General features: G+C 40.4%; 1 protein-coding gene across 1 annotated transcript; it reads left to right on the top strand.

Moving 5' to 3' along the window:
• The first annotated feature begins 28,852 nt into the window (after positions 1-28,852).
• unc5d (unc-5 netrin receptor D) lies at positions 28,853-142,079 on the top strand. The gene is made up of 17 exons (XM_022752957.1): positions 28,853-28,979; positions 29,671-29,886; positions 61,055-61,198; positions 63,093-63,196; positions 74,335-74,515; positions 75,323-75,490; positions 88,176-88,340; positions 90,563-90,595; positions 92,673-92,858; positions 96,539-96,901; positions 102,868-102,952; positions 115,225-115,396; positions 126,230-126,457; positions 132,611-132,760; positions 135,238-135,402; positions 138,319-138,497; positions 141,818-142,079. The coding sequence occupies exons 1-17, from the start codon at positions 28,853-28,855 to the stop codon at positions 142,077-142,079; spliced, it is 2,928 nt and encodes a 975-aa protein (XP_022608678.1).
• Positions 142,080-144,179: the final 2,100 nt, after the last annotated feature.

The following is a 144,179-nucleotide window of genomic DNA, read 5'->3' as shown; positions in this document are numbered from 1 at the left end:
GTTATATATCTGCATCTGTTTGGTTTTTGAACTTGAACTTGGTTTTGTCAGACACAACGAGATATTTGAAGATGTCACCTCAGGCTCTGGGAAAATTGTTAAAAACATTATGAGTTGAAACACTTACATGAACATATGGCATTGTACCTGTTTATGTCAGGATCCATTATGTTTTCACAAAAACACTTTTGTTAATGCAAATCAATTCTATAGGAACATAAGATTAAGAGGACTAGGTCGCTCAATAATTATCATCAGGGTTATACTTTTCTGTTTGTGTCACTCTGCTTCTGAATGTACAGAAACTGGGTACAGAAACCCTCTGGTGTAGAGAAAACCATACATGATGAGTTATTCTAGAAAATGTATTGCTGCATGCGAACACCTGACCCAGACATTTCCTCTGCACATGTCATTATTTTGCCATAAAAACAAAGAATATGATGGTAAAGAGAAGTGGTCATGTTAATCAGTTTGGTTTTAACTTTGGTAGAGACATGTGGCACCAGTATGCACACTTGTATATGTGTGCACTTTGTGTGTGTGTGTGCGCGCACAAATAGTTTGACTCTGTACAGTGTTTATTTTTTTCGATACGTATCTGCTTAACTTGCCTAAAACAGGATGTATAATTTTTCTCCGATTTTATGCAGATATTTAAATGTTATCGATACAGCGTGGAATTTACATCGTCAATGGCGATAAATGATTTTCAAGATAAAAGCTTAATAACTGGTGAGTTGTGTGATACCCTGTTTGAACCAATTGTGAACTATTTTCAAATGTCCCCTGACATTTTTTTTTTGCTTTGTCCTTTCTGTGTGATTTGGACCACACTGCACATAACATATTAACTTAAACTTGAAACCATTTCAAAAAAGTTCACTTCAGAAACTTATTTTTTTTGATCAGTGTATGACCTTTTACTGTGACATCAGAGCTCACCTGAGAGTCTGCAGCTCACCGGCAGCTGTCAGGGCTTTTCCTCACATAATGCAGCATGGCATTCACAGAGAAAGGAAGCAATATGACTAGCGGTGGCTAATTTTCTTTATAAATACTGTCCATACAAAAACAGCTTCTCTCTTGATCCACTTGTGAAAAAGATTGTTAGTCATTGTCAAATATGAATAATGTCAAAGATGATAAATGTTTGGGTTTATGACAGAGGACTTTTAGTTTGTATTTATTAGTAAATGACTACTTGGTCCTTCTTTAAAAAAAATGATTTCAAATGTGCTAACTCTTTTTGATTGACATTTAAATAGAATAACGTTTGAATTGATTCAAGCAATTCAGCTTTGTCCGGTGAAGACGTTTATAATTCTGAAATTTGAATCATTTCAACTATGATCAAAGTCAGCAGCTTTTCATGCAGTTAGCAGACCTAGAGCCAGCTACTGGAACTGTGTAGTAGCTACTGCCTCAGGGTTGCCAGATCATCAGATCAGGCATCCATATATCCCATAAATAGCTCACTTTTTGCAGAAAACACACAAACCTGGCAACTCTGCTTAGACCTAACCAAGAGAACTTGAACTGACAAGATCACTAGATTGTTAAAAAATGTTGGTAGGTACAATTCAGCACACCTTGGTGGTAGAGACAGTGGTAGAGACATGTCCCCGCCATCCTTACTTTCACTTTCCGATAGCGACTCACTGCAGCCTCCAGCTCAGACAGCGTCTGTCTTGTAAATACAATGATTGCTAACGCTCTTGTCAAACAACAATCATCACCACCTGCTCCTGACAGGAAATCACATTCAGTGGCAGAGAAAACGTACAAATAGCCCCTTTAAAGGAGCTATTTGTAAGTTTCACTATTGCTACATAGCTAGCATTAGCATTAATAGGTGTTTACTGACCATTCTAGAAGAAACATTGTTGAGTTCAGCATCAAACTTCATTCCTTTACTCGCCAAGAGCTGTCTGCAGAGGTGGAAAGCAATGCCAACGTCTACTTTGGTTTCTATCACTGTTCTATTACTGAAGTTAGTATGCTAAGCAGCTAGCCCCGATCCATCTCATCATTTTCCGATAGCGACTCTCTGAAGCCTCCAGTCTGCCTGAAGACATAGCGTTGCTCAGAGGACGTATCATATCCTCTTTCATTAATAAGACAACGATGGCTGAAGCTCTTGTCAAACGACAATCACCACCACCCGCTCCTGGCAAGAAACCACTTCAGAAAAGACTTACAAATACCCCCTATAAGAGTTGCTTGTGCCTCTTGTCTTTACTGGTGACAAGAGGGAGAGTACACACCAGCAGACAGCTTCAGAATGAACCACAGTGGGTTCATCCTCAACAAGATAATTCAATGGTAATATTAAATGACAGCGACTGGAAGTTTTATATTGCATTATAATTTCTCATACATGAATATTCCAGGTAACTTTGTGTTCAATGTAAACATCATGTGAATGTGTTCAAAGACATGACATGGCTAATAACTGTGTTACAGGTGTGCATGTAAAATAGAATCAGTGTAGATAATAAACACTCATCTTATGATGTATTTATACCTGCATTGGCGTTTTTGGAGGCACTTTTATCTTTCACAGTCCTAATTGTGGGGTTGATATCAGTGAAAAAAGCAAACTGCAAATAAAACTGCACTTCTCATCTCCTTTCTTTGACAGTTGTGGCATAACAAAAAGCCTGCCTGTGTTCTACTCTTTGAGATGCACTCCCAGACACTCTTTACCAGATTTCACTCTGTCTCTCTGTCTGTCATTCAACTCTGTGCTGACTTGGCACTACTCCTCAGAGTGGAGACATCAACAGATCCACCGGAGAGATCAGGGCATTCAGAAACCGCTCCTCTCTCCCTCTCTGTCAGCTTCTCTTTCTTACTTCATGTGTTTAAGCAGGCAGGCAGCCCAGCTGCCTTTGAAACAGCATATTTGATTGCAGCAGGCTGGTTGGTAGGGCTGAACTCAGCTGCTGCGACTGTGCTCAGAGAACAGGCAAGGTCAGATGCACAAGTATTCACTCACACCGGCTACACACACACACACACACTACACACACATTTTCCATTCTTAATTAGCATTAATCACTGGCCCTTTTGTAAATGCTGCTGGCTGCCAATTATCAATGATTACGCACTATTAGCTGCTGGGAAGGTGATGAGGGTCAAGGCTGGCCCTTTTCACTGGACATTATTCAGTAGAAATCTGCATGGTAATAGCAATGAAAAGAACTTTCCCCACATATTTATGATAATGACCATTTAGCTAGAAATGTGCCACCAGCAGTAACCTCGCTGAATTGTAGTCATGTTTTGGCCCCGCCACAGCAACAGGTGAATTTCTGTCATTGTTTGTCTGATCTCTGAATGAGAGCAGTGTTAGACTGATGATGTTCACTGCAGTCATGTTCGTGTGAGTTTTTTTTTTTCAATATAATTTTCAGTTATTTTACTTTTTTGCTTATTAGTGTTCCACACCAGACGAGGTCTGTTTTCACTTGAGTTTAAAGCAGGGTTTGAATAATAATTGTAAATATTACAATATATTTCCCATAGTCATGCCTGGAAGAATCTTATTCTCAATCCTCTTAATTTCAGACACCCCTAAAGTGGACCATACCATTTCTTAACCTTGACATTATAGTTGAACGTCTGTGTGCCTCACTTTCATCAGTGGCTATAGCGTCTCTGCCCCTGTTCATTGCAAAAGTAAATTGAGACACTTTAGGTAAAATAGATTATGTCAAGTGTCAACAGATGAACTCTAATGTTTGCTAGTTTCTAACTTTACCTTAAGTTACAGTCAAGCTAACTAATGTAAGCTAGTTTCTAACTTTACCTCAAGTTACAGTCAAGCTAACTAATGTTAGTTAGCCTGATAGTACGCCCTTTTATTTTTACTGTTGGCTTGTTATTTCATTACCAATATATAATGTCATACATAATGTTAGCAAACACTGGTTCAGTCATGAGCAGTGAGACAATGGAGGATGGTTGTAGAGATATTTAAAATCAATATAGAGTTTGTTATTTCTTTTTAATAGTCTTGTGTAGGTGTAGTAGTATAGGTTATCTTTAACCTTTTTGATATTAGCTTTTATAATCTCACCCCATTTATGTAGTTTCACCTGGTTGGTTAATTGAACAGTATTAAAATCCATGTATGCTGAAGGCTAAATATTTGTATTAGCAGCAGTGGAAGTACATTTACTAGACTACTAGTATTGTAGCTACTTAAGCACAATTTTGAGGTACTTGTACAGTACTTGAGCATATCCATTTTATGCTACTTTATACTTGCACTCCACTACATTTGAAGGTAATAGTAGTATACTTTCTTCTCTATTAAATTTATTTGACAGGAAAATCTTGATACCAACATATACAGAGTGTGGAGGCTGCCAGTGGAAAAAAATGTAAACCTTTTAATCACAATCAAAGAATCCATACATAAAAAAAATTATAATAATTTGATTAATAACATTTGCATTTAATGATGCATTATGAAAAAGTACAGTCATTAAATATGCTCATTAATGATTTATTTCCTCATTCCTTCTGTTTTGCAATGTAAATATTTTATTATGCTTTAATTGTACATTCACTTTCAGTTACTATTTGACACAGCAGCGGAAGAGAAGAAAACATTGGTGCAATATATGGCAGATTTAAAACAGTAATCTTGGCTGAAGAAGAGGAAATATCCCTCAGAGTTCATGGTGAATGGATGATCTTTATTCTGCCTTTTAATGATTAATTAGTAAATGAATTTTGAAACAGAATCACAAAATTAATTTAATATTTCATTGTTTAGTATTGCATTTACTAATGCATCAGTTTAAATTTTTAATCTTGCAGTTCACATATTTCCTGCTTTGACATTTACAGTTTTCATTTCATGGTAACATTAACATTGATGACATTCATTCTGACGTTTTCTGTGGATGTTCCAGAGAGCTGAATTATGTCCTGCTTTCAAACTGTAGAGATGAGTGGAGAGGAGTCATAAACATATCTATTTATACCACACTACCGTATTTACAACATGCTAATTAGCAAATCTGAAGGTTTAATTAAAACCACATTAATTGATTAATTTATTTTTTCCACCACTTGGGAGCAACAAAGACAAGCTAAAAACACAACATCTGAAATATTATTGTATTACTAAATTTTTACAGCTAACATTAGCAAAATATTTCCAATGCAGACATCCAGCAGAAACAGCATTCATTTGCTGTCACTGTTGAATTTAAGTCAAGTATTCACTTTTCTTTTAGCTCTGTTTTCATCTCCACCAACTCCTTTGGGAAATATCAAACTAAATCCTAAAACACATCAATCACAACATTTTTGGATCTAATTTTCTTTAATACATATTTTTATGGGTAATTTTGAAGAAACTTACTGATATTTCCAGAAGAGCCACCATGTTTTTTTTTATTTCAGTGTGACAGTCAAAATTAAAACCAATGGCAGCTTAAGGAGACATGTCTTCATCCAAGGAGATGTAGCCACTGATCTCTGAGCAATGAGAACTGTCAATCATCTATTCTCTCTCTCTCTCTCTCTACAGCAGAGTTGAAATAATGTCTCAATATGCCTATTCAGCCTTCGAAGACTACAATAAGCGAAGTGAAAATTGTGGGGTGGCGTTGCCAGGCGACAGTAATTTTTGCCTTTCCCACACTTTTGCACTTTTTTCACTTTTCCTCAGCCTATCTCGTCTACTTCGTCTTCAGTAAGTGGTTCCCGATGTGGAGAAAGAAATAGGAAAGTAAGGAAGAGGAATATCCCACTTCCTAACACGCACCTCTCTGATATATACCTTTCTCCCTGTATGATTTCATTTTAACATTGGTGCAAAATGGCAACTCGCTGCTCTCATTCTGAGGGACTGAGATCAAAACTTGATGTCTGCTGTTGCTTTTTCTGATAGTTGTGCTGTAAATATCTTGACATCTTATTTACATTTGCCTGGTTATCTACAAAAAAATAGAAAAACACATCATCAAACAATAAAATGGATCCAGAAACACACATACATTACCACTAGATGTTTTATTTGATGTAAAAGTGTTTTAGGGTGGATGTTTACTTTAAAGATCTCCTTTCATATTGGCAGTTATTGGATCTATGACAGGCTCTTTTCAATGACGTGAAAATGGGGCGGCAATCCAAACTGTAATGCCACGTTTTTAGTAATGAGCTTAAAAACATTTGCTTATCTTCTGAACTGCTGAATAGAGCGGTGCCCTCAGTTAAGAATGCAGCGCAGAGCTGTGCAGGAGGAAAAAAAAAAAAGATAAATAAATAATGGAAGCAGAAGGCAGAGGGGGATTTGAAACTCATTTGCATTGCACAATTGATTTCTCGCAACTACCCTGTCCGCAATGTCAGTCATTCCCTCTTTTGAGTTTTAATTAAATCCCCGACTGAGTTCTGTTCGAATTTCTGATTTGAAGCTGCAGTCAATAGCAGCAAAGTGTCCAAAGATTGGGCCCCGTCCACTAAATCAATTCCAACAATGCTTCCAGGCCTGTGCTTCTGCAGAGGGAGTCGGCTACACAATGGGTGTCAGAGGAGATAATATCTACCCGCTTGTAACCATCCCGTCCCTGCTGGGGGGAACACTTCACCACAGGCCTATCAGTTCTCCTTCCTCCTCCTGCCTCCTCATGATACGATCTCATTTTACTAAATTATAATGTGATGCTGCTCATAATGGATGGTAATGAAGATTGAATTATCCACATTTTAATGGCTATGGAAGCACGTGGCCTATATATTACATGATAATTTCTCCCACATATTGCATGATAACATATCATTTACATGTACGTGGATGTACTACATATTATATATTCACACTTATTACATAATACAACATACATGCACATACATACTGAGTACTACACATACAGTACATTGCACACCCATAAATATTCTTTGTTCATATAAAAGCCAGTGAAATTGGATTAATCTGTATGCAAAGCCTTCAGCCAATTGGATCTTAATTATATTCCGCAGGAAAGATGTGTGCTAACCCCTGGTGATGAAGCATGGAAAATATGAGTTTTTGCAGACAAAGTGGTGTGGTAGCCTATATGAATAGGTCCTACTGAGGACCCAGGTGCCTGCTTCCGCTCATTATGCCTCACCTCTGGCAGGATCTGTGTTGCATTTTTAATGAAACGGAGAGTGGAGCAACAGCTTTCATTTCACATCTCGCATTCCTCCACACAGTGGAGTCATCTGTCAGAGATGATAAACTCCAATTTGGTGAGAGGTCAAGTGAAATATTAACAAGAGCCTCCAGCAAACCACTCAATCAATTACAAAATGATATATTCATAAATCAATGGGATGGAGCTGACAGCTGAAAGACGAACTGCTTCGGTGCAGTGAGATTGGCATATTGGCTTCTGGACCAAATTAACATTTTCTGTCATCTCTGTGTTCATTGTAAAGTTACCAGTTTCCTTCATATTTACTTCTAGATGAGACACTGTAGGAACTGATATGACCAGTAATATGCGGTGGCTAATGTTAGCTAATGATAGCAAACGTTAGATTTACATTACCCACGTTACTGGGTTTGTTTTCTGACTTTATGACAGTCATCTGCAACTGCTACTGTTAAGGTTAGGTTGAGAGCTTTTGGTATAAATTAGGGATGCCCTGATTGATCGGCCACCGATCATGATCGGCTGAATTTCATTAAAAATATGTGATAGATAGATCGGTATTAATGCTTCTAGTTGCCGATCACCTCAAAACCGATCACCTGTGGTCAAAACTCTGTGTCTGCGTCTGAGAGACGCATTGTGTGCTGTGTGGTGTCGTCCTACCTCCCACCTTGTTCAATGCACTGGCCTGCGTCAGGCCACCAAAACAAAACAACATGTCAGCCATATGGAACTTTTACAAAGTGTGTGAACAAACGCCATCTGTAATGCATGCCAAAGACAATCGGTATCATCCGCAATTGTCAAAAAAAACATGATCGCGGTATCCCTAGTATAAACCAAACAACTGCACAGAGACGGCTTGAAAAAGACGTGTCAAGCAAGCATTAACCTCTGGGGCTGAAAAATGAAGCCAACACAGAAGTGCTGAAAACGGCAGTTCTTCGAATGGCCACTTGGGGCTGGCTCTAAGAGCGAGTCAGTTACAGCAGACATAAACATGTTTGCAGCCTTGTACAAAAAAACGTTCTGCATAATTGAGGGCATGCTACTTTGAGTGACAGGTGGGTGAGCCTTTGCTTGCCACAAACTGGAAAGTATTGAAGCCATTGCTCTACCCACGCCCCTTCTCTTTGCCAATTGTTGGATTAGCCAGGAGTTAGGTGGAGTCACTGCCAAGATGGCGACAGCGGAGCAGCTGACTCTGAGCTTCAAAACTGCTTTTCAGAAACCTGTTGGGGATGTCACAGAGGCTACATCGAGTGTATGGTGGTGAGATTGTCTCACACTCCATGTATTTTATTGTAATTATTCATAGGCATTTGTTCATGAACAAAAAGAAAAAGTGACAGGATCACAAAAGTATTTTGGATTCATTCTGAGGAAATACAAATGTTGTAAACCAGTTTCACAGAATCCATCCAGTACTTAATAGCCACAAATGCCAATCCTTTGGTGGCACTAGAAGAAAAGTCATGACCCAAGTCATTAGGGTCAGTCCTCAATGAATGTCTGCACAAAATGTTGTGCTAAGCTATCTTGTAGATGTTGAAATTACAAGGATATGAACTCTGACCTTCTGGTAGTGCTAGAGGAAAAGTCAGGCGATCACCAAAATCAGTAGAATTCATCGTCCTGAGCCCATGAATCACATATTTTTTTCTTATTTGGTTTGGACCAAATGAACTGAACGGTATTTTAACATTTACCACTACAGTGTGGTTGCAGTTTGTGACTGAAATGGCTGCTGATCAGCAAATGTTAAAGAAGCTCATTCTAATGCTAGGTCGTGTTTGATTCTTTTATGTGTGCACTTGAGACTGTGTGGGTTTTCTTTTACAATCCAAAGACATAAAAGTCTTGAACCACATGAGGCGTGTATTGGAGACATCTGATAGATGTGTCAAGTTTCCACTGTCAGGTTTGAATGCTTACATAGGCTGAAGCCCAATGACCCTGAAAAACAAAATGTTGTATAGACTATAAAACAGCATGCTCAAATTGCTGTTGTGCCACAGTTGAAACTAGAAATAAAAATTCAGTAGAGCCAGAGGGTTGCATTGATTCATGGAATCTATCTATGCCCTGTCTGTATCTGTGATTGTGTGAGTACAACTCTGGTTGAAACACCTTGAGTTTTCTTCCACAGTATAAAGCAGAGTGTTAAATAAGATTTATCAGAGCCGCCTCAGCTCGGGTTTAGAGGCCATTTCCCACTGTGGACCCTCTGTGGCCCCCATCAGCCAGCTTGTAAATAAATCAGCCTCAACCGTATGGCTCTCTTCTTTTGAGATTCAGTTTACCTCACAACCGCTGAGCCGCTGTGCACTTTTCTCACATCAGGAGACAGCAGTGAGCAGGACAGCTAGAATTTAAAGGGGAGGGGGAGAGGGGGAGGGAGGGTGTTGCAGGCTTATGCAGAATAAGTCTCGAGTTTGACAAGTTCCAGCATCCGCCCCCTCTCTCTGTTTGACAGGGAAAATGAGTTGGAATTGGAGCTTTGTCAGGCAGTCACAGTCGGTAATTAGTTTCTGGCCTTTCAATTTGAATGTGCCAAGAGACGGCACAGGTAACGCTTAAGTCATTTGCTATCGCTGAAAGAGTGATCAAAGCCATTCAGACAGCCAGACACATTCCATTACGAAGGGGCTGAAGACCTTTTCGCATTTTCAAACGTGCTACAGCTGTCTCAGTTTAGGGAGATAACATCTCTGTGATATTTTATATATGTCGATATTTATTCAGATGTCATGCATTCTGAAATGTAGCCAGTCCACACAGGCTTAAAACAGGCACTTTATCTGGACTAATTGTATGTTATTTGTTTAATCAGTGCAAAAATCAAAATGTTAAAGTTACAGGCAGTTATGTTGGAACTGTTTCTTGGCCTGAAGCAGTCACTTCCCAGAGTCTTCAATGTAAGGCAGCCAGCAGAGACGATACGCAGTCACTGCGCCTGGCTACTGTTTGCCAAAAAAGCTACAACACAAAACTACCCATAAAACCCACAACTTTTGTTTTTATATTTCTTTTTACGTATGAATTGGTGAACTTTGGACAGAGCCAGGCTACCTGTTTCTCCAGGTCGGTAATCTCCTGGTATTAATCTTCTCATCTCGAAAGACAATAACATTTCAGATGTCAAGCTATTTCTTTAAATGCCTCAAGGATTTTAAATAAAAGAAAAAGTCCAGAATGAGCAAAAGTATCATCAGGCAAAAAGTGCCTCAAACAAGCAAGGCTGATATTTCAAGGTTTCATTTCACTTATTAATTTATTTCAAGGTGTCTGCTCACAACAACCCCTCCAACCTGAACAACCACACCGATCGTTTTTTTCAACCCTCTGATACGACCCATAGAGGTGTCTCCTGAAAAAGCGCCCCTACGACGGCAGGTGTACCAGACCTTGGTTGTTATGGTTACAATAATACGGACTGTACTGACAGCGGTGTACCTAGCTTTTTTCGCCATGGTTACTATAATAACAGTCATGACTTGGTTAGGTTCAGGAAAAGATCGTGATTTAGGTTAAAATTAGTAGCCTACTTCCTCGCGGTCTTTGTTGCCGTGGTTACAATATAAACAACTAGTTTCATATGGGAATCAAACACTCATCTCCCGTGTCGTACTCACGTGTTTTGTTGACGCAGCCATCCACCACAACCTCCTCCTGAGGCGGACTTTGTCTCTCTTTATACTACGTCACCACACTGTCCCCTAAAAGTGGAGAGCAGTGTATAAAAAGGGCTACATCTACACTGTTCATCTGATGTGGATGCAACAACACTTAAATTAAAGCAGAGTCAGCACTTGAAGCTCCCAGTCATTGTTTCCTTTCAGATCCAGTGTGCTGCAGCACAGAGTGAAAAAAACAACAACAAAAAAATGTGTCAATACTTTCTGACTGCACTGTTTTCCCAGCCTCTGCAGATAAAGCATTTACCTACCACAAAATCCACCTTCTCTGAAACACATTTGAAGTCTTTGATTATCATCTCACTGAGAGAAAATTACTAGAAGCAAATTAATTTTGCTACAAAATGCTCTTCAAACATCTTGGTTCATCAAACGGAGGACATTAGAGCGTAAAATGAGCTCCGTTTGTTTTATGAGATTACATAACAAACAAGTTCTTTTAAGCACAAGGATTGTGTCGGTGTCTATGAATCAAACAGCCTCACAACACATCTGTCTGCACCTGTCTATTCCTGTTCTACACCTTGGGATTAACTTTTAATCTGATGAGCCTGTGATACATAAAAGCAAGGTTAGCTCATCTACAAGTCGATCCATGGCAAGGAGAGATTTTTGTAGTAATATGTAAATCATTGTCATCAGTATTTCCAGCAACAACATTTCTACAGTGGCTTGAAGTCTAATAAAGGGCGGATTGATTCAGCAGTATTGTGAGGATTAGGACAGCAGACACCTCATGTTTATACATGAGACCCAAATGCAATGCTGATGAGCCTGTGGCTCAGCGGTAGAACCATCGATATCCATTATGACAGCTAACAATGCTAACAAGCATTTCTCAGTGAACTGTAGTGCTAATAGAGAAACTATTTCTCTCTTTTTGGGGGCAGAGCGCCAGACTGCTTTGTATTTACAGTTGAAATCACCTTTTGCAGGTGTAATTGTTTCTCTTATTTTTATTAGCAGCAGCAATCCATTGGCAGTTTCTTTATCGGAGCCCAAAGTGTCAAATATTAAATAAATAATTGATTAATTCTGAAATACATAGTCACATGAATAAACTGTTTAAAATGTATAAATTAAACATATACTATGAATACTTGTCTTATTGTTATTAATTATTGTATGTCCATTTTCAAAGGTCTGTTTTTATTTTATAATTGATTATAATTCATGATTAATATAACTATAATATACATATATATTTGTGATTAAACCTCTTTATTGCTTTTTTCAGTTTACAGACATACATTAAAGACAAAAGAAAATCACACATATAGGATATAATGTAACAAAAAAATAAATAAATAAACAAAATAAAATAAGAACATATAACATGCACATTCTTCAGTGTGTGATACAGGCTATTAGACCTCCACATTGCACTTCATGTTAGTCCAGCGAGCATAGACACTTATATGATTCAAAAAGAGTAGGGATGGGAGACCTGAACATTAGTCAACCTGGCAATTAGCCCTGTGGATAAGCTGCTCATAGGAAGCCATCTTAGCCAGCTCGTCCCTCCATTCATTAAAACTGATAAGCTCTTTTGATTTCCAGTGCCTTAACACCATTCTGCTCCCTGTTATCAAAGCCAGTTTCACCCAGGAGCACAACTTTGATGACAAATGAACTTCCATTGGCAAAATACCCAATATGCATAATGCTGGATTCACACTGAGATTTGTCTGTAATATGTTATTAATACAGTAGACTATTTCTATATATACACTATTTCACATTCATATAGCAGACAGTGTGCCCCCGCCTTTGTTGCATCTCCAACATGCATCATCATTCCTAAGCCCAAACCTTGACATTTTTGATAGGGTCCAATAATTCCTGTTCAGTATTCTAAATATAACTATAAATTTAATAATTTATGATAATTTTTCAGAATAATACTTTGATGTCATGCTACTTTTTATTTCATAATATCACTTTTTTTGTTTCATAATGGCATTTTTATTTCACAAAGTCAATATATTTCATAATGGCACTTTTTATATCCTAATGACACTTTTTTTTAATCGTACCGGCATTTTTTTTGTATTTCATAAAGTCAATTTATTTCATAATGGCACTTTTTATATCAAAGGGCAGTTTTTTGTTTCATAATGTCACATTTTTATTTCATCATGACACATTTGATTTCTTCATGTGAGTTTTTATGGCAATGGTGTTGTCATTAATCTCTCACTTCTCAGCCAATCACATGCTCCCAACCCCCCCCCCCACACACACACACACACACACACACACACGCTTCTAACATTAGCAAGCTCAACAACTGACACACATTTATCCAGGTAGTACCTGTTAGTGTTATCAACAACAACTTCACAGTAATTGTGAATCATCAAGTATGTGATTGGCTGAAAGGTTAGAGGGTGGTGAAATTGCTGCTGTCATTAAAAGTGACATTATGAAATAAAAGCAGACTTTTTTTTTAAAAAAATTGGCATTTTTACGAAAAATGTCTCTAATGCAATAAGATTCAATTATTATGAAAATGGAGTTGGCATGAAAAGTTTGTTTTTTGTAATGTGTTAATCAACACCTAACAGAGCTGCTGATGCCAACAGTGTCTTCACCAGCTGCACAGAGCGATGAAGCCTGCTCGCAGAGGATGATTGAAATGGTTCATAGACTGAAGACAACACCTGAATGCATGCTGATGGGAACATTTCTCTCCTTGTCTGGTGAAAACATGGAGCAAATGTTACAGTCTATGATCTTCCGGGGATCACAGGTTTTCACCCATCACTCTGTCGACGCAGAAAAGATGCTGAGCTCAAGTGCGACCTGACAGGGGGTGTTGACGGGTGGAATATGCAGCGACTCTGTGACAATGTAGATTCTAGGTTCGGACGAGGCTTAAGCTGGTTGACTGCATATCCAAGTCCTTGTATCACTAATTGATTATGCTGTATTTTGTCTTTTTTTCTGATATTACAGGTAGTTAATGGTGTGGCTGGGTGAATATTGGCATTAACAGAAAATTACATTTTACCATTAACGGTATACCACACTAACTTCCAGGAAAATTGCAAATGTTGCTCTGAGATCTCAATCTTTTCAAGTCAGAGCCAATGTGTATTTGACAGCAACAGCAGTCGTGTGTTCTCTAGCAATCCCTCTCCAACTCCAACTTTCACAACAGACCAAAACACAAAGCACAGCATTGGTGAGCCATGTTTGCATGGTGGTGATTGTTCCCTGAAATTACAGATTTGATCAGATTTCCACGGTCACAGTCTGTTCACTAATGACCATTGCCAAAACCAACATAATGAGGCATTTTGTTTCACTGCCATCTCTCAGATTGTACAGTCTAGATACACCGTCTTTAAAGGGGAACTGTTTTGTGGCTACAAAAGCTGTTGCATGAATCTGATAAATAAAATAAAGACAAAAATCTGGGGGTTTAGAGTTAGAAAGAAGTAGTTACATGATGTTACATGAGAGGTCGAGGCTTCGAAGTGTGTGTTGAGTATAGCTGAGCTTTTCCGGTGAAGCGCGTATCGACATGTGTATCATTTTAGACATATGACGTAGCTGATGACATGTTATTCTGACACTTTGTGAAATGCAAATATTTGTATTTGCCTATTTTACAGTCTGGCCAGTAGATGTTGCTCTGTTAAAATGAATCATCAAGAAATGAACCTTTTCTTGAACCACTTTGCTGGACTGGTTCAGTGCTTCATGAAGCTCCATCTCACCACCACTACTCTGTAGCCCACTCCTCATCTCTGCTTGAGGCTAGCAGCTCGAGGCTACACTAGCTGCCGCTAGCATAACACATCTGAATCTCTGATTTAACTGTCAGTGGTGTAGAGTGGCTTTGACAAGGTAGGAAGAATGTATGGGATAGATAAGACAGTATCTCTGGTTCTGCAGCATCGATATTGATCCTGTCTTTACTGTCCACCATGGGTCCGACAGTGATGTAGAAGGGAATTGATAAATTGGTGGATTGCTCTTGTATATAAGTATATATACCTAGTTAAATTATGAGACTACACCACTTGTTTTTCCTATTCGATGCTGTAGAAATAGCTAAAAATGTATTTATTTGAAGCTCCAACCTCTCTTCTATTCAAATCTGAATCTATTACTGGCTAAGACACCAGGAAACAAACATAGGTCTCTTCTGTTGAAGTCAGATGTTTTCTTGACCCATCCAACCACCCCATCCTCCCTCTGTGCACTCACTTCCTCCTTTACTCCAGACAGACAAGAGGCTTTGTCTTTTTTTAGGCCATTTGCTGAAACCACTGATTCTGTCATTTTTCTTGGGAGAACAGTCTCTTTTTCAAAGTCACCACATCCTCAAGCCCAGATTGCTTATTTTGTCTGACCAACGGTCCATAAAAAGATATTCAGTTTATTATCTCATAAGACAGAGAAAAGTAGCAAATCCTCACAATTTGGAAGCTTAGAAGTCTGGCTTTTTTTTCTTAAAAAATTAAAAAGATCTCTCAAAATAGTTGCAGAGTAACTTTCTGATCTACTAATTGATTAATTTTCCAACTGATTACGTCACATCTATTCATAATATTCTAAATCATATCTCTGCATGGAGAGAATACTTTTACTTTTGTGTAGCCTATATACTAGTATACTATATATTAGGTATATCAAACACCTTTACAATTAGGTTAGATTTGCAGATTTGTCTTGCCTGTTTGCTTCCCTTCATTTCCCCCTAACATTGTATTTGGTAATATCCAGTCACTCTTTAGGATTTGAACTTAGAGCAGGATTTTTCCAAACCCACTATTATAATAAAGGAGTTGTTGGGTTCTGACATGTATTTATTCCAAACAAACTGCTGTGAACTTGAAACTAAAAAAAAAAACGTATCACTTTCGTAGAGGATTTTCTTGAGGAAAGAGGCTTTCTTCAGCTGCAAAACAAGTATCCAAGAATTTGGAAAAGTAAACTGGTGAATAGAGTAAAATGTGCAAAGAAGAAACACGTATTATTGTTGTTCTTCTGTAATGCCATTAAAGAAGAATCTCAGTGGAGGATATGATGAGTGGCAGATATTTGATATTTAACAAACAGTCAAAACCGACCTATAAGTCCATAAGAGACACCTTCAAACAATATAAAGTAAACCATCCCATTTGGAGGCTTAGCAGAGACAGGATGTGTGAGCAGCCCTAACATGGAGATTTGCTTCCCAATCTCTCTTCCCCTCTCCCCGTTGCCCTTTCTGGGAAGTGGAGCAGCCTGTCAATAACTGTCAGAGGCTGTCTCAGTCAATCAGGCCTGTAGGGCTGTGTGGGCCTCTGGTGTAACAGGAGGATCTAACAGAAACAACCTATATCAGACACAACTCCAGATCTATGCTCTCTAATCACTGGGGAGCCCACCTCTCAAACTGCAGCCTCGCCAGCTGCCTGACAGTGGACACATGTGCCGTGTAATTGCTTTTCATACCATTCAACCTTTTAAAATTGATTACAGGCCATGTAAGAGGCTTTACTGAGAGGCATACAGGCGGGGTGGAGGGGATGCTGGTGGTGGTGGTGGTGGTGGTGGTGGTGGTGGTGGTGGTGGTGGAGTGGGAAAACTGCTTGACAATGTCATGCTACAAAATGTGTATCTGTAAACAATGTGGCCGGCTCCTCTTTCATGCAGTGAGGCTGCACGCATTGAGTCATCACCCACAAAGGGTCTAATTCCCCCGGGCCTGTGTTTGACAGACCACCTAGCAAATGAAAAACATCGAAAATCTCTTGCTGCTTTAAAAGTTATTTTCTTCTCAGTTACCTAGGAGAGGTTGTGTGTGTGTGTGTGTGTGTGTGTGTGTGTGTGTGTGTGTGTTTTCAGTTTCAGGACATATTGATGATCCTTACTTTATTAAGGATTATACACAGGTACAAAAACAGCTTTTCAAAGCCTTTTGGCCTTTTCGTCCACATGCACTCAGTTTAGGTAAATGAAAACAGATCTTTTGCAAAACTCTGTCAGAAACTCAGTTTTCAGTGTTGTTGTGTAGACAGAGTTTTTGATTTGTAACCATGCTTTTAATGTCATTGTTGTTTGCCTACCGGAACCAAAGATTTTTTTTCGGCTTTTAATTAGCCAACACGGCTTTACAGTTAAGGTTATGTTGTCGGCACACTCTCAACAGGGTTTGAGAGTGTGTTTTATTATAATAATAATGATGATAATCTTTCTTGTCTACGGACGTGGAAATTTGCCTTTGGCTTCACTTTGGCTGGATAAGACACATCATTGTAACTCAGAAACAATAAATACAATACATTAACACAACATGCAAAGTACAGACAATAACAACAACAATGAACATGATTCCAGTGTGAATGATGCTCAGGAGTTTAACAAAGTCATTGCATTTAGTATAAAGGACTTTCTGTAAATGTTCTTGGTTGCCTTTGCCGTAGTGATTTTTTCAAGACAGGAGGAGCAAACTGCTGTTTTAATAAATACTCTGTGGACTAGGCCTAAGATTAAATATACTGTAGGTCAGTGTCCCATGTTGCCATTGTTGTTTCCACAGGTATTACTTCCATCCTCGCTGCCACCTGGGTTTTCCTGAGTGAAGTCATATCAGTGTATGTCTGCAGAGTAGTTGTTATGTACTTCCGTCTTACGAAGTGAATGAATACATCCATTCATGTAGCGTCATTGACCTGAAAGGAAAACTGCATTAATGTTTTGAGCATAATATATTGCATTGTATTTTATGATGTTTTAATGTTGTGTAGCTTCTCACTCTATGAAAAAGGAATTTGCTCTCCACATGTGTGACAGTTAGAAAACAAAACAAAACTGCACAGTCATTCTTTAGGTTGTTGAAGCATACAGGCTGGATCCCAGGGGCCTCTAAACTCCCAAGTTCACTTTGTGTAAATTAGTTTTTGGTAAATTGATTAATTGCAAATTTATTAGGAAATTTCCACCAAGAAATTACAATATCAACTTTTGTGGATTATTACTGAATGTTATTGAGGGGCCCTTTAAAATTTAGCTTAAAGAACTTTATTATTAAAGTTGTGCTTAATCAAATTACCACAAAGTAACTATTATATGGTGTATTTAGTCTGCTTTGTGCACAAGGTACATACACAGTGTTCAAGGGACTGAAGGTTAGGGGGTACAACCGCAATTTTTCCCCATGACCCCATAACAGGGGTCATATAATGTAAATATACACGTTACACACATATACATGAACATACACATGCAGATAATGTTTGTACATGTATGTAATTAAACTAAAAGAAACTGCAGATCCTCCCTCTGTAAAGTAATTAACATTTTGCATCATATTCTATAATTTTATTGTAATTAGTATTATCGTGATTATATTCATTTGATTTTTTGGAGACAAAATGAAGTCATTCAGCTCACTTTCCCAGGCATCACAAATCTGCCACAAATATTGGTCTAAAACCGCATGTTTTCAGCAACAGAAGTTCATCTAGCACAATAAAGTTACCAGTTTTCTCTGTTATCAACTTTCCTTTGTTGCTTTGTGGCTGGAGTTTATTTTGCTTCTTCATTGCTTTCAACAGTATACAGTATGTTTCTCCAGAATACTTTTCTAACCTTTTACAACTTTTTCATATTCCTTTGCATGATGCTTCTGCAAGACTTTTATCACGGTTATTTAATTTAAACTGTAAATTCTGTAGTTTTCCTATTTTCCTTTTGACAGTTGGCTGCTTAGTCGCTGTTCTATAGTAGCTACTGTTGCTGTCAGGTGCCCCCAAGTGTTCAGTATTAACTAAATACGCAAAATAAGTAGGCTACTTATGAAATAAATTCTCACACAAATAAATTGTGTAAAAAATTGGAAATTGCGGAATAATGTGTGAAATATTAAAGAAATTATTCGTTTTCTAAATTTCATAATATAAATTTGTTTTACAGAATGTCCCCTTTCCAGTAACACATTTATGTCACATTTTATTTCATGATGTGGCACATCTAATGACAGAGGTGTTGCCAGTTCTGAACCAGCTATCTAACTGCTGTAAATAAATACAAAAACCAACATCTCTTTAAGTTCCTCTCCAGACATGATTTAAACTATGTACAAAATACTCCGTCATGATTAATATATTGTTTGACATGGTTTTCCCACATTAAAAGAACCCCACCCCCCCACCCCACCCCACCCCCGGAAAACTGGGTCTGGAGGTACAGTACATCTACACTTCCTCATTGAAAATTCTGGGTCAGGCCTTATGCCCCGCCCACCAACGCTGCTCGCGCCAGGTTAACAGGTGAAACAGCAGTGCATGTCAAGATTGTTAACGGAGGAAACATGGAGAAACTCATACACATATTTGAGCCTCAGTTGGAACCAGATTTAGAAGTTTGTTATGACCAAAATTGGTGACTAGAAGACGTGTCAGAGTAAGGTAAGCGTTGTTATTTGTTTACGTTGTTTGTTAGCTTGTAACTGGCTTTGGCTGATGCAGTGCTATGCTGATGCGTACTCTCGCTGTCTGTACCGATGACCGGAGTTTTGTATCAAGATGGTTAGTGTTATAGGAAACATGGGAGAGACTCAGATGAGGAGTCTGTTGTGACTTAAATCGGAGACTAGCAGACCTCTCTGAATCGTTAGCGTAGTTGGCATCTTTTAGTTATTTATGTTGTTTGTTAGCTTGTAACTGGCAGTAACTGACGTAGTATTAGTGGTTGTGCTAATGCAAACTCTCGCTCTCTGTACTGACAAGATTTATGGTTTATTTCACCTGCGCCCCTCCTGCAAGTTCACAGGATTGGTTCCTTGGGTTATATGACGTATGAAACCTGGGCTGCTTTCCTTGGTTCACTGTAGTTCCGAGGTGGAAATACTCAGTCATGGTGTTGACTGTTTATTTCACTCTTGACATGTCTTGTATTATATAAATAACACCATGTGGCCATGTTAAAAACTTGGTTTTTATGGGAGGGGGTCTTTTATATTCATTTAGCTTAACAAAACTGCTTATACTACCTACCTAGCTTGCTAACTTTGTGAGCTTGGTTTGTTTACAGATTTTCATGAATACCTTATACACAGGCAATGGGTAGACGCTAGCTACTGTAGGGGGCTGCAGTTAAGAGGGTTTTGGGGCAACAGCAATGCACTGTAGTGTCTTTATAGGAGATTTAAAGAGGTTTATAGTTGCCATTGCCAAATGCACTAATATGAGTGTCCATTCGGGGCCCCTTTTCAACCTTGGGGGTCAGAAGCATTTTCCTGGTTTATCATCTTTATTATTTTTATATATTTATCAGTGATTTTTCAATGTCCAATTCATTGTTTTTGGTTATAATGATATCAATACAGGCACTTAAAACTGTTTTGTGTTTGTCAGCAGAGTTTTGAAAACTTTATTATTCTCTTCAAGGAAACTTTTATGACATTTATACAGCTAGCAGTTATTTTTATGATTAGGTCAACTGGTATTTATTTTCTCCATTAATCACTTGATTGTTTAGCTATAAAGTGTCAGTTCATTATTTTGGGGCAGCTGTGGCTCAGGAGGTAGAGCGGGTCTGTGATCAGTCGGGTCATTAATTAGAAGGTTGGTGGTTCGATCCCTGGCTCTTCCAGGCCACATGTTGAAGTATTCTTGGGCAAGATACTGAACCCCACATGGTTGTTCTATCAGTGTATTATTGTGATGTACAAATGTGAGTGAATGGGTGAATGTGGCAAGTATTGTATAGCACTTTTGAGTGGTCAGTAAGAATAGAAATACGCTATGTAAGTGCAAGTCCATTTACCATTTATTTTGTCTTCTCAGTTCTTCAGAATCCAAAGATATACATTTTTACTTGCATAGAAGGCAAAGAAAACTGTAAATATGCACATCTGAGAGACTGGAACTTTTAGTGTAATGACTCTGTTGATTAATCAACTCAGTTAATTGAGTAATCCAACAAATAGTGTTACATGTAATAGAATAAAATTAGAAAAACAAACTCAGAAAAAACAAACAGTAAGTGGTTGTCAATGAGATACTGGGAATTTGGTCTTCTTGCAAGGTTTGCTGTTTATCAGTCAACTCAGGTTTCAAATGTAATAGTTTCTTTGCACTTGAATGCAATAGTGTCTCACAATGCAGCCAAATGCACTTTGATGGAGTATTGTACCTACTGAATCTCAAGCTAGTCTGTTGACTTTTATATTTTTATGAATAAACTAAAACTTGGAGCTGCTTGCAAAGTTGTAAATATATCTTGAAATAGATTTTATTTTAGCACTAATAAGTAGAAGTGTACACAGCTAAGAATGCAGAACTACAGGTCCTTCGAGGTTTGAATTTGATTTCTCTTGGAGTTCATGTTGAGGTTAGCATGAGAATGAATGTCAGTGAATTTACCCACAAGAATCACGAATGCGAGTGTGTGTGTGTGTTTCTGAGAGTATATTCACCAGAGCGTCTGTCCTCTCAGTGTCTCCAGCACCTATACTGTGGAGTTCACTCAGCGGTCTCCCAGCGCTGCCGTGTGCAGAGCCTTTTGCTGCATTTTTGTTCAGCCACTCTTTCTCCTTTAGTGTCAAGGATTAGTCTGACATCTCCTGACTCTCTGCCTTTCAAATGAGGAGAACTCCTGCTGAAAAGCTGAGAGGGTGCTCACCATGTAAAGCCGATACTCACACTGCTGACGCTCCTCATCCTTGCCCTCCACCTATCTCAGCTGCTGTAAAAAATCCATGAGAAGTCCCCAGTGATCTTGCGGATGTGAGGGGAAGAATGTACGGTTTTAAAGGACTTTGGCTGTGGAGCAGCTGTGTGAAATAGTTATGTCCAACTCAGTCAGGAGGCCGGGCATGGAAAAGCGTATAGTGCTGTCAGCCTGATCTTTCAGTAGCCCCTTTTCTTCCTGTGTCCATTTGAGCAGGATTTGCGAAGGGCTGGTGCTGAAGCCAGTTGTCAGCCAAGTGGCAAAGATGGGCTGTTTTGAGACACACCACTGCCAGGTAACACATTAGGGGACTTATTTGACATCATTTACCTCTTTAAAAAAGAAGCGTTACAGAATCGCAATCACAAGTCCAAGTCCCCTGTGTAGTCTAGTGTAGTAGTATAGCTAAATCAAATATATATAGCATTTGCTGTTTTTCAAAAAGCAAACATTGATATGACTGATTTTTACCCTGGTTTTGTCCTATGTTATGACAGACTTTACAGTCAGACAGTCTGTCCATCCATCTTTCAAAAATGCTGGTCCAGAGCAAGATTTACGCAATATAGTGTCATCCCCAAAGAATTTCTAATATCTGGTCAATAATTTCCCTTGAATTAACATTTTAGTAAGTGACCATGTATCTCAGCAAGACTAAGTCTACAGCCATGCTTTGAGCTAAATGCTAACAGTATGACAATGTTAACATACTGATGTTTAACAGGTATTGCTTGCCGTGGTTACCATCTTAGCTTAGGGTGTTAGCATGCTAAAATATGTTAATAAGCCCTAAATATGATGCTCAGGGTTATGGGAATGCCATTAGTTTTGCAGGTATTTGGAAATAACTGACATTATTGGAAATTTGAGAACTGAAAGTTTGACCCGTTGATGGCGCTACATGAAAAGTCAGTTACAGCTGACCATGTGTGGAACCTGTACTAAATTTCATTGCAATGAATATGTGTACATGATATTTCAGTCTAGAATAAAGACAGACAAAGACAAGAACAAGTGACTGAGTCAGAGTCCTGCATGTACTGAGCAAAATGCTCACTCAGTGAGTGACTGGTTGTTGATCTAATGCAAAGAGACACAAAGATAAGCATAATTGTAAAGATGAATTGTTACTATGAATTAGATTTTTTTTTTCTCTGAGGTCTGGTGAATATTGTTTGACATTGGCTTTGGTGGAGGTCTGCGCTCTCTGATTGGCCTTCTAGTTTAGTAGGCATTCACAATAATGAAAAATAATGCTGGCTAATCAGGTTTGATAAAATTATTCTAGATGTTTTGCCTTTATGCTTTTATTTTCATCTATTTCTTGTTTTAGATTTTACATTTTTTTGCAGGTTACCCATTGAGTACCCATGGTTACCTGACCCATGCTAAAAACAGATCGCCTAATTTCCATTAAAAAAATTTCTTAAAAGATGAATCCTAACCAGTTCGATTTCCTCTTGGTCTTTCCATTTTGAACACTTTGTTTCATCTTATACCACCCTCATGGCAAACTCTCATCTTTGTGAAAATACGACACTAGTTGACTAACTGGAAGTAGGGCTTTCATCGGGGTGACTTAGAGCAATAATGATGAATCACCCTGATGAAGGCCCTGTACTGAAACATGGTGGTGAAATACAGAAGATACTTCCAGTTTGTCAACTAGTGTTGCAGAGTTGTTTTTTCATATTTGGTTCATTGGTACTTGAGAAAACTGACAGTGTCTTGTCTCCACGTCTGAGAGAACTGTCACAGTTGCTCCAACACATTTTAGATCTGTATGATTTTCCTGCCAAAACCCAGATGACTTTGTGGTAGGAGCATCTTGGAGCAGCATCTAATGAGACTGCAACAAGAGATTATGGGTGGGTATGGGTGGGGAAGGAGGGAGGAGGACTCACAGCAGGTACATATCTCTCCAGTATAGTACCTTGTCTGAGATCAGCTGTGTAGGTTGCATACTTTTAGATGACAGCTGTATGGAGCAAAACTAAAATTCTCATAGTAAACTGTGATTTGGAGATTGTGCAAGTTATGTCTGCACTAGGCTTGCATGGAGACTGGCTGAGTATATTCATGCTACCAAGATCCCCATCACTTAAAAAAAAACAACTTCACATATTTGTCAGTGTTTTCTTTGGTGGTCTACACCCTTGTATTGTGGAGTGTAACAACCATTCATCCTCCAGGGCCGACCAGCAGAGCTTGTTTCCTGAGGAATAGGTTAGCTGTCAATATTCCAAAAATCCAAAAGTTGGTCTTTTAAAGCTCCATGACTGTGCACTCCATCATTAAAATCTGAACTGTGTCAGTCCTTCCTTGCGTATCCAAACAGGCCATGTAGTGCTTATTGCCCTGGCGTGTCTCTAAGAGACTGTTGATTTGAATCTGTTTTCTGTTCAACATGGTCCCCTGGCTCTCAGGCTTTGTCAGCCAGCCTGAGCTGACAGTACCGCCACCATGTTGTCTTTGTCCCTGTATGCAGATTGATACCCAGGGCATTTATCAGCTGCAGGTCCACTGCACTGAGCCTCATGTTAAGTCAGGTGGAAACCTGTGACTGGCAGCAGATAGGGTGAGGGAACATTTTAGAGGCAGTGTTAAAATTAACCAGCGTAATGAGGAAATAAGTGACTTATTGGTGCCGCAGTCATTTCCTTCATTAAGGCTGATATTTATGAGCATCCGTCATGAGTAGAGCAGCCAGTGCTACAGCTCCTGGTTTATGGAGCATGGATTGTCACCTTGTTCCAATTATCTGCTACCTTTGAATGTGCTGAATGTTTAAACATTAAGAGAAAAGGACATGGTGCATCATTAGTTGTTGTGCAGTGTGAAAAAAAAAAGAAGTGCATCGAGCGCTTGTATGGGCTCAGCGGTGTCAGACTATTTTTATTCATCATAGCAGCAATTAGCTGATTAGAGAAAGGATGCTCAGTGGCGAGGAAGGTGCTGGATGGAGGAGGATTACATGCCCTAACCATTGAATGTGTTAGTGCTTTAAATGATGTTGAAGCAGTGTTTCTCTGTGGTTGAACAATTTCAGGTTTATTAGCGGGCGTCCATGCACATTTCTGGCAATAAAAGCTGTTTCAATGATTTGTAGTAGTCAGCACTGGCATTCATGCTTCTATTTCTGACATTCATTATCGGTAATTAACAGGCTAAAGGAAAAAAATTATATATTTTTGATAAAATACAATAGAATAGAATGGTTAGTGGTGGTGCCTGCTTTTCAAACACACTGTAATCCTGTGAGGTCTGAAGGGGGCACACAAATAATAATAGTAGTAGAAATTAACATATGAATCTAAGCTGAAAATGAGGATGTGATTGCAGAGGTTTAGAATGGTCTCAAGGCTTAATTCAAACTCATTAAAAATAGTTGATTAGGTTATAGAATGAGATGCATATATAATATAAACACCATATACAGCGGGAAAAGTGCCACAAACTCTCCAAGTCCCAGCAGCTCTACTGGAGTAACAGTTAATGAATTACTAGAGAAAATAATTGTCGGATTAATTGATAATGAAAATAATCATTGGTTGCAGCCCTAATGTTAAGGGCTGTCTAACCCTTCCAGCCACAATGCTGTAATATATAATTAAGTAAATCATTAAAGGAAAGCTGCTTTTATTTTCTTAATGCAGTGTGATTCAGCTGCAACAGACCTCACTAGCTTTATTGTAAATTTCAAATGTGGTTAATGTTGGTGATTCCATAATACAGAGAAGAATAATTAAATAAAGCTCAATAAAAGATAAAATAAACATCAGAGCTTTAGAGTTTCAGCACCCGACTTCCTGTGAGCATGTAGTCAAGTACCACCCTGCATGGAAGAATATGCATTTATTATGTTTCTGCATGTGTTTAATCAGGTCCCTTCTTTATTCAGTCTTATTCAGTCAAATGGATAGAGCTGAAGGAAAACCTGAGGAGTTAATACCCCTGCTGTGTTCTTAACTTGACCACCATGCATGTTTGATTTATTCAAGCTGGTAATCCACTGAAGAGTATGTAATTCTTCAGTGTAAGTCATTACATACAGTCAAATGATAATATAAAAAATGGGGACTCTTGTGTGAGTGTTATTTTCTTGGCTGCTGCTGTAATCCTCCTCCCTCCAGTTCACAGGGTTGTTTAAAAGCAGATTTAATACTATATTGTTTTGTTGAATTTGTATTACAGTTAACATTACTCATTATTTATCCACACTACTTGTAGGGACTCTAACTTTATATAGCAGAAACTGAAATTCAGCTTTCAGTGGCATCATTAATGAAACAGTCAGATCTTAATATCTGCAGTAAAAAGATGAATGTAAGCAGCTCCTGTAAGAGCTGTGTGGTTTTCTTATTAATGTGCGCTCAGCAAGAGAGGCGCTGCTCTTTTGGAAGAAAACGCCTCCAAAGTTTGTCAGAGACAGGGCACAATGTGCTGATGAGCACCGGCGGTGTTCGTTTGAAAATAGCTCTCCACACGTCGACAAGGCACAGGTCGCACCAGGTTAGACAAAGCACTTACATCCTTTGAAAATCCAACAGCTTGCCTAAAGATGAGAATGATAATTACCTGCAAGGTGTCACAATAAATTGTTCCTTGTAAAAAAACCAAAACAAAATAAAAACAAAAAAACCCCAAAAATAAAAGAAGGAAAGAAAAGATACTGGATGCAGAGGATGTATAATTTTTACATCAAAGAGCTAAGATGCAGAAAACCTCAGTGTGTGTGGAAAACAGCTTGTGTTAGCTCGGGTAATGGCTTGCCGCCACATGTGGTGATACATATGGATAAAAAAGAAAACCCTGGCTCGAACTGCAGCGCTGCCTGTGATGTTCAGACATTCAAACATTCATCACTGCATTGATTTTGTCGCAGCACATTCTTTCCTCTTTGTTTTGTTTTGAAAATGTCATGTATGACATGAATATATAATTGGATGTAAATGTATTAAATACAAAGTGGGTGGATGCAGGGTCGGGAAGAAATTAAAAATCTGACGGGAGTCAATTTTGCATCAGATGTGTGCACTGGGCCGAGCTCCTCTGCACAGATAGAAGTAATGAATTGATTTCATGTACTGTCCCCGAACCATCCAGTTTGGTCCCTCTTATCCAGCAGCATATAGCAGCAGGAAATAATCTAATCTGCATCCGCTTTAGAGTCATTTTCGACCTGTCAGTCAGTGGTTATGGAAAAATTGCTGCCGTTTCATGTTTCTCATTACAAAGGGATACCTGTATGTTTAGTGTTTTTCCTATTTGCCCCTCTTGTCACACACAATTCCACGTCATGTTCCTGCTTTTACAGCACAAAACCAATCTTTCTTCATGCCATAAACGTTTATACATTATCACGACATGAACTAATGCCATCTAACGGAGGATTTTGCCAGAATATTTTAACCCATATAGAACAGAAACAGCTTAAATATTGCAATGCAAAACATCAAATAACAAAACACAACCAAAAAAACAACAAAAAAACATTAGGATCAAACAATCAAGATACAATACTGTCAACACATGGATAAAATTACCTCACAAACAGTCGTGTTACAGACATATGTATGCAACATAACAAAGATTCTTGTGTCTGTGTCTATAAATAGGGAATGAAGATGATTTGAGACTGCACATCTTGTTAATCTGAGGACATAATGGTACATGTCTTTGATTCTTCATGACAGTGTTACATTAGCACAGGTGTTGTCAGGTAGCGTACATCCATGCCTGTCATAGCCTGTCATGATAACTACTTTTGTTGGATAATATATTATCCCAGAAATAATTGCAATTAACGATATTATCATATTTTTTTCATTTCATGCGACTGATATACTAATAATATAATAGCACAATAATACAAGCCCACCATTTCAAAGAGCAATACACTTTAAATTCATATTCAGACATTTGAGTTGGAAAGCACAAAAAAAAAAAAAAACATTAAAATATCCTCTATAAATAGTAAGAATAATAAAACAATGTCAATATAACGGCTGATTCTCATTAATGGGCTCTTACTAGTGCCGTTTTCATTAACCTGCTTAATGCACAATTTGAAATTACAGACTAAAAAATTAGCAACGGAAACATATGAAATTTCGAAAATTATTAATAAATAAATAAAATTAAAATATTCAAAAAAAAATGTCACAAAAAAATGTATACGCTTGCATGAGGTGACTACTTGACAAAGCAATGTTTCACAATAGTGAAATGGAAACACTTTCATATTTAAGTCACTCGAGTAGTCACATGTCATCCGATAACATTGCAGATTATTATTTCCCAAAAATCCCTGATACATGGCCGCTGTCGTTACGCTCACCACATGCCCTTGTCGCCTTCGATTAAATACTACAGCGGTTATTGTGGTGGATGCAATCGTCCCAACAGGCTGGACACTGGAAATCTAATCTAATAGGCTGCTGATAACTGGTGAAATTTAGCACTATCACAGGGAAGACTGACCCTTATCTTCATCCACAATTCCTTTCACATGTCACGTTGATCATTTTTGATGTAAATTGTAAAACATAACCTGTAAACTGGCGAAGGTATGTGAACTAACACTGTAAAACAGCCAGTTCAAATAATAATTTACATATGAGTTGATTTAATGTTATTATATTATATAACAAAGTTACTCGCAGACCACCAGAGGTCGCTTCTGGACCACATGTGGTCTGCGGATTTGAGAAAGGCTGCTCTAAGATGTAGTGGAGTAGAAGTTTTTTTTTTTTGGTGGAAAGTAACTAAGTACATTTACTGATCATACTCGGATACTGTATTTGTATTTGGTTACATTGCTACTTTTCACCCATATTTTCATGTCATTTATCAGCTTTCACAGCAAAAAACAAACCTTTCTGTGTGAAATAACTAAAATATCATACAACTTACCCTGAAGGATTTTATCAGAACATTTGCAGCATCCATGTTTTTTCCTTCCTTTTTTAAATTATTCCACCAACTATTGAGCACAAAGAAAGCAGGGTATAATGGTGCTATCGATAGCTGAAGGAAGTGCATGTGTTAGCAATGTGAAAAAAGACATCTACCTGTCCTGCAGTGGGTAATGTCAGCATATTATTCCCATTTCAGTCACCTTCCCTGTTTGTTTTATGTGTGGCCTCCCTCTACACCTGCATCCATTCATTTGCCCATTTAACAAGGACAACATTGATTGAGAGAGGTGGTGAGGCGGCCGATTCGATTTCAGGGGACAAAATTGGATTTGATGGTGGGGTATAATAGCTTTCATGGGCTTTTACGGCACTGAATAGCTTAGCTGGAGCTGCCTTGATGGGAGTGAGGTGTAATTCTGAGAAGGATCCCGGGGATGGCAGGATCACAAAGATCCTGTTCCTTATTGTCCCAGCCAACAGAGCGCTCTGTGCTTTGCCCAGAGGAGGCGAGCACAGGACACCAGGTGAGGCCGAGACCTACCTTCAGACTGAGGAAAAAAAAAAAAAAATCCCTAACACAAAGTCATGCTCTCACAGTCTCTCGGATTATTGTTTCCAAAACTGTGCTTAGATCGATCAGCTGCCACCACAACCGGGCCGGACTCTGACCAAACTGAAAGGAAAGGGGTTAACCTGCCGCGAGTTGTCGTCAAAGATGGTGGCACATTGGCGGCAGCACAAAGGCTGTTTTTGTTTTTTTTGTGGGGACCAGAATCCAGGCCTTGTGACTGAGATAAGATGTATTCAGACTCCACAGACACAATTTGGGTAATCAGTCCCCTCCTAATGCCTCTCCACTTGGTCTGCTCTGATTTCATTCATCTGCAAATTGCTCTGAGGAGAACAGTTTTGCTTGAATGGAGGACGAGTTGTACTTTGTGAATATGTTGCCTTTCAACAATATGTTAGCTTTTGATGAATGGGGAATTCAAAAAACTGTCCGCCGAGCAATCATTTTAAATTTGCAAACAGTTGCTGTTACACTGTTGTTAGTAAAACAAAATGAATCTGAAAGTGTTTTTCACTCAGTTGTGTAACCAACTGAAAAGGACTTGGCTTCCCTTTGTATCTGTCTGTCTACCTATTGTTCACGTCAGTATTGTTCAAAGACAGACAGTATTGGGAAGATGAAGTAACCGAGGTCTCGGTTTGCAGGTGCCACCGGTGATGCTCAGCCTGATGCCCTACCCTCAGTGCAGGGCACCCTGCCGCACTTCATCCAGGAGCCGGAGGACGCCTACATTGTCAAGAGTAACCCCATCAAGCTGCGCTGCCGAGCCGCGCCAGCCTTACAGATCTTCTTCAAATGCAACGGGGAGTGGGTGCACCAGAACGAGCACTTCTCCCAGGAGTATAAGGACCTCAACACTGGTAAGACGAAGTTTTGTGACCTGTTATATTCCACAGCAGTTGGTTAAGATTAGGGAAAGATTGTGGCCTTGTTCAACACTGAAAATGTTCAGTGACTTCAGTGTTTATTTACACTTCGCCAAAACCATGATCTTTCCTTAACCTGGACATCTGCCACAACAGCCTGCTGACAATTCTCCTGTTGATACTAAATGCAGCGCTTCATTGGTTCAAAAATACTGTATGTTGCCTCTGAATTAGGGTTGTGCCTAGGGATGATTATATCAGTGATCGACGATCATCAGAACAATCTTCTTTGCTCGTTGCTCATGCCTTTGCAAATGTCAAGATGATATTGGAATTGTTTTCCCATTAACTTATTATTTGTAGTATTAAATTAAATTTTAATTTGCTCCGCCAAAGTTTCACGTATATAACGGCATATAACCATGCTTACAACACACGTGCACACACACACACACACACTCAGTGCAGCTGATTGTAATGAAGCACTGCTTCTTGTGTGTAGGTGCTGTGCTGTGGTTTTAGAGAGGAGGAGATCGACAGATGGAACATGTCATTTAGTTTGCTTTCTCAGCCTGCTGCTTTTTAATGTTTGTAAAAAGAAATTTTGGAGTCAATGACAATTTTGTTTTATTTTATCTTACTGTCATCACTCAGGTTATAGAGAGAGAGAGAGAGAGAGAGGTCCACTCCTCTTTCTCTCTCACTCATAGGGCAACGTAACCTGTAGCAGACAGGGTTAATATGACAGTTGTGGGGTTGTTTTGTTGTCTTGCTAGAGTAGTGTTAAAAACCGTTTTTCTCCAATGTTTCACTGTAATCGTCACTTATTCAGTCATGAATTAAAATGATAAAGAAACACGGCTGGAATAACCTTTTGCGTTACACGTGACATAAGCATGTCGTTTGGAAAATGGAATCTACTGAGGACAGTTCTTTTCGTAGAATGCGATACATTCATTTCTTCGTCAAGAAAACAAATTTGGAATCTTCATATAAACAAACTGTTTATATTCAGTGTGACTCACAAAAACACACTGTTTATCCTTGATGTTTAACAAACCTGCTGAATGCATTTCCTTCGTAATGTGTCCTTCAGTGCGCTACTGATGTTCAAAAACTGCCTTTTAAGTTGCCTTAAAAACAAAATAAACATTTCTTTATTCCCAATTTATTGCTGCAAACTCTCTTAAAGCCACTGAAGATTTTTTAGATTAAATAATCTTTACTAAATGCACAACAGTCAAAGTTAACATTCTGAAAACAAAACAGTTAGAGTGTAGAGTGGTCCATGGGAAGCTGAAGCTGAAGTTTCTGGTTAATTTGGAATCTGTCTCTCTGGGTGATCACACACAGTCTCTGGTTGTTTTCACAGCAAACTGTCAGTGGAAGAATCCAGGAGACTTCAAAACACTCCCTGAGTCATAATGAGGCAAATATTCACTTTATGAATAGTGTTGGAATAGAGCTTGTACAGTTGGATGAAGATTCTTCTCATTCTAGATTGACACCAATGACTCTGACTTTTGTCTTTCTGCATCCTGCTCATCCACTAAAGCAACCAACTGTGATCAGTGTTTCAGGTTTATGATGCATACAGTATAGCCATGTGCATGTATCAGATAGTATGATAGATATATACAATATATCACTAAACATGCAGCAGCCAGTCTTTTTTCTGTTTGGAATCTGTCCTCTTTTGAAAACTGAAAATAGAAAACTTTGGTGTTTTAGCACTTAGCCCTATTTATGATATTTACACAGGCTTCAGAACTTGTGAAGGACCTTTTTTATTAAACTTGTCACTTTCTTAATAACTGATGAATTTAAATAGTGGTTAGTTGATGATCGGTCTTCAGTGTATCTCAGTTCAGAGGAAACATTTTTCTATTCCTTCTGTAGTGAGAAACAGTTTTCTCTTTTAACATAGAGTTTCACTGACAAGGTGAGAACTGCCATTTCTCTGTTATGATCATATACTTTGAAATAGTGTTACTCCGTCACCCTGACTGCAGTTGAGAAGTTAACAGTAAAGCTGCATGTTTATTGCACATTTGATTATTCAGTCATTTTATTTTAAGGGTAGCTGCTTTAAGTTTCTTTACCAGTGAATAGATGTTATAGGTCACCATGACTTAAAAGGCTTACTCTGACAGAATTTCATTAGTGTGAGTGGAGAGTTTCATTAAATTCAGGGGAGGCAACACTGAAAACCTTTTAATACATTTGAACAGAAATGACTGAAGCTGGTGTTTCTCTTAGCAGCACAGTCTTGATTTACTTTTGGACAATGAACTACCAGTTAGGAACCATGGATTTAAAAAAAAAAAAAAAGCCCTTAAAACACATTTTCCATTTACGATGAAGACCAGGCTTCTTAACGGTCCCATATTTTACCCTTTTCTGGTGTTTTATTTGAAGTGTTGATCCATAAGTGAAATATTTGTGGTTTTAAGGACCAAAAACCATCTCAATTTAGTTTTACATCTCCTCTCTCAGGCTTCTCTCTGGAGCTCTAGCAACAGCAGGTTGGTGAGCCAATCAGAAGAGAGGCTCTGAGCCAAATCCAGCAAGGTTAGATGGTGAATCCAGGTGGGCCGTGCAAGGGGCATAAGTGAGGGTCAGTGACTGTATATCTGTGACATCAAGAAGTTCCAGAAGTCCTGACGACTCGTTTTAAGGCTCAGTTTCTGAATACAGGCTGTGTGCATTTCTCTATGGACTGAGCACTTTGATATTTTCACAGTATTAATATAGAACATAGAACTGCTTTATAATCAAAGAACACATGGACATCTACCTTTATACTGTATGGGACCTTTAACGTAAGGGTTCGGAAAGTTTGGGGCATTTCACATGAGCCAATTCTGTCTTTGCTGTTTTGAGTGTTGGTCTCTTCACTGTTGAAGAGGGAAAGGCTCAATGGGATAAAGATGATGTCACACATTTTTTATGCACCAATCAGAGTTCAGCATTTTTTATTAAAAGTATGACAACCCTGTCTCCTGTAAATTATGTTTCTATACAACTTACCTGCAACATTTTGTACGAAACATAATTGACTGGATTGTCTTTTCTGTTCACATAATTAGGATACATAATTAATTAACATGTTTGGCAAGTAGCAGAAATGTTGATACTTAGAGTAAAGAGTAAAATGTTCACACACAACGCATTTGTTTTCTGCAGTTCAATATCCATTTGTAGTGACAATAGAATTATTTATGGTTATGTTTAGACTCTCACAGCACTTGGTTAAGTTTAGGGAAAGATTGTGGTTTGATACTGAAAACATTCACAGTGACTTTGGACACAATGTGTTTATTTACGCTTCACCAAAACCACGATCTTTCCCTAACCTGAACATCCACCACGACTACCTGCTGGCAATTCTCTTTCTGATGATAAATGTAGCGCTTCATTCATTCAAAAATATGCTGCCTCTGAACATGATCCAGCCATAGAACACATTTCCTACTTAACATGTTTGATGTTGTAAATTGCTGTAGGAGACAAGGTTGAATGTGACAGTTGTGGGGTTACTCTGTTAGATTTTGAGTGTTAAAAACCTCTTTTTCCCCCCTAAGTTTAAACTATAATCATGACTTTGGGAATTAGTATTATATTGAAATATGTGAGTTTAAAAACCAAATTTTCTCCCTGACACAGACCACCTGTTGTAAACTGTGACAGTTTTCTATCAGGGCCAAAGTGGCGAGTGGCCTGAATTTGTAGGGAACATGTTTAGGTGGATGGATGAGTCAACAAAGCATGTGAGTTAAACACAGGAGATCGATATCTGTTTTCGGTTTCCATCAACTGTCAACATTGATTTCTTTCAAACGTTACCGTGGTCAAACGAAAGCACATTTCTGGCAGAGTGTTTTAACTTTGAAGTGCCATCTTAGAGGTGGAGAGAAACCCAGCAGTACAACATTAATTTGTTTTTCTCTAGCTCTGGAGGAAGCCTAACAGTGTTTGAAAAAATTACTAAGATCATGTCATCGAGGTTGTCTAGCACTTGAAACTACAGATTCATAACAGAAAGACAAAGTTGCAAACTAGGGATATGCCTTTTGAAAAATGTAAGTTTCAACCAGACAGGGCGTTCTTAATGAGAAGCTAGCCTCATTGCATTATGGGAAATGTAGGATCCGGGTTTTTTTGGTGCTTAACACATACTAGACAACAAAATTCAGGATATCGCATAATCTGGTTCTTAATTTTGAACCATTCTTTCTTTAATGTGTCTTTTGTGAGTCCCCCAACATTATGGAAGTGTAGTTCTAAATCAGTGGAGCACCAATGCAAAATTTATTTTTCTTTATTAATAGGGACCAATGGTAACAAACTAGCATGGCTTGAGCATATCTTTTTATCTGTCTTCCTCTCTTTATCTGTCTCACCAAAGCACCTGCTTCATTGGCTTGTTTTTTCCTCTTGTGCTGTAAAAATTAAAGGCTTTTTAGAAGTCTCAATACATCTCTTCCTGGTCTAAACGCTGTTGCAGTGATATTAATGATGGTTTGCCTAAATTGCACTTTCTTCTTTTTATTTATTGGGTTTACACTCCAGTTACACTGTTCTTTTTTTTGTTGTTGTCATGTTCAGAAAGGAAACGTAGTAGGCATTAAGTAATTCTATGTTTGGACCATGACGTGGCTAATTACCGAGGAGATATGCGGACCCTCAGGCTAGGCCAGCTGGAAACCTGAAAATAATGTGTGAATACTGTTTCAACAAAGTCTACGGGTAATACATGTTGGGCTGATGCTGATGTGTGTTTCAGGTCTAGGTTATGATTTGAAGTGTGAGGGAAGCAGTGGTGTGCCATACCAATTAAGTCCCATTAGTTTTTGTCAGGTGGAAACATGTTGATTAGAGGACCTGACTGAGGCCTCCTGAAGGGATTTCTGGCAAACAACAAAGCCAATGTGACACCTCGGCTGGAATACTCTGTGATTAGAGCCTATGAGAAAGCCGTCTTTCTTGTATTCATGAAGGTCCCTCCACAGGAAAGAGGCTTTAATTGCTTCTGGAAGTTCATTATAGTGTGATTGCTGTGCTGTGAAATTGTTGTGAGCTTGATAATGGCAAAATGAAATTTGGAACTTCAATTGTTTGCTGTTCTGTGTGCAGAGGAAAAGTACAAAGGAAAGTTCACTTGGTGGTATTCGCCAGCTCACTTCATATGCCACTTCGACATCCAGCATCCAGCAGGAGGGAAGCTAATCAGTGGATTTGACAGATAAGAGTGAGAAACTCAAAAGCCAGAAAGCCTGCTCTGCCTTGAGGCTACAACATGTGGCTACTGTGTTAACAAACTGCCAAAGTAAAATTTGAAATTTCCGGGTCCAGACTTGAAGCACAATGATGGAACTTTACAAATGACATATAACAAATTTTACTCTTCCGGATGAAAAGAAAATGAAATCACAGGCAGTAAAACAAACTGTTTCTCTGTTCATTACATTCAGGAAGTTTGCTGCTACACCTTACTTGGCCTGGTATGACCACTAGTTAATGGTGGCAATAGCAAAACAGTAAAAGCACATGCACTAAATAATCTGAATATATCCAATAATAACAAGTCCACTAAGACATTATCAACCTCAAACCTGATCTTTCACTCAAGATGCTATAGTGCTTCCTTTTTGGCTACCCTTTGTGCATACACTGTCATTAAACTGTGATTTTAGTCATTTTTTTGGAACATAAGGGGAAAAGCACACCAGCCTGTAAAAGTGCTCTAATGCTCTGTCACTGTAGACAGTTTAACATGTCTTGGCAAGAAAAGCACATGTCTAACAATATTACTAATGACTACATTCAATTTAGGTTTATCAGTCCCAAGGCCTTCATATTGTGCATGCTGACCTCCCTGTCATGGCTTACCTTAACACTGGATGAGACTGAGCCGTTGTTAATGTTATTAGTCACACCTGTACCTTTCCTGCTATGATGACTAAATGTGTGCTGTGAAAAAAGGCCTATTGTTGGATGGAGGAGCTTTAATATCATTATAATTGGATTATCATTGTGCATGTAAATAAAGCCAATACAGAACTGTACAAAACACTAAACCATGGAAAGACAACACTGAGTGCTCCAGAATGATCACTGTAGAGCCTTTATTGAAAATAAAGATATGTTTATAAGTTTTCTATGGAAAGTGGAAAATGACTTGGTATCAAAAAGTGATGAGCCAGTCCATCCAGACCGAGGCTAGCTGGTTAGCATGCTAACTTCAGTAGGGGAGAGGAAGTGATAGAAATAGAAGCAAAGCAAGAGTCAACATTAGCGTTGCTTTCCCCTGCTGGACACAGCTTTTAGCGAGTGATGGAATGAAGTTTTAAGCTAAACTTGAAATGTTTCTTCTAGACCGGTAAGTAAACAGGTGCTAATGGTAACGCTGGCTATGCAGTATTAGTAAAACTTACTAAAGGCTCCTTTTAAACATGGCATAAATGTTTAGATAAAGTGATATTTACCATGACAATACCTCAGTCTTTCATTACCATCATTATCTTCTTTCCTATTGAACAGCTGTTTACTGATGCAATGGATAAATATAAACTAAATGGTATAGCTGGTTATGACAGTGTTGGGATTCTGTGTCCCCAGAGATCTTCAGTGAAATACTTTGAAGAGAAACTTAACACCCCCCCCCAAGAAATGTTGTTTTTGCTCCCCTCCAGTGGTGTACCTTTTCACTGTGCTTCAGTGATTTACAGATGTACACTGTGACATCACCATTTCAACACTAGTTTCAAGTGTAATTCACTAATAATTATTACTTGCTAGCTGGGCCCCATAAAGTGGGATTTAGAGTCCCCAGAGGTCCTTAGGGTGGCTTCAGAGGAATTATTTGAAGCCATTATGTGTAGATTGTTTGCACTGAATATATTAGGGCTGTCCCCTATAAGTCGATGAATTGATGTTGATGCATCAGTTGAAAAGACATCACTCCATTATTTTTTTGTTTTTAGCTGCTGGACAATACACTAGACAAACTAACTCTTGTCTCGAAACGACCGAACCACAAATCTAACTCTGATGGAAGTGGAGGCAAGTGATGATGGAAATGGAGGGCAGCACAGCATAAGGCTCTGACATCAGTAGTAAGGTTGCTTCTGAAAAACAATAGATAAGAAAAGGCATGAACAAACAAACCACAAACATCTGAGCAATTAATATAAACAGAGATGACAACCCCTCCACCCTCCCCACCCCTCCATTCACCCAGAGTATCATTTTTGATACCACCATTGGTCGCACATTGGGGCTTTAATCTTATTCAAGTTTAATTAACTGGAATTATCTCGATTATATTGCACTTAAAAATGTTAATAGTAATACTAATATTACTTGTTAGAAGGGCTCTATAATGTGGAATTTAAGGTCAGTTGAGGTGGAAGTCCTTGAGGTGGCTTCAGGCGACCTTTATGTAACTATGAGAAACATGAATAATTTAAAGCCCCTGTGTATTTTTATGTGACTATAGCATCTATTAAATTATTCCGATGGTAAAAGTTTTTTCTTTAAACAGTCTATCCCAGTGAAAGTTGGTGCTACCTAGCAGTTATCTCCCCCACCTGGAGTGTGGACCGTATAATTCAAAGCTCTATGGACTAATGTGTGTAGCATGACAATTTGAGAACCACCTCCATAGTATAACCAGTATGTAAAAGCTAAACATTGACTAGTTCATGCAGATTCATTTCCTCCTTCATCGGTTATGCTCATTGCGGATCATTTTGAAAGGGAAATTTGATGCATATTTCATATTCATTACCTTAAATTAGGCTCGGCTTGTTCATCAGCGTTCCCACATCAGTAAGTGCCTGCTGCCATCGCCGTTCTTTACTGACTGACAGCCCACCTGCCCCTTCTTTCCTTAATCTGTTTCATTATCCGTGCCACTCCACTATCTCCCGTTCCCGTTTCTAAGGGGGGTGGAAAAAATTACAAGCCATTTTACCTCAACTTGCTCTGTCTCGGTTCACCGAATGGTTACCTCTCACTACAATCGCCGCACTTAACTGCCCGTGGCACTGCCAGGCCAAGTGAAATCTCCTTGCTATCCACTGGCCCGTGTGGATTAGCAATTAGAGGAGCCTGAGGATGTCCTCGCCATAGCCGTGGCATAGGCCCGCCTTGTATCAGTGGTGAACGCAAAACCACAGATAAGGGCGGACTTAACGGGACGGCTTTGTCCTGGCTCTGTAATAGACAGCAACATTGAGTATTGGATTAGTCTGGCTAATCAGAGGAGGAGATCAGTGAAGAATTGTAATGTTATTGATTAGGACATGGGCCCTCAATGCAAGCAGGAGCACCTGATAGCATCTCTTATTTACCAACTATCCTGATGAATCACTAGGCGCTGATAAAGCTGACAATGCCCTTGAGTTTGCCAGCAGCAGACACGAAGGGAGGACTGTGTGTATCTGCTCTGTGTGCCGCACAACACCTGAGGACAGGCAGTCCTGCATGGCGTGCGCATAGATATTGATTGCATTTTTTTTTATAGATTATTCCAGTTCCATCTATAAAAAAAACACTGTAAGCAGCTGTTTTCAGATTAAATTTTAGCAAGTTCATCTGAATGTCACTTTGAAGCCTGAGTGTTACAAGAAATTAAAGGACATACCCAACTTTTGCATGTTGCTGGTGCGATTGTAACCTTCAGGTTTAATGTGAATCTCTGAGCGCCTCGTGTCTCTGGACCGACATTCAACAATCGTACAGGGAAAAATCCATCACAGAAGAAAAAGAGATACCTTTCCCCTCCACCCACAGTAGCCTCACTGGACCAGAATGCAATGCAGCCACAAGGCAATTGGCATTTTGAGCAAGGGCCAGGCTGCAGACACACCCCGGTGTTTACAGAGCGGTCGGCTCATGAACAACAATATACAGCTACAATTTATTTGCTCACAAACCCTTCGGAGACTGAAGGCAACAAGCTCACACCCCATTCTTGAAAGGCATTCTGGGAAATGCAGAAGTGAAGTAGACATAGATGAGGCAGGCTGAGGGGAAATGGGGACGCCAAAGACACTTTATCACAAACTACCTCTGGAATGCACTCAACAGTATCACAGACTGATGATATACAACAGTGTAAGAGGATGGGAGGGTGAGTTTTTCCTCTAGGACAGGGCTGATTTGTTCTCACCAATCTTGGTATATTAAACTGACACTTTACTGTAGACACCAGAGTTGAGTGAAGCACAGAAAAACGGTTTAGTTGGACTCTTTCCCAGTGATAAAGTTCTCACCAGGTCAGTTACATATTTCACATCAGCTTAACAATGCAGAGAGATAACGTAGATGAGATATGCAGAGGATAGAAATGATAATCAAGATAATTTCCTCTATTCTCTGGGGCTTCATTGCACAGCAATACTCTATGCAGCTCAGTGCAATTATGAAAATATCCTGATGAATTCTCTAGTAAATGCCTTGTTATTAAAAAAGGTTTCATCCACCTATTTTCATACTAAGTAAGAAGCATTGAATTACAGAAGGTGACCGGCAATGATGTAATTAGATAAAAATTTCCACAAAAGGTTTTATGCAGGCTTGAAGTTAAAAGTTTTATGTCTGTGAAGACCTTACATAAATCGTGATGGAAATGCATTATCCAATAAATAATGACAAAGGCTGGGAGCTGCAGGCTCAATTTCAGTGCTCTGTACTGCACTTTGAGCATGCCACTGAATATTATAAGATCTCTGCAAAATACACACTTCCAGTTTATTAGGAACACCAAGTGAAACCTTATGCGGTCTCGTACAAGAGTCTGCAATAAATCCTACCTTCATGAAGGTTTTACTCTTCAGTTTTAGAGTTGAAACTGTTTTAGAGAGGCATTGATCAACTTTATGATCATTTGAGGCTGAAGTTTGTGATGCGGTTGATTTATACTGACTGGTGTTTTTATAACTATATGTTAAAGCAACACCTCTCTACAACAGTTTCAAGCACTGAACATCACAACCTTCATGAAGGTAGGACTTAATATAGGAAAGACTTTCAGTACTGTTGTATTATACTGCATTCACTTTAGCTAAGTGTGCCTGAATGTATGTCCACCACATGGTCACAGATGAGGCTGGATTATGAAAGCCTTAGATTCACCTCATATCAGCTATAACCTGACTGAATTGTGAGGCTGACAATAACATTGATATTTTGTGTTTGAAAAGTTAAGTATCGGCCACATGATGTAACATTTTTGATCCAGTCTGATTATTAAAGCAGTATGTGTGAGTCTACTCACAGTGCAGAGTGCTGCTTGAAGCGAAATGCAAAGTGTGTTTGCTTACTAACATTTAATCATCACCAAACACAAAGTACACCTGTCATTGATGTTACAGCTATTTGGTCATAAATCAAATTATAGGAGAAACTAACAGTGTATCCTGTGATGGTGATAGATGAAAAGTGAAGAGACCAGTTTATCAGGAACGTGAATGTCTACACAAAATTTCATAATAATCAACCTCATGGTGGCACTAGAGGAAGAGTCAGTCACTCACTAAAGCAGGTTAGTGAGTTATTAGGATGGATTGTCTGGAAACCAGACATTCATTTTAAGATATATCACTCCATGAGTGAACATTTGGTCCTACTGGTGCTTCAAGATTCAAAATCAAGGAATTACTAAAATCACTTAGATTCTCCCTCTGGGGACCATGACTGTATGTTCAAAATTCCACGGCAATCCATTTACAGTAGTTGAGATTTTTATCTAAAAACATGCAAAGATAGGAACATGCGAGAGGAAGAGGATCATCAAAACTGCTAGCCTGCTAAACTGCTAGTTGTCTCGGCATCATGTCCAACAGCTAAAAACACAAACCTTATCAGTGCTCTCAGATGGACCGATTATCTGATGGAGATGCTGTTTATAAACTATCTCAAACATATATTTAGCAGTTCTTATTTAGGACCTGGTCCATACAGATACATGTATAGTATGTTCAGGTAAAATTAGCCCATATGTAGGCCTGGCCAATTTAGGTCTTCTAATATCATTTGATTGCACGTAATTTGATGAAGATATTTGATCTTTGTTCGGGAACATTGTACCTCAAAAGTATATCAACTGAAATCACTCCTTTATTTCTTGATATAGTGGTCCTTGTCTTGTAGAGGGTCCCACTGTATAAATCTAGTTTAAAGACTAAAGACTACATAATTATTTTATTCTAAAATGTGCTGAAATGATGCATATTCCTAAATAAAGTTGTGTTTTATCAAACAGCTTCAAAGTAATTGACATAGAGAAAACCAGGAGCCAGGTACTATTAGGTTCATATAGGGGCTCTACCACAAACTCATGCCCCGGGGGCCCCGAGCACGTTAATCTGGTCATAGCTATTTCTCAGATGCAAGTCTCCACTATATATATTGGCCAGTGGCTGGTGCGGAATTAAACCATTATTTGATTCACGTTTCTTCTTTTACGTTTTCAGGCAGCATAAAACAAGGTAAAATTAGCTAAATTGAAGAACAGCAGAACCCGACCAGTTCTCAGAAAGATTTCCTGCTTGATGTTTTTTGACATTTGGGAAGTTTCTGACTTTTTCAGCAGTTTATGAATCATTTTCCTTCATGGCTGAATAAAAACAGTGACAGCTGCTTCCATAAAAATCATATTCAGAGTATTTATGATGCGTATGATACCAGTCACTTCATCAGAGGGCTGTTTGGACAGATTATTAGTCAGGTGAATCCATTTATTAGAGCCTGGATAAGTTGCTACAGCTGGTTATTTTTCCAGCTATTTCTCATGCCTTCTACTCCACTAATAACTCTGATGCTGCTGATATATATCTGAGACATGAGAGCAGGAGAAATATGAAGGGAGGTATATGAAAAGAATATTACTAAGGCTTAGACCAATATAGGATTAGGATTTGACTCAACAGTGTTTGGGGTGTCAGTCTGTAAAGCCTGTAATGGAATCTGGCTCACCTACCATAAGGAGCTGTAGCCAGAGAATTTCATTAGTCTGCCATTCAGTGGGGAGTTCAAGTGTCCTATGATGATCACAAGAATGAAAACCTGCAGGAGAGCATACAGAATTTGTCAGATTTAGTCTACAGTTACTGGTATCTGCTGTCAAAAACCTGCTCATGCTGATTGAGCGTGCACAGTAATGAAGCATTAAGATTAAACATGAAGCACTTAATGGTGGTACCCTGCAAGGAGAACTCTGCACTTTTTCATTGTCTGTGGGACAAATTAAATTCATCAAGGAATTATGGTACAGCAGGCAATGCAATGGCAATCATTTGCCAAAATGTGACTGTCCTCTGGAAAAAAATGAGCCCAGGTCGTTTGTGCAAGTTATTATGACCCATGGTTATGTTTTGTTGCGAGGTGACATCTAATGGTCGTAGTAATTATGATAGGAGCAAAGGGAAAAGTGCGGTGACGTAGACAAAGTCCGCGTCAGGAGGAGGTTGTGGTGGATGGATGAATATGACACAGGAGAGCGATGTTCCATTCCCATGTGAAAACAGCAATTTATGTTGTTTCTATTATCCATGACCATTCGACAAAGTAAAACATGTTGTAATTATTGTTACCATGACAACAAAGATCGTCTAATGTTGAGTAAGTACTTACTTTAACCCAAATCACAATCTAACCAAGTAGTTTTTGTGCCTAAACCTAACGAAGCCATAATCGTTATTATATAGTAAGCGTGGCAACGAAGGAAGGTATGCCGCTCTTGGTACAGTCTGCGTGTTTAGGACGGTAACCATGACAACCAACGTCCATTGCAGCTGCCATGCTATTTTAGGAGACACCCCTATGGGTTGTATCGGAGGGTTGAAAAAACGACCTGCATGGTTGTTCAGGTTGGAGGACTGGTTGGACAAAATACTGACATAGTCATAGTGACGTAGTGGTGACAGATAGCAGTGGAGCTGAAGATCATTAGTGTCGGCTTTTTGACGTTGGTGTCCAAGATTACAGTTTCAAATAAATTTGTGGCAAAAAGTCACAAATAGCTGTAGAAAATGATCAGTCACTGTCTGACAAACAGAGAAGTTACTTACTATATTATTGAGCAGTGACCGTGACTACAGCAACAAACTAACAAGCAGTGTCACATGACTTTTTCACCTGGATATTTACCTGTATACTGTTTCAAGCAAATGTGACCACTGCACAGTTTGTGCAGTAAATGTTAATTCACCATAAATAACGACTGTGCAGAAGTTAGTTAGTAGCGTACTAGCAGTGTATGCACCAACCACTGACTGGCTGTCAGTTTCAACTTGCACAGAAGCTTGAATTTCCACCGCCTACAGTGACTTTGTCTCTACTGGTGTCTATTTGCATCTTTCTGTTAAATTTATATGCAGTCGTGCCACCTCTGAAATTTGCTTCACAGTCCATCTGAACAAACTTTAAAGCTGCACAGCTGCATTACTGACAAAACAATGAACTGAAAGATGTAAAATTCTCGGTTGAACTGACAGGAACCGTAGAGTTGTGATAATTCTGTGGTTTCATTAATATGAATGACACTTTGCATTACACATTTGATCATTTTTTCTTTAAAAATATCGATTAATGCAACTTGAGTTCTTTTTTCCATTCTACACGAAAACAACTAATTCAAGTTATTTTTAAAAAATCCAAATAATTAGAATCCATACAATGATAAAAAGCTCAAATTTGGACCTCCAGTTTCTGATCAACATGCAGCACAGTAAAAATAAATCCACTGTTGAAACTTCCTGTTTTCACAGACTTTTGTTTGATTCTGCTCACTGTAACACAAACCGAGAATTTCACATGGTTAAGATTCTTGTCTGCCTTAGGAGATAAGTAAATTTAGTGTAGGTGTATTTTTTTCTAAACTCCATCCCCTGAAGTAAACTCTGTCCTATTTCCTATTGTGAGGAAACCCTCAGCATTTCCTCACACAGTTGCCATGAAAACCTTCCTGTCGCACCATATCTGGGAGATGCTCAGCAGGGTGGCCGCTGGGAGAGCTGACTGATCCCGTGGGTGCTGGGTGTAAAACGGTTCCCTCCCACCCATATGTCCAGGATGGTGGGGGGGGGGGGGGGGGCGTCACTCATCAGTGCCAGCTCTCTTGGCACTTCCCTAATCGTGATTACTGCCTCCAACCTGGGAGTGTGAGAGGAAATCAGCATCCACCTGGCTCTATCAGGGGGAAACTCTTTATCCTTGTTTGCTGTAAAGAGGAGACATGTTTATGCTGTTAGGACTTGCGCATTCTCCTTTATGTGATTTTAATTGAGGCAGTTAAGCCTCCCTCCGAGGAATCTGACTATTAAGCACTTGGAGTTGCACACAAATATGTTTCCGTATAGAACCCCAGTGTTCAATAGTTACCCATGAAGCAGAAGGAAAGAGAAAGGAGGGGAAAAAAAAAAATCATTGACCTTTCTTTCCAGCATCTGTAGAGTGTGAATGTTATCATCGGTGAGCAGCGAGTGGACGAAGCCTTCGCCTTTTATACACTGCCGAAGCTGTGTCGCGGGTGTGTTTGTGTGCGAGTGGTTGATGTGTTGGTGTGTGTATAGGGGCATGGATGGTAAGTATCTGTGTGTGCATATTGTATGTGTTTGTATGAGAGTTAATGTTCATTATGTGTGTCTTTCAGCCATCTGGTTATGTGTAGAATTTGTTATTTGCACTGCCTGTATTGGTATTGTATGTATACATAATGAGAAAGTGTGTGGAAGTGTGTGCATATTGTATGAATGCTTGTGTATGGCTTGATATGAGGCTGAGTGAGTGTGTATGTGTGTGTGTGTGTGTTTGTTTGTATGAGTGGGTGTGTGTTGGTGCATGTATCTATGTTAATATTGTGTTGACAGTGTGTGTCTTTGCATATCAGACAGTAGAAATGTGGATTTAGTGTATTGGTTGGTGTGAGTGTGTGTGTGGCCTAACTAAAACAGATAAACAGCCCTCACCTGCCAAGCAGTCCAAGGGGCTTATTTGAGCTTTGTCAGTGTGTGTGTGTTTGGCCAGGATGGGGTTGCCGGGTGGACAGAGGGTTGGGCTTGACAAACGGGCGGTGACACCTTACCGCCCTTCTAGCTACTGCCTCACCTCGCTTTTCCAGCACGGTGCGTATATCTGGGGCTGAAATGTAATGGCCTCTAAAGCCGGGATTGATGTTATCGTTGCCCCGGGGTTGCTTTGTGAGCCAGTTAATGGGGTTGTTAACCGAATGTGGCCCGGACAATACACTTACACACACACATACAGTATACACACACCCTACTACTACCACTATAGACTCCTGGGGGGGAAAGCAGGGGGTTATAACTTCTCTTTTTCCTAGAGATGATTTTATTTAGGCTTACCGCATGTTTGCTGCCAGAGCTGAGGCCTAGGCTGTAAAGGTTTGATTTTTTTTTTTTTTTTTTTTTTTTTTTACGAGAGAGAAAGGAGCTCCTTGTAGCTGCTGATGAGTCAGCAGTTTCTGCTTTAATACCTGAGCCTGTCACAGGAGTATCGATGCATGCACTAGTGTTTTTATATCCAATTTTGACCCTTGGGGAGGTGCTTGGCGACATTTGCTCATGAAAGTGAGAATGCAGAATGAGTGTATTCTCAAAGTTCAGGACTGGAAGGTTCACTGTTTTTTTTTTTTCCTTATTTGATGGTTGACGATGCTCAACCATTAAGGTACACCAGAGGTTCACTTTTTTTCTCTCCGTCCATCCATCCATCCATTCTCTCTTTGTTATCCAGGTCTGGGTTGCAATAGCAAAACAAGGTTGTTCATACATCCTTCTCCCTAGCTACTTTGTCCAGCTCTTCTTGCAGGATCCTGACGCGTTCCCATGTCGTATTGGATGTGTAATCCTTCCAGTATGATCTTAGTCTTTCCTGGGGCTTCCTCTCAGCTGAACATATCTGTAATACCTCCACAGGGAGGCTTCCTGGAGACATTTACCCAGACTGCATTAACTGTCTCCTTTCAATTTTACAGAGCAGTGGTTCTAGTCTTGAGATCCTTCCACATTTCTGATCTCCTCATCCTGTCTCTGAGGGTGAACCCAGAACCCCTGCAAAGGAATTTTGGCTGCTTCTTTTATTGACCTCTTTTGGTCATGACTTTCAGGCTCAGCTCCCTCACCATGACAATCCAGTACAGTAACACCATTATTAGCATCAAATCGTAACAGAAGTTATCTTAGGACACTTTTCAGAGCAGGTCTAGACCATACTCTTATAATACTGAACCTTATTGACCCTAAGATTGGAACAATGACTCATGCCACACTTTCCGGATGATTGACATAGCCTTAGAACTAGGGATTGATTGGCTGCCGATCATTATCAGCTGATTTTCATTAAAATTACGTGATCGGTATTAATGCTTCTAGTCACTGATCACCTTAAAACTGATCACCTGTGGTTAATACTCTGTGTCTGCGGCTGAGAGGAGCGCTGTGTAGTGTAGTCCCATCTTCCACCATGTTCAATGTGCTGGCGCGCGACAGGCCACCAAAATGAAACAACATGTCGGCCGTGTGGAACTTTTACAAAGTGTGTGAGACTGATATAACATACACCATCTGCAATGCTCTTTGGGAGCTCTTTGTACAGCTTTGTTGAACAAAGTAGAAGCATGTTGTTCCTGAATAAAGATTGTTATTGACTGAGGAGGATTTATGGTCCTTTTATCAGGTTTCGCTGCCGCCTGATGAAGGTCCCACTACACTACAAAGCTAAGCAGACTGACCAACTGCTAAACCAGACGCTATAGCAAAACACAAACAATGTTTGGTATCGACCAATGTCACTCATAGATGATCGGTATTGGGGGCAAGAAAAATGTGATCGGAGCATTCCAACTTAGAACTTGAGGTGCTTAAAACTTAGGCATAGTATCTTTCCTAGCTTCCAGCGTCCCTCTGGGTAAGACCGAATTACTGGCGACTCTCTTCTAAGTAGCCGTGGTTTGTCTAAGAAGTTGCTAGATTTGTTGCGAAGTGCGTCTTTGAAAAAAAAAAGTCTCTAAATCTAGCAACAAATGTGCAGTTGTTGTTGGCAACACTGCAGCTGTAAACGTCCTCTAATAGAAACAGTTTGAAGCAAATCATTTTGAAAGAGAAACCGCCAAAGGGGGAACTCTAAATCAGTCATGTGGCATTCGGCCGACCAATGGTAGAACTATGATCGATCAGTCAGTCCGTCCGTCCGTCCGTCCGTCCATCCATCCGTCAACCGTTCGTCGCCCGTTCGTCTCTGGCCCTGCTGTTGTGCTCCAGCCAAAAAGCGGAGATTCCTTCTTCTTCTTCGGCCACATACTAGACACTGTCCACACCTGAGCTGCACCTCCAGGTTCTTTCTATGAAAACACAAACAGAATCAGTGACGAGGCAAAGACCCTGGTGGAGTCTTAACACCCACTGAGAACATGCTTGACATTCCTGCCAAGAATACGGACACAGCTGTCACTCCGCTTGTACATGAAATAAATGGCTCATACCCATAGGTTCACAGTTGTCCTCTCTGCTCATTTGGCAGTGCTGCACCACAGTATAGCAACAAAATTACTTGCACTTGTGGAGAAAATGAAGCTAATTTGGGTGTAATTTAGACAAATTCGGCTCTAAAACACAAAGGAGTGTAGTCCTAATGATTAGAATTAATGTGCTCAATATGGTGTAGTAAAACACATTTTAGAGATGCTACCTGAAGCAGAAAAGGGGATGAATGTGGAAACAAACCACACACCACCAGCCCCCCCCACACTCTCTGCATACCAGCGCTGAGTCCAGTTATATACAAAATAGTGAATTTAGTAATGACTTTTCAGTAGAATGGGTCAACTTGATGTATCAATCTGTATTTAGCTCCCCCGTTCAGAAAAAAAAAAGGGAGAAAAACAAAACAACTTTTCTGTCTTTGTTTACAAGCCACTGCAGTTCTAATTGCTGCTGTTTCCCTTCATCGCTGTAGAGTGTCATTTTTGTTCTTTGCATCTCATAACATTGCAAGATATGTCAGTTGTTAGCAGTGTGTTTTGGGTTTGTCAGGCTTGATTTCACGTTTTGCAGGCTTGAAATTGGGTATCATTTCAAGGAGACACGGCTGTGGGCTGGGACATCTCTGGTTACAGAGCTAAGAAGTGGGCACAGGGCCTAATGGAGTTCAGAGATAAAAGTTCCTCTTTTTCTGGGAGGAATAAAAAATGGTGTGCTATCAAATATCCTTCCCTAAAAAGATGAAGGTGAAATAGACTCTAATGGCTCTATGCACATGCGCATGTATGTCTGTGTGTATGTGTGTGAGTGTTTCGCTGGTATGCAATATGAATGTGGGCAGACTGAAATGGTGGCTAATTTGGGGATTCATTTTGAACAAAGCTTTAGTCCTTTAAGTGTTCTGGTTACTGAGCAGCGGGGAGATTTTTCAGAGCGGTACCTGCAGGATTCTTCTGTCAGCATTAAGTCCTGGTGTGGAAACCAGCCCTAGTTGGCGAGCTGGAGCAGGTGTAATGAGACCCTGATGGAGGATGACGCTAATGTGCTAATGCTGTTCTCACATCTAAAGTGTAGTGTCCTCAGTTTTACTTGAAGAATTTCTGCTGTGGCTCTTACAGCATGTGGGTGGCACACAAGTGCAGGCAAGCACACGGGCAAAGCAGATAAAGCAGACTGATTATCAGTTATTATTAGTCTTTGTCAGTATCAAGATATTTTCCACTGAAGCACAGTAGAAAAAAATGAAGATGATGCATGAACATGGATGTTTTTTTTTTTTAAGAAAACTATTCTGTTGTTTTTCCAGTATTAAAGGTAGAGGTAAAGAGTCTCCAGTAAACCTCTTAACTGCAGAACAAAAACCTTTTCTATTTCTATGTAAATCTGATTGGACGTTGCATCTAAACCGGCATGTGAATGGGAGAAAAACTGCCCTCCTCCAGGTAGTAGTATATGACTTAAACAGTGATACCATTATATTGAGTCAGATGATTTTAAAAAAGATGGCACAGCCTTTCCTCTTGGAATACGGGTGGGTCTATCAACACGGAAAGTATCGATACTACTGAAACTAATACTATTTTCAATAGGATACACACACACATTCACTGTCATGTTACTTTAGGCTCTGGCAACATGAACACTTGTTGTGTATTTATTAGTATTATTATTGAAAAGCTTTCCTGTGTTTTGACATTCATGTGATTAATTAACAGAAAATACTTCATGTTTGGCAAATCTGTCAGTGGTAGTGAAATATACAGTATGTTCAGATGTAGCTCATTAATGATGCATTTATCTCATAAATGCTGATGCTGACTTTGAGGACTTGCCCACCCCTAGTGTGGTGTTTGAATTTGAACGCATGCAGTTTAGGTGAATCTAAATACCCAAAGGTGTGAATGTGAATGGCTGTGTGTTTACAGTGTGTGTGTGTAAAGATTAAGACCAACTGACCCATACTGTAATTGCTTAAATACTCTGCTTAGTTAATGAATATTACTGGTATTTAGATAATTAATTTCAATACTCAAATAAATTTTGGTCATAATTATTAGTTTTGGTAATAATAATGTGCTCACCAAGTTAAATGCACTGACTTTCTTCTTCACCTCCAAATAAAGTGGTTTAGATACTACTGACTAAACTGTTGGCTACATTAAATGCTACATTTCCGCTACTGAGAAGCTCATAAAGTGCATCATGTGGATATAGTCTGCCTTACCTGCAGTTCATATGTAAATATGTAAAGTGTTTGATGGCTGGCTGCCTCTGGTTTCCAGATGGGAAGCAGAGGTGTTTGCCACCCTGCTTGTCTGCCATGTGAATGTAGACAGGAGGTCAGGTGACAACAGTTTGCCGCCCCATTAGCGTTACCACTCTGTGGTAACCATGGCAACTTTGCGACTTGTTAATTAAGGTGGTGTAATATGTTATTTGCTCTTTAGAGTTCAATATTCTGAGAATCTTCTGGTTTATTTTGAATTATTAAAAACTGAATAATGCAAAAATCATTTCCTCTGCAGTGCAAACATGCCAGTTTAAAATGATGCTAATATTTGCATTTTCTCCTCATTTTCTGTCATCAGATGAGGGTCTTCCTCACTGTAAACTGGACTGGACTGTGCCTTTTCTGAGTCCAAGGGCTAGAGACATGAAAGTCAATCAATGTTTAACATGATGATAATGGCAGCTGCTCCTATTTTTTTCTGGTATTTCAGTTTTTGCTGTTTTTTTTATTTTTTTATTTTTATTGACTACGTTGGAAACAGAGCTCTATGATTTTAGACAAAAAAAAATAAAATACATGTTTTAACTGCATGTCAAGTTAGGAGATTGTCTACAGCTGGATTAAGCCCAATGTTAAATGCAAATTGTTCACCCCTGACTAACTTTAAAATTGGGCCAAATTTCTGCCAGATCTGTTGTTGAGATGTGTTTTTTTTTTTTTTTTGGGGGGGGAGGGGGGGGGGGGCATGATGCCTGATAAATCACCTCAAAGATCAACAATCTGGCTCTTGGACGATTGGATGGTTTTCTGGCACATTGAAGTTCGAGCAGTTCCATGGTCTGATTTCCCACATGGCTGCTGTCAAAAGATCCATTACAAAATTGTAGTGAGCTTGTTTTAATATTACTGGAGTGGTATTTTTCATGTTGGGGTTGAACTGCAGTCTGATAGTCTGTGATTTAAAACTTAACTTTGCTGCAGAACAGAACATATTGTCTGCATGGTTAGCCGTCTGCGTTCTTTGTTATAATTTTTTTCAGTTCATTGTAGAATTTCACAAGGTAATGCTGCTGTTCGCTCTCTTTGTCAACACTGGTGAGGTTGCAGCCATCTTGTTTGAGTAAACTTTATTGGAACTGTCACAGGACAAAACCAACTGGGGGTGCTGTGTTTATGTTCAGTGCGAGCTCCACATCGTGCTTTATTTGATCTATACATAAATGCATACAGGTTGAAGGTGCTGGCTGATACAAACATGTAGTTTGAGTTAACACAACATACAGGATGAATAAAAATGTACGCGCAATCTCACGTCACAGCTCTTACTTCCTGTATCCACAGGAGACAGACAGGTCTTGTGAATTACAGGGCTAACTAAAAACAGATCAAGGATGAGGAAAACCCTCGCGCTGTGATTAACTGTACTGCTGCCACCACTTGGCAAACATTACAATCAGCTGTTTGACTGCTTTCAATATGCACTTTAGAGTTCACTGTCAACCAGCTCCATTAAAATAAACTACCTTTTAAACATGAATGCATGGAAATTCAATTAACTGATAGATGATTGTACTGGAACTGGCAACATGTGGAAACTGCAATGTGTCTTAATTTAGATAATGTCAGCAAATGAGTGCAATAAAAGAGTATACAGGTTCAGGTCATACTTGGTGCACTGTATACAGAATATATACAGTATTTCATATACCGGTGCATATCTTTAGAAACACATAACGTAACCTGTGACAAGATGTTAAACGCTAGATAAATAAAGTGGCTGTGATTTCAGTGAGATTAGCTTTATTAGCATGCAGACACGCTGTGCCGCCGACCACTGCAGCCAGAGGAGATAAAAGCACCTGTCCGTGGAGTGCTGTATGCATCAGGAGTGGGATCTGCTCCGCTCCTGAAAAGCATCAAAAGGAGATGACACAAAGTTGGTGTTTATCAGAGAAAGATAAGAGCGCATTTAACATAAACAAACAGAATTTGTGTCGCTGGCTGACGTGAAAGGAGTGTACGTTTTTATCATGGCTGCCACAGTGGGAGTCCTCCTCTCTAACTGACCGTATGATTTGCATAGTTTGGGATATTTTTCTCTGATACAAACACAGGAGAAGATAACTCTATTCTACAGGCTGCAGAAGCAGATGAATCTTAAAAATAACATCTGTTCCGTTCAATCATGTTTTTTTTTTTTTGTTTTCTTTTTTCTATCAGAAAGGTTTATCGAGTAGAAAAGAGGCTCTGATTGATGGTTGCTACCTGTCAAACCCACTAACTCACCAGCCACCATCATAATTTGCTTGCAGTTGGCTGGAAGTTAGCAGCAATTTCACACCCTGTTTGGAAGACATGGAAGAAAACTTTTAACTATACCTTCTCCTTCTCACCGACCATGATCACACACACACACACACACACACACACACACACACACACACACACACACACACACACACACACACACACACATAACTCAGACGGTTTGGATAATTAAACGGCACAAGAATGATGATAATGAGGATGAATGGAGGATCCTACACATACCACTGCCAAAGCTTCTGAAGCTAGTGGAAAAACGTATATACACTGGTTTTCTCATTTTATTTTATTAACCTTTATTTATTCAGATGAATCCCATTGAGATAGAAATCTCATTTTCAAGAGAGACCTGAATGTACATAAAAACATAATAGAAACAGTTCATGAACAGATAGTCCAAAAATAATTTAGAATACAATTTAAATAATAAACAATAAAATTGTAAAAAAAAATGTAACAAAATAACTAAATTTTAAACATATAAGATACCAAGATTACAGAACACAGTCTCATCAGTTAAAACAATTGCATTCTGTTTTGGGAAAGTTTAAAATATTGTTTCTTAAATGTGGATAACTTATAAAAGTATACATTTTTAAAGTGCTCTGCAGCTTATTTCATGTGTCTGGGGCATTGAATCCAAATGCAGTCTTCCCAAATTCAGAGTTAACCTTAGGCACATGGAGTGTTAGCCAATCATGTGCCCCAGATTGGTGCATAGCAACTGATCTGACTGAGAAGTAATATAAGATGGTAATTTCCCAAGGGCTTTGTAAATAAATATAGGTAGCGATGCATGTCACATCTTTCTGATAGAGAGGACCAACCAACCTTCTTGTATAGGATGCAATGATGGGTACCATAAACATCACCAGTAATAAAACAGAGGGCAGGTGCATTTGAAATTGTTCTGTCATTGCAAAAGTCATGTGCATTGTATTTAACTGATTTTAGCACCAAGGCCCAGCTTGTGACATTAGGACTGTCACTCAGCAGCTGACTCCTTTCTGTCTCAGTCTGATGGATCTATTGGGTGGTCCATGATGAGCCTCAGCAAACAACATCCAATGCTGCAGTCTTGCACAAATATAATATCGAGAGACAATGACAGTCACCAGCATGAAATTCATTTATGCCCAGAGGGTGCACCGGTATTTCACGCCTGCTGAACACAATATACAGTAAATGAGCGGCACAAGAGTAATTCGACCCAGGATCAATTGCTTCATTCAGAAATATTGTATAGGCACATTAAACAAATAGCACTGAGAATCTCCAAATTATGGAAATTTACCGCAATGATGAACCATGTCATTGTTTCTGTAAACACTGCCCTGCAGAAACGCAGCTGGCCACCAGTGCTGTTAGACGCTGATATTTGGGTGAATGTAGGTTGTAACGTCGTGTAACCAAAATTCACCGTCAGGACAATGTCCAAAGCCAATGTAGAATACTGACAACAGCTGACAATGCTATTTGTTTTGGTTTTAAGTTGTGCTGTTAAAGTGACAGTTTGGGTTATTTGTTGTGGGGCTGTGTGAGGTATTTATCTATAGTCAGTGTATTACCTGCAGTAGATTTGGATCAGCGTGCTGCCAGTTTAGTGAAGCGGCAGGAGCACCGGCACATAAGCCTAGCGATGTCTGACTCTAACAGCTGATCAGTGGAGTAATACAGTGCGCGCCATAGTTGTGCTTGTGCGTAGTTATATGGTAGTTCAACTGTTCACAAACTGTAGTTCCAAAGGAAAGGGCTGTTTGACGGCATGGTGAGAATATTCAAAAAATAACCAAAATCCATCGTCTTCCCAACGTCTCATGCTATCGCTTGACAAAAGAAATACAGAGCAAAAACCCAACCTCTGCTAAATTAATTAGCCAATGCTGGGTTTTGATGTCAACCTGATCTTCATTTCCAATTAAAATTTAATGTCGTTAAGAGTCCAACAACGTTCTGAAATTTCATTAAGTCTCCTTAGAGATCTTTAGCCAACCTGAGGTGTCAGCGGAACAGTAACCAAGTTTACTGTCAGTTCTTCAGCAGTTAGTTCATCATTTGATCTTGGATGGACAAGCATTGCTCAAAATTCACAGAGCTCTATTTTAATATTTAATAATCAGTGTAAGCATGATACAGTGTGAAGTGTATTATAAGGCTTCCACCTAAAGACCCCGAGGCAACTTGCACATTGACAGTCAAATCACTGCACTTATCTTTTCTGTTGCCTACTTCATTGCACACAAAGCTACACAGGAGCTTTACAAAGCACGTCTCAGTATGACCTAACCACAAAACTAACAATGATGGAGGCAGAGAACGCTAATGCAGTGGCTGATGTCTGTTGTCCACTCCAGCACTCTCAGCTCCAGTGCTTACTGTCAGTAAAGTCGGCTAAACTACTTTTGAATGAGGCGCGCACACATTTCTCCCAACCTGCCGTCTGGTGTGACTGAGTGTTCGGCTGACAGCAGTCTGGCAGGAGAGACGCCCTGTGGAGTGCTCAGTGCTTATAACTGAACTCGACCAGGACACACACTTCTGTCTCTCTCTGTCTGCGTGGGAAGCTGATAATTTCCCATCACAGATGTTCAACAAAGGTTTTAAAACGCGTGGTGTTCGAAAACAGGGAGTCCACTATACTTGTGGGGTCCAACAGCGTTAGGGGCCAGGTAATTAATTATGTCAGTGACGGGTCCCTACAGATATAGTGAGACAAGGATTTGTGTGTGTGTGTGTGTGTGTGTTTGTGTGATGCTGTTGTATAGTGTGGAGTTTACTTAAATACTTATATTAATATATACTAATAAGCTTCAGGGGGATTTTATGTGACTGAATATTCAAGCTAAAAGAAGCTAAGATAAAAATTATAAATATATGATAAATATTTTATATAGGCTTATCTAATACAATAAAAATGTAATATATAATACATAAATATAGCTTCATGGACAAGTAAAATGTTGTTTTTTATGTCATCTCTAACATCAGTTTCAGTGGCTCTAAAAGCCTTAAGAATTGTGGTTTTTCAGTGCAAATGACTCATGACTGATCCTAACAAGACTTCCTCCTTGAGGGTTTTCTGATCTTGCTCCTCAATGGTTAAGGTTTTGATAAGGTTAGGCAAGTAAATATGTGGATCCTGGATAAACTTGGACAAAGATTTTTGCCATGATTTAAAGAAAAGAACAGTGACTATAGATAGGCGGGGTGCAAAGCCAAATATCCACCTTGACCTTTCCTGAAAGACTTTCTGTGTAGGTTTAGCAGCTTCATGCAACTTCCCTCTGTCCACTTGATAAAAAGTTATAACCACAGATTATTGTAAGTGTTTGACCAGACAACCAAGACTGTTATTTTGCTGCTGGGTACAGTTGCTTTTATTCTGCACATATTCTGACAGAATACACTGCTGTATCAACCACCTCACTGCTGCTTGATAATAAAGGGCCAATCAAGTTCTTCACAATAGCTTTTCATTTTAAAGTCCTCACATTTTTAGCAGAACCTCAGCAGCTATATTTGCTAAAATTTTCCAAATTTATTTAATGTTAGATCAAAGAGTGCTACAGTGGAAGAAAGGCTTTCTCTGTTTCTGTCTGTCAGCTTTACATAAGTGACCATAGATTCATTTATCTTTCACATTCTTTGAGCTGCAATTGCAGTCATTCAAATCAGTAAAACATACTGCTGTACCATTTACAGTCACAGATGGTTTTTTTTTTCTGTCTGTTGAGAATAAATGCATTTAAAAGAACTCACTAGCTGTGTTTCCATTAACCTGCTTAATGCTCTATTTGAAATTGAAACTAAAAAACGAGTAATGAAATTTCAAAAAAATGTCAAATGTCGCAAAAAAAAGCATGAGGTGGTTTTTCAGACTATTCAACAAAGCAATATTTTGCAAAAGTGAAATGGAAACGCAGTTAAGTCTCATGACATCCAAAAACATTGTAGACTATTATCTCCCAAAAATCCCTGATAAGTGGCTGCTGCCAGAGTAGAAGGGATTAGCCTCTCCGTCATTATGTGCAAGAGATGCCCTCGACATCTTTGATTCATTTGTTTAGTTAGATCCCCAGCCATTGTATTGCAACAGTGGCTACTCTTCCTGGGGTCCCCTTAAATCTATAAACAATTCTTTAATGACAACAGATATATCAGTACCCATCCATATCATTCATTCTCGCAATGAGACTCACAACACGCAACACAACCGCTACGATGCACAACAACCGACACCGACTCAAAACCTATCTAATACATATAACAGCTCTATTTAACAATTTCATTTCTTTAATAACTGAGAAAAGAAAACTTTTCACAAATCAATCCGCTAAATTGGAAAAAAAAAAGATAAAAAAAATTAATAAGTGGGATGAAATAGCTCCTGTATCCATTTCAGAAAACTTAACAAACATATTGTGTACCATTTTGTGATTCATGCCACCATTGTTGATATTTAACCGTTCTCTGTATTTAACTAGCTCTACATGGTGGCAACAGAAAATGACTCTCTGATACCTGCAGATTAAAATAATGTCTATCTGCAAAAAATGATAAGTTAATATAAAGTAATTGTGGGGATTTAGTTATGATAATATCACTGATAAAGGATAAATACTACAATGGCTATTGCCGTGGATGCAATAGTCCCAACAGTTAGCAGATCCTTGAAATCTTCCGCCATGTTTAATTGGAATGACATCATAAGAGGAGAAAACTCAGCTGAATTCACATAACATCGCTCAATGGAAACACAGACCATTCGCAATTGTGTTTCATCAAAATTAAAAAAAAAAAAAAAAAAATCATTGTTCTGTGCAAAACTGCAGTGAAACCGCAGCTTCAGATGTTGCCACATACTAGCTACTTTACACATTTTCATTCATGTTATTTCAACACCTGTTGAGTGCCATTGTCAAGCTCATTCACAGTCACACATTTTTGATGGGAGGGTGTCTTTCGGTTCAAATTAGAGTCAGTTAGATTTTGAGCTTGTGCAGTTATGTTCATGAGTCTGTTGTTGTAAATCAACCTTTGAAAACCTTGTGAAATAAATTTGCATGAGAAATTCAGGTTCGTACAAATACAAATCTTTTCTTCATATACACATTTTCTTTTCTTTTTACACACTACATACGGAGAGTACACACTTTGGAATGATTTGTTAACATCACTTCACATGCTCAAAAATATTATTGACCATAATTTGAGCCCATAGGGGTCTATATAGTGCCAAAACTCACAGCAATGGATAGTTCTGTGACCTCAGCAGTTTGTATGTTACCCTGAACACATGAAGTCACAAAGGAACATACTGGGAGCTCAAATCACAGATGGGACTGAACAATGGCTAACAACAGTCCCAGGCTGGTTAACTACCTTTGTGACCATTGGAGTTTAAGTGATATAATAAACAATTTTAGTTCCCACCCACATAGATATTACACCAATCAAATAACATTACCAACACTGATATGCAGTGGCGATGCCATAAGCCTGTAAATGATGTAAGCATGGGACTTAAACAGAGGGTTCAAAGGGGGTTAATGCAGATGTGAATTACAACAATGACATCCACACAGATGTTTAAATGAAACATCAGCCTTCACAATGAGGGCAGGCCCTCTCAAGTCTAATCCCGATGTCCCCTTTCCCACTGCTTCAGAGCCAGTGGAGCACTATTTCTGGTTTGCCAGTACATTGGGCACATATTGCCATTTTCTGAAAAGTCTAATATTGATCTATGGAACCGCACCCTATTCCCAATTTACCTTTTATGAACAGAGGAGAGATTATGTGTAGAGAGAGAAAAATGACATGAGACAAAAGCTTTCTTCTGAACTCAAACCCCTGAAGTCGAAACCTTTTTTAAAGCAGAAATGATCCTAATGCAACATAAACTACTTGTCGAGTTAATAAGCTGCACTCTGGCAAAGCTACAGCAGCAACACCCTCGTCCTCACTGGGTCTCAGAACCGTCAAGACTAAGTTCCTTTTTCCAGTCACCTCTCCAGTCTCCCTCTGAGTGAATCAGCCGATTTGGATGAATTTATCAAGTGACTCAGGAAACTGCGAAGAGTGTGCAGGGGATTGGGGAGGAGAACAGATCAAGTGGTTTACTCTAATGAGCCCTGTCAACAGTATTCTGTGTATAAACAAATAGGGCTGACAGATGACACAGTGGCGTCACTCGTTTCCGTCTCTCCGGCGAACCACCTGTCGACGCCGGTTTGGACTCCGGGAAATGTGTCGCTTTGTCGAGAAAGCTTACTGCCGCTCTCTCTCTCTCTCTCTCTCTCTCTGTCTCTCTCTCTCCCTCTCCCTCTCCCTCTAAACCACAGGCTCACACACTTTTTAGGGCATCATGGAAAGTCATTAGTCATTATTTTCTCTGCTGTCTCTTTTCCCACACATACACTGTCACTTTCCAGCTCTCTGCCACTGCTCGAGAAAATTATGAATTATGCTTGTGTCGAAGTCTCTACAGGGGCTGCGACTAGGAAGCACAAACCATAGAGCCGCAGCTTTGTTTATTTCTCTCCTTAAATGTGGCTTTTTTTTTTTCCCTCCAGACCTGTCAATCATGATTTAAACTACCATGGTCACCAAATACACTGCAGTGCACCAAATTCACACAAACCATCTAATTCTTATCAGCATTTCACAACTTGTCAGCCACGTTTGGTGTGACAAAGAGGTAGAAGCCCACTTCCCTATTGTTGTCATTTATACCCAGTACAGTGGAGACTACCCGCCAGGATTTGTTCTCCATTTCTTAATTTTACCAAGAACAGCAGCATGGATGCATTGGCGAAGCCCAGCTGCCGTTCACGTGGGTTGGATCGGTACTCGTTTGGAAGTCAGCTCTGTGCTTCCCAAGCTGTGCGGCAGCAGCGTGAGGCTGTTTGACTTTAGCAAGAGTGTGTCAGATTAAAGAGTCATAATCGGAGACAGTGGATGCACAAGAGCCAGAGTGGTCAGGGGTGGAGTGGTTTGTTATGGAGGTGTGTGGGTATTGGTCTTTTTTGCAGTCCCGAGCACATTGCACATCCCTCGCCTTTTAATCCAGTTGTGGGTATGAGGCCTACAGGCTGCAAAAGGCTGTGAGGAGCGGTGAGAAAACACATGCGACAGGCCCTAAGCCGATGACTCAGATGAAATATGGGTTCTGTATACCCATCTGAGGCTATGTGACAGGGTGACGAATATTTCCAACCGGGGTCCTGCAGCGTGTTGCCTAAGAGGATTTTCAAACAGAGTGTTTTCCTCTTCTTCTTCTTTAATGCATTCAGTATAATCAGAGCATTGTGCAGCGTGCTGTGTTCGCATGCCTTTTGAGTTACATAATACAGTATATTGTCCTGGTGTCGCTTACACAGCGAGCCTACATATGCTGTTTGAAGCAGTTAAGTGTAGTCCAAATTATTAATGCTAATTCTGCTACAGCTGATTTGGCTTTCCTCTTGTTAGCAGCATCGAGCGCTCAAAACATACAGTAGAGGACCCTGGGGGGGGGACTGTGTTTCTTCCAATTTCCTTAGTGATGCTTTCAGAACTGAGCAGAGGGGGTGGGGTGGGGTGGGGGGAGGGGGCTGCACTGATTTAGGAAGTGTGTCAGCCTTTCCTAAGAACTTATGCATAACTAATCCCGTGAAACACATTGATCACTGATGCAAGCCTGTATTGAAGTATTGATCGAGGACACTTTAAGGACCTTTATTTAGAATGCAGGGCTTTCCAGTTTCAGTATTCTCTCTTAACTGTAGTTCTACACATGCACAAAACAGAGAGCTAAACCTGGCCTGTTAATGCATCTTTAAGACCTGACCCTAGTGACCTCGACTGGTACTACCGAATTTGAAACCCCATTCCAACCCAAGACCCAAAGATATGCTTTTAATCAGGATAGCGACATGGCTCTTTGTTGGTCTGTCCATCACTTTGGTCCAAATATCTAAACAGTAAGTACTGAACAGACTGAGATTAAATTTTGTACAGATATTCATTCAAGCTTAGACTGTGGTCAGTAGCAGTGACACCAGCAGGTTGACACTTCTGGCTTATACTGACATACATCTACAACTATTGTATATCCAGATCTCTATGATGCCCAGGCGATGAATTCTAGTAACCCCACCAACATGATTAGCCTGCAAAATTTCAACATCTACCAGATGGATTGGCACAACATTTTTATACAGACATTCATGTTCCCCAGAGGTCAATGCAAACTCACTTTGATGATCCCCTGAATTCTCCCCCCTGCACCTTTTTATGGGGTTGACATTTGTTGCTTCACAGTAAAATGTCTTGATAACTAATGGATAATTTGCCATGAAATTTGGTTCACACATTCATGTTCCCGACGGGGGAGAATTAAAATGACTTTAGTGAACTTTTGACTTTCATCCAACACATTGGTTTATAACCAAATATCTGCAAAACTAATGGCATTCTCATCAACCTCAGCTGCAGCTCAGGTTTAGTGCTAATTGGCAAATTTGTATGCTAAACTAAGATGTGTTAGCATGGCTGCAGACCTCTGCAGCAAAAATAACATATGTTAGACCATTACAGAAAATGGCAATGGCAACACAAAACACAAAGTAGTTTATAGAGACACTAGCTTCATACCAAGATCACCTTTTGTTCTAATAGTTCAATCCAGAATAGAACTATATAATATATATAGTGTATTATAGTATATAACATTTAATTTTCTACATTGTCAGGGTTTTTACGTGGTGTCACGGCAAGGTCAAGGATATTTTCACAATGCAAAGGCCTTCCTTGAAATACTGGGGATTTTAAGAACCAGCCCTTTTGCACAGTTTAGCTTTATTTCCTCCATTACACAGTGATAGCTGGGAAGTATTTGCTATGCTAAGTTTGTCTTTGTGCTTCCCAGTAGGAATTGTAGACGATTGGCACACTCAGAAAGTTAAAGAGACAGAGAGTCATTACTTAACAAATTACATTTGAAAATAACCTGAACCTGACTGAAGTGTTACGCAACAATGTATGTAACTGTAGGGCATGTAAACATGTTTTGTGTATACTTTTGCTAACGATGTGATCTTCTCACTTGTTCCAGGGCTGAAGGTTCGTGAGGTGATGATCAATGTGTCCCGTCAGCAGGTGGAGGATTTCCATGGCCCCGAGGACTACTGGTGTCTCTGTGTCGCCTGGAGCCACCTGGGTACCTCCAAGAGTCGCAAGGCTACTGTCCGCATTGCCTGTGAGTATTGAGACACCTTTATGATCATTAAAGTAGCAGCTATGTCACAGGGTTTCTTATAGCTGCATTTGGCAACACGTGCAACTGAGCAAGAAAACAATGTAAGTGAACAGTGAAAAGAAAAGAGTCTGATGAGATGGGTGTGTTTCAGAATAAGGGTTTGGGACCGAAATTATTTTGTCTTTGATCCTATTGTGTAAATCATTAAATTGTAACTTTTAAAAGTTCCATATTGTATAAAAGTAGATGTCTTTTTTGATCATAAAGCACGTCTAGGTTCTATGTTAATACTGTGAAAATAAAAGCCAATTGGAAGAGAGTATCAGAGCCTTCTCTCTTCTGATTGGCTCACTGACCTGTTGTTACTAGAGCTCCATAAAGACGCCTGAGAGAGGAGATGTAAAACTATATTGAGATGGTTTTTGGTTCTTAAAACCACAAATATATTGTAAAGTAAGTTTAAAATATTGGACCTTTTAAAGAATTTGGTTGACATGAACAAGCAGTTAACTTTAAGTGATCTTTTTCTTCCTTTAAACAATAAATATAATAAATGGTCATTTAAGCTGTTCAGCCTCACAATATGTTGATGTAACCACTCAACTGAGATCTCAGTCCACTTCCAATTAAACTCACCCGTTGTTTATTTACGATGCACACACAAAATTGACTAAGATTAAGTGACAGTGATGCATGACACTGGATATGAATTAAATACCATGAAAAATTGACCTGATTGCTGCTCAGATTAAGTTGTTTCTTGTGACCACCAGAGCAGAAGATAAATAAAAAAAAAAAAAAAAAATGAATAAAAGATAAAAGCAAATAAAAAATAAAGCCCCCAAGTGTAGTGAAGTAGAGCGTGACTGGCTGTTAGTCACTGAAATCAAACAAAAAAAAAAAACAGTTATGATGATACAAAATGACAGGTTACCAAAACTGTCCAACAAATGATTTACAATGTCTGCCATGCAACTGTAACCCTTAACAGACTGGAGCTACAGGACAACGGGGCATTTCTTTAATTATTCCTTTCACTGTTTGATATAATCTTATCAAAAGCACTATCAGATTTATTGGCAGTGAAATAATCAATTCCCTGAATCAAATGCTGTCTAATTGAGTTTGGACACAGTCAGCTATTCACAGCCACTGGTGTCCAATAGCTAAAGATCCCAGTTGCTGCTCGGGGGTGTTGTATGTTTTCTTACCTGATGTTTGATTCAGCCCCGAAGAGAAATCACATACTTTTAAACATCAACAAAGCAAAAACATCTTTTCTTGTCCTTGGAAGAAAGTAAGAATCACAGGACTGATGTGATGTCAAAATCTTTATCTTGTGGGATTTACATATCATTGTGCACTTACTTGCACTTATCTACCTGCCAGCCGAACAGAGGTTTTGAGACACTATTATAGAGTTTCTTTCCTGTATTCAGATCCCTTATATGCGGGGAATCTCTCATGATCCGAGGCTACATGAAACCCATTCATAAGCCATGTTGATATTTCAAAAGGCGCATTCCTGCTTTCCGAAAAGGCTGACATTTTAAAGGTTTTCAGCGGATGGTGGAGGCGCAGTAAGCTATCAAAGGCAGTTTTGAAAATGGGCAGAATAGGATCCGTCACTATTGTATGCACATGAATGCCCAGGATGATCAGAGCAATCCTCGTTCACTTCCTCTATCCAGTGTATCCTCCAAACCACCTTGTCAACAGATTACCCAGCACAGGGCCATTGGATCCTCTCTATCCTACACGGGCTGTAGTGGGTTTTGAAGGTCGTGGCGTGCCGAGCCGAGGGCACGCCAGCATGTTAGCTGCTGAGGAGGATTGAGGCCAGGCTGACCGTAACACTCGACACCTGACAGCTGCCTCTTATCTCCCCACGCAGACCTGAGGAAAAACTTTGAGCAGGACCCCCAGGGGAAGGAGGTGCCAATCAATGGGATGATCGTTCTGCACTGTCGCCCTCCAGAGGGAGTGCCTGTGGCGGAGGTAAGGCCAGCTGCTCCTCGCTCCTCCTCTCCTGAAAGCGGAGAAGCTTTTACTCCCACTGAGCAGAAAAAAAAAATCTGCATCAGAGTGGCCATCCTTATTCTGCTGGAGTACCTCTCTGCTGCTCAGTCAATTCTACCTTCAGCTCTGCTTCCCCTGACCTTTAAGAAACTGATATAGTCGTGTTAGATTCCAGCATTAAGTCCACATAAACATTTAGAGATGAAGGTGTGGGTTCTAAAATGAGGTAGCTGCCCAAGATGAAGACGATTGAAAGCATAAATTTTAATCAAAGCTTCCTAAAAAACTGTACAAGGTATCAATAAAATATAGACATCACACACTCACAGACTCTCTTTTGAAATTCAGTTTATAGCACCATTAGCTTTGCAGGTCTCAGAAGGCTACACTGTGAGAAACATCTGGTTTAAAGTGGGTCAGACCACAAAGTGGATGGTCCAGTTATAGTTTTGGAGGCTGATTTAAGGGAGCACGCAGCTCCTACTGTGTGTTGGTGAGTTTTCCTTTTGTGACTTTTACATCTTCACTATTGTATCGCTGCAACATGGACATAGCAGATACAGTGTGTGAATGTGTGTTGCATCACTGCATGTAAAATATTCAGGGAGGATACTTTTCAGTAGTCTCAAATCACAGTTGAATTTCTCACTAGTATCCCAGTGGTTTTCCCCAGAGTCCCCTCCTAGTGTGAATATTACTGTATATGGAGTAATGTTCACATTTGATTATTCATCTCTCTCTATACAAGACTCATCCAGGTTTCTAAACATCACCGTCAATGCTGTTTCATTTTTGATGTTGTTGTGTCCAGGAGGTCTGTCGTTTCTGTATTTAAGTTGGAGACTGTTCTCCTGTAAAAAAAAAAAAAAAAAACAAAACAAAAAAACAAGCCTATTGGTCGTCTGTGCGGCAGGTTATTATACATTTTGTTGTTATGGGACATCTAGTGGCCGTAATAATTATGACAGTAGCAAAGGGAAAAGAGTGCGGTGACAAAAACAGAGACACAGTCCACATTAGGAGGAGGTTGGGGTGGAAGGATGAGAGCGGTGTTCGATCCCTGTGTGACACTAGCAGCTTGTATTGTTTCTTTTATCCATGACCGTTTCCCACATTGTTATCATTGTAACCATGACAACAAAGATCGTCTAATCTTCAGGAAGTAGTCAATTTAACCCAAACCACAATCACTTCCTAAACTTAACCAAATAGTATTTGTGCCTAAACCTAACCGAGCCATGACTGTTCATTATTGTAACCATGGTGACAAAAGTCAAGTATGCTGCTGGTACACTAACCATGACAACCAAAGTCTGGTATGCCTGCTGCTGTAGGAGCACTAATTCAGGAGACACTCCTAAACAGCAGGTCGCATCAGAGGGTTGGAACAGACGACCTTTATGGCTGTTTGGTTTGGAGGACTTGTTGTCATCTTGAGGACACACCTGCACAAGACAGACAATGATCTGTGTAAACTATCCCAAACTATCCCAATTTCTATTGGTGTACTGTAGCTAGTATATTAGGGTTTCTCAGAATCAGGCTGACGGTTTGTCCAGGTTTCTGAAACCAGGAGATTACTGCATCAAACAGACTCTGTGACCTAAGTCAAAGCTGCACTGGCGGTTCAGCTGAATGTATCGACATGTCTCAGGCAACCCTCCATCACGAGCTGTCTTCTGGCCACGTTCGGACTTGAATCAGACGCTACCCCCCGCTGACTTTGGTGTAGGGCTGAAACTCTACACCTTAAAAAATTGCAGTATAAGTCAATCATGAACAGAATCTTTTATTATTCTAAACTGAATATCTTTGGGTTTTAGGCGAGTGGTCAGAGAGAACAAGCAGTTTTGATCTGTATTTCACCCTATTTTCTAACATGTCATTGACCAAACAATTATTCAATTAATTGAGAAAATAATGCAGATAAATAAATGATGAAAATAATTATTAATTGCAGCCGTAATTTGTTAACCAATAAGAGATGGAAATTAATTGAACCATATTGACATTTAAACCTCATTTAACCCACTTCCCTAAACAAAGAAGCAACGGAGAGAGATGAAGAGAGGGAGGGAGGGAGGGAAGAAGAGAGAAGGAAAGCATGTGTGAGGTCAAGTGAGAGAGAGCGCGGGAGTGCTTATGGGTAGATGTTTTATTTGGTAATTATTCTGTGTAATAATGTGGTTTATCAGTGAAGTGTGTGTAGCTACGCTGTAGACTGGAGTCTCTGCTGAGGGTGACAGCTGCAGATTAACCTGTGGCAGCTGTCACCCTGTAAATGGCTCTAAAGCAGGTTGAATGGATGTTCACAGACCCTCATCTTACATATATCTCCAGCATGAAAGAGCAGAACTTACATGTATCAAGACACGCTGTATGCAGCAGCTTATACTAAAGGCGGGTGTACTGTTTTCATGAGTACTTAACATTTTCACTTTCTAAGCAGCAGTACATTGTTGTTCTTTTTCTCCTTTTTAGCATTTAAATCATGTCTGGTGGCAACGTAAACGTCAGCTGGGAGACAGAGAACAGATGTTTCTCACAGTGTGATCAACCTGCAAGACTGACTTAAAGGGGGAAATATAACATTTAAATGTCTTGGTGAAAAATGTCACATTCCTCTCCACATGCAAACCGTCTGATTCCAATTTTAGCCAAGTGATTTTGAACATGAACAATGGGTGTGTAATAGATGTGTGCAGGGAACAAATTTAGGTGGAGGTCAACCTCCAGCCCTGTGCTGTATCAATGATTCAGCATGGAAATGGAGGAGTGATGTCATTCCAGCGCCGCAGAATCCACACCGGGTTTAAAAATAGTTGAATCTGAGCGGTACAGACCGAATCACAATCTCCCATCCAGTCCTTTGTCAACACAAATGAACCCAGTCGCAAGAGATGGGAGTGAATAATGTAGATAGCACAGGGCAGATATCTTCAGCCCAGGCGGCTTCAACGCACCTTGTCCATGAAATATTGAGATGGCGTCCATGAGTGTGGTAGTGTGAGGTTTCAGAGTGCAGCTGGGGGATGTATGCTACCGTGGCAAAAAACAGCGCAGTGCCTGATAGAAGGCGCGTCTGTGGTTTGGAGTGCAGCGTAAACACTGTGTTTCTGTAGGGTGTGTTTGGAAATCGCCTTTGTCAGCATGGATGTCAGGGTGAGCTAATGAGTCTCCAGTTACTCACACCGAAATCATTTTGTGTCATGTGGTAACAACAGTTTATTTAAGCAAGAGTCTGACACTGAGCAGGAATCTGTCTTCCATTCAGCAGGTCTGTATTTGCATGAAGAAGCAGATATGTTTCTCTAGTTCACCTTCTGTCTTTCCTTCCAATTATTTGTCCATTAATGGGTTTCAAAACACATTTGACAAAAACGTTCTGCAAAGGTCCATGGATTATTGTTTTTTACATCTTGAGAAAAGCATAAGTGCAGTTTCACAATATGCACCTCTGCAGGAGTACCTATAGATTGAAAGTGCCAATATACAGTTTATACTAAATATACAGCATTAGTTTTTTATATAAGTGAGAGGTAATGAAGCCACAGCAATAATATTAATTTAGTTACCATCTGAAAAAAATGCATGAAGTAGCTGTTTCCTGTTTGTTCATCCAACGAACATCACATTTTCTTCTTTATGGCTCTTAACTTTGTACATTCTATCACTGACTGTAAGTAGGTATCATCACATATTTATAAAGGACTGAAAACCTTCAGTAACGAGACAGATTGTGTTTATTTGCATGTATCTAAAACTATGATCCTTCTCTAATATTAAGGACAAACAGGGTGTCCAGCACGGACATCTAAAGGGACTTTCACAGGTGCTGGATCAAAAAGAAGAAACTAAAGGCAAAAGAAAAAAGGATCCGCACACTGCACTAATTGCTCCCAGCTAATTTAATAAAGCAACGTTTCGATCTATAGGTGTCTTTGTCAGACACTGTCAAATCACAAAGCAGAACGGGCATTGTATAGACACAAACAAAGTCATCACACAGGTGATTGTGATCTACATGATTGAGAGTCAAACTGCCCTCAGGCTGAACCAATCAGAGCAGAGCTGAAAAACCACTGATCCTACCACATGGTGGATGGGACATGCCTCTATAGAAAAGACACAATCGACTTGAAACAAAGGCCAAAGTTCATATAGACACATACAAAATACTGTGTCAAAAGTCAAATATAAATCTCTTTCAGTCTATATAATGCCTGTTCTGCTTTTCATTAAAATTGTCGGGAACTTTTAGCACAGTGTGCGGATCCTTTTTCGGACTTTTGCCTTCTCTAATATTAACCCAAGTGCTTTTGTCACTTAAACCTAACCTCATGTGGGACTCTGGATGCAAACCCCAGTCTCTGGTGTGACTTGTGTGCTCTGCACGACCACCTCCTGGTGACTGTGCTGCTTCAGTTATTTGTCCATTTAAATAAAATGTTGCCTCTGAACATAATCCAATAGACACGTCATTTCTAGGACATGGGGTTGAACCTGCAGGTTCCCTCCCTGTGGGACTTGAAAACTCAGCATTTCACTATTCTTGCCATTTAAATGTAACATCAGCAACTTGAACAGAGGCAGTATATTTTAGCATCTAGAATTATAAGCTATTTTTATAAGAATTAATTCTAAGACCAATAATTAGTCCAAGAATTATAACATATTTGTAGAACACTACAAACCTGTAGAGTAGAATCCCCTTAAAATCCTACATCCCAGTGATACAAATCTAACTGGAGGCCATCCAAGCATGACTGACAGGTTTGTACTATGAGACTTGTATGTTTTTTTTCTTAGATCACTCAGAAAAGACAGGAAAAGCTGCTTTTACTCCTCTGAGCAGCCATGCCTGCTGGAGGACTGTCATGCCCACACCTCTTTAACTGTCTGTCTGCAGTATCTTCAAGTCACGGGTCCCCAAATCATCTCTGCACTGAATGTGCCACAATAATTGTAGTAACAGTGAGAGCATTTGTGAAAATAGCATCTTCAGAGGCTGAGGTGACAGAGGTTGTAACACAGGGTTGTACCCAGGAAGCATTTTCAGTCATACCAAATACTGACATGGAAAATCACAAGTGTGTCATAATGCTGTAGTTCAGTGTCTTTTCTTCTTATTATTATTATTATGACATTATGTGTGCATTTCATAACAGCATATGACCAAAACAGCCTGAAAGATTCACTGAACTGATGTTTTATATCAAGAATGGTTGATTTACAGGGGCACCTCGGTGGCTCAACTGGAAGAGAGTGTACCATTAAGGCTTAGTCCTAACCACAGCAGCGACATGTTCGAATCCGACCTGTGGCCCTTTGCTGCCTCCCCTCAACCCCCCCCCCCCCCCTTCTTTTTCCCACTCCCAACATTCCTGTTTCTCTTTCACTGTATCTAGAATAAAGGCATAAAAGATGAAGAAAAAAAAAGGATGCTGCAGGGATGATGTATTTTTGTAGGCCAAGCCTGGATGTTAGCATCAGCATGGTTCCGTTTACAAAAAGCCAATGGGATTTTTACATTGGCTTTTGGATTACTGCAGAAAATAAACGCTGTGGAAAACAAAAGTTTATGATACTTTATGCACGTTTTATTTAGCAGGATAGTCTTCACTAATGAACACAACTTTTTGAAGCCTAAATGGAATCAGCAGAAGTAAAAAGCCAATATTAGTCCGTAAACCAAGTACACCACAGTCACATGACTTCAATGTCAACAGGAAGTGCTAAAATGCTAACTAATTTCTAATTTTTGCATTTCAGGACTCATTCCTGGGGCACTTTATAAGAAGTCATTTTTTAGTGACAAACCCACAGAGCAACTCTTTAGTTCCCCTTAGCTCTATGGAGCTTCTTTTTTTTTTTTTAGGAATCACTAGCTCATCGTTTCAGTTTTACAGCCAACAAACTCTGATCTGGTCAACTGTGTTTTCAGCCGCAACAGGCACCAAGAAACATGACACCACATGAATTCTAATGGGCAATGGTTTTCCATCATGTAAACTGTAACAACTCTATATGAACTCAGCTCCCCCAAGATGCCATAAGATAAATGAATGCAGTTTTGAATTTAAAGTTTTTAGACTTGTTTTAACTTTTTCCATCTTACTTTTGTAACTTAAACTAACAAAAATCAGATATATGTTTCCATTTCCAGAAAATGTATGGTGTGTATCTTTGTGCTGCAGCTCTTTGCAGTCACTTATTGCTTAATGGAATCTGAAATGTTGCAGCAGAAAGTATTTGAATTGAATGAATCCGCTAAAACTTTATCGAATGTGGTTGGAAAGTAAACATCCATATCACAATCATAGAGACAATGAAAGTGTTTAATTTCTAGACTAGTTGAAATGCTGTCACATCAATAGTTATTGACTCCCAGCATTTACAAAACATTTCTTTGTGAGGAAAACTGAGTCAGACTTTAACGCCCAGAAATCCCTTGCATTCAAGTTAAACAACAGAAAAATACCAGGACATACATATGCGAGTATTGTTTGCAAGTGTAAATTGCAACATGCAAATTCTCGAGTGTTTTGCTACAAAAATACCTTCATTCATCATATCCAAAGAGCAGAGACTATAATTTACCCATGGTTAATAGAACGTAGGAGCAGCTTATTTGTGATTTCGTTTCGGTGCTCCCGAGCCAAAACCAATCCTCCACTTTTACTTCACAGATATCAGTGGGTGTGAATGCAGAGCAGATCTTTTAACTTGGGGAGAAAGGAGTCCATGAGAACCCTGTATAATGAGTTTCTTTTGAGAGGTTACTCTGAGAGAAAGTGTGAAATGAACAGCCAAACTGGAAGCCAATTTCAACTTCCCTGAATGAAAGCCTTTAATCCGAGATGAATCCCCTTGATCTACAGTAGCTCAGGTAGACAGCCCAGGCTACGGCACAAAGGGGAATCAACTAAATGCTTCTGCACTGTGATACAAGCTGTTCTCTGTTGAGCTTCACAAAGACATTGCGATGCTGCTCCAAAACAAGTTAGCATTTAACTCCGTCCCACCTCTCGCCTTCTCCGCACTTGTTTCTAGTATCCGGTCCCGCCGCCGAGCGCCTCTGTTATTTTCTCATAGGTCAGAGAAAGTCTCCTAGAGAGCATATGATGAGCTTCATTATTAAGCCAGGCAATTACATCCAACCCCAGCCCAGGCCGAAGCCGGGAGCTGCCTCTATTTCTTTCGTTAAGATAAGACAGTTCGGGGTGGAATAGTAATGCAGTGCCACATAGCTCGGAGGGGAGGAGAGGTGGCATTTGGGAAGCAACGGGGGAGGCGGACGGGCGACACAGACCCACTTTGTGTTTCTCCCCGTATCTTTTCTGATTAACCTCCGGAGCGGGAGAGCACAGCTGAGCCGCAGATAGCTCCCTTCAGCTCTACCTGCTGCTGTCAGGCTTGCCGTTCGTACGAACACGCCGAGCCATGCTGAGTTCAAAGAGTCCGCAGGTATCCTTGTGTGTATGTGTGCGTGCCACCAGCGCGCCTTTCTTTACATGTGATGCTGATTGGTTGTTGGGAGAATCTGTGAAGTGGATTAGCTACATGCTCAGAGGTGTCGCTTCTGATAAGCTGCTCAGCGGGTCCCGCTGGCGTCCCCCCTTGGTCCCCAGGGGTGCACCTGACGGAGGCGCTTAATCCATGCTATTGCGTTGATGAGATACTCTGCAATTAAAAAGTTCTGCTGCCGACGCTGGCTTCGCCACAGGCGGCAGAGAGTTGCCCAAAGGGGGAGGAGATCATGCTAAATTGCGGCATCTAAGCATGAGTCAGCAGATGGATTGTTCTCCTTATAACACTGAAGCACACCGTTTGTACTGCGTCACCTTGACATCAAATGACCATTCGACCTAGGGGTGCGTTGATGAGGCACACCAGCGCAGGGGAAAATGTGTCATGTGGCAAGGTCTTGATCAGCGCTCTCCTCATAAGTCTTTGCTGATGGCTGCGGTGTCACCCATTACATTGCTCTTCTGTCCTCTAATTGCCCCTCAACCACCACATTTCTCAGCATGTAATCATCAGCAAATGTCATCTGGATGAGCTGTGTGCATGTGTGTGTGTTTAAGTAGATGAGAGGACCTGGCCGCTGTGCGGGGCTGGAGGAGGTGACCTTCAGGGGTGGTCCAGGTAATGAAATCACAGGGAGGATGTCCTGATGTGCTGCCCCGCCTGGAAACCCCTCCGTCAAGGCTGACACTGATGACCGCATCCTAATTGAAACAAATGTGCCAATTAGGCAATTCATTTCTCACATCCTCTGCCACCACACTTGCCGGGCTAATTTGTGTTTGTCCCTTCATCTTCTCCCCCCCCCCCCCCTTGTCTCTGTTTCTCTTTGTATCTCTCTCTCTCTCTCTCTGTCTCTCTCTCTCTCTCCCTCTCTCCCCTTCTGCTTGGTGAATCTTTTCATCATTACCCACGGGCTGTTAGCGGCAGACAGACAGCTAATGTGCAGCGTGGCCCCAAACACTGTGAGGGCCGGCTCGTGTCACACGTTAATTGCCTCTTTAAAGTCACAAATTTCCCAGGATGAAATTGAAATAAATACATAAAGAGTCGGAAGGTGGGGGTGGAGATGGAGGTGGAGGTGGGGGGTTGGTTGTGGTGTTGGGGTGCCACTACTTGTGTCACCCATTCAGTGATAGATGACTCTAATCATGAGAAATTAGACTGTATCCCCCAGTCCTCTGTCTCTCTATTTTCTTATCTATCAGAGATGCTAAGCGCTTTACCTCTGATGAAACCCACACACACAAGAGGCTATCTTTTAATTGTAGAGAAGAATCCGGGAGCCTTTGAAGATCGGCTTCCAAGTTTTCTTCAAGGCATACGGGGGAAAATAGAGGCTTCCATTGCCGTATTTGTACTGTACTCCTCTCATCCAAAAAAGAAAAAATTCCACCTCTGCTGAGAGTCGTGCAATTGACTCAGTTGGTGTGAAAAAATACTGAATGTGAGAAGTGATTACTGTGTTATGATGTTTATTATCATTTTTATTCGTGTCAATATATACCTGCAATCCATCATCCTTCGGGTCTGTGTGTCATTTTCTATTTACCCAGTGTTTGCATGCCCAAAGGCACTTCCTATTTGCATCCAGCCTGAGTGTTGTTTATTATAAAGAGCGCCTGTGCGCTTCCTATAAATCCATCAGCTTGGCCCATTCTGCCACACTATGAATGTAATTTGCAAACGCAGCGATGCAGCTCCCTTACCAGGGTAGGAGCAGTAAAGCGTCTCTAAGTTTGTAATTCATAATTAGTTTTCCTCTCTGTTGCTGGTAATTGGTTATAGTGCTTCTTTTGACTGACTAATTTACTGTCGGTGGTGATGCTGCCTAACTGTGGTTATACAGCAGGGTGGGACTTACAGCCTTGACCAGCATTTCTCTGTGCCATTGTACAGTTTCGAGGAGAATTAATCCAAATATGAGATCTGCATCTTGTGAGAACAGGAGACTTGAATTGAAATGAACTCGGTTAAATGATGTCTGACCACATCTAAAGGTGAAAGTGTTTATACTTGTTCTGAAAGGAATTAGTCAAATGCAAACATCCTGCTGTAATAGCCTCCTCTTGGCTGCATAACACTACCAACTACTTCCCTGATCTCTCTCCAGTGTTTTTGTGTCTTTTGTGTGCGTTTGTAATCTTAATGCACATGGTGATAACTGCACACATCTTTGAACAGTCTCCTCGAAGGCGTTTGTGCTGCTGTAAAGGACGGTTGTGTGAAGAATTCTGCAAACGTGAGCTTGAGAGAGATGGTTAATTCGTGCTTTACTTTGACGTTTCGCACACCTGGCCAATCACTGCACGAGGAGGGTGCGATTATTGTTGTTACAGAAATATATATATATATAATTGCTTAATATTTGTACTCTTTTCCCCATGTAGAAAACCAGACATTGGTGCGATGAAACTGATGTCATTAAGCAATAACTGACTAAATCTCCATACAGTCTTGTTGAAGAAAAAAGAAGTGACTTTAATGGAGTTTAAATGTAAAAATATTTAAAAAAGAAATTAATAATAAATTAAAAAGAAATCTCTACATTTTTGTGATAAAACAAGAGGAGGTGAAATTATAATGTGTCCTTGTGAACACATCGCCAACAGTGCTAACCTGGACCTAGCTATGCACTTTAATTCTACGGCTGTAGGAAAGAAGATGATGGTAAAAGTGGAGCTTGGTCAGAATAGAGCTGTCATATACTACAAAAGGCAGCATTGTAACATTATGTTTTATGTTATGTTATTGCTTTCGTTGTTGCTACATCTGACTGTCCATTGTTGTCATATTATATAAGACTCTATTGTTTTGTAACTTTATTGATTTAGCTCATTTACACGAATGTGAATTTATGTAACATGACAGATTGACATATTCCCAACCGTGTCCAAGCATGACACCAAACTTGAGGGCATCACACACACGCAGTATATGAAGCACATGAAAAATACTACACCCAATGTTCCATCAGCAGTTTTAGCACATTCTCTCCCCAAATCAGCAAATCCCAGCTACTTTCCCCCGGCTACTTCATTTGTCTCTAGCAACAAATGACATGTTAAGTGAAGAGGCTGCTGTGTGTTGCACTTGTCATACTGCAGTTATAACAGGGATTCTTCACAGAAAGCGACTCAACCACGTTTTTCAGTTGTCAGCTTCACATGCATCTGCCCCTATTTTAATCAATCCAGTTGTCTACACAGCCACGTGCTTTACGCTCACGAACCAGGCCTGAAGCGTATTTTTGTTTTTCAAATCTATTTTCTTCCATTTTACATGGATAACAGTGTTTGTGTATTGAGTTCTGAGCACTGCCAAAATGCTGGTGACCTACAACTCAATGCTGCGCCTGAGTTCATCCTGTGTGTAAACACATGGAGTCCTGAAGCTCCTCTGCTAACATACTGCTCACACTGCACTTCCTGTGTAGACGCAGTCTAAGATTATGATGTTCTTAGAGCCTAAAGATGTGAATACAAGTATTTCAATAATTAATACTTGAGTAGAGTTTTATTTCTTTAATAGAGATAAAATGTTTTGTTGCATTTCTCATCTCTGTGTCCTTTATGACCTCTCGTGCGCAGGTGGAATGGCTAAAAAACGAAGAGCTGGTGAGCTCCCTGACCGACGACAACATCGACACGCGAGCCGACCACAACCTCATCATCAACGAGGCGCGTCTGTCTGACTCTGGCAACTACACCTGTCTGGCCAGCAACATCGTGGCAAAGAGACGCAGCGCCACCGCCACTGTCATAGTCTTTGGTACGCTGTCCTCCCAGCTGCTGTTATTGCCTGTTACAACACATTACAGTGCAGTGACACGATGTTTACATAGCACTTCAGATCGATTTGTTTGGTTTCCTGCACCCCTACACAAGTGATTAAGAGACCCATCTCCATGTTTCCACTGAAGAGCGATGTTTCCTCTTTATTTCGATGAATGTATTATTCAAAGACTCAATTTACTGCCTCTCATTTAAAATCAATGTGTACTTTATGAAAGGAAATAAGCCACTGTGTCTTAATCTCATTTAAAAGGAGTGTTGCTTATTAAGTATTTATTTGCCAGAGGCCTTCCAGCAAAGCGGGTTCACCAGCTTTGATAGCACTACTAAACATTTAGCTTCCACACACGTTAGACAGAGATCATCATAGAGTAAACTGCTCCAGTCAGACGCTAAGTGGTCGATTCCAACCTGTCGGCCACTATGAGTCAGTGTCGCCTTTAGAAATGGCAATTCTGTTTAATGGCTGTTTTCTTTGCTTTCTCACAGTTCCACGCCTTTATCTTAATCCAAGAGCAAGGAACATTGAACTGGCAATTAGGAAAGAGGGAGTTGTATATCCACCACAATGAATGTGCCGTTCTCAATCTGCTCCAGCCGTTATGCATTGTTGCCTTGTTGTGCCTCAGAGCCTGCATAATCATTAATAACCCTGGCTCTTGTAAGAGTCTTCAACACAGACTTCTGGAAAAGTAATACGTGTTTTTGTTGCACTCACTTTACCTCTTCTTCTTCTTCTTCTTCTTCTTCTTCTTCTTCTCTAACTTTGCTGAACTCTTTGCAGTGAACGGCGGCTGGTCCCTGTGGACGGAGTGGTCGCCCTGTAATGTGCCGTGTGGGCGGGGTGTCCAGAAGCGATCACGAACCTGTACTAACCCAGCTCCTCTGAACGGCGGGGCTTTCTGCGAGGGCATGTCCGTACAGAAGATCACCTGCAACGCACTCTGCCCAAGTCAGTTCCACTTAAACTTTGCACAGTTTCTGCACATAATTAGTACAACTTTGTGGATGGAGTTTTAAAAATACAGAAGTTGTTTTTCTGAAGGAGGCCAGTGTTTCCCAGAGAACTGCATTCCATTTTTGGTGATAGCTGTGTGTCAAACAAAAAACAATCATTACTGCACCAACTCGTTCGGTGCGGTCGGTGGGGGTGGATTTCATATTGTACCACAGAGAGACAGATAGGGATGGTAAACATTTAAAGGTCCCATATTGTATAAAGTGAGATTCTCATGTGTTTATTGATAATACATCAGGTCTAGGTTCTATATTAATAAAATCAAAGTGCTCAGTCCACAGAGAAATGCACAAAGCCTGATTCTTTCAGAAACTGAGCTTTAAAACCAGCCATCAGGACTTCTTTAACTTTGTGATGTCACAACAAAGCAGTCACAGCTCTCAGCCATGCCCTAAGCCCCGCTCACCTGGACCCACCATCCAACCTTGGAGGATTTTGTTTCTCTGAGTGTTTACCTGAAATCTGCTATATTTTTATTGGATAACTCAATAACTCAGTGAGCCAAATCAGAAGAGAGGCTCAGAACCTCCTCTCTTCTGATTGGCTCACTGACCTGTTGTTACTAGAGCTCCAGAGAGAAGCCTGAGAGAGGAGATGTAAAACTACATTGAGATGGTTTTTGGTTCTTAAAACCACAAATATATCTTCTTATGGATCAACACTTCAAATAAAACAAAGGAAAAGTGTAAAATATGGACCTTTTGAGTAAAAAAAAGAAGAAAATCAATATGTGGTGGTCAATGTTGATATTGCGATATTGTGGTGGGCTAGCACAAATACATCAATCTGTTGGAAACACTGATGTCAAAAGTTAGTAATACTTGGCTGACTTGTCAAAGATGAAAACATGCTGCCAAAAACTCCAAAAAATTATACAATGATAGCATTTCATTTAGTAATGGTGTTAGTGGATGCCATGCTATTTAATTTACTGTTTTTACCCATTTTTTCCTTTCAATTTTGTTTTCTGATGACATATTTCAATGCAAGTTCTTTTTAAGGCACTTTGTAGTATTGCAGCATGTCACCAACATTAGCATACTAGACATTTATCCGTTGCTGATATCCAGAGTGACTTAAATGACTTGAATTAGCTTACATTCCTGCCTCATTAGCATTACAGACAACCAATAATAAGGATTGTGAGGGACAGATCCATAGTGCCCTGACAATATCCCTGTACCAGTGGGCTGAGAGAGAAGTGATGCATAGAGAAAAATACAATGAATAAAAAAAAGAAGAGGGGATTTATGATGCAAAATAAAGTGACTAGAGGAAGCAGCAGTGAGAGAGGCAATATGACTCAGTGCACTGTGTGATTCAGGGGGAGAAGGTGAATTGAGGTACTACTTGAAGAAATGTGTTTTTACCCTACACGTATAAACAGAGATGGACTTTGTTGTTCTAGAAGGGTGAAGCTTGTTCTCTTAAAGGTGGAGTAAGTGATTCTGCAGAAAAATCAATTGATATTTGAACCCAACAGCAAAACAAAATTCACCCCTCACTTCAGTGCTCCTTCAAAAGCTCCGCCTCCCAACATTCATGGACATGCATTGCCAAGGCAACAATACTATGCCGGAATCCAGAACGTCTTATACAATGTGGAAGTGGATACTCTTTCTCATAGCTGATGCAAAACAAACTTCCTAATATAAAACAGCATCAAACAAATGACATGCACACAAACACAATATCTAAAACACAACAGAGTGGAAGATGTTTATATTATTTTTACAAAACTTCAGTGACAGAGGAGAGGACCGCAGGTTTGTAGCTAAGCTAACAAGGGAAGTACTTGGCATGTGGCATAGTATTTTGAGTTATGCATTAGGGATGGGTACGAGTACTCGAGTACTTGTTGTTTACGTCATTATTCGGGTAGAGTTTCACTACTCGTGCACCTGCGCATGTGTTGTTTTTGGCTACATTAGCTCATCTCAGGTAGCGTTATGTGCACCATGGCAGCCGTGACTAGGGAGAGTGATGTGAGGAAATACTTTGATGAAAAAAGATGACAATAACAGTTCAATATATGTGGCGTTAAACTTGCATATCATGTGTGCTGTCCGACTGGAAACACAAGCTTAACATTCCGCTTGTGTTTCTGTATTTCTTTTTTATGGTTAAAAAAAAAAAATATATATATATAATATATTATATATTATATATAATTTTTTTTTTTTTTTTTTTAATTTGCGAGTAATCGAGTACTTGTTCATAAGGTATTTAGAGTACTCGAATATTGAAATTACTGAAAATGCCTATCCCTATTATGCATTAATGCAATTAATGCAATAAATCCAATGTGCTAGCAAAATTGTGTTTTTAGGTCTTACTGCCTATAAAACCTTTTGCACATAGTAAACATAAGTTCCATTATACAGCTACAGCAAACAATGAGACCGCAAACAGTGGCGACAGTTTGCGAAATGCTTACATGCAGAGAAGATGAGACAGTTACCTACAGACAGTGATACTCACAGCTCTCCTGCTACTGAGCGTGAGGAAATATTCACTGAATTTGACAAAAAGTGTGTTGGATTAGAATCGCTCACTCTACCTTCAATTTGTAGTGTGAGTGCTGTAAACATTCAGGCCAGTCAACACAGAGACTCATCTGTAGACTGAAGCTATATTTCTACAATCATTTCTTAAAGACAGGGTTGTTATGTAGTGAAAAATAGTCCTATTGGTCTACAGCCATGATAGCGGCTCTGTGAGGTTGTACTTGAACTGAATACTAACATGCTGATGTTTAACAGGTAATGCTTACCTAATGTTGCCAGTTTGGCAATTTTCTCGCTAGATCTGGCAGCTTTCGAGACTCAAATTCTCCAGTTACACAGATTTTAATAGTGTTTTCATTCTAGCACTTGGATCCTCTCTGTTTCTGATACCCCTATAGCCCCAGGTAGATTTATATGTATATTGAAGTGATGATTGCATCTTTAGAAATAACAATAGTTGACAATCAAGCTAGTTATGAGAACTTATGTCTAGTTTGACTTAACTTTTGAAACTTTTCTTTATATGCAAATACACTAGTTATGTTATGATGTCACTAGGTGTCACTAGATATTAGGTGTCCCTCACAAGCTAAGATTTCCATAAGGACAGGATGGTGACTAATTTTAACAAGACGCCAAAAAATGGCAATGTATGTATCTGGTAACAACATATTAATATTAGGTCTCCCACAGCCAGCTTCAGTGGTACAAAGTCCAAAAATACCAAAGCAAAGAAATAATTAAGTTAATTGCTCTTTAGCAAGCCATACCACAGAGATTTCCTATGAAGCTTTGTGAGTCATGCAAACAATCAAGCTACCAATATCATGGCGTTCTACAGCAATTATAAAAGAATTATACACAATCAGTTATGAATTTGCTTTGCCAGTTACATTTCAAGGACACATAATTGCAGAGTGGAATACGCCTAAACAACTCAACCTATTTTTCCAGTTAAGTTCAGTATCAACATTTTATGTTAGCACTGAACAGATAGCAGATATGTTCAGTATAAATTTTTGATCATTATGCTGATAAAAAAAAGCATACATTTAGATAGTTTTATGTTTTTGTATATAAATGTAATTTTAAGGAACCATTTTGCCCTTCAGCTCTGTGCATTGATGTTTAACTGAGCTAGCTACATTATTTCTGCCTGAAATATGTATGCAGACCTAAATCTCAAATCTGTGACAGATCTAAACCAACAGGACAAAATCAGATATGTTTGATATCTACAGCCTGATAAACACTAAATGAATCCTGTCTGCACAGAAAGAAAAACGATTTCTCAGTTGTAAGAGAGAAGAGAATAGGAGATCATTTGAATCCAATACAAGACTTCCTAAAGAAGCTGTTTTTCAAATAAATATTTTTAAAAGAGACATTGCTCTGGTTAAATTAAATGTAAAATCACGACAGCATTTTGATTTTAGCCAGACGGAAACAACTGACTCACAGATTGGTCATCAGAATTTCAATCTAGTGCAAGACCACCGGTGGCAAAATGAGGCAGTGAGGTGACAGGGTGAGCCAGCGGGGGATTTTTATTTTTGTCACAAATTTAAATATTCAGTGGCTTCAGAAAGTGTTGAAACCCTTTCTCTTCTTGCACACATTATCATGTTGTAGATCAATTTTTAAATGAAAAAAATGACCACCTCCTTTTCCAGTTTTTTGTGACAAAGTGAAAACATGCTTTTAGAAATTTTGAATCTTTTGTAAAGAAACAAAAACTAAAACCTCTAATTTAGAATGTATTCAGACCTTTTGCTCTGGACTCCGCACTGTGGTCAGCTGCATCCTTTTTGCTTTCATTATCCTTGACGAGTGTCGAGAACTTGACGAGAGTCCATCTGTGGCAAACTGAGCTGATTGGACAGAGTTTAGAAAGGCAAATACCTGTGTATAAACGGTCCCACAATTCACACTGCAGGTCAGGACAAAAACCAAGTGATGAAGTTTGAGGAACTCTCTGCAGGCCTGTGATAAAACTGTGGTGAGGCATAGATCAGGACAAGGCTATGAAACTATTTCTAAAGCTTTGAGTGTTCCCAGGAGCGCCGTGGCCTCAATAATTGTGAAATGGAAGAAGTTTGGAAGTTGGCCGTCCAGCCAAACTCAGTACCTGGGCGGGAAGGGCCTCGGTCAAGAATCCAACAGCCACTCTAACAGAGTTTCAGAAGTTCTCCACAGAGATGGAAAACCGACTGGAAGGACGACCATCAATCAGGTCTTTATGATAGAATGTCAGACACCAGCCACCGCTCATCACCTGGCTAATACCATCCCTATGGTGAAGCATGGTAGTAACGGCATCATGCTGGGGTTGTGCTTCTCCGTGGCTACAGGACAAGTCTCTAATAGTCTTAGTGGCCCAGCCAAAGCCCAGACTTAAACCCCACAGAACATCTGAAGTGAGACCTGAAGATGGCAGTTGTCAGAGAGGAGTAGAGGATCTGTCAAGATGAATAGGATAAACCACCCATGAAGATTCAAAGCTCAAGGCTTTTTTAGTAGTGATTTAAGGCTCTGATTTTCTGTAAATGACATTTAGTAAATTAGCAAAGATTTCTAAAAAAGTGTTTTTACTTTGTCATAGGTTATTGCGTGTGAATTTATGGGTAACAATGGGTAGAATAGTTTATCCATTTAAAATGCGGTCTGCAACACAATAAAATAAAGTGGAGAGTTCTGAAAACTTTCTGAAGCCGCTGTATATATCTTGCGTATATAATTAAATGTGTGCGTTGTCTTCCTTACCCAATCATCTGGTGTGAACATATTTTCTGCCTGTGAAAACCATTGTTATGTGCTGAAAGCAACACGGTTGAAAATAAGTTTAAATGTAGTGTTTCCCCAGCCTCTTGTGTGAGGAGACAAATAACATGGAAGGTGCCAGACGAGAAAGCAGAGGAGGGAGGATGTTCATGAAATTCAGAGAAGAGACAGAGGAGATGATGTTTTCAGTAAGAAGCTGAATTCATAGGTGATAAACAGTATATTTAACAACTTTTTTTGCACTTTTCTTAAATTGTGTCAGTATGATTTTAGCGTGAATGCACTCACGTCTGCATCCTTATATATGCATCACCAAGGTGTGAAGCGAACATATATCAAAGGTGTATAACTCGTCTTGCATGTCTCGTCACGTGTGTCCAGATGTTGGGCCCAGTAGACCTGTTGGTCCCAGCACGTTGTTGTGCCTCCTGTGTACACACTGTAATTTTCCACCTATTATCTTCTTTTCACAAGGAGCTGGAAATAGCGGTTTGGAAGTTGGTGAGGTCATCCAATGAGCCCGTCATGTGCCAATTTGTTCATTTTGTGAGGCTTCAGACTGCTGAGGTGCAGGTGTGGTCAGACAGTCAGGGCTAGTTTAATGACAACAGAGAACTCCTGGACAGAATGAGAGGATGAGAGAGAGGTGTGGAACTGGTGGAGAGAAATAGATATCAACTAAGTTTAAGTTGGCATCCTTTCTATCTATCGACATGCATGTATAGATACATGAAAAAATATTGTTAACCACAATTAAATTGGCATTTAAAAAAGGAAAATGTTAAAGATACCCGTGCCACCACTGACTGATAAAACATGTGCAGCATTTCACTGCAGACATCAAAGGACATGAGCCTCAATGTCCTTCCCTCCAATGTTGACTGACTGAAGGGTGGGCCTAGACCTCTGAAAGTCGATGACCATCTCCTTGGTCTTGGAGGTGTTCAGAAGGAGGCAGTTGGCTCCATTCATTGAAGGCCATCATCAGATTCCTGTACTCCTCTTCCTGCCCATTCCTAATATGTACCACAATAGCTGTGTCATCCGAGTATTTCTGGATGTGGCAGGACTCAGAGTTGTATTTAAAGTCAGCCGTATACAGGGTGAACAGGACTGGAGCCAGAACAGCCCCCTGTGGAGCCCCGGTGCTGCTCATCACTGTCCCTGAGACACAGTTACCCAGCCTGACGTACTGTGGTCGTCTTGTCACGTAATCCAGACAAGAAGCTGGGATCCACTCCCATCCCTTCCAGCTTGTTTTTAAGAATGTGGGGTTGAATGGTGTTAAATGCACTTGAAAAATCAAAGAACATAATCCTCATGTAACTACCTGGCTCATCCACTTAAGAATGGGCCCGGTGGAGCATGTAAAGGACGGCATCATCCACTCCAATATGTTCCTTGGAGGCAAACTGTAGGGGGTCTAGTGCATGTTCAACCTGTGGCCTCAGAAGGTGGAGAAGCAGCCACTCCAGGGTCTTCTTGATGTGTGATGTGAGGGCCACCGGTCTGTAGTCATTTATCTCAGCCGGTCGTCCTACTTTAGGTACCAAAACAAGACATGATGTGTTCCACAGGACTGGGACCCTCTCTGTTTGTAGACCTAAGTTAAAGATCCTCTGGAGAGGCTCAGCCAGCTGGGCTGCACAGTCCTTTAGCAGCCTCTGACACACACCATTCGGGCCTGTTGCCTTTCCAGGACGTAGCGTCTTGAGCTCCGTCCTCACCTCCTCCGCTGTAAAGGACAGGAGACTTGAGCCCAGTGTGGAGGGAGTTGAGGCTGCAGTGTCAGGTTGTTGAGGAGCTGAAGCAATGGGTGAGAGAACAGGTGAGGCTGTGTCAAACCTGTTGTAGAACAGGTTGAACTCATTGGCTTTGTCCACATCATCACCATTTATTCAGATTTTTGCAGGTGTGAGCGACACCTCCATTTTCTTTTTTTCTTTAATTTCTTTTAGAATGCATACTGACTTTAATGATGTGACTTTCATGTTGTCAGTAGTAGTTAGTTAATGTGTAGCGATGCGATGCACTTAGCTGCCATTAGTTTTATTCCAGTGATCTACAGTTTGTTGAAGTTCCAACAAAGTCAGAGAAGAAAAAGAAGGCGAACTACCAAACATGGATGTAAAAAAAAAAAAAAAAAATGCAAGTTTCAAAATAGTGGCTTTTGTTTCCTGTGGAGGGAAATGCATACAACATTAAACAGGCTAATTTTGTAGTTAGTGTCAGACCAATGTGAGCAGTGTCTGACTCACTCAGCCTCTCCTCCATTACAGCAAATAAACTATTTTCATTACATATATCATTATTACTAACGAAGGCAGAGGAATAACTAAACATAAGACGCACGGAGCAGAGAGAGCAGGAGAGAGGGAGGGAGAAAGAGAAGTCATCGGTAAAGAGGCTTCATACTAATCGCTATGACCAACTCTACATATCAAACAGAGGGAGTTAGACAAGAAGACCTGCCTCTAATAAAAGTCTGTTACGTTCCAGAGTTGAAGTAAATAAAGACTAAACTATTGTGGATCCAGATGGAGGCTGTGAGCTGTGTGAGAGACTGAATAAGAACAGATAAGTCTTTCACCTGGTGGAAGCGCATGCCACTTGTGTCATCTCTATCTCACACACACACACACACACACACACGACTGAAATAAAGTCAAACGCCTTAAAAAAATTTTAATAAAAAAAAAGAAAGATATTGTGTCTCTTCTAACTTTCTCTCTGAGGGCTCATTTTGCAGTAAATCCAGCTGAAACCACAGCTCAGTCTTTGTCCTTAATTTATGTGTTTGGTGATTTTCTCAGACGACGTCACAGTTATGAAATCAGGATTTGACCCCAGGCAGTCCAGACATATATACTGGGTTTTGACCTAGTCTTGCTTTACAAAACACAACCCACTTATTCTCAAAATGTCCACAAGCTTTAAAAATACTGGACAAGCTGCATAACTTTCCATAAATAATTCAGTATTCCAAAACCTTAACTTGAATGGGTGTCATTTTTTTATGTTGCACATATCTAACTTTTAAACCCAAGCTTTTTATTAATGCATATACACAATATACAGTTCAAATTGCCAGCGACACGTACGTATCTGTTTATGAAGGTGGCTTAGAAAATGACACTGTCGGCTGACTTCGATTTCTGTGCAGGAAAACCTCTGATGAGGACGGTGATCAATAACAGTGACTCAGCTTTTGCTTCTCAAGGTGCAGCAGTGATGTCTGGCTTTCAAAAGTCATTTTCTGGCTGAACGTCTGAAACAAAACATGGAATTTCCAGACACTGATTAATGTGTGGGTATCGAAGTTTTCAACCAGCTGCCTCTCGCTGCCAGTTAGAGCTGTCCATCTTTAATTCAACTTTGGGGGGGCCGCGGGTTATTTTTGCAGTGTGGACTTTACATGAAAAAATAATTAAGATCAAAAAGACGAGGAATAAGAATTTCCTACTTGAGCAGGGATAAGCAGAGCTGTGCCATCGCCACAGCCTGGCAGCCTCGCAGAATGACTGAAGGTGTATGCAGCAGATAGGGGAGCGGGTGTCGCCAGGTTATCAAAGTTGATCCGTGTATTTGTGGGAGGAAGGAGATGCAGACAGGAGCGAAGCGTAGGCCGCGATGAGCCCGGCTGTCTGAGCCGCTGACTGACAAGCCCGTCCAGTTCTGACAAGCCAGCCCAGAGTATTGCCTTAATGATGGTCTGAGTGCAAAGAGAGCACAGAGGATGGATGAGGTCAGAGGCCGCACCATGACAAGGCAGATAGCCACTTAACAAGAAATGGCAAAGAGAGGAGAGAATATTCATAGAAGTGAAAACTGGAGTGCAGAGAGAGAAGAGGTGATGAAAACTGAGTCAGTAGAGACTGTGTGCTGTATAGTCTCACTGGGTGTTTGTGACAATGACATCTGCACCTAATTAGATATCAGTTACGTGATTTCAGTCTCCTTAATGTATCACCATCAACTGTTATAGTCGGAGTAACAGAAATATAAACAGAATTATAGGAGATCACAATTTAATTTGAAATGTGAATTTTTTACCATTTAAAGCAAAACTACATATGTAATTAAAAAACACACACACACACACACACGTTCAGTCTGCTGACTTTATAACGCTTCTCTTTCCACCACGTTGTAGCACGTCACAGATTAACAACAGCCAGAAGCACATCATCACACCTCATGAGGAGACGTGCTTGTTGTTTCCTGCTCGTGGCCCCAGTCGCCTCGCTATCACTCAGGTCGCCAATCGATTATGTGTTTGAATTAACTGACGCACAAGAGTCTTGCTCTGTGTCTGAAATCACATTCATTATTCCCTGCATAGCAAACACTCACAAATGTGTTGTACTTTTGGTAGTCGAGTGAGATTTCTGTGAATTATCATCCTGTTGCGCTTCTACTGACATTTCCTCTTTTTTTGAGCAAGATTTGCTCAAAAGACTTTTCAATGTCCTGATGCTAGTGAACCAAAAGATGAAGTATCTCCTTATGTGTGAAACCTATGCTAAAGTAGGATGCTCCACGTCCCTCATTTTAATGCTTCTGATATTTCCCCTCCAAAACAACACCTAACCAAAGAAATTTCAAATCAAGTTTATTTATAAAGCACATTTAACCAACCAGAGTTGACCAAAGTGCTGTACGATAAAATACAAAGAAATAACATGAGATGGTATCTGCGGAAAGGAAACAAAAGCAAGGAGATAACATTTGAGAGGATTTTAACTACCCCATAGGCAGAGACAGACGGGACAGTTAAAACACAGAGGATAAAAGTGAAAAATAAAACCTTAGGGATACTCAAAAGCCTGAGTTTAGCCTTAAAAATGTCCACGGAGGGAGAACACTTAATTAACAGTTAATTAAAAAAGCTGTTTCAAAGCTTTGGGGCGACAACAGCGAATGCCCAATCACCCTTTTCCCCTTAGCCTGAAAACACATACAGATACAGATAAGTGAAGAATTTATACTCGATGACTTTGACATATGACATCCTGAAAAAATTTCACAGGTTTGAGATCCAGTTAAAGATCAGTGAAGTCTTTACTTTTCCTGACTCAGTTTGGCTTTAGATGGTAAAAGATCTTGGTGCTCTAGCTAACAGAGATAAAACAGTCAATTATATTTCTCCAATGGGCTCTGCAGACTGACTTGTCCTGTGATGAGACTGAGGGAGACCAGGCTGCGACTGCAAGGTTTGAGTCTGAGATAGATAACAGGTAGCTGGCAATCATTGAATCTTACAGCTACAGCAACAGTCTCTTTGGAAATGTTGCATATGTTCAACTATCTATTGCCAGTCTATGTAACAGGAGGTGAGACCTATTGTTTATTTGCCATTTTTTCATCACAGGAGTTTGTTTTTTTTTCGATTTTTAAAAATCCTCTGGTGTGTTTGGAAGAAAGAATTGGCTGAACACAAAAAATCACAATATCTGCTTCGCAGCCAAAATGTCACCAAAACAAATGAATGAGAATCTGGTGACTGGCCAATTTAAGAAAGTAGACATGAAGAACGCAGTGATCAGCAAAAAAAAAAAAAAAAACATGGAGCTCGGGTTGTGAATAGTGTCCAAAGGGTATTGAAAGTGATGTGGAGTTTTCCCATCATTACAGTTTGTCAGACTCTATCTATTGTGTACCAGTAGGCAGATGAGCTCATTCAACAGAATCAGAGCAACAAGTCATAGGGGAAGCAATATGCATACACTCAGCGGCAACTGCGATCAAACTCAGAAGCACTCAGCATTCTCTCCACAACATAAACACATCGTTTGCATTTCAAGTAGCTGAGAAGAAACCACAAAAAAAAAAAAAAAAAAAAAAAAAAGCTGAGCGTAGGTAGGGCCCGTTGAACATCACAAAGGAAAATTACCTCCTCCGTCGCCCACAAGACTGTATTACTGCTGCCAAAAAATCTTCAGGCGCCATATGGTCTCCCGATATTTGTTAAGCTAAGCATGATGAGCTCTTCCTTGATCAGATGACAGAGCACGGTGGAAGGATCCCAGCTATTAGCATGCACCAAGCTGTCTTGGTTTCATAGCCTTGCATCAAATTCCATTATATAAACAGGCTTCGGGGTTAATGGGGAGAAAATGTCCCTCAAGCTGTACCGGCACATCACCATGTGTATTGTGTGTCATACTGAATATGTGTCCACTAAGGACATATTTTAATGCTGAATGTGAGTAAATATAGCACCAAAATGAAAGTTGAGACAGTGTCTGCAGACATCTGATGGATGATAGTACTCGTCCTTTGTCTGATATTTGGACATCACTGTTTTCACTTTAAAGGAACAGTTCAATATTTTGGGGAATGTGCTTTTCTGGTTTCTTTCCGCTTCTTTAAAGTTACAATATGTAACTTTTACACATTAAAACGTCTTAAAAATGACGAGACCTAAGTTATGTGTTAGTTGTATACATTATCCTAAATGTTTGCATCAATTCTCAAACCAGAGAAATTTTAATCATGGTAATCGTCCGTTTCATCATCCCCCTATGCACATGTTTCCATGTTGTAGTTGCCTACCACAAGCTCAAAATTGAATTTTTATCCAATTTTAAGCCACATACATGGTCGTTTACAACTATATGTTTTAACCAGATGAAGGATTTTATTCATCGGTCGTCTGGATATTAAGTTATCAAAGAAATAAGGCTAACGTTAGGCAGCTCAGCTCTTAGATGCCAAAGTGCGTTGGTGAATCACTGATTTTTAAAGTGAAACTGCTTTATGGGTATTTATACTGGTTTTAATCCCCTGGTCTGTTTGTTATGGAGAGGGGGACACCTCTGTGGAAAATCTGGCTCCTGGTGAAGGAATCCAAACCAGGAAAAGCAGATGGCAATGGTGGTGAAGATAACAACTTCCATGATCGCACGCTACTTCACAGCGTCTTTTGTTATTGTTTTGATTGAGAGACCGCTTAGGTAAAAAGACCAAAGTCATTGGGAAACAACTCGCCTGCCTGTGAACAAAGTTAAAAAATATGGCCACCAAATTACCATTTTAAACCCTTATAGAAAAGTGTGAATTTATGAATTTAGGGGAATTTAGCCTGTTACTTGTTTCCCTCTGCCTTCAGTCTTGGCCTGCTAAGCTAGGCTAATCATGTCCAGAATCCAGCATGAGGATGACACAATACATTTTCAAAAAAGAAAAAAGAAAAACGAAACAGCAAATAGAATATATCTTCGGATGTTGAACTCTCTCTCTCTCTCTGAATTTATACACATGCGGTATGTCTGTAAATCTCAACAGCTAGTCTCTGTCAATCCACACGTGTGTGTATCCTCATGTTGCAGTTGACGGAGGCTGGGACGAGTGGAGCGAATGGACCGTATGCAGCAACCAGTGCGAGAGGCAGCGGAGTCGCGAATGCAACTCCCCGGCACCCAGACACCGAGGCAAGATGTGCGAAGGGAACAGCGAGGCCACTGAGAACTGCACAGATGGACTGTGTACCCAGAGTAAGGCCTCTCTCCCTGCTGGGCGTCATCATCATTCTCATCATTTTCCTATCATTCTCATCATCATACTGTGTATACATACACTCACGGTAAACTATCACAAGCATGTTTGAACAGGAGGTGTGTGTTGGAAAGAAATCACGCTGTGGATTGACACAGATGCCCAGTGCATGATAATGTCAGCACTCTTTCTCCTGTGTGCTGCTCACTTGACATATTGTGTGTCGTACTGAATCTGTCACAGGGTAAGAAGTGCAGACATTCACTCTTGAATGATGCTTGAGGTTTGGAATGAAATGTCATTGCACTGTTTGGGTCATGCACATGCAATGACTTCAAAATCCCAATGTTTTACTTACTGGTGTGACACGAGTATGAATAATGACTGCAGCGTAGGGCTGAATGGTGATTTTTATATAAGAATTGTGATTTGAAGGGTTTTCAAATCACAAGAGGTGCATCTCATTTTTTTTTTTTTTTGTACAAATACACAAACTTGAATTTCTCATGCAGATTTATTTAACAGGTTTACACAGGTTGATTTAGAGCATTTCTTTATTATAATAATTTGTTGACATCACTTTCCTAGCTAAAAATTTTAGTGACCCTTATATGAGCCAATATACAAGTTAAGCAGCTGTTATGAATATATATAACACCACTCTTAAATGTAAAGATTTTTATCAATATAAAGGTAGCCAAGTAACATTGTTTATTTCGTTTGGCTTGAAATGGGAGGACATCTGCACAACAGCAACTACATTGTTATATTGTTTTTTTCCTTCACGTAGAAGTTTGTGATTTGTCATTTATTTCTTATTTATTATGGTTGGTACGGAAGCGTATTGCTGCCACGCCAGAAAAAGAAAAAGGGATCAGTATCATGTTATAACATGAAAAATGTATTGTTATATCAAGATGTTTTTCACGTTATAACAATATGTTTTCATGTTATTGCGACATACAAGCTCATCACGATAAGAACTTTTATTATTGAATATTATTCCTAATAAAAGTTCTACACATACTATAAACTAAGTGCTGCAGTATAACCAACAGGAGGCTGTTGATGTGTGACAGGATTTTTGTGACACTATGGTGCATAAGAAGGAAGTTATTGAACAGTTTTGTGGTATCTGTTTTCGGGGGTTGCACTTTGCAGACGGTCCCTGCACACTCGACTCACAGTTGGCTGCACGCACAGAACAGTGTCATTTCTCCAGCTCGTTTTGATGAAAAGTAGCTTGTAGCTTGTTGTCTACCTCACTATGGTAGGAGAGAGGTGTTGTTTGTGACAATAACCGCAAGATTAGAATGTCATCAAATCCGTTAAGTGAGCCATATTCCTCAATTTATTCTCCCCACACTGTTTCCTCATTCAAATATGAGTTTGAAATTATCATGTTTTAACATGACAATTTTCATCTTATAATAATATGTCGTCAAATATATATATATATACATATATATATATATATGAATAGAACATTTTTTTCATATCTATCTCTCTCTCTCTCTATATATATATATATATGAAAAAATGTTCTTACAATATAAATAGAATATTGTTATAACAAGAAAAGTCTTTTGATTTGAAATTTGTTGAGCTTGTATTTTCATAATAATGGGAAAATATCATGTTATAACGTGAAAATATGTTGTTATAACAATAATTTTTACATTATAATGCGATACTGATCCCTTCTTCTTTTTCCTGTGTGGCAGCGATACTCTTCTGTAGGTTGGCACAAGTGCACGTTGTTCATTTCAATGTAGACCACCAATACAAGACTGGCGTTTCCTCAAGTTGTTCAGCTCTACTAGAATGTGCTTATGATTATAATGTTCATGTTGGTTTCCATAATTTACATTTGGAGAAACTCTAAATTTTTAAAAAACTATATGTGTGACCTGATACCTCTGGAATAAATCAGACTTGTCTTTTGGACTTGTGTTGGGAGATGATTAGCCCACTCAGGCATTTCCAAGCAGTTTGAGCAGTTTGCACCTCGCCACCTTTATCTATGGTGATATGGGGACAGTAATCAGTAATGATGCCTGCCCAGCCATTATCAGATAGTGTATGTCATCTATGAGCACAGTCAGCAGAAGAGCTTCTCTCTGCTCAGGGTTTTCACACTTGTTAGTCACTTCACATAGGCTCGGACTTTAATCACCACTTTCTCTCCTCTTTGTCTCATTCTATCTCTCTGTCTTTGCAGATCGAAAGCTGCTACATGACGTTAAACCTCAAAGTGAGTCTTCCTCTGTGAATTTCTTTCATCTTCAACTCCCAGTCCCCACCTGCCACTAATATGTTATGCCTTGAATTCAGCGGGCAAGAGCGATGATATATTCAAAGTTTAAACTTAGCAGAAAAAGGAGTGACAGTCATTTGCATTCACTCGGCACGCACCCTGGAAACAGAAACATCACGAATTACCAACAATTAGTTCACCTTGATCTGATCAACTCCTGCTTTAACCCAGCAAAGTGCTCATTTGCATTCATGTCATTATTCAGTGCCCGACTTTTATGACAACCGTGACATCACAGCTGTGTTTCTACTTTGAGCCAGGAGATATATTGGTTGTGACAAGTGAACATGTGCTATGTTGTGAAGGATTAATGGGTTGTAATCATTGCAAACGAGCTAATTTGACCAATTTACGGTGCTGTCCTCACATTCCTGTGGCGGCTTTCAATCACTCACCGGAGTTAGCCCGGCTAAGTGATTGTCAGGTGCTAGCTTGAGTGCTTTCATTAGCCTGCCACATTAGAGTAAAAGTCGTGCCTACTGTGTTCTAAGCAGCTTTAAGGAAACCTTGCATGATTGAACAGGTAGTGCATTAAACTGATATGTGTCGAGCGGTCGCCTTGGTAGGAACACTATAAATGAATTTGCCTCGGATTGGTCCAACCGGTGACCACCACCTGCACCGCATGGGCTCCTAATTGCCGTCACTGTGGAGATATCCATCATAGCTATTGGATATAGACCGGTGGGTCTAAAGGCAGTTAGGCTAATCACCCTCCATGTTAGCAGCTTGAGTGTGATATGTAACAGTTTAGATTAACTGCTGGACATGCTCATTTATTCCTATCTGTGGTGCATAATGTAGCATAGAGAGATAAGACAGATGGTCTGCTCCATCTTACCACTTTCCATCCTTCTCGTTTCATTTCCACGCTGTAGCCGGTGTAACACACTGTAACTCTTGCATGTATTTGCCCTTGAATGTCTCCATAATAACAGCACTGTCTTCACTGATCTTCTTCCATCTCCTCCTCACTGTGTCGAGGTCTTTATTAATACAGCAAACACAAACTCACTCTTTTATGTGGAACACTTTTTCGGCAAAGCTGCCTTCGTCACTGTAGAAAAGAACTGACCCAGTTGCTTGAGGAATCTCAGCAGAACATATTTACGTACTGTCTCATGCACACACTGTCACATACATGGCCGTTATTTAGCCTTGTATCAGAGACATGATATTATTTCTAATTTCTAGTCACTACAAACTGAACTTCCTCCATGTTTACCTGTGGTCTTGCTGAATTCAGGGAAATTTTCATTTCCACAGCACTAACTCCACCAGTACAGCAAAGAATCATGTCGGAAGCTCCACTTTGGCTTTTGTGTTATGGGGCTTTCTGAAACCCATTATTTCCAATGGTTTGCGCTGCGCCACGGCGGTTTTATGCCGTTTGATGAGTTGAGCTTTGACCGCTGCACCCTGGCACACCGCTCGGCCGATAGATGCCAATAGAAATGAGGCATCCTGCCAGGCACAGAAAGTAGGCCGGAAACTGGTCGCTGTGGAAACGGAGCTCCTTCACAAGCTTAAGTTCCCCAAGCTGCTCTCTGTACCTGAGGGCACCCATAGCCTCTTCCCTGCTGCTCCCCTTCTTTTTATTATTAGTGAGGCCAGTGCTAACACTTGCTTCTTAGCACAGGAAAGAAACATCTTTGATGTTATCAATGAAAGACTCTGCCTATGTTTGCTCTGTCCCCAGAACAGTGCGCTGACCCGAGCAGCGAGCGCAGCGCAAATCATGTCCGCAAGCTCAACTCAATAAATGAAGCTCAATTAAGCTTCCCTCTCTTTCTTTCACTTCAAGTCTATGAGCCTTCCCTTTATAGGTAGGCTTTTAATGTGAGAAAATGTGAGGAAGTATATCTTTGTTTTGTTTGTTTTTTTTCTGTATTAGCAACTGACCTTTATTTGTTCACGTCAGCTCTTCATTTGAGACCCGAGCATTATTTCAGTACCAGCTTTTATATGAGATTTTCCAGTAACTCTCCTTTTCCATGTGTCTTGTGTGTTGCAGGTATGGACGGCTCCAACGACATAGCTCTGTACTCGGGTCTTGGAGCCGGCATCATCGCCGTGGCGATCCTCGTAGTGGCCGTCATGCTGTACAGGAAGAACCACAGCGAGTACGGAGTGGACGTCATTGACTCCTCCGCGCTCACCGGGGGTTTCCAGTCTTTCAACTTCAAGACCACCAGACAAGGTAAGAACGAGTGCCATCAACTCCACACTGACACGTGCCGACATCCACAAGGCCAAGAGCCAGCATCATCAAAGACCTCTGCGACAGCGCCGGCCCGGTGATTGATGGGATTTGTTTACATGGAGCAGCGTGCCGTGCAGCCTCCCTATTTGCCTGGGATTTATACCTCCATAATCAGTGAAAGGATCTGTCCTTCTATTTTGACATACCTGCTCCTCTGTTATTGTGAAAAAGGAGATAATCAATCTCTGATAGACACCGGTGCCGCGCCGTCCCCTCCCCGCGGACCACACATTTGACTGTCAGGCAACCAATCTCCTCCATCAGATTACACTGGCCTAAGCCTCTGATGGATAAATGTGAGGGGTATGGAACAGTGAACATCAATTCAATTTTTGTTGTGCACAGCAATAACTTCAGTTGGTTATGTGACTGTGGCTGTCCCGGCCAGCCTCGCTACAGGCATTCATATTACTGTCACTGACACTTCTGGGTTACCGCAAGTGATAGCCATCGTGGCGATGGGTGATCCATCCTCGCCGCCGCGGTGACAACGCCATGAGAAGCCCCACAGGAGCCCACACCGTGCCCTCGGCTCCTCCAAGGCCCTGGGAGTCGCTCGAGCCCCACCCCTCCTCACGTGATTGGAGGGATATGAGGGGAGTGAGGGGGATTAGGGGGGGGGGGGGGGGGTGAGTCGGGTCCACAATCCACAGGTAGTAATTCCCTATATGATCTCGTAAATAGCACGTGCTCTCTGCTCGCTGAGCCCTAGCCTTAGTCCAGGCCCTGACTTGCCCATCCACCGGCCACAATCACTCCTCTCCATTTTCCTCTCTATCAGCCGGCCGAGGCTCCCCGTGAAATGAAGAACACTTCCTCCTCTCTCTCTTCTCACGGCAGCCCCAGTTTGTTTTGGAGTTGTTGAGGCATTTTATATCAGCCTACTTCTGCTGTGACTGCATTGTTAACATTTTACCGTCCTTTTCATAAACATAGCAGGAAATTAAACGCTTCCTCTAGGGGGGGGGGGCCTTTAAAAGTGTGTGTTTAATTGCAAATCAGTGGCTTTTTCATGCCTAATAATTGCCACAAAGAAAAAAAAAAAAAAGGTGATGACTTAAAGAAGTTCTTAAATGCTTTCGGATGGCTCTCTGCTGCCGGAGCGGCTGTAAGGCACAGTGCTGAATGAGTCTTTGGACCTGACCCTGTCTCTCCGCATTACTTCTCCTTCTGAGTGATTTTTAATCAGAGGCCCAATTCCAAACCTATCCCTCAAGGTATTCAACCTGAGGTACATTTCATTAACTTCTCTCATCTCACCACTGCCATTCCATTTTCGCCGCGCCATTCTTAAAGATGCACACTCAAGCGATAATCAGATCATTCTCCACTCGACCGGAGTGGAGAAAATTTAGCAGTGATCGAATGTCAGCTGCAGAGGGGTAATGTCCACCGGGCTGCAGCTCCGACCGAGAGCTGGAATATCCGCAGAGTCGCCTCTGGGTTCCCTGTCACTGTGAGACTGCTAAGAAATGAAAAAATACACCTTTTCATTTCTTATGGCGCATATATATATTTTTATGGGACATTATCTTAGTAGAAATTACCTGAAAATGTTATTATGTATCACATCTGCTCACGCCCTGTATCATTCATAATGCAGGTGCAATCATGGAGCGCGGTGACCGAGTGAATAAGAGTCCATGTGCAAGATCACATAAGTCACAGCTCCAATCCCTGCAACAATATTACTATTGAATACAGAATTGAAATCCACATACTCACTGTTGGGGCTGAATTGATAGGTTGAATATTGGGCTTGTTTGATAGACATAAAAAATTAATTGATTAGTCATCGAGGTCATTTATCAAACAAAAACTCATTTCTGGAACCAGCTTCCTGCTTTTCTCTCTTTTGTACACTGTAACTGTAAACTGAATATCTCTGGATTGGTCAGACAAAATAAGACATTTGAAGACGTCCCCTTCAACTGTGGAAAAGTGGTTCAGACATTTGTTCAATTACAGTATTTTGAGAACACTCATAACACAAAACACTGTACTCCCAATGTTGGCCTCAAAATCTGACACAGCACTCAAACAGAAGATCTGTATTAAACATTACATCAGTACAGCACAAAGAAAGTTGAGTAAGAGTTGACAGGAGGACTGAACATGGGATTCAGTGCAGTGAGCTTTGTATGAAAGTACAGAATTATGTGTTTGAAAGTAAGAGTTTGGCAAGTTACTTTTGCATTTTACGCTTTATGATGTTGAAAAAAACACCCGCTTTTCCTGAGTTTTATTTATTTGTTTTAAAAACCGAAAACCATCTCAGTGTAGTTTCACATCTCCCCTCTCAGGCTTCTCTCTGGAGCTGTAGTAACAACACGACCTGTGAGCCAATCAGAAGAGAGGAGGCTCTGAGGCCTCTTCTCGTCTGATAATAAGAATAAATTCCTGGTTCTCTTCCAAAGTTTATATCACAAAAATTCAGATGTTAAACAAAAACAACCGGCAAGTTGACTTTTTGAAGAACGAGTCAAAACGAACACACCCCAAAATGCTCATCACAAATCATGCCTCCAGTAATTAACGATTTCCCTAAAAATAAACCAACATTAGCCTCCCGCCTTGCACCCCTCGCCAGGCAACAGCTGGGCAGCAAGGACTCAGTGACTTCGCCGTTATCTTGGCATGGCTCATCAAGGGGCACCGCACGTCTGAGTCTGCCAGATCGATGCGGCGCACTCCTCGCTCCGTTTGGCAGCGTCGTCACATCTAATGGCCACAGATGAAGACCCCCCTCCATGGGCTGTTGGGTCCACACTGGAAGCTGAAGGACTCCCCTCATTTACAGAGCAGTCACCTAGACCCCTCATGGCCTTTCCTCCTGTCCTTCAGGAGGACGACTCGCTGTCCAGAGGAGCTGACTCCAGCAGATGGATTATGGAGATCAAGCTGTGTGTGCGCTTGGTAATTAAATCTAACGCACCGACTGTGGCTCCGAGCCCTGGACCTTCTGTCCAGGTTGCACTCCCTTACCCCTGATGCACTGATCGCCTGCCTGGACATGTTGTTTTAATTGATGCCGGAGCATCACTGGTCAGCTGCAGGAAATTGCAGAAGGAGCCCAGAGATGTGTCTCTTAAACCTGATTTGAACTGGATTAATGTTACCTGGGAACATCCAGGAATTTTAATTAATTCTGGAGATTAAAGGTGATTTTTAATGTCAAATCTGCCATGTCTGCTTTTTGTAAAATAACAGCTTTGTTGAATGGAATGTACTCTATTGTGCTGCAGACAGAAATTCCCTGCTAATATTTAATCAATGCAAAAACCGAGTGGCACATTTAATTTCTTCTTTCATCTTCTTCCTGTCATGAAAACTGACTCTTGACACGATTTTCAGCTTTTAAACTTCTTAGAATTTCAACTTTTGCTTTGCTAAATCAAGAAATAACAAAAAAGAGAAAGAAATATAACACAATCTTGACCTTATTTAGTTGTATCTGGGACATCAGTGAATATCATTATCCCATGTGAGTGCTGTTCAGGAAACACAGAGGTTGGGCTTTGATTCATTAATTAAACAAGTTCCCCACATAATGCGAGTCCCGTGTGAGCAGGACTTTCAGATGACTGTGTGGTTGTGCTATCTCTCCATCTCTGTAGGCAACCCACTGCTTCTCAACTCCTCGATGCAGCCTGACTTAACAGTGGGACGGACATACAGTACTCCCCTCTGCTTCCAGGACAGCACAGACAAAGAGCTCTTTGACCCCCTGCCAGACATCAAGGTCAAAGTTCAGAGCTCCTTTATGGTTTCACTAGGTGTGGCGGAACGCGCGGAGTTCCACGCCAAAGCCCCCGCCGAGACCTTCCCACGGGACCTGAGCCGGGACTACTGCAGCACCATGGACAGACGCAAGAAGGGGCTGCTCACCCTCAACGGGCCCTTAAGCGCCGGCAAGGAGCAGCTGAGGACCACGGGCGTGTTCGGCCACCCTGGAGGGCGACTGGTGGTGCCAAACACCGGTGAGGAAGTAGATAACAGCACACGCTTAGTTTGTTGGAAGAAAAACGCTGCCTCAGTCTTAGTTTCCATAACAAGAGGCTGCAGTAACTTCTGATTATAGTAGCTGTCATAAACCAGCACTGTTTAACATTAGCTGCAGCTTCACCAGAGTCTCACAAGACAACAAACGTCTACATGTTTCTCAACTTCCATGCTGCTTGTTGCTGTTGTTGTTGTAAATAATTTGCTGCAGTTTTTCATAGTTTCTTCTGTCAGCACATGATAAAGGTGGTGCAGTGAAGGTGGTACACGGAGCCCCTTTCAAAAAGGGGATGGATAGAAGAAAATAAAATGCAACGTTATTGTTGTTTTCTACCAAAGTGGAAAATTAACTCCCAAAAACATAAAAGCAGCACAACAGCATTTAATATAGAAAACAATTATGTTAACAGGACCACATCTGGGTAGACAACACAGGACAGTCATAAAACTATAAAATGAACAAAATAAAGTATGGATTACAACATGAAATTGAATTCTGGGAGGAAGATTTACATTTTTTTTTTTTTTTTCATTAAAAATGCTGATTGGACTTGAAATAAAAGAGTTGTGCAGGCACCCTGCGGTACCTCCCAGAGCTCAGAGCCTCAGATTGAGAGAATAAAAGATGAGAAGTGTCTGTCTCTTGCTTTATCTGTTCTTCTGACGGAGAGATTAAGCATTCAGCTTCAACTAACTGTGTTCCAATGTTTTTTAAACATTTTTTAACATTTAACATTGATTAACTCTGAAACTTTCATCTCTCTCCTAAGAAAATTATGATTCTCAAGCACTTCTTGAAAATACTAACACTAATAAGTAATACATTTAGCAAAGCTCAGGCAGTAGTCTGGGCCCCTGTTTTCCATCGTAAAAGCTGAGACAATCATAAAAATCCATCCTGAAGCCTTTTTAAAATTTCTTCACCTAAAGCAGAAGATACTGGAAAGATTGTAGATGAACAGCCCTCCTACTCACTTGTACAAAGTTGTGAGAATCCAACAACTAAAAGAACCAAAAACTTTTCTTTTTCGTGTCTGCCAGAATCCGAGAGCAACAGCTTGTGTATTTGTAATATACAGCACAGTTTACAGACAGTGTAATTAGGCATGATACTTTAAAGTGTATTCAGCAGTCAGCAGGCTCCACCAACATTGAGTGTGCATGGATTCGGTCTTGAGTGTTCCTTTGGGAAATGCCTGTAAAAAAAAAAAAAAAAAATTGAAGAGTAGAAACAGACATAGAAAATGTTCATCAAGATGTTTCGATATGTTTGTACAGTTTGAGCATGTTGGTCACTAAGGCAAACTGGCCGCGTCGTCCAGTAAAACCCTGCTACAAACAACCATATCTTTGTCTTACTGACATTAATCTCGAAGGCACCAGTTTTCTGCAAACTCAGAGGAGCTATTTTAAGGCTAAATACACAGCTTCATGTCAGGGGTCAGTTTCCTGTGGAAGGACGTGTCGTCTGTAGATGAAATATCATAAACTACGTGAAGAAGGAGAACCAGAGGAGAAAGAGATCAACAGTGAAAAAAAATTGAACGTTTTATTTATTTTTTTTAATCTTTTTTTTTATCCTTAAATAAAAAGGAACATAGGCCAGAGTATCTTCTCTCCTCTGCTGTAGTACATCTCTGCACAATGTCTGCACACCGTTTGTACAGTGGAGTAGTGAGAACATAGATCAGTACAGTGAGGGGGCCAGACTGATTATTGTGTAGATATTGCGTTATATAACAGCAGTCTACCTTGCTGCGCCATCCAGCAGGTGTAAACTGTGCACTCGCAGCCCCTTGTCTCTCCCAGTGTGCGTGGTAAGGGGGTAAATGAGCAGCCCCTCCTCAAGTGGTACAACCTCTGTGTTACTTGGTCAGCTAATGAGCCAATAACAGCTATGGACTCTCCTTCAGGCTCCTGCAGAGCTACCAGATACATGTTGGTGTTATCCAGGGAATGTGTGTGTTCACTGTTCACATTAGTTTGGAAGCAGCAGCAAAAAGAGAAAGGAGAAAGGTGGAGCACAGAAGGCTAGAATTAAAAAGGAAAATTAGATATAGATATATGATATATAGATAATTATTATTAATTAATAATACATTTTATTTCCTGGTAAAATGAAATGTCCCACTCTGCCCCTGTGCAACACACATATACACACTTTAAAGGTAAAGAACTACTAATAAGTATATTTAAAAAATCCCTTAGTTCTGAAAGAAAATAAACAAGTTTGCTTCTAGTAGATGAGCATTCTTACCCAACCAACCCCGTCTCCACCCCTCCAACAATTCCCCCAGAATTCTGTGTTGCTGCATTTTAGCACCATTTATTTTGCTGCACAGCCTTTATATACAAGTGAAAGTGTGTGGGCTTAAATAAGTCTGGTGCCAAAATATTTATACAGCCTGACTAAGAAATCAGCCTTTTACTACAATATATGTATCATAGCTATTAGCATATGTTCACCCTCCGTAGTCACCATATACTGAACGCCGTTGCTGATCCATCAGTGCTGTTGCCGAGGAAGGTAGCTAGTTATTTTTCCACATCCTCGCAGGCTCTCTCAGGCAGACAGGGGTCACACAGTCGTCATGTCCCACCAACACAAATGGAGCGATTGGAGGAGCTCGCATGGACCGTTCCAGTTGTCTTGAGGTCAACAGTCCGTGTGAACTGTTGCACTTAAAGCCCTCTTCTGTGGTCCTCATGCATGTAGCCGTGGCCCTCGGCCTGCGTGGAGAGGTGAAGAGAAATCAGCCTCCTGCGGTCATCTTTCAGGGCTGAGGGTGTGAGTGAAGGAGTCGCTGCTGTCAAGTGCAGCACTCGCACAGCCTGTCTGCAGGGACGGCTATTCATTAGACTCAGTAGCCAGCCATACGCAGCCCTTCACTGCAGATTACTGAACCTTTCTCTTCACCTTAGTGGTATTGGACCAAAATAGCAGCGTTCCTTACAGCTCACTTGAGTCTTATAAACAATGGATTCACACAGATCATAAAAACATATATTTCTTGATCACCATAGCCTAGCCTTCAAGACAGTGGAGGAGAATGGAATTAGCAGAGGTGTTAACAGAACTAAAAAAACATTTTGAACATTGAACATTTTTAATTGGAACTAGGTAACTAACTTCTAGGTGATTAGTGACACTTAAGCAAACAGATAAAAATGGATAAAATAACAACAAGCACTAGAAGAAAAGAGCTTAATCACCTAGACAACACATATGTCATATTTTGAAAAATCCTGTAGTTAAATAAGGTACAACAGCAAACTACGAAACACCAATGTGACAACACATACAGCATGAAGAAATGTGCTGCACATCGGAAAACCTGAGTAAATACCAGCGCTGCAAAACGCACCCAGTACGAAACAAGTTCTGATGAAGCTGACAACTTACACTCAACTTTATGAAGTGCATCTAACTAACACTAATATAGTCTCATACAGTGGTGCTGTTTTAGAGAGATGTTGATGATGACCTGTATGATCATTTTCTAAGGCTGCAGTTTGCGGTGCTGTTGAACTTTACAGTGTTTATACTGACAGTAGATATGCACCGGTCCATCGGCCGCCGATCTGAAAAGGCCGGTTTTAAGCGTGATCGGCTGATCAGTCTCAAATATCTGATTCTGTGAAGGTCAAATTTACACTCATGCGGCACACACACACACACACACACACACACACACACACACACACACCCTGCCTTCGGTCCAATTTGTAGTACCTGTAAGGCCAAAGTAAGGTGTGGAAGAATGACCACAAAAAACATTTGGTACAACAAACTTTATCAGACTCTGTTTCTTTCACCTGTGCACGATGTCTACCTACCTCGCTGAACTGCTGCTGCAGCTCGCACGCACGCACGCGTGTCCACACTGCCAGCATTGCTGCTGTGTCTTGGATAACGGCCATCAATAATAATTCTCATCCATCAATGATGAGCGGTCCAAAAATTGAAGAGCTGTAACCAGAAAAGCAGTTGCGTCATTTTTGTTTACTACTCTGTATGATGTGGCGCAAACCTTCACACTGATCATTCTAACCTCCGTGAAGGAAGATTTGTTGCAGGTTAACAGAGTAACAGTTGGCGGCAGTAGCGTGCCAAGCAACACAACAATGTGCCAGTAAAGGCAGGGAAGAGGACATGGACATAAACAATGCACATTCCAAAAATATTCTCAATATTGGCTTTGCAAATGTTTTTTACGAGAACAGACATGCGTCCAACACATTGGTAGTGGCTCAAAGATACAGGAAGTGCATTTTGAATGAAGAGAATGAATTTGTACCTCTTGGTCCCTCCCTACCTAGCAGAACTCTGTTTAGTTATTTCTGTTTTCAGCCTGACTAGTTCTGCTTTCATCAAGTTAACTGACCTTTCCCTGTCCAATCAGAGTCTCCCTTTAATACTACACGAGAAATGTCAGTTGTCTTTGACTCTGTTGACTGACAGTCTCTATTTCCATTGCTTACTGTGTGTAGATATGCAGGGTTTTAGCACTGAATGGTGCCAATAGAGCAGTCTCCACTAACATGTGACACAGCATGTTTATTTAATAAAAACACACTGGTTAAAAATGCACATTTCAAAGACTGGCTGTGGTATTACAAAATATTCACTCTCCGTACAGCTGCCAAACACCGTCTTTATCTGTCATCTCCCACTCTGCTCCTCTGAACCTTTTATTTGTAAAGCAGGCCTTTTATATGCTCTCTGCTCTTCACTGTGACTGCGTCGCCATTCACACAGCAGCAGATGAATAGTGTCAGGCAGTGCTGATGAAAAGTAGTGGGCCAGTGTTGCTGTGTTGACGCAGAGCAAAAAAAAAAAAAAAACTCACCACTTACTTCTTGAAGGGTGTTGTATAATCAGAAGTTTTGTAAATGCTGCTGGCTGCGAGATCTGGAATAAATACAGAGATTGTTTTAATTCTTATTGTTCAAAGTGCCTGATTCAGACAGACAGTGGTTGCAGAATAATTCATATCAAATGTTGAGTCATTCATCTATTTTCTGTAGCCATTTATTCCTGTCCAGGCTGATCAGGTGAAGCTTGACTGGGATAGATTTGGATGTTTGTTCGTTTCAGATTCTGTCTTGTCTGCTAGTTCTAATCCTCAACGTTAGCTTGGCTCAGAAACATAACTTCCCCTGTGTGGCTACACTGATCCAACAAATAATGGCCACACTTCATACAGCTGTCGGTTTTATTTTCTCTTTTTCTCTCTCTTTAGACAACGTCGGAAGACACCAACACCAAAATAACATAAAAGCTCAAACACACATCTCTCCGTCGTTTTAAAGTCTCTTAAGTGTCCGTATAAGCAGCTCAAACATGTTAAGCTATTGTCCATCGATAATCAGGGAAAAATATGGAGGACGTATCATATTGTCCAAGTAAAGGCACATTAACAACATTATGCACAAATATAATCAAATCAAATACAGTGACAGTGTGCCCACGTATTGGTTTTGAAAGACAAAGACGAACTATGAATATTGTATTTTGTTTTGAAGGAGATTCAGAGTTATGTGCGTACCCGACCTTAAACAAACATTGCAGTTAGCGGAGCCCATAGCAATGTGCATGAGTGAGCCAAGTCCTATGTAAATATCTCAACTACACTCTCCTTCACCCTATGATATATTCCTGACACGTGATCAGTGTTTGCATGTGCTAAAATAACTGTTGTTTCATAATAATCACATTAAAATTCATTATGTTTCTAGTTAAAGTCATATTATGATATTTTATTTAGACACTTGTTAGTTTCACTTTATTCTTTGATGTCCCACAGCTCATTCAAGTCAAATGAAGCTCACGTAAATATTCCCATAACCCCCGCATGCAGCTACAACATGCTGTAAACCCTTGTTTTGCCCACGCTGTCAGGCTGCTGTTGACATACTTGTGTGTGTGTTTTTTTTTTTCCAGGGGTCAGCCTGCTGGTGCCTCATGGAGCTGTGGCTGAGAATATGTCCTGGGAGATGTACATGGTGATCAATCAGGGAGAGGCAAGGTGAGGCCAGAGTTTACTCAAATATCATCTCGAGCATCTGTCTGTCTGTCTGTCAGTCTCCCTCCATCTTATCATCCACGTCCCTTGACTCTCCATCCTCTGTCCTCCCCGTCCTGCTCCTCTCTAATTATTTCTCTGCTGTCCTCGTTACGTCCATTACGGCGATGCTTGTCCTACTAAAGCAGATTAAGGAGTTACAAGTTTAATACGCTCTATCATTGGTGGTTTAATTACCACACAATTAGATTTAAGCGCACTGATGTCAAAGAAATGTTTTTGGTTGCGTGTGCTGTGTTGGGTTTATTCAGCCTCTGTTTTTCTTATCATGGCCACTTCACTCTCGTCTTTCCTCCAAATACGAAATAAAAAAGATTTTGGAGCTTAAAAGATAAATTAGAGGATTTAATGTTAGTGTCTTTTCAGCCTGTAATTTAAACTACAGCCCTTTAGTTTCAATATGATTAGCTGTTTATTGTACTATTATATCAACAAAATATCCATAACCATTGACATTTATCGTTTAAGTCACCTATGAAGTAAAGTTGTACAGCATTGGTTGTTGTAGCTTCAATCTCAGATGGACAGAATGACTGATAAGTCGAATCGAAAGTTCCTCTGCTATACTTCAAATCAATATCACGCAAATATCTTAACATTTTAACCTCGAGTTTGATTATTGATCAATGACTTTGGTGCTTATCGGCCTCTCTCTTTTGTGTTTTTTTCGAGGGAGGTGCAGGCGGGTGTCTGCGTCATCGTTTCCAAAGGTCTCAGTTTTAGTGTCTCGAAAACTTGTGGTAGTAGCAGTGGACGCCAGATGTCAATGTAGTAAAAGTGGTGCGTTTCAAAAGTAAATGGTAGTAGTGTGGACATAACCTGAGACTCGGTGTTTGTGCTCTTGTCATCCGTATCGGCAGCTTTGCTTCGAGTGAATTTAGCCGGTAGTTGAACGGGGCGGAGGCACGTGACTGAACACGAGGCAGCGTTTCTTTAAGGAGACAGTTAACGAACGCGGCAACAGGGAAAGTATTTACTGAATTAATGAGGGAAATTAAGTCGGTGAGAGGTTCTAAATGTCGGTTTGGATGCTTTTTCAGTTAACTGCCCGGCACTGTTATTAGTATTGTTATTAATGTTAGCACAGCAGCAGTTTTAGCAATGAAACCGGTAAAGAAGATGAACTATCAGACAGTTTTAATGTGGTCATCATCAGTGTCATCCTCCAAATAAACAAACACATAAATAAATGCACTGGGCAGTAATGCAGGCAGACATACAGAGGGTAGATGTGTGTGACCCTCCCCACGGCCATCCCCACATGTCTGTGTTTACCGGCTGGCTGCGTGACAGATGGGGCCCAGCGAGCAGTGCAGCCCTACCTCCCGCTCCCTATAGGAGTCCTCTAGGTGTCACGATATGGGTGTTCATTTCCAGAAGCCCCTCACAGGTGGTAGTCTGGGCTTTGATGTCCCAGCTGCTGCAGGGGAAAAACTCAAGTTCACGCCGTGCGACCCAGGGGGGCTCTGCAATAGAGTCCTTCATTTAGCCAACTGACTCGTAGGAAGCAAAGTCAAACCTCCAATCCTCCAATCTCTTTTTTTTTTGTCCTCACCGCTCTGCCGAGAGTCAATATGTAGTTATATACTCCTCTCGGTGTCAACAATGTGGTGCTCTGGGAGAGAGTCACGACCCGGGAAGCTTGTTTAAACGATGATGAATGCGGTGATGAATGGAGCGTGGTGCGCTGATGGACATGCACAGCGGAATAGAAGGCGCAGACGTCTCCCGAGGCCTTTCATCTTGGCAGTACGCACATTATGAATTCTGATCACAGCTAGGTAATGACCCTTGGATGGACTGAGCCTCTCTCCGGGGGGGTTCTTGCACATTCTTCCTCGCGGATAGCCACGAGGGTTTCCAGTTTCTTCTGAAGTGTCACTGTTTATCTGCAATGTTCTGCTTCGACAAAGTCACAAAAGCAAGGAGACCCCCTCAGAATACACACATCAGTGGTAAAAATGACAGGGTAGATCGACTCGACGGGGCACTGAGATAATAACATGCAAACAGCCGCGGCAAGAGTGAGGTACACCTATCCTGTCATTTCTTTTATTTGAGGTCGCTTATAAAAAGCAAGCAATTTTCCTTTTAAAGAATTATACATGTTGCACTGACCTCAAAGAAGGCAGAGCAGCTCTTCTTTGTTCTCGACAGGGTTACAATATGCTGCAGCAGATAAAGACCCATGAATCACTGAGAACAAATTCTCCTTCTGCAGTCTTGTTGAAATGTATATTGCATGTGAATTTGTTGACATCTTTGTAAAGGTCTGGAGCTGTCTTCCTCTCCTTTTATAGATTCCTACCTGCAAGCAGAAAGTCCCTGGTTTCTGCTGCTGGTTTATCAGCCTTTGAAGCGCAGTGAAATATTTCAGGTTCCTCCCCGACAGTATTTGGTTCCGGCCACGGCCGTGCTTTTTGAAGTGCTTATTTTTTGCCGTTGCTCTGTGTGAGCAGAGAGATGTTTACTGTAGACACCCATATTTCTGCCTGTGGTATGTTGTGCTTGTCATCTCGCCAGCTGTCAATCACTGTTGACATCATAGCAGGCCAGGGGACATGCAAAGAATTGTATCCTTTATTTCCCGCCGCAGTGTCCAGCCCCAATCCCTGTCCAACCTACTTCTCCACACCCTGATAGAATTCCATTAAAGGTTTTTTTTTTTTTTTTTTTTTTTTTTTTTTTAAAGATGTGTTCTTGAAGCTTTTCAAAGGCTCATCTAAATCTTTTGAAGGCGCAGTTTTGCTTAGGTCAGACATATTCCCTTTGCTGCTGAGGTTATATGAACGCTTTGTATTGTAAGATAAATCCCTCAACCTACTGAGGCAGAAACAGCTTTGTCCTGGTAGGAAAAGTGCTTTTAATGATGAAATGATGATTTCATATGTCTGCTTTATGAATGAGGCCCAATTGAACATTATTTATTGTTGTCTAGACAGTCCTAGTTCAGTTTTGTTTCATACATCTGAAGAAGGAAACTCTTGGAAGTCACACAGTGCTTTGCAGGATCAGTTTTATAGAGTTTGGGGGCTAAAATGATAATCTAATATACATGGTTGTCAGCAGAAGTGCACCAGTGCGTAGGTGTGACATGGCTTCCTGCTCGGATGCCCAGCCCTCTAGTCAGGCAGCCCCACAGTGGCTAACCCAGCTGATCTGTTTTTCTGGATGGCGAGCCATGGCAGCTCCTGCTCTAAGCCGCAGGTCTCATGGTCCATAGATCTCACAGCACAGATCTCTGGATGGACGCAACACTCAGTCCAGGTTTCAGTCCAGAGCACACAACTCCATGTCCCCGCCAAGGTGACATTACGCTTTAGAAATAAGTGCCGTCAAACTTCAAACTGACATCTATCTTGGTCTGAAATGTTTCCCTGCCTCACAGGCAGAATAATTCATCCATCCATCTACAGTACGATGAGGACAATGTCACCCCTCCACCCCCCACCCCCCCTGCCTGTTATATGCTGTATGGCTTATAGGGGACATTGTTTCAGTCTTAGTTTTGACATTCTGTGTGAATAACTGAAATGTAATAGCCAAGTAGCACTTTTGTCAAACTTAACTAATCACAATCATGATTTTACTGTGGTAACTATATATTTATGTTAATGTTATGTTAATTATTGCAAACAACCTGTGAAAGAAATTTGAAATCTCAAAAATTATGCTTCCCATAAATTCTGATTCAGTGGCCTTGACCTTTATTCAACTCAAATACACAAAGAACCCATATCTAATAGAGTCAACATATCATACTGACCACTCGGTTTCTAGAGTTTTTCAAAAGACATCAATATTATTTTTATTCACTCATGTATTTGGTTCCACTTTGCTGTTCTTTTTAAAGCTGATTAGCTGCTTTGATAGCAGCAGAACTTCAACATTTCCTGTGCAAATTTTTCACATTAAAAGGTTTCCATCACCTCAAAGAGTATATCTTCCTTTCTTGGTAGGTTTATAAAGTGAAATATTTTCAGGAAATGGGTTGTTTCATTGTAAGTATCTTAACAGTGATTAAAAAAGGGTTCACAAGAACTTTATTGATCAGCAAATACATAGTAGACCTACTGTAGCTCCATGAACACACTGTGAACACACCCTGAACACACCATAAACATACCATAAACAAAAAGTTGTAGAATTCAGATGAAAAACACAAACCAATATTACCATCCTTTCGCAGCCTTACATATGTCATACATTTGAACTCTTTTTAATTCAATGACAAATCTCTGATATAATGCTACAGGTCAGCATATTCACCTTAAACATTTGTTCACCCTTTTACTTTCAATTAACATAGAAAATAGTTGGTGCAAAATCACATACGAAATGTAGCTTTACCTTATATATGCTACTGCAGTTACTGAAAACACACCACTTCTTAACAATAGCAACTTTCACTGAGCCACATAATAATTACTGGGTGTCAAGTACAACACACTTGCCATGCACTAAACTAATATAGCAGTCTTGCTAGCTCACACGTGCTCATTTTAAAAAAAAAAAGCATAATGTTACTCAGTTTGAAACAAAATACTGACAGACCTTGTGGTTCTAAACAAACAAAAAGTTTAAAAGTGTGACATTTCCCTTTGTTTGGACCTTTGAACACTTTTACTCTGCTGACACCTGTCACTTTTTTGAGACCTACTTCAAAATAAAAGCTCCAGCCTTAATAATATATCTATATAACAACTATAAATGAATAAACTGAGCCATGCTAAAGGTCACTTACACTGTTAAAAAGAGAAGCATTATTTGAGACTTGGCCTGTATTTCAGTAATAACTGTCATTGAAGAATTTATGGCATAATAGATGCATACACCTGTATTTTGACAAATACCATGATTATATGTCACACACACTGTCATCCCTTCAGCATCATATTTTAACAGAGGAAGTACATTAATGTTACTCGTTAATAGGCTTGCACTGTGAACCACAGAAAAATATATTCCTTACCAATCCGCAGAAGAAACAGAAAATACACATTACTAAAGATATTTTCTCCTGGCTAATTAGATTTTGATATGTCCCTGTACTAAGAGGGATTTTGACCTGATGATGGCATTATAGGAAAAATCAGGAAAGACATTTGGATTCAACCTGGGCATGATAATTCAAAGCCCAACATGGAAATAAAAGCTTTAGCTTTTGATTTGTTTTCCCAAAACTTTACATTTTAGAATGATGCTAGAGAAAAGCTTATAGGGTATACAGAATTGGAATGTGACAGAATAGATTGTGATGTACTATGGCCAATCAATATTGGCCAAGGGATCACCGAAATCATTAGGAGTCATCCTCTGAGGACCATGAATATTTTATATTTCATGGAAATCTGGAAGGTTGTTGATATATCTTACATTACAAGTGTAAACACACAGGCCAGCTGCCCAACATCAAGTAGCATTGCAGTGCCTAAAGCCCCAGGACTAAAATCAACAATATTTTCAAAATAAAGCCTGTATTAATGATATATTTAAAGGCTTTATTCCTTTATTTTGAAGGAAATATCAGCTAAGCCTTTAAAAACTTGAAAAAGTACAGTTTGTTTTTGAAGGGATAAGGAGTAAACTGGACATCGATTTTCAGCATGGTCCTCATCTTTTTCCATTTTCTGCTGAAATAGACCCATGATTCAGCTAACATCCATACACACACATCTCTGCCCTTTATTGACTCTATCCAAACAAGTAGAACAGACACCGAAGGGTGAACAATTGACTCTTTGGTGTTCGGTTTCCTTTGATGAACTCATTACCAATAACAATGAGCCTGATAAGTTGCAATGACAAGCTGAGTGTATAGTGCATTGACACTACTATACACTACTATACTACTGATGATTCTGTTGCAGTCAGAATGGAAAGGCCTTTGAAACAGCAGTTAAACCACAAGTCAATAATCAAATAGTTGTCTAATACCAGCCAGAGGTCGGCCCCTTTAGTAACTATAACATGCTGGATGTGATTCAGGAATCACTGTACAAAAGCAAAGAAAAATACACAATAATAAGACATTTCACATCAAATAGCATGGTGAGCTGTTTCAGTTGATGAGCTTTGTTGGTTACCCTCATTTTCCCAGTCAAGTTGGTTATGGTTCACCAAGCTCTGACAATAGAAATAAAGTGGTATCAAAGTTTGTTGAATAGTCATTAAGATGGTATTTTAAAAATCAAGCCACTTCGCCTTGTTATGTTTTTTTACATAGATGGGGGATTAGATTTGTTAATGTTTTACAGAGCTGTACTTTCACTCAACTCATTTGTCAGTCCTTGATTACTGAAGTTGTTTTGATGGATGCTCTGCAGTAAAGACTTCAGCGGCTAAAAGGAGAGAGCAGCAGAAGAGAGACGTTATGGACGCTGACAGCAGGAGAGCTAAAAGTGCACGTCTTTGCTGGATATTGCATCGATGCACCAGGCTTCACCTCTAGATGCCTGTTTGATTAATGTATCCACGCACCACATAAGGTGTCTGCATCAACTTAAAAATGGATAAAAGCACAGTGGGACAAACAGGTGGGAGACTACAAGCAAATAAAGGTGAAGCTAATGGAGCATGCTAATGTGTGCATTTATTAAGCTCGCCCGTCTCCTCTCTTGGCCCAATCTGCCATATTGCACGGCTTCCCAGGTCCCTGAGCAGTGAGTCATCGCTCACTTTAAATAATGCACCTCATCTAGGGGCTTAAGAAGCTGCCGTACAGCCCTTCATCGTGATGACAAGTGGAATTGAGAAAAGAGACCGCCAGACTCTGCCGCTTCTTTAAGGTTGCTGCCGGACTCTCAGGCCCGAGCTGCAGGCTACTTAAGGAGCAGGTAATCTGCTCCTTGCCTACACTTTGCATTAAATGTGTGATCAGGCTCAGCGCTGTTGGCTGAGGGATCGAGAGCTCTCTCGGGACCAGTCAAGAGCAGGGCTGCTGTTGACATAACAGAAAAACTGAGCTGAGCTAAGAGACATAAGGAAGAGGGCGAGATTGTTGTGCATTGTGATGGTACCTGCAAGGCCTGATAGCCAGAGACAATAAGTACACCCGCACCCACCCTCTCCCAGTCAGATGTTGAGGCAGTGATTGGGAAGTCTGGAGTGCGTGTCTCAGCCAGGGAGAGCATTTACCATGAAGGTGTGCCAATAAAACAGAAGCAGCCTTTCATTCAGATAAGCTGCTGTTCAGAAGCTCACGTTTCTTTATAAAAAAAAAAAAGTTTCCCAGAGTTGTGGGCGGGTGTCAAAAATAAATGAATAAAGTTGAAGTATCATTTTCGAGGCTGTTAAGATAATTAAGTCTGTATGAATCATTGCACTGCAAATAAACTGTTGTTGTGTGGTAAATAATATGCCATTTAAAGCAACTCTTTCATCCCAAAGCAGCGCAGTTAAAGCATACAATTGTTGCATGGCTTCTCTCAGTGGGAAACAAACCTCTAACTGCTGTGGTGTTGATGTGATGCTCTACCCAGTGAACTGCACAGTGACATGAGTCAACTTTTTCTTTTTCTATAGAAAAGTCTGCAATGAGCAAACTCTCAGCTCCAGGGGGTTGGAGTGAGTGAGAGATTGGGGCCGTTGATACATGGTGTTGGGTTTTATTAGCATTGAGAATGTGGACAGTGGTATTCATGCAAATTAGAATGTATTGTACGTTGAAGGTTAATTCTGGTCGACTGAAACGTGTATCTTATTTTTGTAGTTATGGCTTTTAGATCGGGGAATACGTCAACATAATTAGATAGACACCCATGAGGGAAGAAAAGTGAAGACAGACAGTCAAAGAACCAAACTCCAGTACATCCAAACTTAGCAGAGGAGAAATGAAGGTGAAGGCTAAAATTCTTTAAATATTTTGTTGTTAAAGACCCTCTCCAATGAAAATCAAGTTTTCAACTTTTTCAACATCCATATGATGTTTTTTATATAATACAAGACATATCATGAGTGAATAGGTATTTGCACCTTTGAACTGTAGTGAACCAATGACAGTCTCATAAGAAACCTGTCATAAGTCACAAACCTAAGAAACCAATCCTGTCAGTGTGGGGATGGTGGGCGGGGCTAAACAAACCTGAAATCTTGTCAGTACAGAGAGCGAGAGTTTGTATTAGCACAACCACTAACACTGTGTCAGCCACTGCCAGTTACAAGCTAACAAACAACACAAACAAATAAAAGATGCTAACTACACTAACTGTTCTGATCCGTCTGCTAGTCACTGAATCTTGTCTCAACAGACTCCTCATCTGAGTCTGGGTCTGACTGAGGCTCAAACATGGCTGAGTCTCTCCCATGCTTCCTCTAATGCTAACCATCTGGTTACACACTGCTCGTTCACCGTTCACCAAAGCCTTGTCCATACAGGGAGAGTTTGCAGTAGCACAGCCACTTACACTGTGTCAGCCACAGCCAGTTACAAGCAACATCAACGACAACGACAACAACATAAACAAATAACAACGCTGACTGTTCTGATACGTCCTCTAGTCGGACCAAAGTGATGGACTGACCAACCAACCAAGAGTCTGACAATGCAGTCCATAGTGCTGTTGGGTCTGAGCTCTGCCTCATGAGCGGGACACCATATGTTGGACCTTCAGTTGTCCAGCAATTTATTGGCTATCATAAATTAAGAAAATATTAAAAATATTAATATTGAATAATAACTGAATTAAAGTCCTCGGGGGCACCAGCCTAAAAAAAACATAGGCGAAATAGCCAGTATTGGTTCAGTCTCAAATCATTACTATTAATCTGGAACTCTCATTAATAGTGAACTTAATAACTCTCCTTGGCTTGTTCAGGAGCAGCAGCTCCTCTCCCCTCTTGGCTTTCTAACAAGCAACAATGCTCCCAGCCCAGGTCGGCCCTGCTACCTGAGACAACAGCTCCCTTGCTGGCCTGCTCACAGCAGACCTCACCACTCTTCTCCTCAACATCAGCAACCTGCTTAGGAATTACTGAGAATGAACCAAGTTTTATTCAGAATCAGCAGCTACAACACGAGGTCAGCCAGCTGATTCCCAAGCAACAGGAGCCACAGCAGAGTTAGCATGGAACAGCTAACTCTGTGAGAAGAACAGAGGAGAAAACAGCTGAAGCCACACAGCCAGACAGGACTTTACTACACCAGGAAGCCTCCCAACTCACTGGACACTTCAACAACATTGGAAAGGACCTCTTTGTTTGTTCCAAGGACTGGGTAACGTTAACTGACTTGGCCTAAATAAAGGGTCTAAATTTATTTCTGGGGTAACCCCCAAAAAGGTACCCGGTCGGGAGGTAGTACTTTCCAAAGGTTCAGGAACTTTGGGGGGTGTGGTCTGCAGTGCTGAACATTTCTGACTAGTTAATACTCGCTGCATTTTATTTCACCCGCGATGTTTAAAAGTCCCGAGTGAGCACCGAGCGAGGAAACACTTTTTCCACACCGTGAAACAGGTCCGGGAGAAGGTAAAAAAACTGAAACAGGACTTCAAAAAACTAAAGGACCACAACAGCCAGAGATGCTAGGGTTGCCACCCGTCACATATAATATGGGATTGTCGTGTATTTGAAAATAAAATGCTGCGTCCTGTGTTGAATATACGGGATGCAATTTGTCCCGTATTTGCGTTCATGTTATGTCCTCAAAGTGCTGTGATTAATGTAATGTCAAGTAATAATTTTGCATAATCTTCCTGGGATTTATAAGCCGTGGTGGAAACACAGACAACAATCGGCCACAGGAACCTTTTAGTTCCTGAAGAAAAGTACCTGGAAATAAAAGTTCAGGCCATGTGGCCATGTGGTCATAGTGACCACTTTGAATCGGCGAATCTTGCCTTTGTCCGTGTCCCCACAGACACCCCCATACACACACACACACATACACACACACACACCTGTATATACTGTAGATTAGACATTGTGTTTTTCTCTGTCCTATTGTAAATAAATGTCTAAGTATAATCACCGGTGTGTTTAATGTTGCACAAGTGTGAATACTGCCAACCTCTACTCAGTAGAACTCCAATCATTCAACTTTAACTTACTGTGGATATGGTAATTTGGTTGTAGTTCTTAAATTAATTATTAATGAGGGTTCCAGATTAATAATAATAATTTGAGACTGAACCAATATTGGCTATTTTGCCTAAAGTTATTATTTAATTCAATATAATAATAATTCAATATTAATAATTTCTTAATTTATGCCTTATAATTTAGCCAATACATTGATAGACAACCGAAGGCCCAAAATATGGTGTCTTGCCTGTGAGGCAGAGCTCAGACCCAACAGTGCTGCACTGCTAGCATGGCTAAAAACCAAAGGGGCTGCATTGGTGGAGTCACAATGCTTGAGATAACACTGAAGTACAATCCAAGGACAGTTTGAGGAAACAATTTATTTAAACAGCACATTTCTTAAATATATATCACAAAGTTCCTGACAATAAAAGACAAATGCAAGACAGTCACAATTTAGAAGTAATAATTAAATTAGAGATACATATAACTGAATAGAGGCAAATAAATCAACAACATTTGCAATACACAGTATTCTACTAAGAATATGTGCTTTGAGTGGCCATTGAAGTGCTTTGCTGGAGTATGTGCTTTGCATTTTGCTAAAGGTTGAGCTAAGTTAAACATTTTTGGAAGGTTGGATGCCCCAACAGGCTAACGGTTAAACTGCGTACCATATCACTGCAACATCCGTGATTCGATTCCAGCCAAGGAGCCATGTTATCTTACACCTCTCTCACTGTCCTTGTTTCCTGTCTATCTCTGCACTGCTTCAACTACTAAAGACAAGAATTCTGTAGAAGTCTGTAAAACCGATTTCTCCCTCTGCGAGGATCCCTCTTTGCCAACTCAGTGGTCTCACTGAAAAAAACTACAGGGTTCTGTTTTTTTTTTTTTTTAATCAGTGCTCTAAGTAAAATGCTTTACATAATCTGACTAAACTGTTGACGACCTGTATGATCTCATGACTGCTGCCAATTCTTGCCCTTTCAAATTCTGCAGTCACTGTATTTCCAGATCTCAGCTGTTTCTTTGGTGCATTCAGTGCTATCATACCTGACAAAAACACAACAAATTGACCTAAAAACTAGAATTCCTCTTTTTAATTGTTTAATTATTCTTTTGCTCTATTTAACAGCAGATTGTGTGGCTAATCCACTAGATAGAACACCATAATGCAGTCCTTCTCATTCATGTCATTGTTTAGCGTGCTGTACTTTAAAGCTGCTTCTTCCAGTGCGAGGAGGGAGGGAGGAAATCTTAACGAATCAACACTCTAAGATCTGTGATGACTGTAACAAACTCAAAAAAGTTTCTAAAGGTGTCGCTCTCTCTCGTGTCGTGAACCTTACCTGCCCTTTCTTCTAAAATCCAACTGCAGCCGCTGCCTCTGCCACCATTCACTGGCGAGACTTGTTTGCTGTAAGCTGCTTTTAATGAGCACACTCCAACTCGCCAGCAAATCACAGTGACTTTTTCACCTGTGCTGGAACAAATTCCAGCAGCACGGCTGTGTAGCAATAACTTGATCTTGAGGAGCAGGAGTCCACAACACTGGCGCTCACAGGAAGGCAGACCTGGAAGTGTGAGCCCGCAGGCATGTTTTCCTCGCAGCCCACCTCTTTTCATAAGCTCCGCTCATTAGTTTGTTGTTTTTCATGCAGCAGCAGAGGCTCAAAGAGAGATGTTAAGCACATCTAATGGCTCTGAGATGATAAATAGAGAAGGTTGGATATGGAAAGTCGTGTGAAGATCACAGATGCTGCACAGTGAGAATAGTGCTGCCATGTACAACACCAGGTGCGATGTAACCGAGCTGCTTCACCTTTGTGTTTGAGAGTTTATTTTTATCACGGATCATGCCGGTCAGATTCAAAAAATAAAAGTCCACAACTGGTTAAAGCATTTCACCTTTCAGTCTTGCAGCGTAGCAAATTATTGTATACATGTTTAAAATAAGAGGACAGCTGTGCAAACAACTCCTACCTGCAATGAAAAAAAAAATACATTCATGACGCACTTCGAATCAAAGCGTCCGTCAAAAGACACAATTGCAGGATTACAGAGTCGGTGTGCTGACGTGTCTCCACATTTAAAAACAGGCTGCATCTTTTCTCTGCACGACTTCAACTTCTTTTCTTGTATCTTTCCGTGTGTGTGTGTGTGTGTGTGTGTGTGTGTCATGGTGTGTTTAGTGTCCAAACACTGGAAGGCTGTGAAATCCTCCTGGGCCCAGAGGTGACGTACGGTCCTCCGGGTCTGGACCTCTTCTGCCCAGTGGCCATGACTATCGCTCACTGCGCCGAGGTGGACGCCGAGAACTGGAACATCCAGCTCAAGAGGAGAACCCAGGACAGCAAATGGGAGGTGAGAGCTGCAGGCCCACACTTGTCAAGGACAGTGCAGCCTGTCAAGATGTTAGCTGGGCTTAGACGTGGCGTTGGCCTTTCCTAAGTTGTCTTTTTCCTGAATGACTCCATTCTTTTTTTTTTATAGCTAAATGTCAAGAGGAATGAAGGGGCGGTAAACCCACCAACCCACTGTTTATGTTTGCAGGACAAATCTCGCTTTTATAAACAAAGTAAACACAAGAAAACACCAGTCACAGTATAAGAATAAAAGAAAGTGTACGTGCTGTTGAGGTCCTGTTGTAATGTTGCCATCTAGCGTTGCTTTGCGGAAGTTTGGAATCACTGCACTATGTCCATAAATGACAAAGGCTAATTCATGGTTTTGATGTGAATCAGTATTTAAATGGGAGCAGTTTCCATCCACAGACTACCTGTCTCAATTCAGATGAGATACAATAATAAGATAAGGTTATTACATGTGACCAACATACTGTTCCTGCTTAGCTGCAACATCTGGATCTACACACCTGGTGAAAAAAGTAACTAAAGAAAGAGGAAACATTCAATCAAAACTCAAACAAAAGCCTCTCATAATGATACCTGTGTGCTTTCCCTTGAGCTCACGTTTATTCCACATGACGGCAAAATATTTTCTATCAACAACAGATGAAATGACTCTGTATAGTGTGAATGGGCTCACGTGTTCTGACAGGCTCACTTGCAGTGACCTAGCTGGTTGTTTTGTGACCCCAGCCTGCGAGTTTCACTCCAGACCACCATGTCTCGCGCGGCAACAGGCAGCTATTTTAAGTGAAGCAACTCCATACACTGGAAGCCCAGCACCAAACTGCAGACAGACATAGGAAAATAAAAAATCTAAATGTTAAAGAGTTATACATATATTTATGTGAGTGACTCAAGACCAAAAAAGTGTTTGCTAACACGTTCGCTATGAGGTGATAATATATCAGTGTTGGGTTTTTAGCTTCTTTTGCTGCCACCAAATACTGGAAAAAAAAACAATGAACGCAGCTTTAAATATTATCATTCAGTTGAATTTGTAATTAGTTTTTAGTTTTGTGATTTAGTTAGTAAATTAGTTTTTGAATTAGTGACTTATGTTTCATAACTCATCATATTACACCCTCTTATATAAATCTGAAGGTTGTTACACAAAGAATGTCAGGCTTTAGCTTTTGAAATATGAAAGTCATATTCTGTCACATTTATAACTATAAGCAACTTTAGCCACAACATAAACCTGTGCTATAACTATGCCCATACGCTCTGCAATGCTTATTGAAAGGAATGCAGTGAAATACACCATAGTTTGGTGCTTCTTTTATTTTGAAGATTTTTTAACAAAAGATATGTGAATATTTGTCTGATTAGAATATCTCATGTGAATGCTAGCTGGACTGAGCACGTTATTAACTCTTAGAGCTCTATCATACACAAGTGTCTTTGCTAGTTTCAGACCCACATGGTCGTTTTCCCGTCCAGCGCTCACGTTGTTTAAATGGCAAATACACTTGCGCCCATCTGAGCGCCCATGGGCGTGTTGGTCTTTAAATGAGGTGTATGGTCAGGAGTATTGGTAGCGCATTGCTATCTTGAGACAATGAAAGGCAATGCGCAATTGACCAACAAAGACTTGGTCTGAAGTCAGTGGTACAGTATTTCACTGTTATGTTAAGGACACATTGTCAAGAGACTAAAATGTGCCAAGATACACGGGCGCACAGAGCGCATACACTCTTACACTCTGCCTGTTACACACAAGAAGAGAGTGCCACACTGTTTCCCATTCATCACCTAAACTACATTTATCCACAGTTTCATAATGAACCGAACATTTATTTGCACGTCTCATAATCATAACAAAACATAAAAGATGTCTAACGTTGTGATTTGTGCCATTTCTTGGCAGAGCTGTGTGCAGAGCATTGATTCCCTCAGCCCTCCCTTGGCCCTCACAGTTCACAGAGCTGCTGTTTGTGTGTGTGTGTGTGTGTGTGTGACAGTTATTTTCCATTGTTAAAATAGCAAAAGTGACATGGACACGCCCTAAATGCATTTGCACTACGCACTTTAGATTGTGCGCTTTGGACTGTAAAAATAGAGCCCTAGAAGTCATCCACCATCAAGATTGTTTGGGGTAAACAACCAGAGGTTGGAGGCTGATGATGAAGGTCATAAACTGCCACCCCCACCCGACCCTGACCCCCTTTTCTACCCTTCTAAACAGTAACTGGATGTCACTCAGTGTAAGATAGTGAGTTTTGTTAAAGTCATGTTCCTAGACATAAGACGCCATGAGTTCCTTGTGCTCCGCCTCTGCTCGCTGGCCTTTGTATGAGCTTTATGTGGTAAAAGGTCCAGTTAGTCAGTGTGACATGTGACTGGTGAATTATATGTGAGCCATAAAAGACTGTTGGGGCTTTGTGGGTGAGCTGATTGATCCCGCCTTATGTCCTCTGTGGGTCCAGAGGGTGACATAAGGGCCGCATGAAGGTAACACCGCCGGTCCGGCAGGAGGAAAATAAAGAAACAATTACAGCATGTAATGGGCAGGAAGAGGCATGGCTGCTGTCAGTCAGCGGGGAGGAGGAGGGGCCCCGTTAGACAAGGCAAGTATCGATTAGTGGATCAGGAAAGACATGGCACAGTGAATTAAGACATGAGGTAATCAGCAGGAGAATTATTGAGATTGTTTTTGTGCTGACAACAACTCTCCATGAGCCACCATGAACACACACATCTACACACACACACACACACCGAACGCACCGCCGACAAACAAGCGGCACAACTCACCCAATATTTTGCATTCTTTGTTGGCTTCTTGTTGGCTCAGATGCTTTGCAACAGGAGGCATTGTATTTTTTTATCCAGCTTTGTATGTGTCTGTGTTTTCATTCCAGCAGTGTCAGCCTTTTCTTTTCTTTTCTTCTTTTTTTATTCTCCGTGAAGAAGATTGCTTTTACTGGTCTGGATGAAGTCCCAAGAGCTTAATCCCAAACCCAAAGGCATAACAAGCCCAAACTCTGTTATCACTTTGCATTATTTGCTCGTGTATTTGAGCAGTAACCAGCATCATGATAACAAGACAAGTAGTGGGGCTGAATAATGAAGAGAATATTCAGTCAGGCGGTAATGTAAATGTAAATCTGACGTAAAGTTTTGGCAAGCCAAGCATGGGTCAGAATAATGAATACTGCAGGTTTGCCCCTGGCTGTTGTGGTGGTTGTCAGCGCTTAAAAGAGCTTGTTATTTAGAGGAAGACCAGTCAGATTTGCCTGCTCTCTACATTGTGAGCCTTTGTCCTGAATAATGTTTTTCTAAGCGATGGAGACGGCTGCTGTGAAGAATATGCAAGAGCTGCAGCGGCGTCTGCGTGCGCCGCTATCTTACCTCGAGCAAAGATGCGTAATGATAAAAGCTTTGGTTTGATATCTAAGATCAGAACCAAGTTACAAGTCCCTTAGTCTTGGATGCAATTATTATTATTATTTTTTTTATTGTTCAGTGAATTAATTTATTTTGAAGTAGTCATTCAGTATGAAATGTACTCATGTAGTTGTAGTATTATTAGGGCCCAAATTTAGTAATTGGATTGTTGTTAATTTGAGTCTAGTTTTCATCAGTGACATTTTAGTCTTATTTTTATTATCCACTTTTAATGTTCATGTATTTGAGGCATTGTGAGGCTGCAGTGTCTGATAATGTAGTGATATTAGTTCAGTGAACATCCAGTATAGAGGATGATTGTGATGACTGACCGTCACGTGGAGCTTACTCATCCTTTTTGATTGCATCATGAAGTACAGCCAAGTGACAGTAACCTTAATGTTACATGCACAGCACTTAAGCTAATGTTACGCTAGCTCACCTCTTTATAAAATGTCAATGTGCTGCCTGCATGTTTCCGTAGTTTGTCTCAGCTGTTTTCTTGCGTCGTCTTGTCTAATTCTCAGTGGATTTTAGATGAAGTTAGTGCGTAAATCTGATTCTGACAAGAACATCCAGTAACATGACCGACAGAGACAGATTGAGAATGATTGTAAGCTGCTTCTTATTAATGGCAGGGCAACAGGTCAAACAACTTAACTTCTGAACTACATATATTTTTGGGTGATGGAGGAAACAGTGTGTGATTCTGATGGATGCATGTTGTTTTGCATTAAAACATTAGTAAGTGTATAGGAGCTTTGTCACGATGACGTTTCTGACAAAAACGTCAAGTAATTAACACTGTGATCTGATTTTATCATCGGAACAGGTGAGACATGAATGTGAACTGTATGTGAACTATATCATTTAAGTAACCCACACAAGTACTTGACCAAACTGCTGGACAGTAATCGGTAAACACTGATCGTGTTAATCGTTTAAATGCATCTCCTAAAAAGTGTCAAACATTTATCCTCATATCTCATCTAATGATGAGCCAATTAGCTTAGCTTCTGTAACACATTATAAATGTTTAAACGTTTCTCTGATAATAATTTGGTCCAAATACAATGATATCTGGTGGCAGCACTGTGGTGCACTGAGTTGGCACTGTCGCCTCAGCAAGAAGGTCCTGGGATTGAACCTTTCTTTTTGTTTGCTGCATGTTCTCCCGTGCCTGCGTGGGTTTTCTTTGCGGGTACTGCGACTTCCTCCTACAGTTTAAAAGCATGCAGGTTAATCAGTGACTCTAAATTGTGAACGTGAGTGTGAATGGTTGTTTGTCAATATGTGATAGACATCCCTCGCCTCCAAAACTACTAATTAGAAAGCATCTAATCAACCAGTGATTTAAACTCCCCCTCACAACCACAATTTAGCTGATGAATTGTCAGTACTAACATGTATACATTGGTGTAATATTTTGAATCACAAGCTGCTCTGGAGAAGGTTGGCAGCACAGTATAGGTTACCTAGGTAACCGGGGTTATCTAAAGTGGTTGAATTTGAGCTGGCTTAAACGCACCCAAGATAAACCCAAAGATACCACAGCTGCCTCTCTTTTTTTTTTTTTTTTTTTAGATCCTTTATCCTATATCTTACATAAATCTTTAATATGGTTGTTCTTTCTTCTCCAGTTTGTCCAGTTTCATAATCTCTATCTGAGATGCTGCTCGATGCTCCTGAAGATTAGAAACCATGTCAAGTCTCCTCAGGTCATTCAGTCAGAGATTAAAGAGCTCTTCTGCCGACATCTTGTTTGCTGACAGAGGTCTCACTACTTTCTGTCAGTATGTAATTCTTCTTCCTCCTCTTTTCAGTTCAGGCTCATGTTTACCTAACCTTGCCTTTTATAAGCATTCTAGGTTCGCTATAGTGTGACAAAAAAAAAAAAAAAAATCCTTTCAGTGTAAGAGGGCAATTTCTCAATATGTGCAAGTGTTGTGAATGAAGAATGGAAGGAGGACCGGAGGGAATATGAATGAATACAAGATTCATGTCGCTTTGAGATTTCCCTCTAATATTAAAAGGGCACAGAGAAGCTCTGAGCATCCTGGTTTAAAATAATGACTTACCATTGAGTTTTTACCATAAAGAGAGAGAGAGAATTTTGAGAATGCATAATACCTGCAAATACATGGTGCCATTAAAATACCCTTATTTCAACTGTCATTAAAATACGTGCTACACATGAAAGACCCCCCAGCCCTCGCAGCCATGGTATAATAATATTCAGTGCCATATTGCACTGTGTTAAACTGTGCTTACGAGGATGCAGAGAGCATAAGTACATTACGTAATATAAACATAAAGTATTTACAGGAGGAATCCCCCCCCCACATGAAATGAATGTGGGTGAAGAAAGTGGTAACATTTCTCACTTTATGTTGCATCTCCTTGAACAGTACAGCGTCTGATTATAATATGCAGGCTGATGAACTGTATTTGCCAACAGAAAATAAACTGGTCACAGTGTGTGCATGTTTTCTTGGCGCCATACCATATACTAGTTTTTTTGTCCTCATGAATTGTAATACATTTCTGGTCAGACGCCAAACTGCCAAGGGTAATTTATTACCCACTGAGCTGGAACATTGTTCTAACAGCATTTACATTGTGGCCTTACATCCCTTTAAGCATGTTAAAATAAGGTCTTATTCTATATTCTTGTCATCGTCAACTCCCGTGAAAAGACCAAAATTCAACAATGTGTCTGTTTCTCAATACTTTTCAACATGTAGATGGACGAGCGAATCTTTAACACCAAATCCTGAAACTAAACTCAGTATTTTGATTCAACTTTTTGCAATCGGACTCCACTGGCTCCCTGGGGCCTGATATGGCAGGTGCCACAACTTGAATGCGAAGAAAGGGTTCCAATTTCAATTTTGTGAAATATTGCTTCATCAAATAACCACCTCATACAAGCATATTCATTTTTTTTTTGCGACATTCAATTGTTTTTTCAAAATTCACGTGTCCATTATTTATTTTTAAGTTTGGAATTTCAAATTGCGCATTAAGCAGGCTAATGGAAAGTCACCTTGTGTTCTGAAAACAACAGGAAGTTAGTTACTGTGGTTTGGCGTACTGATTTTCCTGCTTATTAGCAGGGTCGGCGGTGGCAGCAGCAGCAGCTGTGACACAGAGCTCATGGAGGATATTAAGATACTTTAAAACCCTCAGTACCCAGCAACCACAGTTTGAGTCAGAACTTGACCCCCTTCTTAGTCACAACTCCGTTGAGTAATGAGCTGATGTTGTTTGCAAATAAAACTGAAAAAAAGATGCTCCGGATAACTCAGAATCTTGCCTGAGAATCATGGTGTTTTTAAGGTTTCTTCAGCATCGGAGTAATCCAGTGATAGTTGTTTGTATATTCATGAATACATTGAAAACAGATAGTGCTAATAGCTAATTCAGCACACGTTTGCCAAACTAACATCTCCAGGCTTTAAGTTTATTTCCCTTTATTTCAATATGTCAGATTATCCCTTTAATTTCCTACAACAGCTGGGTGGTTTGGATTTTAGCTAACATAACTCACATACTGTACGTTTGTGTGATCGAGTCACAATAAACTACGGAGGAACAAACTCTATAAGGCTTTGGCTACACAGGCGACATTTTTTTTTTTTATTATTATTATTTGTGGGATCAAATCATCATTGGTTTGGATTTTTTTTTTTTTTTTTTTTACAATAATAAAAAAATATATCTGACAAAACAAACTTACCACAAGCTCATTTAGCAGCTCCAGAACAGCTAATGGACCTTTTGGTCAACTGTAGTTCAGTAGCTGAAGCTGCAGCAGTGAGTGAACGTGGAGTTTTGCCGCCTCGCAGGCTGCTGGTAATGTGACTTTCATTTGCCGCATTTGCCACTTAACTTGTGATTATTTGTGAGGGAATAAATATTTCTCCGCCGGCTGTGTTTCAGCACGCTGTGTGGTCTCACACCTCCTCATTAAATTGAATAATCACATGTATTTCATGGATTGTGTCTCCTCGCTTGGGTGGAGGGTGCAACGTACTGTGTGTCAATATTGTGAGACTGGAGAGTCGCAGAAAGATATTTGAAGGTGAATTTACTGCCTCCCCCCTGAATAATCCTAATGCAGTAAACGTAGATGAAAACAAATCTTTACTCATCAGTTTTCACTGGAAAGGGTGAATCGGTTGCTGACGATCATAGGCGGAGCGAGGGGGCGGCTTCTACGGCTCCATCCCCAGATGTTTTCCCAAAAGTGCAGAGTCTTTTATAAAGTTTATAATGCAGCTAACTTGGTGTCGTGTCCCCTCAGTCTCTCTGACTGGAACTGCAAGTCAGTGGAGCTCTTGTAGCTACTGGGGAAATATCGCCATCTATAGGTCACCTGACAGCGAGCAGAGCCTTTGGGCTTAACGCAAAACATGTGATGGTTTCATTTTCGGCTCCTTTCGTTTGGGCTAAGCCCTAAATGTTTACAATGTCTGGCTCCGCCCCCGTTGACCACAGTGAGCCGAGAGCAAACAAACTATAGATATGTCCCCAGCTGCTTTTATGATAAAAAAGAAGCTAAAGGGTTTTAAAAGTTGCCACATATAGCGAGAAAATCACCAAATGACCAACACGGCTCGGTAGGAAACCTCCTTAAAGGGGTTTATGTGTTGACGAGCACTGGCCTTTTGATGTGGGTTATTTACAATGTGACAACGTTGGAGTAAATTGGTTTTTATTGTTCTTTATATTCATATTTTTAAAATGTTAACATTTGGATTAAAAAAGAAATAGATTTTGTACATTTTTCTTTAGTGTCAGATCATTTATTACACAATGGTGATTAATTCTGATTGGATGGGCCCCCTGCAAATTTTTTTGCCTTGACTCTAGAATCGCCACTGCCCATTGGTATAATAGAACTTCAATTATTCTTCTGTTCAATTTCTGATGATCGAAGAAAAGAAAATGAAAGACGGGACATACAGATTCCTTCATTCCAGCTGGAATGAATTCCCTCGTCCCGGCTGCCGTCGCCGTCTTATAAATAAAACACTCTGTATAGTTCATAATGACTATTTTGTGTTCTGCTGTGCACTAACACCATCACTCATGGAGGAAATGTTTTTTCATGTTCTCAGGAGACTACTTACAAGCTGTGTAGGTTTGTTCTTTGTGATTTAAACATGTGTTATGTTTTCCTACAGCAGTGTAACACAACACAGTCACATGTTACAGTCACATATTACAGTCTGCTCTATGCCGAAGTTCATTTGCGTTGTTTCCTAGTCCGGATATCTGTGCAGCTCTGGATGTGAATGTTTAGTCCTACTACAGACAATCTGTGTGTGATGTGTCTGCGAAGCCTCACACAGTGTGTAAAATAAAGTCTGATTATTTGTGATTATTGGAGGTCGCTCCCCAGTTTACCTGTTGTGAGGTTTGATCAGAGATTAAAATATAATGTTTTTTTTGTTTTTTATTATTATTTTGGCTTTTTGTGCCTTTAATGGACAGTAGAGAGACAGGAAGTGGGGAGGCAGAGAGAGGGGGAATGACACGCAGGAAAGGGCCGTCCGAAGCGGGAGTCGAGCCGGGGGCCAGCTGCAGCGAGGACTGTAGCCTCTACACATGGGACGCCTGCGTAACCCGCTGCGCTACGCGACGCCCCAAAATATAATGTTTTTATTAACTAGAGAAACTTAAAATTGATTCATAAAGACGTCCTCAATGGTTCATTGTATGAAAACTGAACAACCGCAAATTGCGCTAAATGTAGTCAACCGGGAAGATACAGTTACAAACATAAACATGTGTATGATGGGTGTATTTGAGTGGCACTGTTAAGAAAGATAACTTGCAATGTAATGAGTTTTCTTGATGAGGTTTCAAGTCTTCTGGGTGAATGGGAGTGGCCCTGGGTATTGTGATATTAAGAACCCATCTGAAAAGAGGATGAACACACAAGAATGAAAAGAAAAAAAATAAATTTTAATTATTGAGTAACTTTTTGTGATGAACTCGGGCATACCTTTTGACTTGTTAGTGGTGTCATTGTGTATGTACACTGTCCTGTATATACAAGTCTATATGTGATCTTTGCGTTAAACCTGCCTTGAAAACAACCCTGGACCCGAGAAATGCTGTTTACATGTGATTCAATTGCAACAGCTAACAGTTTTGTGGGACACATAATGCTGAACGAATCTGCCAAGCCACAAAAGCTTGAACATATTTGCTAAATGTATATGTTTAAATCTATTTCCTAAACATATTTCATTGATTCTTCTGCAATATGCAATTTTCGAAATACAATATTAACCACAGCATGATTTAAACTTCTTTATGGTGACGTTTAGGTTCATTTGGGAATGACTGTGGTCTTGGTTAGGAAGTGAAAAAGTCTTTAGACAAGACGTGTTTACTTTTTTTCAACATGATACTAAAACCACAATCTTCTTACAAAGTGCTGATCACATGGGATTCAGGATGAAAACCCCAGTCTCCGGTGTCAGAGCAATAGTTTTTGTACGTCCACCAGCTACTTGTATCACCTACCCCTCATACAAAAACAATGAACCATCCCAATGAACATAATCAGGGCAACAGTTACATTTGCGACCATAATGTAACTGGCAAAACAAATTGATAATAATAATAATAATAATAAATATAATACATTTTATTTATAGGCGCCTTTCAAGACACTGAAGGACACCTTACAATGCACAGTAAAAGATAAAAAAGCTAGTACAAGGCATAAAATACAAAAATTAAGAGTATACATGTGTAATTTCTAGGAGACGAGAGTTTTTACTGATTATTGCATTTAAAATGACGTTGCCATCATCAGCCACTGATTTTCGGTTTGCATTTATCAAATGGCTCGATTTCCTCTACAACTAAACCAGAAAGTAAATACAGAAATTTTACATTAGATCTCAGTCTCATGTAAGCGAGTCTACAGGTTTGGCATAATGAGATAAACAGTGACATCACATGTTTTTAATGGTACCTTAATGTTTTTACACCTGCTGACAGAGCTAACTGAACTGAAACGAGGTGTTGTAGTGTATTTATGAGATGATGTGGGATATCCATGGACATGGACTTTATTGGATCACAGTGGTGACCACCATTATGCACTCAATATTGGATTAATACCATCATTTCTCTCCACAATTCCCCCACATCAAATCAAAGCTATATTTGAATATAAACCCATGTTTTTATGTCACAAGTCAGTGGATTTTTCCCAAGGCCATTCATTATGGAATAAACAAAGTGGTCCAAGCGTATTTTGTGTTTGAAGACTAAAACTTTTGTATTAGCAGGTCGTCTTTTTTTGAGTGCCCCCATCTTCCTCTCAACAGCAGACATGTTGTACCAATCTTCCACATCTGTTCATTCATTGCAGGAAGTGATGTCAGTGGAGGAGGAGTCCACTTCCTGTTACTGCCTGATGGACTCGTCGAGCTGCCACCTGCTGCTGGACCAGCCAGGCTCGTACGCCCTGGTGGGCGAGCCCCTGACGCAGGCTGCCGTCAAGAGGCTGAAGCTGGCTGTGTTTGGGAGCATGGAGGGCGGCTCCATGAACTACAGCCTGCGGGTGTACTGTGTGGACGACACGCCACACGCCTTTCAGGTGGGGAAGGACACTTTTTTTTTTTTTTTTTTTTTTTTTTTCCATTCTGTTTATCCAACAGTGGCTGAGTCATGATTGTTTCCAGCAGCTCAGTGTTTCACAGCTTTCCGCATTTTTTCATGAAGATGCTGCGGCCAGTAATAGTGGCTTCAGTAGTAGTTTGGCTTCCTCGAGCTGAGTCTGAGGGTAGTGACTGCTAATTCACAGGGCACAGCTAATTTAATGCTACACTGGTGTATTTAAAAATGGCAGCTGAGGTGGAACGTGCATTTGTGTAGTCTACATCCCCCAAAAGTTCAAAAGTTGTTCCCTCATTTTAGTGATAAAGAGTGCAAAGAGGAGAATACTATTTTCTAATTCTGCCATGCATAAAAAGAGTTGAGTTTATATGTTTTTTTAATGGAAATGACTTCATTAGTACTTAGTTTGTTAACTGTACTTATGTGTATGTATGTAGGTTTTGCTGCAGAACAGTGTGTGTAGTCAAATGTGCAGCCCTTTGGAATAGTGTACACAGTGCCTACATAAGATATGACCTAAAAACTAATGGCAAAACATTTGCAGCAGAGACTTAAAGGTCCATATTTTACAATTTTCCTGTGCTTTATTTGAAGTGTTGATCCAGAAGAAGGTATATTAGTGGTTTTAAGAACCAAAAACCATCTCAATGTAGTTTTACTTCTCCTCTCTCAGGCTTCTCTCTGGAGCTCTAGTAACAACAGGTCGGTGAGCCAATCAGAAGAGAGGAGGCTCTGAGCCTCTCTTCTGATTGGCTGACTGTTTTCTGAGTGATCAACTAAAAATAGATCAGATTTCAGGTAAACACTCAGAGAAATTAAATCCTGCAAGGTTGGATGGTGGGTCTAGGTTCCAGAAGTCCTGACGGCTGGTTTTAAGGCTCAGTCTCTGAACACAGGCTGTGTGCGTTTCTCTGTGGACTGAGGCTTTGATACTTTCATATTAATATGAGATATAAGACATGGAAATCTCCCTTTATACAATAAAAAGACCTTTAAAGCTGCACTAATCAACATTTTTATATGAAGTATGGATAAAGTTACTATGTATAATGTAAAAGGATTTACAGAAATAAACCCACAGCGAGTCACCTGACTCTGCAGGTTCCCTAAGTTCTACAAGGTGTTTTTAATTCTTTTAGCTCATTGTTGTTTTATAGCTCGCAACGTGATTCGTTGTCATTAGCCTTATTTCCAGTGGTAGGCAGCTGTTTTCAGCTAAAGAGCTCTGATTAACCCATTGTGCGCTAGCTGCCCTGCACAGATGGACAAACTTAGCAACTGTTGCTGGTCACAGTGGAGCTTTCAGTATTTAGTCCCTCAGAGTTTAGAGGAGGCTGAACCAGAGCTAAAAAGAGAGTGAATATTGGACTTCCAGTCAGTGAGTCTTCAGAACCAAGATTAATGATAATGTTTCTCTGTGTCTGCTGAATCTGTAAATAGGATTCGTTTGCTAAAACATAATCAGCATATTAAGTTAAAATACAGTAGTCAGTCGGTGTTGTGTTTACAGCGCTGTTGCACTGCCCCCATATGTCCAGTGAAAAAAAACATCTATTGTAAAATGGCTGTACAGAGACTTTAATATATCTGTATCTGAAATAACTTGATGAATTACTTTTATGTTGTTCCTTGCATTTAAAATTACATTTCAGAAATTTAATCCCAACATCTTTCATAATGTCCATCTGGATAATCTGGACAAACCAGCTGTTTTTACAGAGACAAATTGGTTCCAATGGAAATTGTTCAAAATGAGTAGCACATTTTCTGGAAAGTCACACCGCTGTGGAGTTCTCCTTTTTCTTTTTAATGTTATTTTTCAAAGCTGAGAGCACTACAAATGAAATTTCACTCACCTCCATGGTGACAGGGTGGAGGCAGAAATCTCAGATCTCTCCAAAGATGCTCAAATTAAAGAGAGATTATCTGCATGGGTAAACCAGTAAGTGAGACAATATGTTTTTATGGTCCTTGTTGTGGCTTTATCGTATTGTTTTTTGGTTTTGTTTTGTGTTTTTTGAGAGAGACTCAAAAAACTCAGCACTCTCTTTGCAGCTATCCATCACCACTTTCACTCTCTGACCTTTTTCACAAAAACATGAGGATGCATAGTTTCACACTAGCGATATCTACTCTATGAGGAAGTCCATATACTGCAGGTTCAAGGCCTAGATTCAACCCTGAGCATGAGCGTGTGTGGTGTGAGGCAGCAGGGACCTCAACATGGGCTCTCTACCAGTTAAACCATGTGAGTGATTGCAGATTCACTACCACTGCGAAACAATACTTCAGAGCTGATAGACTAAAAGCTTGACAGATTCTCTTTTCACTGGTTTTAATAGACTGAGACAAAAGCAGCCGTACTGTAATCACTGCCATTGAAATGTTAACCAATTATTCTTTTTTTGTCTTGTTTGACTTGATTATCCTTCAGCGACCTATAGGGTTTTTAAGCATTGAGATCTCATCAGTGAACATCAGGGAAATCAAGCTCCCTCATCTCCCCGGAGAAACTAGACTAACAGAAGAGCTGAGCCGAGCTTGAACAGAGCACGCGAGCCTCGTGACTGGCTCTGCCTCCCGACCGCCTTTCTGTCATGTCGCAGCCGTCAGTGGCAGCTGGCTTTAAAATACATTCTGGATTTGGTTTATGAATTCCCAGCCTGCCGAGCAGATGCCAGACTTTTGCGTGTCCCTTGGGCTCCTGTCTGTTAGCACCACAACTCTGCTGTGTGTTTTCCAAGCTCCGGCACAAAGTCAATTACAGACTGGATTCTGGATCAACAGGAAGCCTGACGCAACACAAACAGTCGTGCGAGGGAGACGTTTCCTTGAGCTGAGAGCAAGAGCGCGTTCTGATCAGCAGAGTTCAGGTCTGACCTGAGGTTCTGTGATAGCGCATGATGAGGCTGTCTCTTTTAAAAGATACCTCTTCAACAAGAGTATTTATATCCAAATTGATGCAAATTGAGATATCATCATCTCTTCAACTCATCTTCAAATTAGCAAATAAACATGTAGTGCAAGTCTGAAACTCATCATAATGGTCTGAATATTTTTGATGAATATTTTCATGCCCCTCCACCGGTAAGTGCATTTCCAAGGTCACAGCATTCAGGTCGTGTTGAAGAGACAGTGGGTGGAGGGTTCTTACCTGAAAATATCACCTATTTTAGTATTCAGCTGGCAGGTTTTACCTTCCAGTGTAAAATGCTAAAAAGAAAATACTGTTCACCTCAACCTTTAGCCTCTCGCCTTGGTGAAAGATCATTTCCACAATGTCCTGAATGCTAACATCATTAAGAAGAAACTGTTCATTATAAAAGATGAGCAGTGTGAGCTCAATCAATGATCGTGAGTGACTGCGTTCATTGTGACAATAGTCATTTTGGGGTTCCATATTTCAGAACGCAGCTGGCAGCATATCAGTTTCGGTTGACATTACAGTTTTCACTCAGCTGTGAATCATGTCAAACAGCAGACAAATGAACAGTCACAGTCTACAGAAAACTTCTTTCATGACATGACGGCCTCAGACGTGTGAACATGATCACAGATCCAAGTTAGCTACATGCTAGGCTATACGGGAAACCACGGAGTCCAACCTCATATCTGGAGATCCCAGGTCTGTAAGATAAGATAAGAACTACTGTTAGCTTTTTAGTCTTTTTTTTCCTTTTATTTCACCAGGTTTGAACATAGCCATGTTTCTCTGCTCAACACTTTACAAAGTGTTAATATAATGATTTTTGTCAAGTGAAAAACTAGCTAAATATTCTTTCTTGTTTGATGTGAAAGAATTGCTCTAATATTATATTAGAGCATAATATTAGCCTGTTGATGAGAAAACCACATGATACATAATGTATCCTCTTTAATCAACTGGGACACATAAACCTCTCTTGTGTTGACAGCATCAGCGTGTCATTTAGGCCTTATTAATGTAAACATAAACTATAGAAATAAAAAAAGCAGACTTTCCAGTATTTTTAACTCTAGCTTCGTGCTCATGATCAAAATGGAACAGTACTGTTACTTCATAACAATAAATATAAAATCACCATGTACAAGAAGCTAATCTTCAACAGAACATTAGCTGACTAATGTTAATGTCAGCAAGTTGGAAATAAGAATAAAGTTACTCCATAGAAGGACAGAGGTGACCTTTTCCTCAAGCTTTCAGGTTTGCTTTAAAACCATCACCAAGCGCACACGGAGCTGACAAAGGAAAATACCAGCTGCGCCAGCGGATTGGTCAGATGCTCAGCCTTGGAGATCAGGCAACACTCAGTTTCATTCAATCCTTTATTTTTCTATATAGCTTGCTAATGTTAAAATGATCATGTTAATTTCAGCTGTCAGAAGATAACATATCTAGTAGAACTTGAACATTTGTTCAAGTTAAAGTTAAAGAAAGCCCATTTGTGAGGCTTTCTTTAATTTTTATTGTTTATTTATAGCAGACTTTTATACAGAGGACTCTGTTACCTTTTCAGTCATTGGCTCACAGACCTCAGGTGTAAAGACGTGAAGTCCACAGTTGGGTCCTCTTGAAAGAAATCCAGGTCTGTCTGGTGGCACCTGCTGCAGAGAGCTATACATACTAATAGAACCAGAACTAGTTATTTTCAATATTAATGAATCAATTTATTATTTTTGCGATTAATCGTGTGAAAAATGCCTGTCACAAATTCCCAGAGAATCAGATAATATTCACATTCAAGAAGCTGGAACTTGTGAATTTTTACCATTTCTGATTGAAAAATTACTTAAATGGTTAATTAGTTATCACAATTGCTGCAGATCCATTTTTGTCAATTAATTAATTAATTAATCGTTGCAGTTCTGCTCGAGAACTCATTGCATCGTCATTGGACGAAGCCCAATCCTACATGTTTATGGCGCCGGAAACAGAATGTCTTACTGCGTTTTCACTTGGACGTCATAGCTAACGTCTCTTTCATTTCCTTGCACACTTTTGACATTTTTTTTATGGAGCCAGATATTTTCAAAGGAAACCATGGATTCAACCGGTCCGACGGTCACATTATCTATGCAGAAAATGATTGGTTGGCATTGCAGCACTCCCTCAGCTGTAAAACATGATCTAAGCCACATCAGTCACGTCAGACAACAGATAAGGAAGAGTCACAATCTACAGAAAACTTCAAATAGTGCTTCTTGTCAGCTTCAAATGATTTCAAGCTAAGAAACGTGTACGAGAAAACCAAAGAAATCCAGGGTTGTCTGGCCGCTCGGTGTTTAACAGAGACGGAGGCAGATGGCAGAAGAGGAACGCCATACTTCAGGTCTCTCACTGTCACTCATTTTCCCTGTGATATATGTCTTTACATCTGCATTTTGCCATCAGTTGATTGTTTTCACGCTGACAGCGAAGACAATATGCACACACACACACACATAACGGTGCATACGCTGCGGTACGCACACCCCTGCATAGACAAGCTCCCGCACACACGGACACTTAGTCAGAGTCAATCAGCGTGGCGTGGCATTAGTCACAGCTCTGTTCCCTGTCTTTTCCCTTTGTGATTGAGATGGCTAAGGATAGACGGGCCCGACTCTGAACCATCCCAGCGTCTGGGGACACTGAACAATGATGACAGATGAATACCTGCAAGCGACAATCAAAGTGCTCTTTCATCATCACAAATTCAATTTGGGAGATGGACGTTTGCCCCCCCCCCCCCCCCCCCCCCACCTCTCGCTCTCTCTTTAGAAATTTTAACTCAAGCTTCAATCTGTCATGTTGAGGCTGCAAATGTGATGCTAATGTGAGAGCACAAGTTGTAGGATTTGTTCAGCGGAGACTTGACGTCACTTCTTGGCGGCCTGTTTCTGTGTTAATATTTGTGATGAGGCAATTAGTGGATGTGACAGAGGAAAGGATTAGCAACAGGTGTTGGTGCTGATATTCAAAGGCGGTGTACCTTCAAAGGGAAGGAGAAGGTTCTTGTGTTCTTAGTTTTCTCCTGCACTTCTTTAACACCACCTGTCTATATTATCTTTCTCTCATCCCCTTTTTTTTCTTTCTGACCCATTTCCTTCCATTCTCTCCCTTATCCTGCCTTGGCTTTCCTTTTCTTTTTCTCTCCTCTCCTCTCATCTCCAGGGAGTGGTGGCTGCAGAGAAAACCAGAGGGGGTCAGCTCCTCGAGGAGCCAAAGATGTTGCCTTTCAGAGCGAACACCTTCAGCCTCCAGGTGTCCATCCAGGATGTTCCCCAGTTCCTGTGGAGCATCAAACCCTTTACTACATGTCAGGTAACCATGGCGATAACTGACAAGACATTAAATCAAAACATAGATCGGATACAAAAGTGCTCATGTGTAAAGATCCTGTGTTTGCTGCTAAGAGCTAATTACCGCGGTGCGTCTGTGGCGCTCCTCTTTAAGTTCCCTGATCAGTCAAACAGCGAGAGCAGAGCTGTGATGTGTTTGTGCTTGTTTTTTGTTAATGAAGTCAGAGATTGTGAGGTTGGTACTATACTGACTTTGTGTATTGTGTGATGCCTTCTATTATAATATTTATAAATATTAATGAACCCTTGACTGATTACACTGAATTAAGTTTTACTCGGATTCTTTGGAAACGATGACGTAGACTTCCACCGTCGCTCCCTGATTGGGTGTCATCTGCCTCGACTACAAGTGGTGAAAGCAACATGAATCGTGAACTACAAGTGTTACTGACCTCGTTGTTTTTGCTAGCAACTGTTGTTCAGTTTAATTTGGAACTTTAATGCTACAGCTGTCTTTGCTGTTCATCATGCAAAAACTTACATATAGCTCCTTTAATTACATAATAAGAACAAGAACGTTAACACCATTTTCCTTCAGTTTTGTTTCCTACTACTGTACCTGTAGCTAACCAGTATTTACAAAATACTTTGTGTATAATTTATCTCTTGTCTACAGTCATGTTTTCTAACACTGTATCTACAGTTACCAATAACTGGTTATAAGGAGACAGTTATTATTATTATTATTGTAGGGGCCAAATGTGATGAACCTTTGTGTTACACTTAAAAATGTATTTTTGTGACAATCAAAAGTGCAACTAGACTATAAATGATAATACACGTACTGGTTATTTCAGTGGAGTCTCTAAATTCTGTCCTCAGCAGTTAGTGATATGTTGATGTGAAGTGGAAAAAGTTTAAAAACTGACATTTTCTTGATTATGAAGAAAGAGAGTTTTTTCTCTCCACTGTCACAAAGTGCTGCTCATTGTGGAAACTGCTGGGATTCACTCTGTAATAGTGTCACATCTTGACATTACCCTGTAAAGTGAGATAATGTATGTTATGATTTGGTGCCTTACAAATAAAGTTGAATTAAATTGAACTGAATAACGAACTGATCAGAGCCTGATGTCATTTTGACACAGCCATCAGGCCCAACTCGGCGTCTGTTACAGTTCTGATTTATCTGTCTTTTCTGTTTAGCTCATTCTAAACTGCAGCTAAGCTAGTCAGATGCTAAGTGACACAGCATCAGTCCCCTTGGCTTTTAGAAAACAACCTTCACAGACAGTTAGGCTCTGATGTTTTGGTACCAGTTGTTGTCACATATGCTCCGACAAAGAAGACAAGGCAAGTCAAATCTGAAAATAATTTCTTCCGAGCTCATAACATTCGTCTGGTTTTGGCTCGCTTTTTCTTCCTGTTTGTGTGGAAGCATTTTGTGCTTTAAAAAAAAAAAAAAAACGTGAATCCTGCTGTCACCCGCATTTCTCACATGAGGATCATGAAGACGGACGTGACTTGAGATTAATAGCTTGTTGTTTGTTTTGCATTAAGATGCAAACGGCATTAGATCGAACGCGCCGCAGCAGTCGGCGAATGCTGTTTTGTATCTGCGCTGTGTCCCCACTGTACTCTGTTGGTGCTTAAAGATCTGAATGCGGGGTGAAAGCTCTGTGTTTCAAAGACACCCACCCTCTCCGCGGCCTTATTTATGAGGGTTTTGGGATGGCAGGCAGGAAGGCACCGGGAACCTGCTCTGGTGGAGCAGGTGTAGAATAATAGCCGAGCTTCGTGCCATACATCAAGTCAGCTTTTAGTGCTAAAGAGCATTCGAGCTTTCTACGTCTATCACCCTTCTCCCTCCTCTGCCATCACCCTTCCCCCTCCCCAGACTCCATTATCTGCTGCTGCGAGCTTCATTGGGCGGCCGAGATCAAAGCCACGAGGGTTAAGTCTTCAGTAGGCACACCGGCCGCCGCATTTGATGCTGTGGTCTTCACTAGGAATCATTTACAGGTCACTTTTAATATGCAGATAAGGCAGAGACGATGTCTAGCAAAGGTCAAGGATATTTCCCCACAGATGTGCCCGTTCTCCAGAAATTAATTATACATCAAAGGCAATCTTTTTCTCTGTTCCCCGTATTCCCACATATATTGCTTACAGTACGCAGCCTGCAAGCCGCTTCTGCTATCAGAGCTACTGTACAGGAGATTCAGTGTTTGTAAATGATAGAAGTACGTCTTCTGTCTCTCTTTAACAATAGTTACTTTCATGAATAAATATACGTATCAAGCCGTGGAATCGGTGAGACTTCAAAGCCAACGCTTACCTTTTAATTCTGCTGTGTCAAGTGGCCGTGCACATGACAGTGTGTTAACATGTAGGACAAGGAGCTGAATCATCTCATTTTGAGCATATGTTAACATTGCTGTGTAGTGAGTTATGTCTCTGATGTCCCTCCTACTTCTTCTCCTTCTTCTGCCACCTCAGGAATTCTCCTTCCCCCAAGTGTGGTGCAGCAACCAGCAGCCCCTGCACTGTGCCTTCTCTCTGGAGAGATACAGCCCTGCCACCGCCCAGCTCTCCTGCAAAATCAGCGTGCGCCAGGTCAAAGGCCACGAGCAGATTCTGCAGGTCTACACGGCTGTGGCCGAGGTGAGGCTCTGCAGCTGTGGGAGGTTGGGGGGTGGGGGGTGGGGGGGTGCTTCACTTTCTCACTCAACCTTTAAGTAACCTTCCTGGAGTGTGTCCACTGAAAAGCAGGGGCCAGCTCTCCTGAGCTTGCATTGAGTATTAATAGAGAAAAGAGGACACACTTACTTTGTTTCTTTCTTCACAAATTTATGTTAAACACAGAGACAACAGAGATCCAGCTGTTTGCCATGTTTACTGTACTCACCACCTCCCCAGTGGGCTCACACTTTTGGACCCCACTGTATATACACACACACACACACACACACACATATATATATATATATATATATGTATGTATATGTGTGTATGTGTATGTTTTAACCTTTATTTGTCCTCGCCTGCTTCACAACAACAGTCCTCTGTCGGCCTGAGCAGCTCCACTGGAGCTAGGAGTTAGAATTCCTCAGTCCAGAGCTCCTGGACAGTCGTTGTTAAGGCAGAAGAGAGTGTAACTTATTGATTTTACCAAACTGCTTTTTCACAACCAGTAACAGACATGCCTGTCCTACCTCAGAGCCACAACGCTACTTGAATATACGGTGTTGCAGTGAGACGCAGGTAAAATATTCTCTGCAGTTACATTTTATTGTTTATTATTAGTATGGATCTGTCAGATAGGAAGAGGACATGAAAGCTGTGAGATGAATTCAGATCATCCGCACATTGTTTTTGACTCTTACAGTAAATAGACATGATCATTAGGAGGAGAGTTTACACTGTTTTACGTCGTGGGTGACCAGGCTGGATCAACACAGCAGTCTTTCGAGCTGTTTTACGCCAACATGAGTCAAATTTCAAATTTTAACCAAATTTTCTAGAAAATCAGAAAAGAAAATCTAATTTGAATCAGTGTTTACATCCACTGCTGTTCTGTGAATATGAGTTGGGTTGGGGACACAGTTGGTGGAGCTAATCCTCCAGTCGGGTGCCATTAAACGGTTGAAGAAGAAGAGTGTGACTGTCAGACCTCAATCAAACAAAAACAATGTGGAAAACATGATGGAATTATAGTTTCTGTTCATTTCATATATTCATTTGAGGAATGTTACAGTCTCCTCATGGCTCCACACAGATCTGATGTTTTATCGATTCCACCTCAGCCAAGCCTAAAAACTTTTTTTTTTATATATATATATATTTCAGTTTTGTTTTGATGGAGGTTTTTTTTTCTCATTGTTTACTTTTTTTTTTATAAACACAAATAGAAAAAAGCGGATATACAGAACATGTACATATTGTTATCCTGTCACTTTTTTTCAAACAAATCAAGTTTGAATTCATGTTTGAACTAACATGTACTTTCTTCAAATTCCTTTGAATACATCCCACATGTCTTACTGACGTTACTGTGAGGCCGTAACAGACTTGCTTTTATTTTTGAAGTCATAATTGCTTCTTAATGCCAGTTTTCTCCATTCTGCATTAGCAAAGAAAACAACAATAGTCTGTCTCACTGATGGGCAACAGGCCACGCAGTGAGACAGCCTTTTACGAATTTGAAGAGATGATTACTATTTAAATTTTTCATTTTTTTTCCCCCATGTGTCTTGTTCGGAATAAAACGTGACAGTGCCATCTCGTGCGTTTCCATTACACCGATTTCATGGCTCGCAGCAAAGTTCAGCCAATTTCAGCTCTGGCCAATGAGATAATAACTGTTAGGTTTATGACTTGAAAGCGAGCCATGATAAAAAAAAAAAAAAAAAATTGGAAAAGAAAGAGTTAATGCATCTCCACTCTTCCTGATTAGTTTTACTCATCTTCTTTTCTGAAAGAGGATTAACTTTGCTTCATTCATGTTAAGGTGGAATTCATAGTTAAAATAAGTAAAAGTACGCTACAGTTTGCATCGACACTCTGCTCCGTGTCCCGCCCTGCGCTGAGTGCAGTGTGTAGCGTTTGATCATGTGCTGATTTTAGCCTTGGATTCAGTGAAATTTCTCCAGCACAAAATGAGATTTCACTATTTCCAAACGGAGCGCATCAGTGTTTCTGTTGGCCGACTCAGCACATCCTCATGGTCAATAGTGAGCAAAAGAGAACTGCAAGTCCAAGGCCAGGTGGAGATTGTGCTAAAACAGGATATGGATGAAAAGTTTTCAAAACAAAGGCGTAAATGTGCATTTTCTGCCAATTAAATAAAAATGAAACGGCACATCAGTCTAGAAATAAGTCCACTGGTGGTGCTGCGGTGGGATGTTCCTCAGCTGTTTGTGGTGGAGTATCTGCCGGACTGCGATATGGGACCTAACAGGAAGAGGGCGCTGTTTCTCTATCACAGAGAATCCAAGCACCAGCATCAGGACATAAAGCTGTGGGATTTAGGAGAGAAATGTAGTCTCAGAGTAGTTTTTAATGACCTTAAATCTTATATCTGTAGACTTGAAGGTAAGATGGAGGCACGTTCACCAAAGCTAGCCAATGAATGAGCTGAGATAGAGTGGTTTGGATGAGTGGAAGAGAGGAGGTGTTCTTATGTTTGCAAACCAACCAGTCATTGGTGGAATCGGTCCATCCATCTATAACTGATCACAATTCATACTGACCACAGCCTCTGTTTACTTAAAGGACCAGACTCCAGCCATTTAAAGCCACTTTTTAAGTTTGCGGGGTTGTCTTTTCGATTTTCAAAAAATAGATATAGCTTTAATTCTGAGGAGACAGATTCTACCAGATGTCCACGCCTTTGTCTTATTTGTTTACAGACTATGTACCGATGTTTTAAAATGTTAAACACACCTGTCTGAATCGTCCTGACCCACTAAACCTCATCCATCTGGCTCTCCAAGCTGGTTAAAACAAGCACAAAGTGACATTTGCAAATCCTTTCTGAACTCTGACTGATTATAAACTGTGTCTGTTCCGTTCCTCCAGACTGAAAAGGAGTCAGTTCCATTTTTTATGCAGACAGACTGCACCATCACGTCCCAGACGGGGCCCAAGGCCTTCAAAATCCCCCTGTCCATCCGCCAGAGGATCTGTGCCACCTTCGACACTGCCAACGCCAAGGGCAAGGACTGGCAACTCTTAGCCCAGAAACTTCACTTAGATCGGTGAGCGTATGATGTGCATCCTCGCTGAGACCGAATGGTGTGTGTGTGTGTGTGTGTGTGTGTGTGTGTACCCATCTCTCTCCGTGTGTGTTCCCGCTGAGAACACACTGACGAGAATGATAACAATCCTGTGAGTGCTGTTCACCTCCTGAACGTGGCTTTATGTGCAGCTTGTTGCCGGGTACCTTTTATCCTTCATGGTCTCTCTCAGCAGAAGGTGACGGGACTGATTATTTCACTGTAGAGCACATTGCTGATGTTGTCTGTCTTCTTTAGTATAATGCCGAAAATCAAATGCACCTCTGACATTTCTGTCAGTGTCGACCAGATCGTCTAACGTATACGTTCGCACGTACTTATAAATTGATTGTCCCTTTTTATCTAATAAAAATATGCATTTATAATGAGGCGCTGTACTAATATTGACTCAGACCAGTTGTTGTCTTTGCTTGGCTTTAGCTTGTGGCAGCTATAATCTCCTGTTAAGTGCATGATTCATGAGACGCTGGTATCTAAGAGTCCTTTGGGATTCCAAATTATCCAGATAAGCTTTCCTCTCCAGTTTGAACGGCTTTGAACTGAGCCTGATGTGACCAATGGCTGCAGCCTTTTATGTTGCTTGTTGTTATTTCTCTTGTAAAGTACCAAGGAGCGGCAGTGAAACACTGCCTCCAACTGGACATGACACAGATAGGAACTGTGCTGTATTGGCACAGCAGCATGCTCCCTTTTCTTTACCTTGGCAGCAACTGAGAATTAAATCCAAACCAAACTGTGTTCGCCAGTAATTATTCATCTTTTCTGATGATAATATTTACTGATTATGTTTTTAATAGACTTAAAGGTCACACTCTTTGTTTTAGCTGCATGTAAAATCAGATAGTTGTGTTTACAGCACCAGGGTAATCCAATTTGTGTTCAATTAATTTACAGTTTTAAACAGATTAGTACATTTGATAATAGTCAACTAAAGGGACCCAAGGACCCATATGGGTTTTGTTAATATTGATTTAGTATTGAAATGTTTTTGGATTGTTGTGTGACATGTGGTTAACCATTTTTCTACAGAGCATTCTGTGATTAGCTGTAAATCCTGACAGATAAAATCTTTTCCATCATGCTCACGATAATGGATCCAGTATGTTAAATATCTGGTCTTGGATCTTTTATTGACACCTCCTGAGAAACAGATTTCTCAAACAGTAATTATTTTGTATTTATCTATGCTGTGAAGTTTATTCGAGTCAAAATGTTTAATCATTTGAATTTTTCCAAAGTAACATAACAATAATTATATTTCAGTTATGTCATTTACACCATTTAAATGTACTTTGTGGTATTTAAGGTGGCCGCAAGGCAACCACCGACAAATCAAAGTACAGCATCACACTGATGCAAAAATGATATAAGAATCCTAATTTGTCAAAAAGCACTACTGCTCATTGATATCTAACACTCCCCACCTATGTGGCTGAGCCACAGAATAAATGGTGGCTTGACACTACATGATAAAGACAAAAACATAATTAAACACACTTTAAAAAATATTTGACTCATCTCTGATAGTAGACAGATTTATGTATGTTGTCATAGTAGCTGTATTTGTTGGCATGGATATTAAACTGGTGCCACCTCCACAATAATCCAGGCTGAGCCAGAAAGCTGCTCTGGTCTCAACAATCCGTATTTCTCCGATGGAAAACCGTCTATAAATCACTACATGGATAAACGACTAAGATGACACAAGCCTGTTTGGACTGCACTCACACCATAATCACAGTTAGTCAGAACAGCTCGTCACTTGTGTAATGTGGATCATATTTACAGCAACATTTATTATTTTTCCCTGTTTAGTGTAATTTGATCTGTTGTCTGTTGGAAGGCTACTGTGCACAGTATGTATTATTATATATTGAACATCATCATACTCATTGTTGTATTTCACACACTGACTGGGTCCTTCCACTAAAAGATGAGTCTGGTGATTATTTCCAACAAATCCCATGAAAAGACCGAAGCCAAAAATGAATGTATCCCATTAACAAGTGCTGTGGTGTGTGTGGTGGTGTGTGTGTGTGTGTGTGTGTGTGTGTGTGTGTGTGTGTGTGTGTGTGTGTGTGTGTGTGTGTGTGTGTGTGTGTGTGTGTGTGCGCGCTGACCACTGAACCACTGTGCTGACCTCATGTATCCAGTGGCTGATGTATCTCCTTCCTCTGAGCCACAGAGCTCCACTGTTGTCCAAAAACTATTAAAAACACATCAGTTAGCCACAGCGGAGCACTGGGTGAAATGCTCCTTTATTACCATGAACACATACACACAGCTTCTTCTTTTTTTTTTTCAGCCTGAAACATAGACTCATCATCCTGTTGCCACATATACTCACTTGAAGACCAAATGTGTGTTAATCCACAGCTGGAAATGCTCAATTCACCAGTGTTTGGAGCAATGGTTCCCAGCCTGTGCTGGGCAGTGAAGGTATTGCAAGTGTGCCGACAAAATCATTTGCAAAACAGTACAGCTTCGGTGATAAAATGTATTAATGAAAAAAATATATATCAATGTTTTTAAATGTCCTAAAACGAAATGATCTTTAAAGACAGCTTTACGGCTTTAAAAATGTTTTAAACTTGTTTCTTGTTTTCTATGGAGGCCTATCACTGTGATGTTAAGCCAATGATAGGAACTTTTAAGTCGTCGCCAGCTGGACAACATCTTATACTTATACTCGTATACTAGTATTGTTAATGGGTCGGTTGTGGCCCCCCAACATTTTTTAAGATTTTCAAGTGGGAAAAGGGTCTTTTCATGAGTCGGAAAAGGTTGAGAACCGCTGTGTTAATAATTAGTAATGTTTGATACAAACTACACTGCCCAGCTGTTTTAGGAAATTACTGAGCCTTTAAAAAATGAAATAAAATGAAAGCATGTATTTGTGGCCTGTTTTAAAAGATCTTCAGGTTGATCCAATGAGCTCGGGGCTGGTTGTCACAGGCGTGGTAGAAGAGTCAGTTGAAGTGTTGAAAGATGCACAAACACATTGTTGGTTTTGGTCTTAACATGGGATTTGTGTTAAAAAGAAAAATCCTTGAAAGTCCACAGTTTTATGGAACTACAGGCTATGTTTTCTGCGCATCAATATCACACTCAACACTCTCAAAGGAAAATACAACAGATTGCGTTTGACTCATGTCTTTTACAAAATAAATAAACACATAATCAAGAGGGACTCTGTCCATATCTGAGGCCAATATTAAACAGTTTTCCCCTGACCTCCTCCTGCCGTCTCCATTAATCCGGCTTTGTGTGCTCCTCTGCAGAAACCTGGGTTATTTTGCAAAGCAGCGGAGTCCGTCTGCCGTCATACTGAGCCTGTGGGAGGCTCGCCACCAGGACACTGCTGACCTTGACTCTCTAGCCAGCGCCCTCGAGGAGATTGGCAAAATCCACTCCAAAAGCTCCCCCAAGGACCAGGATGAGCCGGAGTCTGACTTCAATCACATACAAGCGGGCAGCCTGTGTGCGACGGGCGAGCTAGCGAGTGAGAAGACGGAGGACTCTGCTCCTGAATACACAGGCTGAGAGACCAGAGACAGTGAGTGAAAACTGACAAAACATATGTCTGTGTACGCGCACAGCCAGTGATGGACAACACACTGCGGCGGTCCGCTGGAAGGTCATGAGGTTGTCGGTGAGTAGACGGTGCGAGCAGCCAACGTGCCGACCAATCACAACGGGTCGCGGTGAGCTGTCGCCTGCTGTGGATCCACCCCTCTCTTTTAGGAATCTGTCTGAGGATCGACTGTAAATCTTCTTTCTGCCCTTCCACTCAATTTTTAAGTTCATTTTAAGTTGAATTGTTCTTTTTTTGAAGTTAAAGATTCCCCCTGTATATTCATTTCCAGCTGAGAGGGTGAGTGGGAGAGGAGGGTGGGGAGCGGGTTATTTCCTGAACGCTTCTGTCAATTATTTAATGAATGTGTGTTAGAAGAGACGAGAGCTCCTTTTCCCCCCCCCTGGACGGTCCCCTGCCATCTCCCCTCCTTTCCCAGCGGTCCACACGGCAGCTGGACATATTTGCATAGAGGTTCTTGTATGCAAATAAGATGATACAACTGTGGCATCATTTCAGAGTCACCTGTGTTTCAATCTAATTTCTTTTTTTTTTCTTTTTTTCAAAATCCCCGTGTCACAGAATGAATGAGGACTTAGAAGCTACTTTTTTGATGTCTGATATATTTTTTAAAGGAAGCTGCTGATTGCTTAAATGTTGTGATTGTGAACTTTTAAAGCCAAGTATCTTGAAATTCACTCATTTTCATCTCTTAAAAAAAGATTTGTTCTGTAGGAAATTTGGCACTTCTGATAGACAACCAGTTTAAAAAAAAATATATATATATATATATATATATATACAGTTTATATACATATGGAGGAGAGTGTCAGTATTTCAAGAACATGAGAACCATGTTGATGAGACATCCTGAGCTTCAGATGTTCTGAGTTGTAGCACTGCAGTTCCCATCATGCTTTGGGTGAACCAAAGCAAACAAAATGTANCACCCCCCACCCCCCCATCTCCAACACATGCAGACACACACATTGACATTTCATGGCCACAGAGGTCATGTGCACATGTGCTGGACGTATTGTAAAACAAACAAATAGAAATTGAATGCTGATGGTGTCGGAGTCAGAAGTACAACTCATAAGTCAAGTTTCCATCCAAACGTGTCACAAACTTTAAACTGAACAAACTGAATTTTCAGAAACTTGGCAAAAGCAAATGCTAACTTATGTCTCCATCCACCTCTGTAAGCTGTAGGTGGCGCTAACTCTCCAGTCAGGTGCCGTTAAACCACTGCAGAGCAAGAGGCTGCAACGACATGACCTGATTAAAAGAACAAGGGAAATTCCTGGTGTCCTGTTCGTGTTCGTTTCTTGTATCAATTCAAAGGAAGTTGTAGGCTCCGCATTGGTCCCTATGTCTCACCATCAAGCGGAACGTTGAGTGACATGACTAAGTGACTGAGTATGATAATTTTATCCTTCATCATTTATTCGCTGAATCTGTTTCCATTGCACTGAGTTGCATTTGCCTTTAATTGATACACCAACTTTTCCATGCTACCAAGGATAAAAACTTTTCTTTTTTTTTCCCGAATGGAAACTTATAGTCACATCTCTGTTCAAATCAACAGTGAACACATATCACACTGAAAGAATGATAAATATAACAGAAATATATCAGAAAAATGTCTCTATTCATGTCTATTTACCATTACCACTGAGGTGATGGTAAATGAAAAGTTGGCAAACCTATAGTGCTGTATGACCTTATGTATTGCATCATTATCAAGCAAGTAGTCACTGAGGTAAACAAGTTGTGATATGTGTAGCTTTAGAAAACTATTAAAGTTTTAACCTTAACTGTCACTCTGGTTTTGTTATTGTACCCAGCAACAGTTGAAATGACTTCAGGAGAAAGGTACACGTGTTCATGAGAGCTGTAGTTTTTTTTTTTTTTNGGCAGAGTGAGATTTGTAACCGTGGCATTACAGTTCATTACAGTTTGCTCCACCAAGAGATAGGGAGGGAGGAAGCTGTAAAACATCATTTCCTGGCACCGCGGGGAGCGTATCGCCACGTCTTATCATCCAATTCCCACCATTAACACTCTTC

Source organism: Seriola dumerili, unplaced genomic scaffold (genome assembly GCF_002260705.1).
Source record: "Seriola dumerili isolate Sdu_G_001 unplaced genomic scaffold, Sdu_1.0 BDQW01000017.1, whole genome shotgun sequence".
NCBI lineage: Eukaryota > Metazoa > Chordata > Actinopteri > Carangiformes > Carangidae > Seriola > Seriola dumerili.
This window is presented reverse-complemented; position numbering and strand designations above follow the sequence as displayed.

Bases quoted from the DNA above. Each gene is read 5' to 3' on its own strand.
- unc5d (XM_022752957.1), top strand. From the start codon at position 28,853: ATGGGAGTGAGGTGTAATTCTGAGAAGGATCCCGGGGATGGCAGGATC. The intron at 74,516-75,322 runs GTACGCTGTCCT...AACTCTTTGCAG, and splicing joins CGCCACTGTCATAGTCTTTG to TGAACGGCGGCTGGTCCCTG. The intron at 75,491-88,175 runs GTCAGTTCCACT...CTCATGTTGCAG, and splicing joins CTGCAACGCACTCTGCCCAA to TTGACGGAGGCTGGGACGAG.